Source organism: Platalea leucorodia (genome assembly GCF_965183815.1).
Source record: "Platalea leucorodia genome assembly, chromosome: 4".
NCBI classification, from domain to species: domain Eukaryota; kingdom Metazoa; phylum Chordata; class Aves; order Pelecaniformes; family Threskiornithidae; genus Platalea; species Platalea leucorodia.
This window is the reverse complement of record NC_138826.1, coordinates 87240705-87373490: the sequence shown is the minus strand read 5'-3', so window position 1 is coordinate 87373490 and position 132786 is coordinate 87240705. Positions and strand designations below refer to the sequence as shown.

At 40.1% G+C, this 132786-nt stretch overlaps 3 protein-coding genes across 5 annotated transcripts; all 3 read left to right on the top strand.

Moving 5' to 3' along the window:
• The first annotated feature begins 19777 nt into the window (after positions 1-19777).
• On the top strand, positions 19778-34201 carry TMEM19 (transmembrane protein 19). Of its 2 annotated transcripts, none has more exons than XM_082309723.1 (7): positions 19778-19841; positions 20117-20255; positions 26273-26386; positions 27536-27673; positions 28002-28256; positions 29352-29561; positions 32462-34201. In XM_082309723.1, the coding sequence occupies exons 1-7, from the start codon at positions 19788-19790 to the stop codon at positions 32623-32625; spliced, it is 1074 nt and encodes a 357-aa protein (XP_082165849.1). In that variant the 5' UTR covers positions 19778-19787; the 3' UTR covers positions 32626-34201. The 2 variants fall into 2 exon arrangements, with proteins under 2 accessions (XP_082165849.1, XP_082165848.1); XM_082309722.1 differs by having other exon boundaries at positions 20117-20267.
• Positions 34202-60726: 26525 nt separating this feature from the next.
• RAB21 (RAB21, member RAS oncogene family) lies at positions 60727-85852 on the top strand. Its single transcript, XM_082310664.1, has 7 exons — positions 60727-61110; positions 66453-66512; positions 66696-66803; positions 68346-68409; positions 69237-69291; positions 69733-69821; positions 70730-85852. The coding sequence occupies exons 1-7, from the start codon at positions 60964-60966 to the stop codon at positions 70867-70869; spliced, it is 663 nt and encodes a 220-aa protein (XP_082166790.1). The 5' UTR covers positions 60727-60963; the 3' UTR covers positions 70870-85852.
• A 1055-nt stretch (positions 85853-86907) lies between these two features.
• Positions 86908-124986, top strand: TBC1D15 (TBC1 domain family member 15). 2 transcript variants are annotated; one of them, XM_082311222.1, is made up of 19 exons: positions 86908-87062; positions 89827-89879; positions 90519-90687; positions 97567-97665; positions 97913-97987; positions 98723-98861; positions 100473-100683; positions 105908-106010; positions 107063-107260; positions 108795-108923; positions 110774-110877; positions 111181-111275; positions 113200-113316; positions 116180-116280; positions 116991-117090; positions 117452-117549; positions 123142-123258; positions 123858-123944; positions 124624-124986. In XM_082311222.1, exons 2-19 carry the CDS (start codon positions 89875-89877, stop codon positions 124828-124830), a joined length of 2154 nt encoding a protein of 717 aa, XP_082167348.1. In that variant the 5' UTR covers positions 86908-87062; positions 89827-89874; the 3' UTR covers positions 124831-124986. The 2 variants fall into 2 exon arrangements, with proteins under 2 accessions (XP_082167348.1, XP_082167349.1); XM_082311223.1 differs by lacking the exons at positions 89827-89879; positions 90519-90687.
• The last annotated feature ends 7800 nt before the right edge of the window (positions 124987-132786 follow it).

The following is a 132786-nucleotide window of genomic DNA, read 5'->3' as shown; positions in this document are numbered from 1 at the left end:
TCTAGGGAACTTCAGCGCCCTTTCCTTTATCCCTTGAGATTTACAGCGGAGGATCCTGTGTTGGTACTTGAGACTACCCAAGCCTGTCTAAGGACTCATAGAAATGAATGGCACATTGAGGACAAGAAAGCAAGCAAGGTCAGAAACTGAACCATAGAACTCGTGCCCTTTTTGAGGCAAAGATGACTGTAGGCTTTTTCTGTTGAGTTTGTATTGTACTTGAAGCTTGTACTTGTATTGTACTCGTACATCTAGCCCAAGGTTAACCCCAAAGACTGTGGTGAGTGTGTAATGCTTTTTTTGCACTTTGATAGGATGATTGGTGTTCCTTAATTCTTCAAATTGTGTACATGGTTGATCAAAATAAAGAACTAGAAAGATCTTGTAGTGTTTTCCTTTAATTTCCCAATCTACCATATGCATGTATTTTTACTAATCAAAAATACCTTGGAGTTTAATTCCTCTTCAGATAAAAGATTAAGAGAGTTGTTATTTATAGTATGTGGATGCTACAGCCAATTTCATGTTAGAGACATTTAACAGATCAAGTGTCTGTGGTCATTTTTTACCCTTTAATAGGTATGCAAGCACATACGTAGATGAGTAAGTGCAACAGTTTCCATTATTTTGGTATTTTCATGTTTTTCCTCTTTTGGTATTTTCATGTTTTTCCTAAATGCTTTTTAAATACTTCAAATATTCCTTAAAACAGAAAATCTGAAACGAAGGGGTCAAATTAGCACAATTTAAAAGAATATAAGAAATTGTACCTTTTCTATTTGACAGGTAAATACTGCCATGGGTTGGGTTGCACACAGAATGTTGGAAGGAGAAAGAAGTGAAAAAAAATAAACCTCACATTAACTTCACATGAGACTTTTTTTTTTTTCCTGATGAGGTGGGTGAAACTGTACTATAGCATTTTCATCTATATCAAGGTACAATATCTTTGTTAAAAACACTTTAGAAACATATAGAAGCAATACCCTATTATGTCCTGCAGTTTTTCTCATTTCTTAAAATTCCTCAATATAAACATTTTTAAAGTAGTATTGCCTACAGCATATACTCAGAGCAAAGGATAATGAAATTGGTCTTGGACACAAGTCATAAGTCAGTTGTTGCAACATGAAAAAGAGCTTTCATTAAACATCTTTTTGGATGGAGGAAATGAAGGGTTATAAGACAGTGCTTGTTTATTTGTATTGGTCACAAGTGAAGATTTGAGCTGTTGGAGACCCAGGGGATAAGAGTAATAACTCCTCCTGTTTATCCGGGAAAGAAAGTTTTCTTCATTTTAGCCAGAGCTTGAGAACTGCGAGTATTTCTGGATGGCTGAGACTGCATTTTGTTCACTAGGAAATAAATTACTTGTCATTTCACTTTACATGAATTCTACATATTACTTAAATAGTAATTTCTCAAGTACAAATACTGCAGAATGTATTACCCACTTTTTGTGTATTTTCACAAAGTGCTTTTCAAGTAAACCAGTTTCACTGGTGTTGCATTGTATTGGGTTATGTGGCAAGGTTTTGGTAGCAGGGGGGGGCTGCAGCAGTGGCTTCTGTGAGAAGATACCAGAAGCTGTCCCCATGTCAGATGGAGCCAGTTCCAGCCGGCTCCAAGACGGACGCGCTGCTGGCCAAAGCTGAGCGATGTTGGTAGTACCTCTGTGATAACATTTAAGAAAGAGTTCCAGTTATTGGTTTGTTTTGCTTTGGCTGCGTCTTTTTTAATGTGTTCACTAAAATCACGAACATCTAGGATAGAGATAAAACATTATTTTCCAATTAAGGTGGATATTTTACCATTACGAGCCAGCATAAAGTAAAGTGTTAACCTGTTCTGAAAGGGGACTGTACAGATAGTGGTCATTTCAGTTGTTATTTGGTAAGAAGAATTTGCAGTGTTACTACAAATTTGCTTTAAATAATAGCTAATAAACAATATTTTAATGGTTCTTGCCACCTCAAACATGGGAAGCATAATAGTCCCAAATTTTTCAGGCTCAGAGATAGCTTGCCTTTTCTGAGAACATTCAGAGGGGAGAGACAACAAATGTTGAACAGCTGGGGTTATATACCTGACAGAACATGATCCAAACCAGTCCCGTGGGAGCCACAGGTATGCTAATATACCATGAATGAAATAGGCTCCCAAGAAAGTATGCATAGAAGATGATGTCAAGTTACAGTTTTGTGAGTTATCAAATAAACGTCTAGTACCATTCCGACAATTAATAGTTTTGGTACACTTGCTCTGTCCCATGTAGCATGTTGCATTTGCTTTCAAGTAACAAGTGCTCCCAGGGGCAACTAATCCCAGGTGGTGTGTAGGAGTTGGAGCTTCATGCATACCTGTATTGGATGAACTTGGATCAGTTCCCGTTTATTGTCAGTGGAGATGCTCTTGGACAAGGAATTTCTGCCCTCTGGGGATTGCAGATGCTATAGGAAGCATGGTGACACCTTCATTAGAGTGATGAGGGATATGGGAACACACCCAACATTTTGAAACATCTTTAGCATAATGGTAGGATGTAACTATTTTAATAGTTTATGTGATGATATAAAGACTTTTAACTCTTGGAGGACAGGGCATCTTTATGGGTTCCATTCTGTTGATCTTGAGTTGTCTGTGTGTCGCCTCAGTGTAGACCCAAGTCCCCAGGTTTCCAAGAGTGGCATGTTCGGAGGCAGGTTCTGGAAGGGCTTCTTTTACCTGTGAGTGAACAGTCCTCACACGTTTCATTAGAGCCTTGCAATAATTCAACATAACATCATCAGTCACCTGTAGCGTGAATGGATGCGGTGGCTTACATGGGGTATGCAGTAACCTTATGGGTTTACCTGTTACCATTTCATACGGTGATAGCGCATGTTTTTTATTCACGGTGCTCTTGATGTGTATGAGGGCCAATGGTAAAGTGTTTGGCCGTTTAAGGCCAGTTTCTTCACACATTTTGGCCAGACTAGTTTTAAAACAGAATTCTTCCTTTCAACAGCTCCACAGTGTAAATGCTGTTGGATTCCGAGGGCTTTACTGACCACCCGGACAACTTGTCCTGTGAAATGAGTCCCTTGGTCACTGTGTAGTACAAGGGATATTCCAAAACAAGGCATTCTCTGAAAAGTTTCTTGGTGACAGTGGTAGCATCTGCATGTTTACATGCATAGACCTCTACCCATCCCGATAACATGATTATGATTACAAGAATGTATTTGTAGTTACAGTATTTGGGCATCTGGGTAAAATCCATTTGTAAATTTACAGAGCAACCCCATGGTTTTGGGTGTGCAACTTTGGTTTTGACCCTTCGTCTGATGTTATGGACCAAACAAACAGGACAAGTGCTGCAGCGTTGTTGTGCTCTTACAGGGAAATTTGGAGCAAACCAATCTGGTGCAATCACCTCCCATTTGCTAGTGCAAGCTACCAGGTGGGTCACACCAGCAAGGTAACGGAGAACCTGAGGTGCAACAAGGTGGCCATCTGGGGAGCGCCACAAGGAATCGAGGTGTAACTGGCAGCCCTGGAGCAGCCAGACAGCGTTTTCATCTCCTGGGGCTGGGTCCTGTAAAATAGACAGTTCTGAAAGAGAAGCAGGCGGTGACTGCTCTGTGGAAAGGCTGATGAGAGCATGATCAGCAGTGTGCCGGCCAGAAAGGCCCACTGTCCTTGCTGATTGATCAGTTAAGGCATTTTCTTGTGAGATTATTATCATAAGGAAAAACATGAGTTTAACATTTTATTATTGCTAAAAGAGAGGGTAATAGTAATGCTTGCAGAAGAGCTTCAACATAGCAGCCATTCCGAATAGGAGTGCCAAACAATGTTAAGAAGCTGAGTTGTGTTTCAGTTGGGCACAACCCCAAAGGCAGATGGGGTATTGGTATAAGCAGTGGACGATTGCCCTTGTGCAAGTACAGAGGCACGAGTCAGGACACCACATTCTGCAATTTGTGCCAAAGAGATGGTTGGCAATGAATAAGCTTCTAGACCATTGGTGGAAGCACAGACAGCACACCCTGCAGCCAGGTGCCCTGTGGAGCCATGGGGACAGGACCCATCTACAAAAAGGATTATGTCTGGCTTCTGTAGAGGAACATCTCTGAGGTCATGGAGGGGTGCCAGGGGTTGTTCTGTGACGGAGAGACGGTCGTGGTGGTCGCCATCAGCAGGGGCAGGACATAATGCTGCAGGGTTAAAGACAGAACAGCAAGAGAAATGTTGTCTGCTGACAGGAGTTATTTTCGTTGGAAAATATGTTTGTGCGAGTTGGAAATATGCTGGGTTTTCCCTTTTAAAAGGAGGGCTGCAACAGGGTGGGGAACAGCAACAGTTAGGGGTTGACCCAGGAGCAGAGAATCCGTGGGTTTTTTCAATCATCAAAAAAACAGCAACAGTGACTTTCTGTGATTTCTTTTGTTTGGGATTTGTTTTGTTTTTTCCATTGGATGTCTTTTCATACCAGCTGAAAAAGACATCCCATTAGACCTGGGCCACCAGGTTGACTGAGTATTTATACTATTAAACATATCAACAAGGGAGCCAGACTTTCAAAAATGAATACCTTATAAATGTTATATTAAAAAAAAGGAGTATGCATGTTACTTCTCAGTTGGTAGCTGTGAAAAGTGTTGGGATTGCAATCCTGGAGAATTAAACCAATATATAGAGGTGTGACATGACCCTCAGTGCCAGGACAATTTTTTCAGCTTTCCTTGCAGCATTTTACTGTTATTCTCCAGCCTAACCTGAACTATGAACAGTAGGAAAATTAAAGAATTTGAAGTGTTTTGTCCAGCTCCAAACATCTTTTCTTTACACTGTGTTGTGGTTTAACCACGGTTGAGATAAGAACAGTTTAATAATTGAAATAAAATAAAATAAAATAGTAGCAGTAGTAATAATAATAATAATAGAATCATAGAATTGTTGAGGTTGGAAAAGACCCTTAAGATCACCGAGTCCAACCGTTAACCTAGCACTGCCAAGTCCACCACTAAACCATGCCCCTAAGCACCACATCTACCCTTCTTTTAAATACCTCCAGGGATGGAGACTCAACCACTTCCCTGGGCAGCCTGGTCCAGTGCCTGACTACCCTTTCGGTGAAGAAGTTTTTCCTAATATCCAACCTAAACCTCCCCTGGTGCAGCTTGAGGCCGTTTCCTCTCATCCTATCACTTGTTACTTGGGAGAAGAGACCGATCCCCACCTCGCTACAACCTCCTTTCAGGTAGTTGGAGAGAGCAATAAGGTCTCCCCTCAGCCTCCTTTTCTCCAGACTAAACAACCCCAGCTCCCTCAGCCGCTCCTCATAAGACTTGTGCTCTAGACCCTTCACCAGCTTCGTTGCCCTTCTCTGGACACGCTCCAGCACCTCCATGTCCTTCTTGTAGTGAGGGGCCCAAAACTGAACACAGTACTCGAGGTGCGGCCTCACCAGTGCCAAGTACAGGGGCACCATCACCTCCCTGGTCCTGCTGGCCACACTCTTCCTTATACAAGCCAGGATACCATTGGCCTTCTTGGCCACCTGGGCACACTGCTGGCTCATGTTCAGGTGGCTGTCAACCAACACCCCTGGTCCTTTTCTGTAGGGCAGCTCTCCAGCCACTCCTCCCCCAGCCTGTAGCATTGCATGGGGTTGTTGTGACCGAAATGCAGGACCTGGCACTTAGCCTTGTTGAACCTCATGCAGTTGGCCCTGGCCCATTGATCCAGACTGTCCAGATCCCTCTGTAGGGCCTTCCTACCCTCCAGCAGATTGACACTTCCACCCAACTTGGTGTCGTCTGCAAACTTACTGAGGGTGCACTCAATCCCCTCATCCAGGGGGATTATAATAATATATATATAGTATAATAATAATAGTAGTAGTAGTAGTAGTAGTAGTAGTAGTAGTAGTAGTAGTAGCAGTAGTAGTAATATACAAAGCAAGTGATGCACAATGAAATTGCTCACCACCCACTGACTGATGCCCAGCCAGTTCCTGAGCAGCAGTCACCACCTCCTGGCCGACTCCCCACAGTTTATATACTGAGCATGACATCATATGGTATGGAGTATCCCTCTGGCCAGTCTGGATCAGCTGTCCTGGCTGTGCTCCCTCCCAGCTTCTCGCTGGCAGAGCATGGGAAGCTGAGAAGTCCTTGACTAGTGTAAGCACTACTTAGCAACAACTAAAACATCAGTGTGTTACCAACATTATTCTCATCCTAAATCCAAAACACAGCACTATACCAGCTACTAGGAAGAAAATTAACTATCTATCCCAGCTGAAACCAGGACACACTATCTTCAGGAAAGCTCAGGAACCTTAACTTGGCAAGAGAACAGAAATGGAAGGGGATGATAGTCACAAAGGCCCCAGTTTAAAGCACGGAAGGCTAATATTTTACTTTGCCTGTGCTGCTAAATAAGTGGGCTTGGGTCCAGTCCCTGGCCTCAAGGCCAGCCAGTGCTTAGGACTAGCCCACTCTCTAGGGACCTCCTGGAAACAGCTAGCTGGAGCAGTCCAAATACAGCTGGAGAGTAAGTTTACAATTAAGCAGTGTTGATTATGGAGAGGTCAGTGCTTGAGCTGCACCCAGGTCCTATTTATTTATTTAGCAGTATAAATTTATCGCCAAGGTCTTCACTTAGTTAATAGAGAAAGAAAAATTTCTCTACCGGTTGTTTCAGTTCACCTAATGCCAACTGACTTCAGAGGGGGGACACATAGCAGAAATCTTGCGTTAATTAATAGGAGGAGAGTGGCTTCCATAGGCTGAACTTAACTTTTATATATACAACATAAGTGTCCTAAGACATGAATGAATGAATGAATGAATGAATCTGTGAACATCATACCCTTAGCCATCTCTGCAAAAGTGTTAGTATCTTAAGTCAGACAGCAGCTACCAGTGGCTTGATTGTTGTATAGAGAACTTTTCATGACTAGTTATCTTTTGGATCTGAGCATTTTCTAGTGAAACCATCAGATCAGTTTTCAGAAAAAAAAAAAACAAACCAGAAGCTCTTCCATGTGGCAGTACTGACTCTGGAAGAGTTCTCAAGTTCCTCATTTGCAAGAGAGAAATCTAAAGCCTTTGACAGAAGTTTGAATTTTTAGGCAAAAAAAAGTTTTTTTTTTTTATGCAAGTACTTTGCTCACAAAGACTGGAACAGCTCCATATTGCCTAAAGCTTACAACTAAATCAGTGGCTGACATAAGAGACATTAAACATATAAGATGAATTCCAGATAGTTGAACAGGCTTCCAAGTAAGAGGCTCAAATAATTAACATAAAAGCAGGCTGGGTGAAGTCTCAAGAGAGAAGAATGCAAAATATATCAAAAAATCATGATCCATTCTACTAAAATCATCATGGATGTTAAAAATATTCACTTTTTATTTATGTCTTCAGATTTCTTCTGAGAAGATTTTGTTTGAATCCAAGTCATTCTCCTTTCTGCATTCATATTACCCAATGTCTATGTCATCAAAAAAAAAAAGCAAATGTAGCAAGACTTGGCAGCCGCGAGATAACCTCGTGTTGTTAACAGTGATGTCCTAGGCTTCCCAAAACTGAAGTATCTCAGATTTATGTGGAAAAGCAGAGCACCAAGTTTTGTTTATTTTTGTTATGACCATGCTAGGGAATATTTTTTTTTTTTCCACAGCTAGTCAAAAATACAATCTTTTCTGAGATTAAAATAGTGGTACCTTAGAGTGTTGTGTACAGTGATAGGGCGCTCTGCAACTTCAATACCAGTTTGTGACACTGGGTGGATCTCTGAAGTCAGGAAAACAAGAAAATAAATCTTTAATTGACACTGTCTTGGCATGAGAAGAGTGGACTGGGCTCCACCCTGTTTGTTAGCGTCTTGATTTCTCCATTTTTCATCTGCTTCATGAAAGGATGATTTGCTGTGGCATCAGTGTACTGTTTGTCACTGAAAGAATGGGAACAAATGATCATTGCAAAGCAGCAGAATAGGCAGTTAAATATTCCTTCTGATGAGAAACTTCAGTTGCTGAAAACGTTGGGAATCTGCAATTCTTTGTCATAGGACTGAACTCATCTTGCTTTTGAAATACTTCTACTGCGCCAGTTCTACTGAATCTGGGCTGAACAGAAGTCTTGAAAGGTAAGGGATATTTCTGCTTAACTTTTGAGCGCACATTGTTACAGCCACCTCTTTTAGGTAAAACTTTCCTTCCTTACTCTGGAGTTTTAGTTTTCCAGGATGTCTTCACATTTCTTACATAATTATCCAGTTTCTAAAGCGAACAAGTCTTCAGCTCCTTAGCGCTCTTTGAAGTTAGGTGTGCAGGTGTTTGTCCTGGGTGAACCAGGACTAAAATTCTGTATTGCCAAAACCAAAAGTATTGTATTTGCACGAGTAAAGTATTTAATGATACAAAAATTGTTCTTTATTAAAAAGCAAATCTCCTGAAATCCAGTTTGTTGGCCACAGAGAACTTGGTGCTTTCGTCTATCTGCAAAATGTAGCTGAATCTGTAGTGCACTTAACAAGTGTGTTATCCTCTAATATATATCTCTCCAAGGAAATAATATTTATCTGGTTTAACAGAAAACAGAACATCTGTCCAGGTACTATACAACATCTAATTTTTCAGATACAACCTTACAAGTACATATTTGCAATCTACTGTAAATCTAAGAATTATGGGGTTTAATTTATAAACTTTATAATAATGCTGCAGTGTAGGTAAGAAAAATAACCCTCTTTAAAAACACACCAGACGTGACCGCTGTCTGCAGTAGTTTTTAACAGGCTGTTACTAATGTGTAGGGTCTTGTGTGTCCTGAGAGCAAATCAATACAAGGCTTCAACAATATATGAAATGTGTGGAAGGTACCGTAGTGCTGTAGATTTGAATCCAGGTACGCCCCTCAGCTGGATAATTCCTGCATGAACTTTCCTTACAGTTTCTTTGGTAGTTATTGAGGTAGGCATTGAAGGATGATTTTATCATTTATTTTATTACAGGATCCAGAGACTGCTTAGGGCTTACAGCATCTTTTACAAATGTTTAATAAAATGTTTAATATAACATTTCATGGTGTATGAAAGAAGTAGCAGATCATCTGGTTTTATGTTTGTCTTGATTAAGTTTCCTATGTGGTCTGGAACAAGACGTTTACCAGTATTATTTCCCTCCCTTAAACTGTGCCAAAATGTAATGTTTGTGAAGTTTTTTAACCTCTTATGATTGAATGGCTATAGAAATACAAAGTATGCGTTACTACTTCAGAGAGACAGAATACCCTCAGTACTTAAGCTGTGTCTTCATAACTGATGTTCCTGCCTCTCAGATGCATATAACATCCCGCCATAATGTTACACTAATAGTGCCTTCATACCATAATTCATTCAGTATAAAATTCAGATTGCTTTTGATACTTCGCTTTCAGCTATCCCATACTTTTAGTAACCTAAAAAAAGTGAAATAAAGTTGCTTTGAAGTTGATCTAAGAGGTATTTTACATGCTTCATTAGATTTTATATAATGGATTATAAATTTAAGCTAAGAATATATAACTGCAGAAAAGAGTTGTGAAAGCTGTTTTTCTATACTTCCTTAGTCAGGCCTGAATTTAGCACATATGCGGTAACCTCTATTGTACCTCTAATCTTAATCAACTGAAACAAATACAAATGAAGACTACATTCAAAAATGGATGAAGTGAAGTGACGATACTTTATTTTCTTCTATCAGAACTACCAGGAGCACACCAGTATTCATCATATGATTCAACTGAAATGAACACACCTATCACTGGAAATGTGAATTGTATCACGTTCATCCATGCATCTAATATCAGTCCGAACTGTAGTGGCTTAGGCAACTGAAGCAAAATATACTAGCAGGGACAGTGCCTTCATCATCTGTTCTTCGCTGTCATCTGTCTTTATCAGCTCAGCAAGGGCTGGCTTTGTGGCCCATAGCTTTGCTGGCCAGTAAGTACCTAAGCATAATTCTTCCGCTGGTTTAAAGGAGATATACTTACAAGGTAGAGGTAACCCAGACCCAGGCATTTTGTGATTTACCACTCTGAATACATTTGTCACTAATAAAAAATACCACTTCCACTTATTTCTCAGAAGCAATTAAAAAAAATTGTGAAGTGGAAATTTAATAAGGAACAAGCAGCAGAAAAGTAGAGACAAGAAAATAAATGCATTTAAGTGGTGTTTGAGAACCAGTCTCTCCTTTAATAAAAAGCAATTCTCACTGTAAGTCTGCTTTTGAAATAACAATTAGTGAGAAAATACATCCGTTTGATGGTGTTAACAGCATCTAACTTGAGTTTTTTGGGTCAGATTTGCACATTGTATCACCACACTGACGTGCATGGCATTGCAGCATCGTACAGCCACAAAGGGTTCATCCCAGAATTTATGTAAGCCTGCTTTGTTACAAAAGCATCCCGTCCTCCTTCACATGGGAACGGCAGAGAACTGGAGTCACTATAGCTTAGAGCAACTGAAAAAAATGTTGTAAAAAGGGAGTAGGAGGAGATACGATGTCATGCCCTGACTGGAGACCTGGCAGGTGAAACACTACCACCTGTTGATTACACTGGCAGAGTTCCCCCTGCAAATACCCATAGCGTAGTTCAGAGCTGTTTTAGTTCAGATGCAAGCAACTGCTTGAAAAGTCTTAGTTAAAAGCTATTCACATAGGCACAGCATTTTGGTACTTGAGCCACTGCTCAAGGAAAGCATAGTCTACCATCCTATTAAGGAGATTATTTCTGAAATGTGAGTCACATTTCGCTGTTGCTCTTCATCTTCCAATAGGTTGTAGACTGGTCTACTTTTTGAGTCTCTACAGTGAAACATAAATTCAACAAATAGTTGGGCTTGATAGCCTGTTGGTGTGGTTCCTCTATCAGGAAGAAACGTTTATGAATTTTACAAACTTATTTTTCTTCTTTTGGGGAAGTGCTGTTGTGCTAAAATCAAAACATAGTGGTTTCGACTAATTTTTTTGTTGCAAAGATCCTGAAGTCAGAACAGAATATGGACAAAATTCTTGTAACATGGACATCCCTTACAAGAGCTAGTAGTCTGATGGTTGGAGTAGTCAGTTAAAAATAGTAAACCCACTTTCAATCCTTGGTCTGCTTAATTCTGTAAAGATGAGTAAGGACCAGTAAACACTGGTCTTCTGCATTCCCAGTGATTTCCAAGCCATTAAATCATTTGGAGGTGAATCACTTGATGCAATTTTTTTGACGAAACTGTCATGTCTGCAGCCAAAAATCTCTTTCCAAGCTCAGTTCATTTCATCTTGCTGACAAGAAGACAAAAAAAAGGGATTTCCTCTCTTCGCATTTAAGTCTGAAAATTGGTGTCGAGGTGTGCTGGAGCATCCACTTTGTACTTGTGCATCCACTCATTATATTGTCACTTCTACTTTCCTACCAATGTCTTTCTTCTTGCTGGCACCATTCAGCAAAGCTTTTTCTACCTCTTGTTCTGCCTGAGGATTCTTCCCATGTTCCAGTCTATCTCCACCCGTGTTTCCCAGGCATCCTGTCTGCCCTTCTTTTCTTTGCAATCCTCCTTTTTGCCCTAGACTCTTTATTTTTTTTTTTACCTGAAGCCACCAATCTTCTTTTATATAAAGCCCCAGCTCAACAATTTCATAGCTCCCATCCGCCCTTCCTCTGGACTGCATTTTCAAGTATTTTTCTTTTACAGAACTACAGCTTATGTCTTTATAGATATTCGGGCATCCATTTCCAACTAAAATTAATGTGAGCTGGGCAAACCCGTAGGAATCCAGGCCTAGTCACTAATAACCTAGAGAACAATATTTTTTATTAAGACTTGATTCCATATCTAGATTTAGCTTTGGTTCATCTCCCTTCTCCCAGTATCTCGTACAAATTATTTTAAACATGGTAAAAACTTAAGTCATCTTAAATCTGGAGCAGTATTTACCAGAATTCTCCAATTCTGTGAAATACCCTAGAGGTAAATGTGATGTAACTCTTTTGCTAAAAATCTTAAATCTAACAGTTTGATTTATGCAGAAAAATATACATGTCCATAGTTCCATCGCTTCTGCACAGTCTGCCTAAACAGGTCGAACTGCTGATTTGAATCATGTATGACAAGTCACACCCACTTGTGTTGAGGTAGATGTGGAAGGACATGTGTTTTCACAGGCTAAAAATGTATGTAACTTAATGATTCTGAATCATTTAAAAGTTATCTAAATTAAGAAGCCATCTAAAAGCCAGCCAGTCCTGTTCCCTTGCATAGCTAGTAGTCTGTCAACATAGTCTATGCTCTGCCTAGCAAGGTGATACAGAACAATGATGCAGCTTTGACGCCAGTCCTGTGGTTGTTCTCATCCACCATATGTTGGTATTCATTTCTCAAAGCAGTTTTGGTGTACCTGCGCTAGATTCCTCTGGAGTAGCCTAACCTCCCAATCCCCCTCCAGATACCCTCAAAGGCTTGAGGGGTCTGACCCCACATGAGGACCACGCCATCGTGAAGTCCTGCAGCATGTACCTAACAAGTGCCAATGGGAGGCTCTTGCGCAGGACAGAGGTCTCAAACGCCCTGGATCCATCTGATGCTCTAGAGAGCCAAATGCCATGGGAGCATTTGCCTCAGCTGCCAGCTCTCAACTCTTTCTTGAAACTCTGCTGATCCTTCCTCAATCGTCCACATTCCTTGTGCATAGTCCTTTCCCATCTTTACCTGCCTTACTTCCTGTTACTCTTCCCCATTGCTGAACCCTTTATTTTTTTATTACCTTATTTTTACAGTCTAGTTCAATCTCTTTAACTTTCCTGCTGTGTAAAATGCCTTCAACCTCCCAGAAATCCACTAACAACATTACTTGTTTATCTGAAAGTGACAAAGGTGTCACAAAACCAAGAGGATAATTCAGCGACAGTGCCAGGAGGTTGCTAACCTCAGGACTGCTACCAAGTACGAGAGGACCAGTGAGCAATAATTTATTACGTGTCAAGCAGGTGGTCTTCTCAAAGAACTTCTCAAAGAACTGAACACTCCAGGGGGATGTGTCTTGGGCTGGGCACTGGATGGTAATGTGAATCCCCTCAACACTGTCTCACTTTCCGGGAACTCAAAAGGACCAAAGGACAGAGTAAGTTCACTGATGGAACTCAGAACCATTGTTCAAACAAAAGAGTGTTTCATGGATGGCCTGGAAGACTTTGATCACTGTTTTGCCCACAGTGGACTTGTCTACGCACAGCTGGTTAGCCACTGATGAGCAGGAGTTGGGGATTGCAAGACTCCACAAGGCAGTGGGTACTCTTTTGAGCACAAGTATGGATTCCAAAATATTGTGCAAGAACAGTAAAGGAATGGAGCCAGTTCAGAGACATCTTCAAAAGGTGCCCCTCCACATCTGAAAACTTCACACCCATTGTTGATTATCCCATATGTTATGATCATACAGTTCCACAAGCCTGAGGTCACCTCCCATCCCCACGAGCTTCCAGTCAACCATGGGCAAAGCAGCTAGACCAGCAACGTCTTCAGAAGCACATTCTTCCACTGCTTCCTCAGTGAAAAGGACATGCCAGAGGACTGGAGGCCACTTCGTTCATGGTGTCTTCCTAGCATTGCCAATGCAGGTGCTGGATTAAGTCTATTGTTCTTCCCTACGTCTATGTCTTCTTTGCAGTGTGTGCTGTTTAAACTTGGACAAAGAAGGTAGATCAGACAGCACAAGCCCTTGTGTCACTGGGAAATGGTACAAATAATAACACTAAAAGGTCTTTCATATGCAATTTTTTATACTAGTGATAATACTATGGGCACTGCTATGTTAATGCCTTTGGCGTGAATTAAATGAACGAAGAAGTTGGCGTTTCCAGATGGACCCACAGAACGGTTTGTACGCTATCTTCCTTTCAGATAGTTTCAAACTACAAGTGTAACAGAGATATGCAGCACTGGGCCAAATTCTATTTCATACAAAATAAACTCCCCAGATCAAATATACTGGAGGTATCGGAAGCCTGAACACCCACTACTTTCAATATATTGATCCTTTCCTATTTCACTGAATTGCTTGCTAAAGTAGATAAATATAGAGTAAACACATAGTAAAAAAAAGTAGGTCATGTAATAAATGTTTCCACTACTAGAAAAAGGCAATTTTGCTGCATCAGAAAGCTATCCTGCAATATAAGGCAGTCTCTGGACATATAATGCCATCGTAAAGTGTGTCCAACTGAGGAAATGGGAGAACAGAAGGGATGGACTTGTATCTCTGAAAGTATCCCAGAATCTCAAAGAGAAAACAGTATAGACTTGTTTTCTTCTAATCAAAGGAACTGAAATAAATAGATCACTACTCATCAAGCCTAAGTTTTCAAACAATAAAAAAATCTCGTAATATCATCGTCAGTTCAGGAATATTTGATATACTCATTAGGAACACATGCTAAAATAAAGCATAGGAAAATCCTTTGTTAAGGTTCACAGACCATCTGTGATCAAGATAGGGAACAGAACTGATTCAGCAAAGCATTTCATCATAAACCAATAGGACTAATATGTTTAGAGTCTGGCGCTTGCAGAAGTTTGCTAAACTGGGATAATAAATTGATAGATTCACAAAGCACTTCTGTATACCACACCTTCTAAGAGTTGTTTCCAGTAATATTCAAATGTGTTCACAAGCTTTATGAAAAACATAGTCCTTGTTCTGAAGTTACAGATGGGGAAGGAAGACGATAGTTCTTAAGTTCAGTTTTGCACAGCATGCAACGTGTACAAAATGCTTAACTTGAAATAAAAATTACTTTTTTTTTAAATCAATTTGGCATGCCCAGTGAAATACCAAATCAATCTTGAAAGCTTAAAGTAATACTTTGTATGCTCTGAAAAGGTCAAAACGTTTTAGCATATTATGAATACAATTGGTGTCACTGTCCTTGAGAAAAAAGACAAAACTAAAGCCTATGCACACATATTTAATAAATTTAATATTTAAAGCATCATTCTGTGTTCTATTCTTTTCAGTGAGGCAGTTGGATATTTACTTTACTCTTCATCATTTGTTGGTCTATAGTCCACAATCCAAATCCTGCTATGAATGGTTTTTCTATAGTATTAATCACTAACATCTTTGACTGCCTCAAAAATGTTATGAGTTCATCTGTGTAGCAACTTCTGTGGTATGAAAATGATTGTTTGCAATTTGGTTGGCATTTTCGCAGGTGACTACTAATTTTGGGTGCTCTACTTGAGACAGGTATTTACCTGCAGTGTTAAGCTTTTTTTTCTGTTTTCTGTAGACTATCTATCTAATGATGCTATCAGCACAAAATTTTACAGTCTTACTATTTTGTCATTTCTACAGGTGTGAATATTATTTGAGGACCTTGCAAGTAGCTATACTTAGAACAATGTTAACAATGTTTCCAGATTTTTAATCTCATATATTTGATAGTATTTTGTCTTCAATCAGTTTTTGATTATTAAAGGCATGTTTAACAAAGAAGAATTAAAAAAATGCGTATATTATTATTTAAGTTTCAAGCTATATTATTCATAATGCATTCTATCAAGCACAAAAACTGTAAAGGCAACTGATAAAAAGCAGCAATATTCCCTTAAGTAAATATATGTGTATATATATATATATGAAAATTCTTGTGGAGTGTAACAAGGAAAGTAGAACATGAAAGTAGAACATGAAAGTTCATGTCCAAGTATAGTGTTTTCTCCTGTAATAACTAAGTAAAAGAAAGTAAAAATCAAGATCATCAAAAGGGGTTTTCTTCTTTCATTGCTGTATATCAGCTATAAGACAAACAATACTTGTCTCCAAACAGAATTTTAATAATGATGTAATCTGTTCGGCTTTTAAAAACCAGTGGCCAGCTCCCTTTATCTTTCTTCTTGCCTCCACTATAAACAAGATTTCTTATCCTGTAAAAAAGACTACTGGGGGAGGTGAATGGATTATTCCATGGTCAGATCAGCATTTCCTATTAATGTTATACCACTAAGAAAAAAGTATTGCATAACAAAAACAGAGCCCTCACAAACACGAATAATGTTTTCAGGAGTTAAGAGAAATGGAGAGTGCTATCTCAGAGATACAAAAAAGAGGCAGAAAAGCAAAGCGGAACAGAAAGTCTGCTTCTAAAATCTTCATGAAAATTTGGAAATTTTATGCTATATTATGGCAAATCTACCAAATTCTAATGTATTTGTAGGAAAAAAATGAATGTAAAAGAGTGATTAGCATGCTATGTACAGTAACATGCTATTATCCTCAGTTTGTCATGCTGCCTTTAATCATCTCACATTCCTGTCTCCTATTAAATCAGATTTATTTTTACTTCTAGGCTCTGTGCTGGTCGTGCTTTGCATCTTATAGATCTAGGTAAAAGGTAAGAAGAAACTCTTCTTCTAAATATTGGGCATCTTATAATTCTAACTTTTTTTTTTAATTTAAACTCAGATTTTTCTTATTTCAAGTATGTATTTGTATGGGAAAGTGTGGGGAAAAGCTTTCAGGTCTATTTGTCTCAAGCAAATGTTACTTGCCATTTTTTTAATTATCAAGCTTCTCAATCTTATTAAGTGTGAATGAGGAATGTGTTTTTTTATAAGTGAAAATTGTTTATGAAATGTACGTATTGCATGTATTAAATATGCATAATACTCTTAGTAATTCAAGATGGCATTTTAAGTACGTGAATTCTAAATTCACAATATTGTAAACATCTAGATGGACATTTAAATTAAAAAAAAAAAATTGCCCATTAGAAATGGTGTGATTTTTTTTACTGCAGGACCTAGTAAAAACAAAGGGCAACATCTAGAAAAGAGGACTTTAAACATAGTATTTGAGCCAATGACAGTAACTGCTGTAGCCATTACTTTCAAAAACGTGGCTACTTCTTTCAGTTTCTACATGTAGAAGGAAGTCTAACTTCAAGTTCCTTTCTTTTTAATTTCTTAATCTATGTGTAACATTTAATATGTACCAAGCAACTGCAGGAAAATTTGTTGTTTTCATACAATCGAAAACACTGGAAGAGGGATGTATGAAGCCACGTTTAACGAAAGTCTCAGAGCTGAAAGAGGAGTCAAAGCCAACATTATTCATGCAATGGTTGTTACACATTTCATGATTAGAACCACCTTTCTCATGCCAGGCATTGAAAGCAGTACTCTCTTTTGCTTTTTTTTTTTCTCACGTAAGCTCCAGCAGCAGCAGCATCTGTGGCTTTAAGCCAAGATGCAAGGTCTGTGGATAAGCCATTGCAACAGTCTGGCATGTCTCTCTCTAAATCAGCGCAAGTGCTACGTAACGCAGGTATGGGATCTATGAAGGAAGCTGGAGGGTCCTTTAGAGCTCTGCAAACCTGCCCCCTCTTCACACCAGCTTGTGTGTTACCACTTATCATGGTCCCACGGTTGTACGGTCCCACGGATATCCGCCAGGGCTGTATGATTCCTGCAGGAACCTTTGTTTCTCCACCAGAAATTCCAGTATCAGTCTGTTACAGTTTAGAAAACAAAAAGTAAGCAATAAATTAAATAAAGCAATTTATTGCAGTTAAGGGTGTATTTGAATGAATACATTTATGGGAGTTGGTTATACCGAAACAAGCAGCTACTTGTTCAGACACCAGTCTAAGTAGAGTTGATCTTGTTCTGGTTGAAAAATTTGGTTACTTAGATTTTGGCAGGAGGATCTAAGCAATGTCGTATTGGTGTTATCCTTCGAAATGTGTCCTGTTCTTACAAAGCAGCCCAGCGACTGAGACCCTCATTTTTAGATTTCAAATCCAGATCTCAGATGGAGTTTTAATGAAAATTTGGGAGGTAAAAAGGAAGACTAGATATACCAAAGTCGGTCCTGCTACATTAGTTTTAAAGTTTTGGGCATCTCTAGTTCAGATAAAATTTGCGTGTTCCCAGTCTTTGTCATCAATAAATATAGCAGAAAATAAGGTAAAGCCTTGTCTAAGGCACCTGGTCCAAATTTTGGCTCTAACTGCCTGGAGCAAATACATTGTAAACACCCAAGTGTTAACTTTAACCTCTGGAATAGGCCTGCTGTCTTCAGCTAAAACCAAGTGTCTGTATATGTTTGCAGAATATGGTCCCTAGTTTAGACAGCACCTGAAGAAGCAGCTCTGAGTGATAACTGAGTATTTCTTTCACAGTAACACAAAAATATATCTAAGTTTCTCTTGCAAAAGAATCCACAAGCTGGACTGCGTTCACATCCTGTTAGAAACTTACTCCAGGTGCTGAATGAAAAATAAGAGAACATGCCTCAAAGATGAATGGGTGCCAACTAGCCAGAAATAGTCTTAAATTCAGTAGGGAAATTATCAACTCTTACACCAAGATTATTCAGTTGAATTTTTGAGCTTAAAAACTACTCCTGTTCTATGTAAAAGATGTTTTAATTCACTTTTTCCTATTACTTTGCCTCTCACTGAATATTTAAATAAATATTCTATTCTACTGCTTCAAGTCCATGAAAACAAGCACCTGAGGTTATTGCTGTTCATGAGGTGATTCATCTGTACCAGTGTTTGTAAACTTGAAGGTTTTTGGTCTACCTTCCACTGAACAAATGTTGAATATATAAATGCTACTTCAAAATTATCATCTGTCATGCCTAAAGTCTTGTTTATTTCAGAGGCAGCTGCCTCAAAATGAAGGGAGGGTTTTTGAAAAGTTGTGGAGCTTCACGTCTTTCTGCGCTTTGTTGACAAAGCCTCTGATGTGTGGAAGTGGGAGGCACGGAGTCCTTCTAGTTAACTCGTGTTAGCGTCTTCATTTATACTCTAGTGTTTTGGGAGTAATTCTGGCCTACCTGCGGAGAAGCTACCAGGCAGGTTTGGCTTGTTTTCGTCCCACGTTAACTTTAGGAAATGTTTCAAGTCTCTTTCTTCTAGTGTTAATGAACTTTGTGATGTTTCAACACATTTCTATCCAAGTACTCATTGGTATCACTAATTATCAACCGATCTCATACTTTTGAGAGTGGTGTCATTCCTGTTTTCCTTTCACAAACAGGCAAATTCGATTTACATTTAACCGATGTTTCTTCCTTTGCACGTACGTTAATTGTTATTTGCACCCACCACGTCAAGCACTGAACGCTCTGGCGTACAGCCCAGCCGTGGGCCCGCGGGCCCCTGAGCCCAGCGGCGGGGAGACGGCTGCCTCAGGGATGGTCGCTTGCCAGCATGGGGTTTGGCGAAGGCCAGACCCCGGCCGCCCTGAGGGCTGTTAGCAGGGAGCCCACCCGGGGACGGGAGGGCCCTGGGCGGGGGAGCGCAGCCCTAGCGCCGTACCGAGGCCTGTGGAGGGGCGAGGAGCTGGCGGGCGGGAGGCCTGCGGGGAGAGGCCGGCCCAGAGGGGTGGGGTGCCCCTCGGGAGCGCCGCGGCTCGGGGCGGAGGGCCCGGCCCTGGCTGCCGGGGAGGCCGGCTGGCTCCGTTCAGCCGCCGCAGCCCAGCGGCCGCCTCTCCCTGCCGAGGGGCAGGGGACGGGGCCGCCCACGCTGTGGCGCTGCGGCGTCTGGCGGAGGGCGGCGGCCGCCCCGTCCCGGAGAGGCGGAAAAAGTCTCCACTGAGGGGAAAACAGCGGGCGCCGGGACGGACGGGGAGGGGAGCGGAGGGCACTGCCCGGGTGCGGCCGCGCCGCTCGGCCGCCTCCTCTCTCCTTCCCCGCCGGCGGAGACACAGGCGGAAGGAGGCGTTGGCGCGGCGGCCGGCAGAGCATGCGCGGAGCGGCGGCGGGCCGGGATGGTGGCGGCGGCGGGCCGGAGGCGCCGGTCGGTGTGGGAGCCGGGCGGTGCGAGGGGGGGAGACAGGGTGGGGGCTTCCAGCCCCCGAGCGCCGCGCAGCCCAGCCCCGAGCGGGCGGGGGGTGGCCGCTGCCGCCTCCCCGTGAGCGCCTCGGTGTCGCCTCGCAGCGCCCCGAGGTGCTGGCGGCGAGAGGCGGCCGCGGGCCGGGCCGGGCCGGGCCGGAGGAGGAGGAGGAGGCGGCGGCGGAGGCGGAGGAGGCAGCGGTGTCGCTGATGCGCTGGGCCTTGTGCTTCCCCCGCCAGGTGTTCTCCCTCTGGCTTCCTATGTCCTATTACCAGGAGGATTGCTTCAGAGGGTACCTCAAGATGATGGCGAATTTTGTCGTCCTGAACTTGCTCATTTGTATTTCTCTGGCTTTCTGGATCGTGTCCATAACTGCAAGTACGTACTACGGTGAGTCCAAAGGCCGGGGGCTGGGGAGAGGGCGGCAGGGCACGGCGAGGGGCGAGCCGAGCCCCTGCGGGCTGGTGGGGATGGAGGGTTGGAAGAGGGGTGTGCACAGCCCCCGCCATCGTCAGTGGAGCTGAAAACCTCGGTCTTGACAGTAGCTGGTCATGGCTTAAAAAGTGTTAACAGCCACAGTACCCTTCTTTGCAGCGCTGCCCGGGGATCCCGTTGAATTTAAAGTGTTAGTATCCTTTGTGATTTATCTCCCTAAAAGAAAGCAAATAAGATAAAAATGGAAAAGCGAAAAAGAAAGAACGAGCTGATAGATGTCTTTCAGGGGAAGTAGTGACAGGATGGGAGGAGCGTGCCAGCCTTCAAAACAGTTTTAGGAACGCACATGCAGCCTTTGAAGAGGGCGTGCAAGAAGCGTTCCTTGGTCAAGGACCAGAGAAACAGGGGAAATGGTACAGGGAGAGAGGGATGTGTCCGTGGAGTCTCTGGCATGGGTGTGTACAGTCAGCTCTGTTCTGTTCAGGCAACTCAGGCAGGCTGTGGGTTAGTTGTGTGTAGTTGCAGGGACACGAGCATTTTCTGTGGTCTGTAAATTCAGTTCTAGCACCATTTTTACAGCAATGTGCAAAAGCAGCAGTACTGCCTTCAGCATCAGTTCAAGCCTAGAAGAGTTTAACTGCTTTCCCAGGACAGGTAAAGACCTCACCCAGTTTCATGCAGGAAGAGCTCCAGTGTCATTGCAGTGTTGCTGAGGGTGCCTAGGGATGTGGTATGAACACCTTTAACTGCCTAATGTCATCCTGGATCCAGAAGAAACTAGGATAAATATCCCACCAGTATAAGCTGACTTTTGCAGTGGCAGTTGGATGTTTCTGCTCAATGTTTTTCAGTGCTTTGGGTTTTAGGGTGGTGTATGAGTCCTGGTACAGCATTAAATCTGTGTTGTCTGGACACTTCTACTTTGGCTTGTAGTGAGATGCCAGACACATACAAGGTATGCAGAAGCAGGCTTCACAAACAGGTTTTGTTTGTGTCATTTAGAGCTAGCCAAGTTGGATTTAAACATGCAACTTCATTTGTGCATGTCTGCTCTCTATAGGTATAGCTCTCTTGAGTTTTGCCTCTAATTAGAGTATTCTTGTCCTTGCCATCTAACATGATTGAGAATTGACAGCGTAGAGTGGAGAGGCCTGATATCAGGTGAACCAGGATAGGGACTGATACAAAAGAGGAGACTGCAGACAAATCCTCCTTTTTGTAGAGAATGATTATGGAGCGACAAGGACATAAGAACTTTTGTTGTCCGTTTGCCTGAGACTGCGGAAAGACCTTGGCTTGAGGAGGTGAATGAAGTGTATGGTAGGAGTGGGCTTAATGAAGTGGGAGTGATAACTTATTTGAGTTTAGCCCATAAAAGCGATGAAATTCACAGTCCTTAACCATAAATATAAAAATACTACAAACATAGATGTATTAATTTACAGTTTATAGTTCATAGTAGTGCTTAAGCACCAGTGACCAAAATGTTGATAAAATGGGAGTGTTGAAGAATCCATAATAAACCGATTAATGTGTTCTATCTTAGTCTTAACTGCTTACATTTAGTAGTAATTTAGTACCAATACTTTTCGTCCTCCCACACCCCAAGGAAATACAAAAAGGTCAGTTTAAAAATGACCTTAAAAAGATTAAAATTCTGTTTGTTAACCAACCAAAAAGAACCCCTTTGTGTTCTGGTGTTACTCACACTCAAGTTAATATCAAGAACCTTCTTGGTTTGTGATTAGCAATACCAGCCTAAGAGCACTGGAGATCTCTGCATACACAGCTGGTGCTTGTCTTTTGAGGTTTTGAGTCAACTCTTGGCTGCAAGACTCCCTTGCACACCTACGGCATTGGGGCTTTTCAGTACACAGAAGAGAAGTTTTCGTCTTGTGAATCTTTGTGCTTGCAGTGACAAGTGTTTTACTGTGAAATATGGTTGCCCTACTTTGTACCAGGGAGCCTGTCTATCTGCAAAGGTCTAGGTACTGCTGATGCAGAAGTTTTTGGTGAAAACCATAATGTTTAGCTTTCCAGCCAGACAGCTGTTTGCCTGTGTGAAATCTTTCTTCTATGAGTTTGAAACCCACTTTAATTCTATGCTTGTGATGTCTTACACTTGTACAGCAGATGTGATAAATAACTTCTCATGATTTTGTATGTTTTAGCTCAAAAGCTACGTTAATGATTAGCTTTATTTTTAAAAAGTTTGTGTCTTTTTTTTAAACAAAAACTGTCACTTGAAATCTTACTGAGATGGTCATCAACTTAAAGTATATTTTTGAGAGCCTTACACCAAGTTCAAAAGGATTGAAAGGACTGATTTTTTAGAAAGCATTCATGCCACTTTCACCTAGTAGACTGGCTTTCTTGTCATTTTTCTGGTAGTGAAATTCTGTCAAAGTAGTGTAGTTCAGGATGTAATCAATAGCTTTCTTGTCTCTTTGACTGCAAAGATGGAAGAGTTTTGAGCTGTAGTATTAAGGAACCATTTCTTCTCAGACTTTTAAATTTCAGTAGTATTCTATAAGATGTACTTTTGGCATCTTTTACAATGAAATTTGTGTCTTCCAATTTAAAGTCAAAATGAGATGATAGAATATATAGGTTGTAAGAATCTTACTGCTAAGGCAGTAATTTATTGAGTCCGTTTTATGATTAAAATAATATACCTTTTAACTGGACAATAAGAACTCCTTTATTAACTTTATTACCTGCTTTTATTTTAGTAAGTGTTCTGGAATTTTAGAAGGAAACAGATATGTTTAGGACATTGATAAATTGTCTCCTTAGAAGATAAGTTGCTATGGACACTAGTGCTTTATGGAATAGTGTGGAATTATGACAGCTGAGTGGGATATTGTTTTCCTGTTCTGCAAGCTTGTTTAAATTCAGATCATAGTGACTTGAATGACTAAGCAAAGGGAACGAACGGGGAACTCAAGAAAAAGCTTTTTAGAAGGCTCTGTAGACACTTTGATGAGAAAATAGCTTAATTTTTTGTCTTCAGTTTTTGTTTGTAAAAGTAAACCATTTATAGTTTTGAAAACGAGCATATTTTTGTTTGGGAGTTGTTCAAGTGGTCTGTCTTAGCAGTTTGAATTTAATAATTGTCAGTGAAGAATATCATTAAAAGCAATCCTTTCTTGTAAAAAGTTTTGGGTTTGACTAATTTCCAGTTAAATACTTCAACACATTCTAAGTTGGGTTTATTTTCTGTGTAACAAGGAGGATAACAGGGAAGCCATTTTTGCATAGATGTTAATACTAGACCTGAAATAATTTATTTCTCTTCAGTTCCCAAAAAGCAGTATACTTTCCTAGTATAGAAGGTTTGATTATGTAGAATTGCTTTCATGTGAAACCAAGGAATTGATAGATTTAAACCATGCAATGTATTGCAATTGTTAGCTCTGTGAGAAAACCCATAATCTACAATCATTTGAATAGCTGTAACACAGGAAGCTCAGTTTGATTAAATTATGTTGACCACTAAACAAAATAAAGAGGAAGCTCAAAGCTGTCTTGTTAATTTTGCCACCCCTAAATTCACCTGTACTGTTCACTTAGCAAATATGTAAACCTAAAATCCATACCCACGTGAAATCACAAGGCAGGACTTGAGTAATGTGGCAATTTGGTTGCAGCTGCTGTCAGAGAACAAAAATCAGTGAAAAGGATTCCCCCACTATGTGGGGCGTATTACCTTATAGAAAAAGAAGGGTATCTCCTAGCTTAAATACCGTTTTTCAGTCTATGCTGAATATACCATGCCACAAATAAAATAATTTCTCATGCAAACATGTTGTGCAAGCAAAAGGAAATTCTCTTGACACTAAATCTGTTTGATTGTGCTGTTCTAGATAGAAAAAATAAGAGGGAGGACAGTGGAACGTAGAAGTGGAAAAGAATTAGTCTGGAGAATCCTCAGAGAAGGAAAAATTTCTGAGAGTAAATGTGTATTACAAGACATGAAATTGTTGGATGTAGCTTGCTTTTCAACAAGTGCTGTGTTGCAGTGCTCCAGACCAAGGTGTGCAGTTAGTTGTCTGTGCTTGCTTGAGGATAAATATTCAGGTGGAAACCAGACTATATAACACCCGACTTGTATGTCATGTGGCTACCTTTCCTTAAGTACAAAATTTATAGTGTATGTTGTTCTTTATTAAAAATAATGATTTGGGGAACCCAGTGGCTTGCCGAAATAAGTTTAATTTTTAAAGTGTTCCTAGTTTCCTTTGCATGTTTCTAGGACTAGCCCTTTTGGTGAAAAATGTAGGGTTAATAAAGTCAGCTTTTTGAAAGGCCTTTTCCAGTGCATCTAAAACCAGAATTCAGTTCTGTGGGTGGCTGTGGAGATGACAATTATAACTGTTTTTAAAAACGGATTGGACAAATATATGGGGGATTTTAGAAATGCCAACATAAAAGTTCCCAATAAAACAGGGAACATCATTCTTTATCTGTTCCTTATACTCTTTCCTTGCACATGTGCAGCTCACCACTGCCAGATTGGATTCAGAGTTAGACAGATGTTTGGCTTGGTCCAGTTTGGAAGTTCTCCTATTTTCAACCAAGTATAGTGTAGAAACGATCAGAACGTTTTGGATACTAACAAAAGGGGAATATTTCTTTTTTAAAACTGTAAAAGAAGGCCAAGCATCTAAACTTCCTTTCTTGCATCAGTGTAAATTATCAGTGATGCTGTGATTAAACGGATGATTTGTTCATAGACCAGCAGGACAGAATCAGTGTACGAAATAAATTGATATATGCACTGCAGGACTTAGTGCTAGTTTTATTAGATGACATCAAGTATCGCTGTAGGTCAACTAAAAATATAATATATTACAGAATATGTAAGTTTTCGAAACTAGAATAAAAAGGGATATAGTAGTAATATTAAAGCTATAGAAATACAGCCATTAGCTAGCTTATATGCATGCTGACATCTTCTCTCCACATAGACATGAAACTACTTCTGAAGTCTTCTGTCAGACAATTAGCAGCAGTCCTTCTGTTTAACATAGTGTAAAATTTTAATTGATGGCACAGACAACAAAGTGACAACATTAGGCACATCCTAGGAATAATTCAGCATACATAGATAATGAAAAAAGTTGCCTGCTTTTCATAGCCAAAAGCTACCAAGCTAAAGCTTTTGATAAACAAGAATGACTTTTCCTAAAAACACTGGTATTTGGCATGACTTGAAACACAAAGTAAAGCTTCCAATATATTGTTCTAATTTTCCTTCCCTTACAATGCTAAACAGCATTAGTGACCATGGACAGTGTTGTTCATTCCCTTTATTGCTGCCATACTCACTTCATCATTAAAAAAAAAAATCCTAGTAATAATAATAAAAAAATTAAGATTTGTTATTGTAGTTACCAGAGAATCAGTCATAACATGATCTATGAGGGAAGCTCTTGCATCAGTTTATTTAAAGTTGCTTTGCCGTCTCTTTACATGTTTTGTTAGCTGGAATTTTAGTTTGAATCTTATTCGTATTTGAAACTGAATTCTACATAACTTACTGTGGATGTATGGGTTGGTTTTTTTTCTAAAATCTAAACTTACCTGTTCTATCCAAATCAAGTTTCAGCTGGTCTTAACATTTTGAATGTTAATTTTTGGAGCTTATAAATCCCCCTTTAGAATGGAAAATATCACCCTGTTTATTTCTTGACACATTTGCTATTACTTTGTAATTAATTTTGGTTAAATTAATGTATTTTCTTTTTTCTGTGAAAGCTGAATAGAAAAATTGAATAGATAATTGCAGATATTTTGGTCTTCCATTCATAAGAGTATATTTCTTATAAAGGGTAAAAAGTTTAATCTCTATTAAGATCAGATTTTAAATATATACTAGAAGGTAATTACTTTTAAGTTATAAAGGTATTAAAAAGGCTTATAAGGATCATCTGTAACCATTTAATTTGATTTATCAGGTACTTTACGACCCATTTCTCCATGGCGCTGGCTTTTTTCAGTCTTTGTTCCACTGATGATTGCTACACAGGGTTTTAAGAAGAAGAGTCTTGATCACAGTGGTGCATTGGGAGGTATGTTTTTTCTGAGACTACAGCTAAACATTTAATAAACTAAATTAAGGTCCTTTTAATTGTGCATAATATTCTTTTAAGACTTTCCTACCTAGTTCTATTATAATAAAAGTATAAATGTAAGCAGCCTACCTGTCTGGTAGGAAACCAGTAAAGATAACAGAGTTCTCCTTTCTGTAGTATGAGCAGTTTTAGGCATTTTTTGCCTCCGAAAAATGAGAAGAAAATTAAATCTGTACTTCACTTCAAGCAAATGACTGTTTCAACAAAGGTTTTTCTTGACCACGTGAGAAAAACCCCAGTGTAGTGTACAGTAGTGTTCGTTGGAATCTGATGCAAGATTTCCGTGTGAGGTGATTCACCTTTGTCTTGTGACATTGTCTGAATTGGTGGTCAATGGAAAGAAACAGGACCTCAAATCCTTTCCTTCCATGTCACCCATTTTGCAAATCTTGTTCTGCTTGTGACTTAAGGGAAGCATTTTCTAAATTAAAAAAAAAAAAAATCTTCTGCTGTGTTTTTACCTCTTAATATAACATTTCTGCTAGGCAGCTTATATTGGCATTTGCTTTAAGTGCGGCCAGTTTGAAAAGAAAATGAAGAACAGAAGGGAGAAGTAGCAGCTGTTAACCTGGATAACCCTCTTCCATCTCTTATCTTAGAGACCTTGGGGGAGGGATTTGATTCCCAAACTGAATATAAACTTGCTGATGGAGACACAGCCACAGCTGTGTATATACTTCTTATACAAATAATCGTATTCTTCAGGCAGGGTGCTTAAATTTCAATTAGATATCCTTTGGCTTTTTTTTAATTGGTCCGTGTTTTATTTTTGCACAGTGTTACTGATTTGTGGCAAGAGAAGGTCTTAAAGAACCACACACTTCAGCAGTAGCAATGAAATTAGCCGTAAAATTTAAGAGAAAATTATAAAGACAACTGATTCTTTTTTTTTTTTTAGTCAAGATGTCACTAGAATTCTCATACAGATAGGTATTAGGCGCTTCAGTAATTCTCTTATTGCATGATTGCCTTAGGTTTATCATGAAGATACTCTTCATATTCAAGAGATTCAAAATACTTAATTGCTTTGCAAAGCAGACACTGTTACATGAAGGAACTTGATACACTTTTTTTTTTCCTTCATAGGATTGGTGGTTGGATTTATCCTTACAGTTGCAAATTACAGTTTCTTCACTTCTTTGTTTGTATTTTTTGTTACTTCTTCAAAACTTACTAAATGGAAAAAAGATATAAAGAAGCAAATAGATTCAGAATACAAAGAAGGTAAGCCATAACATTTTAATTCTTTAAGATCCCTTGTGGAGAATAAATACTGCATATTCCTCTTCCTTTCAAAGGGTCAGACGAGATTTAACATGTGGAGTAGGGAACACTGTGGTCGTGCCTCCCCTCCAACCTTATCCCTGTGAACATTAGCAAGCAACTTTGCTTTTGCTTCTCTTCTATTTAATAAATTGCTATCTAGTTTCTCATTTGAAACCGTGTCTTTTTAAATTTAACTATATATGGGTGTATTTGGCTTTTGTCTCATGCTGTTGCCTGTCAAAGTGTTTTGCCTGAAAATACTAAAATTTAATTTTTGTCACTTTAGGTGGACAGAGGAATTGGGTGCAAGTATTCTGTAACGGTGGTGTTCCTACTGAGCTGGCTCTCTTGTATATGATAGAAAATGGACCCGGTGAAATTCCGATAGACTTTTCAAAGCAATACACAGCATCGTGGATGTGCTTATCCATTTTGGGAGCTTTGGCATGCTCTGCTGGTGATACATGGGCTTCAGAGATCGGTAGCGTTATGAGTAAAAGCAAGCCAAGGTTGATAACAACCTGGGAAAAGGTTCCAGTAGGTGAGGTGTTACCTGTTCTACATGTTCTTGTTTTAATATTTTGCTGATCTGTTTTGAATTATGCATCCAACTTGATAAGTTCAACAAAAGGCCCAAAAAAACAAACATCAGAAATCTGGGATTAGAAAATACTGGCAGGAATGCATTCTCTCAAATGGAATTTACTCAGTTGTGTTCCTGCTGCATCTCGTTGGTGAGATGCACCAACATAGCATCCAGGGAGCTAAAATCATTCTTAGTGAATGCTGTCACTTCTCATCTCTGGTACTATTAAAGGTGTTTAGTCTGCCGATAATATAACAAATACAAGTTATCATCTGAATTTTTCAGACATTAAAATTTTAATCAGTAGAAGAATATATATATGTTCAATACAGACACTCTAGAAAATTAAATTCTTAACCAAAAGTCTAATTTCCTTTAACACCTTACCACGGGTGGGTAAAGTGAACCTTCTGTCTGTGAAACCTTGTCTGCACGGTGGATGACATTGCTACTTTAAAGCAGCGTGTCTTTTCTCAGTCTTGCTGGCATGTTGAGCTGAATTTTAGATCTTGTGGGATAGAATTTAAATGTGTGGGCATTTTATTTTTCTTTTTTTAAGTGTTCTTCAGGTTTTTATTCAGTGAGCTGTCAAACATCTTCCTTTCTATGGATTTTGTTCCTTCTTTTAAATTTGTTGGTGAAATATATCTTGGTATACTTCTTCTGAAAGAGGCATTGTTTTAATAACATGCACATCTCAAGCTCTGTATTTTTGGAGCAAATATCTTCTTCTCCTGCCCGCCCCCTCCTTACAGCACACAAATGCCAGGTGACATTGCAAGGTGTGCTATCTGGTTTTATTTAATTTAATGCTAGTGATTACGTCTAGATAACTAGCCTTAGAGAAGGGAAAAGTAATAGTAATAGGCTCTAATGGTACAGGTTAAGCTTCTCAGCAGCATAATGGGAATTGTAAATAAAAGCTGTGGTAGCAAAGCCTTGTGGATATAAGGGGGGAAGATCACTGTGAACACAGTTTTGATTTCATATAAAACATATATAAGTCTTTCAGGAAAAGTTTGTAAATCAGCTTGGTTTTGTTTGATTTAGGTACTAATGGAGCAATTACTTTAGTGGGCCTGCTCTCAAGTTTGCTTGGGGGCATGGCAGTTGGTATAGCCTACTTCATAACACAACTCATTTTCGTGACTGATCTGGAAGTATCTGCTCCGCAATGGCCCATTATTGTGTTTGGTGCAGCAGCTGGCTTACTGGGATCAATTGTTGATTCATATTTGGGAGCTACGATGCAATACAGCGGTAAGATTCTTCTCTTTTTTCTTTTTTCCTTTTTTTTTTTTTTTTTTTTTTTTTTTTACCCTCTCCTAATGTTACGTAAAAATGGACTTGAATTTCCAGAAGGGCTGAGGATGTGATTTTTAAATGGAAAAAATACAGAATTAACAACACAAAGAACAAAGGGAACCAAAGTGATGGACTTGATAATGAAAACAAGAGCAAGGGCAGTTGGTCCTTCTCCAGTTTTTGATTTGTTTATCTTATGTTACTGTCTTGTTGATGACTGAAAGAGACCAGAGATCTCCAACATGTTACCTTGGAAAAAGCAATTGCTGCCCTCTCCTTTTCTATATATCTAATTATGGTAACATTTTATAAGAGAAAATGTCAGCTTAATTTTATCCATTCACTCAGATTAAGTTGTCACTGCAGAAGCTCCGTTTCTAACTGTGAAGACTTAGCAATAGTCTCAACTTTAAGAATTAAATAAGAAAAGCTCCAGGAAAATGTGCACAATATTTTACTTCCTGTTTTTTTCACTACTTAAGAGAGTACTGTTTCCTATAAGTTAAGCGTATCACAAACTAGCTGTGAGTTTAAAAAAAAAAATCGTGTCTATTTTTAAAAAAATTGTTGGCTGGCTGATTCCAAATTATTTCAGTATTTATTTACTCATTGCCCTTAAGGATCATTGTCTGTGAATAAACACTACAGACAATGTTCAGGCTAAACTGTAAACTTACCCTATGTTTAAAATTTGTTTAAAGACCTTATCTGACACTATTCTGTTTAACAGCTGGTTTACAGAGAGAATTTAAGTTTTCATATTTTGTTGTCAGTATACTTATTTGTTGGAAGTTGAGGTCCGAATGTGCAGCTGAACTGCCTGAGACATAAAAGTCCTTTAAATCTACCGTTACAGTGAGAACTGCAAACTGTTGTTGACGCTGTGGATTTGGCTTTAGGGTGGTTTTTATCCTCTATTCCGTGTAGTTCCCGGAAAGTCCAAAATATAATGGAGTGTTTAACCATTTGAGGAATTTTTAGATATTTCTGTACTAAAGAGGAAACACTTAAGCACTCAATGTTTCATGCTCCTAATGAGGCAGATGCATTAAGAGAATGTGGCAAACCTAGCTAATGCATGCCTGCATTTATCAGCAGCTATTTCTTCTTCACTTCAGATATTTTTCCATGCTCAGCAACTTACTTTGCTAGCTGCAGCAGAGACAGTATGCAAGTTCCACAATTTCTTTTACAAATTCATAAGCACTGCTGGAGTAGGTATACTATATACACGTATATGCTATGGTATGTATATGCTGTGATATAGATGAAATAGTGCTGCTCATGTGGTGCACACTGTTAGGTTTTGTGTCCCTCCTCACTTTAATCCACTTTTCCAATCCGTGTTCAATGTGGTCTCATAAGAAATACTTCAATCTCTCTGCAGCATCTTGAAAAACAATAAATAAATATGGTAGTGGTAATAAAGAATTGTGTCTTTTTTTGAAAACATTATGCTACCACTGCTAATCCCTTCTGTCAGTGTTTTTCCTGTGGGTAATCTTCCTAGTTTTGGTTCATGTAATAGTCTGGGATACCCACTGTTTCTATGATAAAGTCCTTCCCTGCCCACACATGTATTAAGTAAAACTGTCTGAATAGCTGTACAGAATTAGATGCAAATTTTCCCGTGTTATCAGTCTGAAGCCATACCTATTCTGTAAATAACAAAGCTAATGAAAGGACTTACTGTTACCTTTCCTACTTGTTTATGCTCTGAATCTACGCTTTATGTGCATTTGAGGTATATATTTTTAAAAATCTATTTACATTTTTTCTCTCAAGAAAACTGACGACTTTCTAAAACATAGCAAGTGTTAAGAGCTAAACTATCAGGCTTTGAAGTTTGATTTTTCTGTAGCTCTTTTGCATTATCCAAAGCTTGGTTTAAATGTATGGTTCAAAGGTAACTGTAATACCAGCTATATACCTGCCAAGCAGGTTTGTGGTGTGGGGTTTTTTTAAGTTGTGTCTGAGGTGCTGAAAATTTTGTAATAAAGCTGCAGCTCAAAATGAAATTTCCATATTGTGGGTATTAGCAAATACTCCAATCTGCAGAGAAAAATAATGTTAATATAAAATGTGCTGATTTGTTTTGGAATATTTCTTCATGTCAACCTTTAAATGTGTGCATATGCGTGCACCCAGTTAATACTTCACTATAGTGTGAGTTGGCATTAAAATCAAGCGTCCTAGAATTTTATGCTTTTATCAGCATATAAAATAATGCAGCTGGACAAAACATAGGATAACGGTGTGTATACAGTAGCAGCTAATGAAACGCAGTGCTAGAATACTGCTAATACAGAGGCAGAGCAAGAAAAGGCTTAAGTAATAGGGAAAAAATCAGCTGTTGGTAGTATAAAACTGTTGTGTAAATAGAAATGTTAAATTCAGCCTCTGTAAGGAGCTTGTTTTCTGTCAGATGAATTAGTAATGTTATTTTCATAATTTTCCTTTGAAAACAAATACATCATCTTGACAAGAAATGCATGCTGCTAATCAGTTGTTTCTGTTTTGTTCAAAACAGCATCCTTTGCCTTAGAATGGCTCTTGGAATACCTTTTTCCTCTTCTGATTTAGCTTGTGTTTGATTCCTTTCTCTGCTGTAGACCTGCCAGAGTGTAACTTTTGAAAAGAAGTAACTTCTAGCATAAAGTGTTGCATTTATATCCCATTCTTCGAAGCTACCAGATTAAACTAACTGTAATTTAGTTTAGTCTGTTGGTGGCTTTTCTTAGAGAGGTTTAACACCATAATGATAAACTAAATTTAGGAAGTTGCATACGCTTGGTTACTAAGTTTCTTTTTAGCTTGGTTGGCTTTGTAAAATGAAGTCTTTTATCTTTTCCCAGGTTTTGACCAAAATATTGGCATGGTTGTCAACCACCAAACAAAAGACTCCAAGCACATATCTGGAAAACCTATATTAGACAACAACGCCGTAAATCTTTTTTCTTCTATAATCATTGCTTTGGCACTCCCAGGCGTGGCGTGGTGTTTCTGGCCCAGGGGCTGAAATGGTTTAAGGTTTTCTGCATGCGATTCATTTATGTTCAGTTACTCCAAGACTCTGAAGAGTTCTCTTTGAACTCTCTTGGAGAGAGGAATCTGAAACTTCCAGGGAGCCAAAGGACTTTCCATCTCAACTTACTAAGGCTGTAAGCTTCATATGGCAATTGGCATCTGTCAGGGCAAGGAAGGGGTTTTGTCAGTATGCTCTTGCTGCTCTTTAAATGGATGTAGATCATTGCCAAGTGAGGTGAAGCACTTCATTGTCCTCGTGGAGCTGAAGGGTTGGTGTCTATGTTCTCTGCAGTTCCCAGCATCTGGAAGGGCAAGAAGCTGGAAATAGAAGTCCAGTCTACATCAGTCAGTGTGATGGAGCATTCTGACAGTTGTCCAAGCCAGGCACAAAGTAGTCTGAAACTTTATGTAGGCACTGGTAACATGGGTGAAATGGGTGAATTCTGGTGTTTCCCATAATCTACAGTACATAAGGTTTTATGGAAATATTTGGGGGGGGGAGGGAAGAGAGAAGTAAGCCTTGTTGCCTACTCTGTATCCTGATACTATCTCCACTTTCCTGAGAACAGAATTGGTAAAAGTCATGCCACTGCGTAATGTTTGAAGCAAAAGACTAAATTTAAAATAAAAACTCACTAGTTTTTCCAGTAAGAATAATAAATTGATCTGTACTTTTTTGACGTCTTTATTTCTAAACTAATGATATTTATGAAGATTGTCAATATTGTGGTACTTATTAAATTATCTAAAAGATTACAGTTGTGAATTCACATTAATTTCTTTAGCACATTTTTTCCATAAGCATAGAATTGTTCCATAATGTTTAGCATTCTGACCAAACTGTACTCTTTGGTTCTCTCTCAGCAGTGGAAGTGTTTCCCGTTTTGTTTGGGGTTGCTGTTCAGAGATGATGGCCTCAACCAAAGAAGTTACAGAGGTGATCCTCATAGTGAATGGGGAAAGTCTCACTTTTATAAACCATTTCAAAACGGGAATTTAACTTTTGGTGCTCAGGCTCCTGTGTTAGGTGATTCCATCTTCCATCATTAATTTATAAAAGAGGTGAAAGTAATTTAGCCAGCACGGATTGTACTTAAATTTTAGAGATACCCTCATAATAACCTGTGACTGTCAACATTCAGATGGTAGGGCTCATACTGTTAACTTATAAAAACCTTTTCTTTTTTTTCTTTAGAGACAGGTATTTTGTATTAAACATCTGATTTTTTTTTTACGAATGTCTTGTGTATGTTGCCTGTCTTAATTCACTTGAATTGTGTATTATGTCACATTTTATGGGATATTCAAAAATTTTAACACCTTCCATGTTGAGTTTACTCTTTTGAAATCTAGTCTATATAAATCTGGAATTTATCACTGGAACTAGTTCACTGTATTATCCAATTATACAGATGAGATTTCAAACTAGTAAAAGCTTTCTGAAAAGAACAAATTGTGCAGCTGCTGTATGTCTGTTCCTGTGGACAAGCACAAAATTATAAAAGGAATATATGCACTTAAACTGTAACAATAAACACTTGAGATTTTTATGCATTGTTTCAATTTATACTGCTTCTAAATAAACACTGTATTAGTTGTCTTTTAAGATTTTATTAATACTGTTGTGATTTCTAGAATTAAGAAAGGCACAATTTTTGTAAGATACTTTTTCTTTCAATTAAATGCTTTGGTTCTGTATTCTTTTGTTTCCTGAAACAAAGTATACTTCCAAACACCGAAGTGGACATGGTCAGCTTTTCACTATTTAAGATGGGTCTTGTTTGCAAAACAGCTTGGCATAGTGAGAAGACATCTGATTTTAAATTCATAGCAGCATGAAATGCTTTGATCTGTTACCATATGAATGAATGTGATCTGAATGAACTCCTGCCAGCAGGACCTTCAAAGGCCATTATTCAGAATTTTTTATTTGTCATGTCTTAGTGATGACACTGAGTTGCTTTTGAAATTCACACTCATAAATCTCCAGTATTTAGTATTTAGATCTGAGCACTCTTGAATTCTAAAAAGGACAGTGTTAACTCTGGGTGTATTATACTGAGTGGAGTATAGTTTATGCAAATATTGTTACATTTAACTATTTAGTAGCTGTAAAACTGCTGGGGGGGGGGGGGGAGATACAGGGAAGAAGTTACAGAATGTGACAGACTGCCTGTAGGCTGGTGTGTGTCACTGAGCAGTTCCTGAGCTCAGAAGGGAGCAGACAGGGATAGCGCCTGTCCATGTGCCCCTTGGAGAGACACAAAATGCAGGAAGTGAAAGGGAAAGTGATAAAAAGAGGAGGAGCTAGGAGAAAATCAAGGAAATTGATAGATTTTGAAGGTGCAAAACAGGTCGCTGTAGTAAGCAAATTTTATTCCATTCTTTAAACACTCAAGTATTGGTTTTGCTTCAGAGTCATTGGTACCATTAGTGTATGAGCTAACTGGCACTGATTTTCCTTTCATCTTGAATTGGCACCAATATTTCCACAGCACGAAGAGGATACACTCAGTATTTTTTTTTAATTGAAGAGGTTAAAATTGTGAAGCATTCATCTGCATTCTTGGCTTGATTTTTAGATGCATTAGAAGTTCAAGTAAGAGTATGATTATGACATAATTGTGTATGAGAAATCTTTAGCCCGGTCTCACTTAGGCGAGAGTAATCCTGAGTGTTGAAGAATACTGGTATCAGAGTCACCAATATTCAGTTACTTTTTTCTATTTCTATTTTGTTGTTAGAACTATATAGATTGTCTTGGGTCTGTCCATTCTGCTGCTGAGTGGTACATCATTGCTGATGTAAACCACAGTTCCCTGGGACTACGAAATGAAGTGGTATAAATAATGGAGGGGATATACCACCTCTCTTGGGTGTTAAGGACTAGCTGACGTTCAGAAGACCAACTTTTTTTATAATAAAGGGCTGAAACATCTGGAAATACTGTTGGCACTTTACGGAACCTGCTTTGGGCACTGGATAAATGTGGTGACAGATTGATATTCACATTAAAATCTGTTAGGATTGGGCATCTCAGATTTGTAAGTAGGATTTGTTTCCCTTGTGTTTCCCCCAACAGTGCTTTGGTCCCCACTCAGCCTTTTAAATTCCATTATCCAGCATCTTAAATTGCAGTAAGTCACTCTTCTTCAAGTAGGAGTTGATGTGTTTTACAGAAAGTTTATTTACTTAAAGCTTTGTAGGCATATTAGAGTCTCTGCTTCTGGCTATTGCTGTAACTGGATAATAACTTGAATTTAAATACTGCTTCTGTTGGGGGGTGCGGTGCAGCTTTCACAATTATGGGCCTGTTGTAATACGTAAATAAGAGCGGGTACATGAATTCACTCAGACTAGGTGGATCCCTGCAGTGCTCCCAAGCCTGCAGCCACCTTCAATAAATATTAATGCAAGTCCAAAATGAAGATGAAATATGGGAATGTGGAAATAAAGCTGTTAGGCAAATGGCAGCTTGTACTTAGGTACTCCCAAGTCTGTAAAACTCGAGACCAAGTAAAGAAACCCCACCAAGACAGCATTTATTCGGTAGCTTTTCTACAACTTTCCGGAGGAAATGGGTCAATTTTAATATCTTGCCACTACAACCACGAACTTGAGTCATAGAACAGCCCAGGTTGGAAGGGACCTCAAAGGATCACCTGGTCCAACCTTCCATGGGAAAGGGAGCCTAGGTGAGATTATCGAGCACTGTATCCAACTGCATCTTGAAAACCTCCAGTGATGGGGACTCCACCGCATCCCTAAATGTCAGTTTTCCTTGAAGCACAGTAACGCGGATGCACAGGAAAGCAGAGAACCATGGTTATGTGAGTTCTGGCTGGGAAGCCTTCCACATCACTGACTGTAGTATATGAAGTAGTAATGTCATCCATGTTATCACTTTGAAAAGATCTTTAGAATAAACGTATCCTCCCTTAGTAGATCTTCTAGCAGGATTGTTTGCTCTGTGCTGCTCTGGGATCTGCCATCTTAGAGCAGGGGCAAGTGCTGGTTCCTAATCCAGGTGGTTGACTAAACCAGAAAAAGCCATGTTTAGCTGAAATTTGGAAGAACCAGACTGATCCATGTTGAGGGAAGGGGTTTTGCAAAGGGGAATACCACCAATCTGAAAACACCTGCCGGTTTGGGGGAGCCACCTGGTTGGACTTGCAGAGCCACCTGTGGAGCCCTGTATAACTTGTTTGCACCTCTCTTCCCTGGTAGCTGCTTTTGGTGGCTTTGTTCAAACCAAGCATGAAGCAGAATTAAACACTGCAATGTGATCACCGTCCAAATTGGACTCGGAGGTTCAAACCCACGCTACTAGCAAGGATGACAGCGGTTTAAAAAAACATGAATGCATTCTGCAGTTAGAGGAAATGTCAGCAGAAAGCAAGAAAGCAGTAAGAAAAGTCTTCTGGTGCTTATTAACAAATACCCTCTAATAACTTCAGTAACTAGTTTGGTAAGGACTTTGCAAATGCAGCCCTAGCCACAAAGCTAAGAAGGTAGAAGGACATCGTAAAAACTCATGTCGGCCCTAAGCCGTGGCATCATGCATGTAATGCAGAAGTAAACACCTGCACACAAGCTTCGTGTTAGGAAGGCTGAGCTCGGCACCCCAACCTCATGGTTCTGTAAACTGCAGAGAGAACACGCCGTTCTTCACTCCCTCTTTCAGTTAACCCAGTCACAGGCTTCATAGAAGCCCTTGGGTTCCCGGCGTGTTTGTTTGCGTAAATACATCAACCCTATAAAAGCATCAAAATTTCCATGAAACAGCCCAGATCACTGCTTCTTATCAATGCTGGGCCGGTATCAGTCATGGGGGTGACAGCAGTTACTGTGCTCTGCTGTTTCTTGCTGAGAGGCTCTTGCCACAGTGACTTCTGCAGAGTTTAGCCCAGTACTAGAAAAGCAATGACCTCCGTCATCCCGATTTTTTTGTTACCACTACTTGTTATCCTGATATTTTGCTATTCCATTTGTTGACTTCCTAAGTCCTGAAATCATTCCACTGTCGAAAGCTGCTGCAATCAGATGCTCTCCCAAAACAACTGTAGTTTCAGTCTGCCTTCAAACTGCCAAATGCTTCTGGTTATGGTGCTACCAATATACGTATGCATCATTTCGTTGCGTTAAGTGCCTCCTCCTAATATAATTTAAAATGAAAAAGTGAAAGGAGATGATTCATGATGCATTCGGATAAGAAGCATGAATGTAATTCACCTCTGGAATTCTGGAAACCCTATGTCTTTTGGTAGGTGCCATGGGAAAAAGAAGAAACGGGTGTCAGCATCTGACATTGCACTCAGCAGCGTCTGCCCAAGAGGCTCTATAGTTAACCTGTGCAAAGCTATGCCAGAAAACAAAACAAAACAAAACAAAACAAAAAACCCCCAAACCCTACAAAGTGCCTGAAGCCATTATCACAAGACAAAATAAAAGCATAATTTAATTTATTGTATTTTAGAGTTTGAGGTTAAACGAACAAAAATATTCTCACACTGGGTTGCCTATAGATCTATGAGTAATGCACCACTTCGGTTCAGATAGGTTTGGTTTGGAGTGGTTTAACATGTACTTCACTTGGGTTCAGAACTCACCTGAAATAAGAAAGTAATCTAGATTTCAAGCTTAGGTGCCTTCCCTTTTCCTCTTCTTATCTCTAACGAAGCCAGTTTTCTAGTACATATTTTGATTTTTTCCACAATGGAAAACTGCTCCTCGTCTGTTTTCACTTACTGTTCTATGTGAGAAACTATCTTCGTTCTTAAGGTATAATGAAGTCAAGAGGACAGAGGCAAGGATAAACCCCTGCGCAGTTTTGAAAATGCTTTGCCCAATTCTTCCTTGCAGCTGTTTTTGCACTGGAGTGCAAGCTGTAGCTTGATAACAGCACGCTCCACTTTATCGACTTGCACTCTTAAATCATACGTAGGCAAACTGTTCTCCTGCCTCCAGCCCTCCGTGCAATCACAGGAATGCAGGCCTCGCACAGCGCACGGCTTGAGTGAGCTTCTAATAGCACAGTCCAAATTCACAAAATACACATGGGCTTAATTTAAATGTTCTCCAACCCTAAATGTTCTCCAACACAGTCTTGTGGCTGTTGCCACAAATTTCTTCTTTGTTAGAGAATTTCAGTATTTTCATAGCCAATAGATTATCTTTCACTCCTGATATTTGGCACATTTAAAGTGAAAGAGATGTCCTATCTCAGATTTTTTCCCTTAATTCTTGGTTATTTTCACTGTAACAGAGCAGTGTTATTACCCTCTGTTTTCTTGAGATTTTTGAGAATACTGCTTTTATTGAAAAAAGTAAACCTTTCACGTTTATTAATACTTATGCTAAAAACTGAGTGACTGGTGGTACCAAACCATTATCTGCCATAGAAGAAAAGCAAGTGCTTAAGAATTTTGCAAGTGGCCAAACTGCAAAGAAGAAATGAATCAATGCAACGGCTTATTTTGTATTAAGGAATGCAAATGAACATATCATTTAATGGCAGCCTGAATTCCAGCAGGCACATGCTATTGTTCATATTCAGCATTTCAGCCTTGTCCTGAAGAATGAAAGGCGTTAACAATTAACTGTTGCTGACACTTGTACATAATGTAACAGCAAAATGCTACTAGATTCAATAGGCACTACTTTAAAGACTGCTTTTCGACACCTCTAATTTTAAAAAAACTGTCAAGAGTGTTCTCTTTAAGGACTAGCTATTTGCTGAAGTTAAAATCCAAATTTTAAAAAAGCTTTTATTTATAATTTGTTATATACGAAAGGGCTGGTACATTTAAGATTAGTCATTTTCTTCACACCATTACCAGGATAACATTTTGTTTAAAGGTTACTCATACTTTTTGTCCAAGAAGCAAACATTAAGCTCGAAAGATTTTTTTTTTTAAATTTAAATGGTGTTAACATTATTGAAAATTACTGTTAAATCTGTGATACCACTTAAATCCCCTTAAATGATATCTGTATGCACTTGCATACAGCAGCTCTAGTTTGGTATTTAAGCTAGCAGGTAAGAGAATAAGGATTGTGATAGTAATATATATGTATTAGTCTATACCCATGTCTTCACAGAATTTACAAGCCCCAAAATAACACCTGCACATATGCCATTTTGGGGTTGTTATCACTAATTCTTTGCAATTGTAATCCTCTCCTGTTAAATGTCCTCTCCTATTTATTGTCTGCCAGTACCTGAAGAATCCAGTTTTCCTCATCCCAGTTTCCTCTACCTCTTTCTCTGTTTTACTGCCCCAGCTGCTGGACTGGAGTCTGCAGCTACTCTCTGACCCTCATGAATGTGAATTAGAGGAACCACAGAACAGTGACTCTTTTCATAGCAGAAGATACAAAGTGTTTACTCTTCTGTGCATGGCACAGTACTGATCTGTTTGTGCAATTATTTTTTCTTTGCTTGTGCAAATAGTCATATAAAAATACTATTTGATGTCATCTGGGGCCTATAATGTCTCCCTTCATGTCCAGGTTTAGGGAAAAGTGAAATGTAAACCAACAAAAGCTGACTGATAGGGTTGAAAGTTGCAGAAAGCTGAGCTCCACTTCTGCATTAAGGATGCTGAGGAGTGCCAAGGTACCCTCGTCTGTACAAGAGTTTAATGCAAAGAGATACCTTCAGATTTGAAGGCAATCCTAAAAAAATCAGCTCAGCGTCTTCCCCAGAATTGAAGCATCGGTCCTGCGTGAGACCATATCAGTACACAACAGAGACACGGCCGCACCAGGATTATTTTACTTCTTTACCCAAGAGCACCTCCAATAGCTTGCTTCCCATTTTTCTCAGCTAGGGAAGCTGAAAAGCAGAAGAGTAAATTAGCTTCGCCAAACCACTTGCACTTATATTGTCCTGTCTGTAGTAAGAACTGGCCCGCTTAGTAATTTTTGTAAAGACTCCTTGTAACAATGATGAGAGCACTTTTATCTGTACTATGCCAGAGCAGTCCTAATTCAAAGTGTCACAGGTTGATCAAAGTTTTCAGCAGTTATTTTCCTGTGCCTTGTTTTCAGCACAGAGTTTGTATAAATCTGCACAGTCAGTAACGCTGTTGTCATTTTTCCAAGGTCGGTGGCATCAAGCACTCCAGCGCAGCTCTATTTCATCAGTGTTTGACCCTGCTAGGTGGAGCGCAGCGAGATACTAGCCAGCAAAATGTTCAAGCACACAGTTAATTTCAAGCACAAGAGGAGTCCCACCGAAGTGTTAGCAATCAAGGGGCGCGATAGTGTTGTTTAAAGTTAAGCAGACTCTGAACAGCCTTGCTGAACTGCAGTCAGCATGCTCCTCTGCACCACCTCTAGCAGACGGGCCCTGCTCACGCGAGTGAAGTTCATTAAGTGCACGCACAGTTGCAGAATTGAGTTAGTCGGTATTATCTTTGATGAATGGTGCTTAATCTTCAAAGATAAAGTAATTAATTCAAAATGATTGTGTTATTACTGCCATCAGTTCAGATCCTCCCTACCCTGGCACTTATTTTCAGCCTCAGAAAAAGCATTTCAGTAGTCTTCAAAGGAGGTTTTAAAGATATGGATACGCTATTTAAAATTGCTTCACCCAGAAACAGGATGTAGTAAAACTCCTTTAAATTAGAAATCCAGGTTGAAAACAAACCGAAAGTTCTCCAGGTGAAATGGGCATTTAGAGAGCGGCTATAATTGCTCAGATAGAAAGCTGAAACCATGATTGAATATTTGCCTAAAAGATAAGCTCTAATTCATAGGAGAATTAGTCAGGGAAGACGTCATCGTTGAATTAGACAGAAGGTGAGACTAGTTGGTGGCAACAGTATGTTTTGGCTTGAATGGTCTGTGAACTTTGTGAACTGACCACTTACATGAGCCTAGAAATGTATCTGACCAAGCAGTGACTCTCAAAATGGTGTGCCTAATTGTGAGCGAAAATATTCTCATTGATATTGGTGGGAGTTACTGATGCATAACATAGCCATTTAACCACACACTAATCACATGGCAGACAAGTGACATGAATATGCAATTATACAGTCTTATAAAATGTCTCATCAACTAATTAAACAATGAAGGTGATCAATGTTCCAGTTTTATATCCCACTGAAAACACTGGCACCCCCAGACACCAGAAAGTGCCTTTCATGCTATGCTACTTCAGCAAGCAATCTGTCGTCTCTGCAGTGTTGCTTCCTGAAGCACTGGGATTTGCCCGGCAGTGGGAGAGCTCTGTGGTGTGGCTTAGCCACGTTCACCCACTTTCACCATGTGGTATCACATCACCAGGCTGCAGCAAAGTAAATTTAATGATAAGCGGCAATCTAGGACTTATCCTTAACATTTGACAAATCTTCTGTGGTTTTTTGATCAGCTTGTTATTTTTATACAGCTATGCAAATGTGCTCTGTCCTGCTACCTTAGCTCATCCTGTCCTCCATTTTGCCTGAAAAAAAGCAAAGTATTTTTCTTTTACAAAGAACAGAGTTATCAGCTGGTGTCTGTTGACAGAAGCACAACTTAATATCAAAGGAAGCATTTGTTTGCCTTGAATTTGCCATTAGATACACACAGTTTCTTCATCTGCTAACATTAATACATTTAAAATTTTTTGGATACAAAAATGCCTAAGCAGCCTCAAGCGTTCAGGCTCAAAACAACTTGCAGGCCTTTGATGGTGAGCAGAAGTGATTTCCTGATAAAACCACAGAATTACTAAATACAGCAGAATTTCCAAAGTGGTTTGCCTCAGCAGAGCTCTACTATGGTATTAATGTTGCAATAACACCACTGGAAGAATTTAGGCCATATTTCTATTATTGCTACAGGTCTGTGTGCTCTATGTCCTAGGGACTTGACATTTAATTCTGCTTGCTGAGAAGACTGTTTGAATGCACGACAGCAACTCCTGAGGTAGGGCTGGGGCCCAAGGTCTGGGTTGACTTCTCCTACCAGTCTGAACAGGCAGCACCGGCAGGGGCAATATTGCTCTGCCCTGTGAATTATTTGAACTCTTCTGATTGTTGCAAATAGGTTTTGTCCCTTCCTGGGGGAATTCTGAGCTTTGTGGGCCAGGTTCCTTAGTCAGTGCCCTGGGAGTCCAGTGAGAAACAGCAGGAATCATAGAATCGTTAAGGTTGGAAAAGACCCTTAAGATCATCAAGTCCAACCATTAACCTAGCACTGCCAAGTCCACCACTAAACCATGTCCTCGAGCACCATGTCTATCCGTCCTTTAAATACCCCCAGGGATGGAGACTCAACCACTTCCCTGGGCAGCCTGTTCCTGTGCCTGACGACCCTTTCGGTGAAGAAGTTTTTCCTAATATCCAACCTAAACCTCCCCTGGTGCAGCTTGAGGCCGTTTCCTCTCGTTCTATCACTTGTTACTTGGCAGAAGAGACCCACTCACACCTCGCTACAACCTCCTTTCAGGTAGTTGTAGAGAGCAATAAGGTCTCCCCTCAGCCTCCTCTTCTCCAAACTAAACAACCCCAGCTCCCTCAGCCGCTCCTCATAAGACTTGTGCTCTAGACCCTTCACCAGGGGATGACCCAGGAGATGGGGCCAGAGACAGGGCTGCGGACCAGGCCACACCATCGGTCCACAGAACGTCGGACAGGACTGGAGACCGGCAAGGCTATCTACTCCATAAATCTCAAGTCCATCCAGCAAGACCGGTCGTTGAGTGAGGACAGCAGGGAACAGAGCAAGGCAGAGGCACACCTACAACATAGCTCGGACAAGGTCTGGGTGCTCAGGCTGGAGCTGCGCTCCTGGGCCACGGGCAGAGGGTGTTGGTGGGGGTGCTGGACAAGGCTGGTCAGGGCCATTAAAAAGGACTGTTCATGCATGCAGAGCCCTGACAATCCTGCTTTCCCAGAGCACAATTCAGATCAGAAGATTATCTTAGGTGTTGTGAATTGTCTTTTTCCATGATGAACTACCAGTGAAGCCTACAGGTCTCATGTCCAATAGTCTCAGGTCCTGCAGCACCTGAAGGCAGAAGTCCAAAGCTGGCTACCTGAATACACCTGTCAGTGACACACCTAGGCTGCAAACAGGCAGCAGAGAAATCCCCTTGCACAGACGAGCACTGTATTCTCTTACATGGCATAGCCTCCTATAACCAAGGATCCTCTCGTATAATTTACACAGAGGGAGTAGGCAGAAGGTGTAACCTGGCAGACTGGTGTAACCTGGGACAATCTGGTTGTACTGATGTGAGGACCCAGGTAAATGTGATACAGAATCAAGAAATCTTGGATGGTTCCTTGATGCTGAATTTATTCTGCCATTTATAGAGACATGTCTGATACTGATGACATCTACAAGTTGTTGCAATGAGGAGTTTAGTGAAAAGAGCAAAGGTTAGCACTGTCTTCTAGACAACTTGCATGCTGGGTTACTACAGTCTGTTTCATTCATAAGTGTTGTGGTGAGTTAAAAGTTTATAGCATTGTTCATTTCTTTTTCCTCAACTTTTCTGCACTGGAGGTTGTACTGTAGCTTCCTTTCACCATGCTTCAGTGATGTCTGCTCATTTTATCTGCTGGTAAAGTTCCCATATTTTCTACAGAAGCATAAATCAAAGATAACAAACAGCCAGGGAATGTTTAATGAAATACATTACCTAAGAATCAGTCATCCTCTTTCCAATACTAACCTTTGCACACTAGTTAACTTCATTTTTACAAAATAAAGGCCACTTCCTGAAAAGCTCCATTAAACTATTCTTTTCCCTTTGTTGCTATGCCAAAATTACAAACCTTCCAGTTTTGCAAACCCTGTTCTACAGCTCTGGTTCCTGATCTGCTCAGACCGAGGACCTCCACCGTCAGCACCTCCTCTGCAGTGCTGCTCCCCAAGGCTGTCACACTGTAGGTACAGGCATTGCTGCCTTGAAGGCAGGAAGGTCTATTCCACCTTTGGTCAGAGAAAACTGCTGTGCACAGAACAATGCATAGAAAAGTGTGGAGAGTGAGTGATATTATAGTATACTTGTAGGATCAGAGAGACCATGTCGCTGTGTTGAAGTACATAAGCACTTGTTTTATGTTTCCCCATGGAAGGAGTCAATTCAGATACACAGGTAATTTTAGCCTTCACCTTTTAAACAAGCTGTTTATATTGATAGATGATTTCCTTCACATCTTCCTTTATGATGTTAACTGGCTGTGGGGAAAAACAAGAGCCAAAGAAATTGCTTACATTTCTCTGGAGAATTCAAAATTAGAGCTCAATGGAAAGAGAAGTGGAACACTAGTCATCACCTACAACTTCAGATCTTTTTCTAGAATCACAGAATGGTTTGGGTTGGAAGGGACCTTAAAGATCATCTGGTTCCAACCCCCCTGCCATGGGCAGAGACACCTGCCACTACATCAGGTTGTTCAAAGCCCCATCCAGCCTGGCCTTGAACACTTCCAGGGATGGGGCATCCACAGCTTCTCTGGGCAACCTGTTCCAGTGCCTCACCACCCTCACAGTGAATAATTTCCTCCTTATATCTAATCTAAACCTAAATTTAAAGCCATTACCCCTTGTCCTATCACTACATGCCCTTGTAAAAAAGTCCATCTCCAGCTTTCTTGTAGGCCCCCTTCAGGTACTGGAAGGCTGCTATAAGGTCTTCTCAGAGCCTTCTCTTCTCCAGGCTGAACAAGCCCAACTCTCTCAGCCTGTCCTCATAGGAAAGCTGCTCCAGCCCACTGATCATCTTTGTTGCCCTCCTCTGGACTCTCTTCAACAGGTCCATGTCCTTCTTATGTTGGGGGCCCCAGAGCTGAATGCAGTGCTCCAGGTGGGGTCTCACCACAGCAGAGTAGAGGGGGAGAACCACCTCCCTCAACCTGCTGGCCATACTTCTTTTGATGCAGCCCAGGATGCGGCTGGCTTTCTGGGCTGCAAGCGCACATTGCCAGGTCATGTTGAGCTTCTCATCAACCAACACCCCAAGTCCTTCTCCTCAGGGCTGCTCTCAATCCATTCTCCGCCCAGCCTGTATTTGTGCTTGGGGTTGCCCTGACCCATGTGCCTTGGCCTTGTTTAACTTCATGAGGTTCGCAGGGACCCACCTCTCCAGCCTGTCCCTCTGGATGGCATCCCTTCCCTCCAGCGTGTCAACCGCACTACACAGCTTGGTGTCATCGGCAAACTTGCTGAGGGTGCACTCAATCCCACTGTCCATGTCGCTGACAAAGGTGTTAAAAAGCACCGGCCCCATACTGACCCCTGAGGAATACTGATAGTCACTCCACTTGGACATCAAGCTGTTGACCGCAACTCTTTGAGTGTGATCATACAGCCAATTCTTTATCCACTGAGTGGTCCATCCGTCAAATCCATGTCTCTCCAATTTAGAGACAAGGTTGTCGTGTGGGACAGTGTCAAATGCTTTGCAGAAGTCCAGGTAGATGACATCAGTTGCTCTTCCCTTATCCACCAACGCTGTAACCCCGTCATAGAAGGCTACCAAATTTGTCAGGCACGATTTGCCCTTAGTGAAGCCACGTTGGCTGTCACCAATCACCTTCTTATTTTCCATGTGCCTTAGCATAGTTTCCAGGAGGATCTGCTCCATGATCTTGCCAGGCACAGAGGTGAGACTGACTGGCCTGTAGTTCCCCACATCTTCCTTTTTACCTTTTTAAAAATGGGGGTTATGTTTTCCCTTTTCCAGTCAGTGGGAACTTCAGTGGACTGCCACGACTTCTCAAATGTAGCGGATAGTGGCTTAGCAACTTCATCCACCAGTTCCCTCAGGACCCGCGGATGCAACTCATCAAGTCCTATGGACTTGTGCACCTTCAGGTTCCTTAGATGGTCTTGAATGCCTCCACTGAAATAGGATAATTCTCCAACTCCTCCCACCTCTTCCTTTAACAGTAGCAACAGCTGTCTTGTACGAAAGTGAAGTAGGGAGCCACCAAAACAGACCCTGAGGCTTCAAGGCACTAGCTTGTTGCCAGTAATTCCTGTGACCCAGCCATGTGAAAGTACTCTGTTTTCCTTCTCTATGTTCCTGGATCTTGTATTGTGCCTTTGTCAAAGGCATATAGAGACATCAGCTTTTCTAGGAACCATCAAATGTACCATCAAATCCTGGAAACTGGCTAGTGCTAGATGCCTTGAGGGAAGAATCAACCTGAAGTAAGAGAATTGGCCTGGACAATTAGGAGCTGACCTGTACGTAGTGGACGTTTCTTAACTCACCTCAGTTAGAGGCTGAATTTCCTGAAACTTCAGAGTTCATATCATTACTTCAGTCACTGCTGCACATCTGGGGAGCCCAGGAGTGAAGAACTGAGACTTGACAGAGCTGGGAGCTTAGAGGTGCCTGCTATGTAGCATTGTAAAACTCCTATCATGCTCTCACCACCTGAAAGGCAAAGATGACTGAACCTAGACTTATGCCCGTCGCCCTTGGAGATTCACAGCATTCCCCTTGCAGTTGTCCTCATGTGGTAAGGACAAGGCAGATGAGACAGTGCCATCATTTAAACTAACTGTTGTTGTTACATGAGACAGGAGGGTGCAGAACAGCTGATACAAAACCAAGCTCAATCATCGTTAGTTGTTCGAACTGGCATGCATATTTTAAATGAACGAACAAGTTGAAACCAGCTTGATTACAAAACATGAAGAATAAAATAAAGTTTTAATAGTATTAATTGCACTCGCCATGATTTCTGTGCCTTGCCAGGTGAAGCGATTAAGCAGCTACTTCTGGTCAGTCAGCAAATGCTATTCTGTGAGAAAATTCAGGATTTGAACGTGATTCTGATAGGAATTTTCACTCTGAAGAAGCAGCATATAGTTCAAAGTGAATAACACATGCTCCACGTCCCTCTGGCTTGCAGCAAAGAAACCCTCCTTCCCTGCCTGCGGTACTTCCTGAACTGAGCAAACAGGACTGCCACTGAGCATGGTGGGCTGGGGAGCAGAAAAGCTGGCTCCACGTGCAGGGGCTTCTTTCATTGCTGGAAAGAGACACTGGCAGTAAAGAAAAAGTCCTTCTGGTCAATTCACAACAGGACTGCAATGCCCTCATTGCTAATAACTGGAGTTATAAACACACACACCTTCCCTTCCTGTGTCATGTTTTTATTTGTAGTAAGTACTGTTTAGTAAACCTTACCCTGCTCCCACCCCGGTACTCATGGAAAAAATGTATTAACCAAGGATGCAATGGTATTTTGCATCAAAGTGCTTGTAAAGAGGACTTGGAAAACTGGATTTCCCCCAGAGGGTTTATTTTGGGGTTTTTTTTGCTGGATCTTGGCTGTTCTAGTTGGCAAAACCTGTTGTTTGCTAGAAAACTGTTAATAAATCTGTGCTGTTTTGGGTTTTTTTAATGAACACAGCAATATGTCTTGTAGTCATCAGTGTCTCCACAAGGGAAAAACAAAACTACCAAAATACTGCAGAGATTCCCTAACCATGGATCCACTCATTTAAAAAATGTAGCTCACAGGAGAACTGCTGTTTATGGTCTTACTAGTCACTTTTTCTGAAGTACATACAACTAATGCCTTAGGTAAACTATTTTACTCCTCCATATAGATTCAGGTAGAGCTTCAGATGAAGGAGACGATCATGCTTTTCAGATAAAATGTGAGCTCCTTGTTTGCCCTCATCTACTGGAAAAGTAGAAATCCACCTGGCCCAGCAAGCTTTGGGAATGTTATCAGGGTTTAGGGGAACACTCGCCAGGTTGGGGGGAATATAATTATTCCTTAACAACTTACTCCAAGTAACCCAATTATAAGCGGTCGCCAGTTCTCACTTTACAAAGAAAGATCTTAGGGATAAAAACCCCTGGTTGTGGCTCCAACGTCTCTGTGCCAGTCCTGCCCACAGCCCTACAGCAGTCCCTGAGTCAGCATGTTTCCTGGCACCTTGTAGGTCACCAGATAACCTCAAATTAAGATGATTCCTCCCTTTGCAACCCAAGATTTTTAGTGTCACAACTCCTCGTGGGATATTTGCCTATATGCTCACTAAGTCTGGCAAATGCTGTTGTGCATTTGCTTTTTGCCTGTCTTTTTAAACTTGTGTCCATTACAAACTTGAAGAATTACGCTCACACAGAAGTATAAAGGTCAGAAAAATAATTTGTGTAGGGAAAGAAAAGTACATGATTAAACAATATAACAAGGAAGCTTTCAACTGTTTAATGATGTTTATGATCAAATGTTTAATGATTAATATTTAATGATGGCTAACTGCTACCTCAAGCTTCTGTATAAATTCACCTGCAAACTACATGACCATCAGGATTGCCTACAGACCAGGGAGGACAAGTCTTCCTGAAGTGCTCATTCAATGGGAGACAAGGAGTCTGTTTGGAGGTTCATCACCTCAGACCCTTCCTGTGAAATTCCCATGAGCCTACAAAGTCTCAAAGGTCTCGCTCCAGAAGTAAGTGTCAAAGTGAGCAGCTTGCCAGAAAAAAAGAAACACTAAAGATTTGCACAATCTGTCCTTGGAAAGCTGTATTGAGCAAACTGGGTTGAGGTCCAAGACCTCAACTTGGGTTGAGAGATGTTTTGTAATAACGATATGAGGGCTACTGCTATAGGGTTAGAATAAAATACAAAACCCAAACCAGAACACAGAGAAAATGGGTATGGCAAACCATGACAGTCCCATACTGCTTATCTGCAACTTCATCTTCATTGTCAGTAATGACATATTTTATATCTCCAGCACTAAGGACTGCTATCTTTGGCTCCAGACCCATCCTCTGTGGCTTTAGTTTCAGGCCTGAAGAGTCTGTAAAACCCATCTCTGCGGCTGGGGATGCAGCCCCAGGCACACGCCCAGCAGAGGAGAGGGCGGGTGCCAGCACACACAGGCGACAGCCGCAGCAGACCAGGCTGGTGCCCACCGCAGCCCCTCTGCCCCCCGCCCCGCTCCGGGGAAGTGCCTCTCCCCACGTCCCGCTGGGCTGAGGCCACCGGCACCCACGCTGCCGCAGCTGGGAAGGCACGGCAACCATCGGAGTGGCCTCCCCTGAAGGACATCTTGCTTTACAGTGACAAAGCTGCTTCTGGCTGGATGTGCAAACCTGCCACAGGAGGTGTTTTTTACCAATTAACTAAGAAACTGTTTGATGTAAATAATGGCTTTCCAAAGGAGCTCCCACTTGAAGAGCCATATGTTGTTGTTTGAATGACTATAATGAGCTTAATCTTACCCTTAGTCTCACCTTTCACACAACATACATACATATAATAGAAAATTACATATACATACATATCTCTCCATATATACATGCACAGAGTGTACATACACAACTGTGCTTACTCTCCAGAGGCTGTCTAACCCAGCGCTGACAGGCAGCCTCCTCCAGGGTACAATGCAGCAGCAACTTGGTGTAGTGCTTTCCCTCACGGGAAGGTGGAGGATTTTGGCCAGAAACACATCACTGCTGTCGCATGGTTCTCCAAAACATAACCCTAATCTTATCGGGCAACCTGGAACCCAGCAGGGCCGTGTGTTAAGCATCTCCTCACTTAGCACAGGAGGTTTCTTGTTTCCTGCAGAACTGAAATGATGGGTGTAACACACACCCTCCCCAGCCCCTCATACTGCCCTGGAGCATCAGCTGCTTCAGGCTTGGGGGAGGAGTCATCCTTAAGCATTTTTTTTGACAGAAAATGAGACCAATATTTCTATCACTACAGCTCTCCGCTTCTAACAACAAGAGGTTTTGCATTTTAAAAGAAAATACTTCACTGGTCAAAGCAAGATGATGATTGTTTTTATGGGATGTGTTCTTCTGACAGTAATACGCAATTGCCCTTGATAAACTATACTAATTTTCCCATTGTGTCCATGTGGTTCTCTTGAAACTGGGTTACTTAGAGTAATTAAAAGAAGAACTGGCTTTAAATTAGAAATTTCTAAGGGAAGAAATTATGATGGGAAGGAAAAGGCCAGCTGATTCTATTTTATTTGTTCGGTCAGTAGAAATGAAAGCACTTGCTTTAAGAGTTTACATGATAATCCTGGTGTCCAGTCATTTGCCCTTTATACAATATTTTAAAATTCAGGACTGAACAGGAGTGATAATTGAGCATGTAATTGTTGTTGCTTATTTGTTTAGTTGCTCATTGCCAGTACCTGTACTACAAAGCACTTTAAGGAACACTTTGCAAAGAAAAGAATCTATAAAATTAAATGTATTTTAGAGTGCAGCTATAAGATTTTTATCAATGGTAAGGATGGAATGATATTATTAAAAACAGTTTATCTGTTTTTTCCTTGTTTTGAAGGCTGCTTTAGGATAAACTGCTTCAATTTAAACCACATGATGTAGTCCTAGGATTGCTCCACTTAGTCCCATGAAGTATATGTTTAGAATGCAAGTTTTCCTCCAAATTTTAGAAGTCTCAGATGAATGCACTACATTTTAGTGAGATATGATTCTCCTTGGGGCCATTAATAATTCTGACTGGCTTTATTTCAGCAATAAATATGCTGACTACAATATTGAAAAAATAAATTATTTTAAAATTATTATTAAGTTTTGCAGCTGGTAGAGATGGTCAGTCTCCTGTGAACTGGGCCTGGTAACTGCCTGAAATACAATCTATATCTGGCCAAAGTCATGCCATCAGGCTCCCCATCAACCCTCATGCAAAGCTGCCAGAAGATGAGGAATCATTTGCTTCACTTCATAGTGTGTCTTGGTTTTAAAACTCGTGTTTCATTTTGAATCTGAATTTGTCTGGCTTTGGATTCCTGCTATTAGTTCTTTCCTTGTGCCTGTCCCTGCTACAGCATTGATAAGCTGACCAAAGCGAGTGCTTTCCTGCTTTCTACCCTATTTTTAAACTACCTGCCAAATTCCAATATCAGTTTTATCAATACTATACACGGAGATAAAATCATCTCTTTGTTACTTCCTTATTTCATATCCAGGAATTACCTCAGCCCTTTTGCTGCAGTCATATGCTGAGATACTTGTTAGGTTTTGCCTCTCACATTCTTTACATTGCCTGAGAGTTATCACTCTCCTATCCTTTACAATGTTCCTACTTTTCAGGAGACAGCTTTTCGTACAGTTCTTGCTGGCTGCCTTATTCTTATCACTGTTTATCACACTGACAGTGCCACATCACTTCAAGTTTGATTAGCATTGATTTTACATTTACTTTCCAGGCCATTTAGGAAACCCAAGGAGCCCCAAAGGAAACATCAGTCTTCAAAGACGATTGTCTCACCGACAGCTACTTTGAGCCACTCATCCAGTTCTTGATGCACTGAATCTGTGCTTTATTGCATTATAAAGTATTTTTTTCTGATCACTAACACGTGGTGCTAAGACAAACACCTTAAAAAATTAGTACAGCGATGACCTTATCTTCTAACAGCCAAGCCTGCAATCTCACTTCAGGTTTCTCTGACGAGACCTATTTTTCCATTAGACTTTGTTGACTGACACACATAATATTTGAATGCTTCATTTAATTGTTAGACATTCTTTTGCATCATTACTTTTCTTCTTGTCATCATCTGCTCCTCCCCACGGCTGAAGGTATGAATGCCACGGTGAGGACGGGTGAGTCTGTGCATGTACAGAAGGCCGTACAAGCCTCTGCGCAACAGGTAATTATCATTTCCAAAGAGTCAGTCTGTGAACAGGCTGGTTGCTGTTATACTGCTGACGATTTGGATGAAGATACATAGTTGATTAAGTAAGCTTTCCACGATCCAAAGCAGACTGGTTTTGCTCAGGGAAGCTCATTCCTTTCCTCACCTGTGCAATTATCATTGCTTAACTGTGACTCAGTAGCACTTAAACAAGCCTGCTTTAGGACGTCCCCGGGGAACTCTGTTAGCACCCACGCTTCCTTTCCACGTTCCCGTTCCCGCTACAGGACCTCTTGGAAAATTTACTGGCTGATCAGCCAGTAAATACAAACCCTTTCTTTTCTTATTACTGCTGCGTCTGACCCGCGGTCAGCACGCTGCAAGATCTCCCCGGGGATCAGCGTGCACGCCGCTCTGGCTCAGAGCAGAGCCCGAGGGAACCTACGGTGCGACGGACCTCCCCATCTGCTGCCGCGCCGCGCAGCAGCGAGCCACTCTGGTGGGAAGGTTCATCCTTTGTACACCTGTCCTGGTTTCAGCTGGGATAGAGTTAATTTTCGTCTTGGTAGCCGGTATGGGGCTGTGTTTTGGGTTTAGGATGAGAACAATGTCGATGATACACTGATGCTTTGGTTCTTGCTAAGTAGTGCTAAGCTGTCTCTGAATAGGTGCTAAGTGGCGCTCACACTGGTCAAGGACTTTTCAGCTTCCCCTGCTCTGCCGGGGGCACAAGAAGCTGGGAGGGGGCACAGCCAGGGGGAGTGCTGACCCAGACTGGCCCAAGGGCTATTCCATACCATATGACGTCATGCTCAGTATATATAAGCCGGGGGAAGAAGGAGGAAGGAGGGGGACATTGGGTATGATGGTGTTTGTCCTCCCAAGTAACCATTACGCGTGATGGAGCCCTGCTTTCCTGGGGATGGCTGAACACCCGCCTGCCGATGGGAAGTGGTGAATGAATTCCTTGTTCTGTTTTGTTTGCGTGCACGGTTTTTGCTTTGCCTATTTAACTGCTCTATTTCATTTTACTTCAATTATTAAACTGTTCTTATCTCAACCCACGAGTTTCCTCCCTTTTACCCTTCTGATTCTCTCCCCCATCCCACCGGTGGGGAGTGAGCGAGCGGCTGCGTGGTGCTGAGTTGCTGGCTGGGGTTAAACCACGACAGTCCTTTTCCCTAGGAAGTAAATACAGACCTGCTGGGTCCGTACTTCAACCTGCCTGCTTCTCTATTTGAAAACATTGGCATGATTGTTTGAACGAGGTTTGTCGAGGACTGATATTAATCTAGGTAGTTTCTGATAGCATGGGTCCCATTTTCACTTTCTAAATTTTGACATAATCTTACCAGTTTGGCCTTCCTCTGGAATTTCCCTGGTCTGCCAGCATGTGTTTAAAATGAGCACTTCTGCTTTTTTTTATGTTGTCATTCTTAACACTGTTATAGCATATATCAAGTAAACATTTTTGGGTGAGGGAGGTATTGGCTTTTGTAACTATGACACTTTAAAACCTATGAACTTTTATAAGCAGTGGGTGTACCCTCTACTGTTTGGCTTCCCTGCTCATATTCTGCCTGTCATTATCTTAAATGACTACTAATTGCTTTCTACTTCCCCCGTCTTCCCTCTCCTTTCTTAAACTGAATTTCTGCTCCTACTCATCCAGGTAGGGCATTTAGCAAAAGTTACCTCTTTGTCTTTCTTTTTTAAATTATGGAACGGTGATTTTTCTAGCCTTACAAACTCTTCTTAGAGGAGTCCCAACTATGATTTCCACTTTTCTTTGTAAGCAAAAAGTTTTTTTTCCTTTGTGAAATCAGCTTCTTAGCTAGTAGTACGATCAGAGGGATGGAGCACCTCTCCTATGAGGAAGGGCTGAGAGAGTTGGGGTTGTTCAGCCTGGAGAAGAGAGGGCTCCAGGGAGACCTTATTGCAGCCTTTCAATACTTAAAGGGGGCTTATAAGAAAGATGGGGACAGACTTTTTAGCAGGGCCTGTTGTGATAGGACAAGGGGTAATGGTTTTAAACTAAAAGAGGGTAGATTTACACTAGATACAAGGAAGAATTTTTTTACAATGAGGGCGGTGAAACACTGGAACAGGTTGCCCAGAGAGGTGGTAGATGCCCCATTCCTGGAAACATTCAAGGTCAGGTTGGACGGGGCTCTGAGCAACCTCATCTAGTGAAAGATGTCCCTGCTCGCTGCAGTGGGGTTGGACTAGATGACCTTTAAAGGTCCCTTCCAACCCAAACTATGCTATGATTCCACTAACTGGTAATGTTCTTTTTCTGCCCATATTTATGTCCCTGATGTCTAGGAAACCATCTCCAATGCCATGATTCTTTTTAAGCATTAAGTCCAAAGCAGAATCGTCTCATGCTGTGTGCTCTACTGTTTAAGAAATGAAAGATGACGCATTCCTGAAATATAGCCCATAGTTCATAGCTGGTCTCCAGGTCCTCCAATACAGATGTTCTACATGGATTGTCACACCATTTCCTCTCCTCCTCAACCATATGGGCAGAATACAGACAACTTTCTATGAAGAAATTAAAACTAAATTTCTGGTTTGTTTGTGGGGGTCTTTTATTGATCCCCAGCAATGTCCCTTGTTTGGGTTATATCAGTTAAAATGATGCATTCAAGGTTCTCTGTGTCTGAGTTGTTAGTAATTTTGATACAAGTTACAGTGTCTTCAAAACAAGTTATAGAGTCCCGTGTATACTTTTTCACTATTTTTATGCTTGTTAAATAGATTATAGCATTATTTTTATATTCCAGCCATTCAAACTGTACATGCAAGCTTCAGAAATGCTATTCATAGCACATTTCTTCCCATTAGTGATTTTTTTTTAATTTCTCTTGCTCATTTCTTGCTCTTAATATAAATACAAAACAATGTAGATGCCCTTGTAATGTATTTATTCCCTCAGTACCCTCTTCTGATTTCACCTTGGTTGCCAACCGGAAGGACTAATCCTCATAAATGAAACCTTCAGACCACCTGCTGGCATGCAGACGAATGCTCCACAAAGCCCCGACGTCGCATTCGTAGCAGCTGAGAACCCAGCAATCCATATTGTGTGTCTTCTTCTGGGGCCTTTCCTCAGAAGAAAGGGGCTGCCACTGGCTCTGCGCTGGCCCTGAGCCCCAGCAGCCAAACCTCCTGCAGCAGGGCTGCTCTCAGGGCCCCCACACAGGGCTGAAGGGTGAGATCGTGGATTAACGCTGAAAGGAGTTACAGCACCATTTCTCTCTTCATTGCTTTGAGATTCTGTGTAGTTTCCATGGGATGCCAATGTATTCATTCTAATGTGTCAACGAAGAGAAATTTCCCTATCTTCCAGTCCTGGGGAATCTTGCTGTTATATGCTGCATTTCTGCCCCAAAATAAGTAGCGCAACAGATTCATGGTCTTTCCTGCAAGTTCTGAATAACTAAAATTCACATTGAAGGCCCGTAGGAAATGAAATGGTGTGCGACAATAGTTACAGGCAGTCAAACTTGGGAATACCTGGACTGAAGCTATGCCATTCTGACAAAAGGCATTCTTGTGGATGACAACATATGCCTCATGTACACATATTACATCTTAAATGTTTTATTTCCTATAATAAATATGGCGCATACGCACATCATTTTGAGTAACACTGTCAGAGAACACAAGAACTATTATTATTATAGCTTAATTATTAATACAGCGAGAAGCGCAGTGACTCAGATGGATGGCTTTAAAAACATACACTAATCAGTCAAGTGTATTCAAGATAATGGCCAAATTTTCCAAAAACTGAGGCACCTGGAGAAAAATCTTAGGTATGAATATGAGAGCAGGAACTTAAAAGAGAGAGAGGGGAGAAACTGAGGGAAAAATATTATTTCCTCCTCACTCTTAGCCCAGATCATCATTCCCTCTCCTTTTCTTCTTCTCCTAGGGAATGGAAGAATTGCAATAAATGAATAAAGCATTTACCCAATTGCTTCTTTTGAGTCCTTCCTTTTTTCTTTTTCTTTTTTTCCCCATTCTCCAGCATTTCTCTTGCTCTGAGCATGCTGATGCATCCATGCATCATTCTGTCCTGCCCTCAGTTTCGCTCATGCTTTCACCCAGGTGTTCCTTTACTAAAGGGCTTGAGGGATGTTCATTCCAGGGCAAGCAGGAGAAGCAGCAGCATTGAACAGAATATTTAGAGCCTGAACAGGGCCTTTGCTCCTGCAAGTGAGAAAGGCAAGAGCAGGGGATGGATGAACGGTGGAGCAGCGTGCTGCCTGCTGTTCTCAGCACGCAGCCAGGATGCTCCTTGTCAGTGAGGGGATCTATCAGGATCACATGGGGATGGTATTTGGCATTGCCATATGTGTTGCCGTGCACGTATGAAAAAGACAATGCAAAGTGGCAAAGGATTCAGAACTGCTTAACACGAGGGGGAATGATATTTACAGACAATTCCTCTTCAACATGGAGAATTGAACTTTTAAAAAATAATATTATTTTTCTTTACGAGAAAAAATAATGGTTGTCCCTTGCTGGCATTGTTTCTTAGCCAGAAATCAAATTCCATGTTTTACTTGTTTCTACGAATTAGAAACAAATTTCACGCTGCACAAAGCCTCCAAGCACATTACTGAACCTGTCAAGTATAACCCCATAGGTACACGGAGGCTCTCAGCAGCGAGTGAGTGGGTAAAACACATTCAGAAAAGCCCCTCGGGGCCAAGGTTCTTTCTGAATTATTTGTTCTTTTCTCTTCAGGTTCATATGCTTTGCTCTTCATCTTTATTCTTCATCTTCAGAACCTGAATCGTCATCTTTCTTTTTGAAGCAGACTGTACCTTTTTACTACATTGACATTTCTTAACATGTGCTTACTGAATTATCATAATTTAAGCAACCCAAAGTACTGATCTCACCCTAGATAAATATACCTACTGTATTTTTGATGGATAGGTTGATGTTATCTGTGATTGCCATTTGGTAGAACGGTGTTACTGTCTCTCCATCCAGACTGGATGTTTGTATCTGTCATGTTAGAAGCACAAACACACACATTTCATTCTGAGCATTTCTCTTTCCTGCCAGTACTGAGATTGTATTACTAACTTCATTTCAAATGTTTGGGTTTTTTTTGTTGTCGGGTTTTTTCCCTGTTCTGATTTCTTGCTTTTATGGACATCTATACAGTTTCAAGGAGCCAATTGATCTTATAAAACTGTACATTATTTGGCTGAGATTTCGTACTATCCTTCTTTTCCAAGTAAATCTGATAAAATCAGAGTATTTTACTGCAACTACAACAAATTATGCTCAGAAATATTCTCCAAGGGAAAAAATGCAAATATAAGACAGACGTTATCTGCAAAACAACTGCCACCTTTATAATTTACAGGAAACTCGTAATTATGCCAGAAATCAGTTGTATGTTTTCAACGGCATGGGAGGTGTTCGTGCTGTTGTAGGTTTGACCAGCTACAGTATCTCCTTTGTACAGCTACTACATGTGCTTAAGTTTACATGGGAATTAAGACATGTAATATTTTTATAAGGAGAACTAATAATGCAAGCCAAAACAAGCACATGATTTTCACTTTCAGAGATGACACCGCCTGTGAAGTAAAAGGCGTGAGTGAAGTCTTACCAAGAATGATAAAAGGTAATGGCAATGGATACAATGGCGCCATTTGTTTTGGTATAATAACACACAGGGTATTGTAGTTTCTTTGTGAAACAGAAAACATGTCTCAAAAGGCATTTTTCATGCAGATGTAATCAGCAACATAGTTCACACAGAAGGTCTGTGAAAGTATTTTTAGGAAGCTATGTAAAAAGGGGAAGCATACCAAATGAAATGAAAAAGAGGCATTCTCTTCCAAATATGCTGAAATAAACACTTCCCACGTGAAATTAACACTATTAAAACACAGTAACTTGATAACTATCACTGATAGTTAAACCTGCAGATTTTAATAAGTCATGCATATCAGATTACAGTGAAATGTGACACTTCAGGTAGCTGTGACAGAATTATCTGTTCTCAGCCAGATCAGCCTTTTAATTTCATTTAGTACTGGTGACTGAAGTTTTGGAAGGTACAGGACTTCTCATACAAGAAAATCAGTAATCACAAGTTCCAGATGAGACAGAGGAAAACAGAAATGATGGAATACAGTAGTTACTTGCAGCAGCCTACTGTCAGTGAGAGGATGTGTCTTCTGACTGCACCACAGCAAAGGATTCCTGGAGAAACAGAGTCTGCCAGAATTGAGCTTCAGCTGGTGTTTTACACTTTGCTGTGCCCTGTTAGAAAAACAATGCTCACAGTTATGCTGTCAGGTGCATTCAGCATATGGACTTCATATAGGGTGTCTCTCCCGTCGCCCTTTTCAAAGCTTCAGCTCTCTTTCTCGCTGGAAGATAGCCTATATTTCCACCACAGTGTTCAGTACATAATACACTTGACTTAAGACTGATGAAAAATCACCCATGCAGAAAGTACCCTTTAACCAACAAGATGTAACTGATATATGGATCATTTCTATTCAAAGGAGAACTGAAAAGTACCAATCAGGCATATTCTTCAGTATAATCCTGTGTATTTATAAAGAATGTACATAGAACCTGCTTCTGTTGAAAACAGTAAAAAGCTACAATAGGAAGGTTGTTTGCTAACAGTTTTTGAGACAGCCTTCCACACAGCCCTGTGTCTCAGCAGATGCATTTGCCACCAGTTACCCAGGAAAGCCTCAACCTGCTGGGCCCTGCAAGCAGCTTGTGCTTGGGAGCGTTGATTTCCGTCGTCTCTGGCAACCTTAATCCAAACCCCATCTTACCTCCTCCTTCTACTCAGCCTTAAAGAAGGTAACGAACGTGCCCATCAGTTTTACTGCCTGTACACAGAAGGCATGATCAACAGAAGCCAGCATCACTTTCCAGCAAGACAGTATTTTTATGGTAACTTGCTGAAACCGCTTATGTGCTAACAAAACTGGGAATTTATTTAAAGAAAAGATACTCCTGAAGATTGTGTCTGCATTGATTTTTTACCTTGTCCCGTTTCCGTTATTTACATCTGGATAAAATAAAAAGGTTTACTTTATTTACATCTGGAGAAAATAAAAACAATCCACTTTGTATGTGAACGTTATGCTGTTCAGTAATGAGGCTTCTTGCTTCAGGAAATTTGATCTTTGTTCTCCTGGATGCATTCTCTGTTCTTTCCTCTATTCTTTTTCACACACCAGAGCATTAATACTACCTGACAGAGGAAAAGGAAATTGCACTATGATGCCTTTTCATAAGCATTATTTTTCTTACCACTAAACGATCACTAGAGAGAAGTTACGCTGCAGTAGTTTGGTTTGTGAGGATTGCTTTTAATTAAGGAATGATACGCAGTTTTACAAGGCAGTTATCTAGTTCTTGAGTGTATGAAACACCACCAGACCCCCACAATCACGGAGCTCGACAGAACATTTTTCTTATGCCTTTTTCATTGCCTGTTCTCACATATCTGTTTTAAAGCATTTTATTACGGATTGTTTTTTTGCAAACATTTAAATACTCGTATAACACGGTTCGCATGGATAGAGCCACCGAAGCTGGAACAAAACCCGTGCTGGTGATGTTTATAATCTGTTTGTCAGAGGCTTTGGCCTGCTGCTCACAGGGAGAGGCCTGCCAGACACGTCTGCTGCATGTGGAAGCCTTATCGCGACATTTAAACGCAAATTCATACGCGTGTGTAAATCTTGCATGGGTTCGCATCTCTACCGCCGGTTTACTTCTAGATAAGGCAAAGCTATTTGTTAGGCGGGGGGCTGGAGCGTCGCCCCCCTCGGCGGCCTGTCTCACCGCTCCCCTCGGGACGCGTTTTGGGGAGCGGCGGGTATTTTTAGAGCCGGCGGGGGGGCAGACCGGAGGAGGAGCTCCTTCCTTCCCGCCCGCCCGCCCCACGGCGGACCTCTGCAAGCAGCTGCCTTCGCCCCAGCCGCCGCCGCTCCGGCTGCCCTGTGCGGGCAACGGAAAAACCCGGCCGCTGCCGGGAGGTGATTCACCCGGCCTGCCCCTCAGCCAGGAGGTCGCCGCCCGCAGGGCCCGGCCCGGGCCGCCGCCGCCGGCAGGCACGTCGGCGGGCACGTCCACTTACTCACACCGCTGCTCCCGCGCCCGTGCAGGCTCTCACGCCGGAGCGGAGCGGAGCGCAGCGGAGCGGAGCGGGGCCAGCCCAGCCCAGCCCAGCCCAGCCCGCCCCGCCGGCCGCGGCCCGCCGCTCCGCCCCCGCAGCCCGAGCAGGAGAGGCCGCCGCCGCCGCCGCCGCCCGCCCCGCCCCGGCTCCCGCGCAGGCCCCGCCCCCGCCCCAGCAGACTCCGCCCCTCCCCGCCCCCCTCCCCCCGCGGCTCTTGGGCGGGGCCTGTCGCCGCCGTCGCCTCCACCCCTCCCATTGGTGGCGGGGGGTGCGCGTGACTGAGCAGCGCGTGACGTAGGAGGAAGAAGACGCCATTAGGGGGAACGTTGTGTCTCTCCGCGTCCCTCCCCGCGCCCCCATCCCCGCGGCCTCAGCGGCACCTTCCCTTCCCCTCTTCTCTCCTCCCGGCGGGTCCCCGTCCCGGTGGGCGGCGGCGAGGGTGGCGGTGGCGGCGGCGCCCCGCGGCCGCGGTGCGGACCGTTGATGTGAGGCGGCGGCGGCCCGGTTCGGTTTGGCGGCGGGGCGCGGATGGCGGCGGGGGCCGGCGCGGCGGCCGGGGGCCGCAGTTTCTCCTTCAAGGTGGTGCTGCTCGGGGAGGGTTGCGTGGGGAAAACCTCCCTGGTGCTGCGCTACTGCGAGAACAAGTTCAACGACAAGCACATCACCACCCTGCAGGTGCGGGCTGGGTCGGGGGCGGGCGGGGAGACCCTGCCCGGGGCTACCGGGCCGGGGGGGAGCGGGGGGGGGTGTCCGCCGCTCTTCTCCCCTTCCCTTCCGCACCCTCTAGGACTGCTGGCCGGTGCCAGTCGGCCCCTGCGTCGCTTACCGGCCTGCCCCTTCCGCCCTGGGGCTCCGGGAGCGTTACTCCTGAAACCGGCGCTAGGGTTTCGGTACTCGCCGGCTCGGTCGCCGCTTAACGGCGGCCGGAGTGACCACTGCCGCCCTTCAGATGGTGGCTGTCCCCTGCCGAGTTTGCTGGAAGCTGATTTTCCTGTTCTCCTTAGCGCTCAAGCTTTCAGTACTTAAAGGCCTGGTTTCGGTTCTGAATGCTGTTTGTTTTTTTCCAGTTACGTATATGAATGTCTTCATTTGAATCTTGGGAAGCATGATTTGAAAGTAATGTTGTTATTGTAATAATCGGTAGTGACTGATGACTAAGTGTTTCATATGTGCTGCATTTCTGTTAATTATAGTCTTCCTCATGTTCTCAAATCCGAACACTTGAACTACCTAAATACTGCTGTTTAAAGAGAACAGCTTTCACAAAATGGTTTATGAGTTTAAGGCTTATGATTTAATAACAGAAAAGATTCTTAAGGCTTACTTGCTTGTCACGTTGTCTCCCTGAATTTTGGCCTGATTCTCAGTAGTACTGTCTGCTAATTTATAAAGAACTAAAAAGTCATGTTCCACTTACGAAATGTGATGAGGCGTCTGCTTGAAAGTAATGTTTTTTCATTACCTACTAGTGCTGAGTGGCATGTACCCCATGGTACAAAAGAAAAGGCTTATGTTGTATATGGGCTCAGAAAACATGTTTTAAACTCCATGTTGTGGGTTGTATGTTAAGTCTTTTAAGATGTCTCTGCTTTTTATTTGCAGTTACACCAGTTGCACGGTATCTTTCTTAGCAGTTGTGAGCATCTGTATGGAAGTGTAGTTATAGCACTGTAATGTATTTAATACATTAATACTTAATACTTTTTTTAGTAAATAAAGAAACAAACCCTGCAACCACGTGGGCCACTAGTGGGTTTCGAACTACTTTTGAGATACTGTGAAGTACAGAATAAATAGTAGGTGATGCCAAAAAAGAGCCTTAGGGTAGTTGTGCACTATTCCTGTGCATTTAGGGGAAAACTGTTGTGGGTTGGGTATCTCAGAAGTATTTAGTAGTGAAACTGTCCCTTAAAACTAAAGAAACATTAGAGATACACTGGAAACAACACAGGGAATGTTTCATAAACAGTACTGTTGCTTCATTTTTGCTATAAAGAGCTAAAAAGAACATGTTTTAAACTTCATTACCCTATGTTCATGATCTACTGTTGGATTAATCTATTGGTAGGTTTACTAGGTATGGTATGGCATTTATGGCAAGCTGATTGTAGCTCTGATTGCCACAGAGGTAACTGATATTTGCTATGCTACAGAAATGATTAGTAGCTTGTAGGTGTCAGAGCTGCAGCTGAAGTGTAGCACTGGGCAAAAAATAATTTAAAGTGCATGGAAAGGATCGTGTATAGCTGAATTCTCATATCCCATGTAGAAAGAGTGGAGTAGTTTGTCATGTGATGCAGCTCGGTGTTTTTTTTGTTAATCATGTTCCTTAAATCTGTAGTGGAAAACCTAAAATGAGAAGCAAAAAGTGAGTTGGAATACAGACTTGGGTCACAAATGTCATAGTGGACCTTTAAATGGCTCCAAAATGTTGACAGGAAAATGTCTCCAGATACTGTGGCTTGAGAGCTTTCAGTTTTGGCTGTCTGGAAGGGGGGGTGTGTGCCCTTGTAGAGGAGTGGAAGCGCATGCTCACACTTGAGATTTTGTTTCTCAGCTGTGATTAGGTTTCTGGTTGCTACCTGTATCTTTTAACTGACTGCATGGTGTTTCTCAACTCAATTGCTTTTCTGTTCTGAGCCTCCTTAGTCAATGTACATCTTATTGATTGTAAAATACAATGTCAGTTGCTGTTGAATCTTACTGTACCTCATGCACTTGTGAACTATTATCTTTATTATTCTTGTCTTCCTACATTTTACAGTTCTAGAACAAAGTTTTAGTAAGTTCTTCCGCTAGCAAATTAAAAAATCCCCTAAAAAACAAGATAAGGTGAAACTAGGATATCTGTTTAAGCTATGAAGTGACATTTTTGCAAAACATCCTTTTTTTTTTTTAAGATTAAAGGCCTAATCTGATATGGTGGCTTTGTTTCATGGCATCAGTTCAAAGTATTGCACCAAATTCCTTTTGTTCCAATAAAGCCAAAATTAGATAATTACTTAGCTCTTGATTCAGCAAAGGAGCCACAGTGATGAATCATATGAAAAGACTACTAGATACTGAGACAAGAGGCTCTCCATCCACAGTAATCTCTGACTTAAAGAAAAGAAAGTACTGTGTAGTGCTTTATTCCAATATGATTGCAACAAAAAGGGTGGTGAGACTGTAGCCTTCTGGAAACTTTTAGTGGTGTTGGCTGGGGCTTCCTGCAGTGTGAGCCCAGTGATGGGGGGGAGCATAGGAAGTCTTTAAATTGGTCAGTGTGAATCTTTTGGCTAATGTATATCTATGCTTTCCTGTCTGAATTCTAACGCTTAAGTATTATTTTGTTGTGACGTTAGCCTGTGTACGGCCATATAGGAGGGCTTCTTTTGTGCTAGTAACAGAAGGCTTTTAGTGAAAGGGAACTGCTTCTCTTCTCTCCCTGCACCCTTTCCCTAAATGCTAGCTAGAGGGAAATGGTGAACTGGAACTTCCTTTGAGGTTAGGAGGCTGCTGGCTTGTGTTGTTGTAGTTATGTTAGCTTCAAGTCATGTACTTAAGATACTGATGACCTGCAAATTGAAATGAAGGTAGCTACTGATTCACATAAAACATTTATCTAAAATAATGTGGAAAAGCTGATGCAGGAAAGGTGGGGTTTTTTTGCAAGCAATGAATACAATCCATAACCTGTTGTCAGACTTGGTGGGACAGTTAGAATTGGTTCCCATTGACTGAAATATTGAGGTCAGTGTTCTTGATAAAGTAATTGTAAGCTATAAATTGATAACAAGTGAACTGTGCTGGAATTGCTCCAATAATAAACCTACTGTCAAACTATTTTTTAAAACAAATTGGGTAGACACTTTCTGTTAGTTAATCACTCAAGATAAATACAACTTTTGTGTACTAATCTTTCAAATGTGTGGAGGACTGCAAAATATCCAACCCAAGAGAGCCACCGATGCGGTGCTAATCATACTATGCAGATCCTGATCGCTTTCTTTGCTGGACTTTGCATAACCTGGAAAAGGTGTCTTGGCTGTCTAAGATAGCGGGGGGTGGGGGACAACGCAAGGAGGTTCAGTGCTATATGCAGTGTTCATATGCCTGGCTTGCTTCTGAAGATGAAGCAGTCAAGGGGCAGGTGACATACACCTGCTTTTATTCAGTGACTTTCAAGAGAATCTTTTCCAGCTGGGCCTTCCTTGTGTTCTACTTGGGCCCCTTTATCAGCTCCGAACAGGACCTGATGAACATGTGAAACTGAGCTCTTAGAAGAAAGAATTAAAGGAAAGAAAAGATTTTTACAGGCACAAAAAGAGAATGGAGTTTTAGCTCTTTATAATTGCATTATCCTTTCCTTCTAAGTGTGCAAGTATTCTTCAGACCAGTCATAAGACACTAGAGTCAAAATACCAAAATTAGTAGCTTACTTCAAAGAGCTGTTTGAGATCACTTATCTTTGGATTAACTGTGGTCCTATATATGTGGGTTTTTGAAGGTCCTAGAAAAAATGAATTGTCATAGTAATGAAAACAATGTGGAAAGGAGTTACCAACTATAAGTTGTCACAACTCAGACTTAAATCTGTAATACGCAATTTGATAAATTCTTGGGAGATTAGAAAAAATGTTGAATCCTCCTCTTCTGTGTGTAATTACCTAATGCTGTCTAGACTGTGCTGATTTCAAAGACTTTGACACTCTTGGCAGCTGACTGTTTTCCTAAACTAGGTTCCTAAACTATCTCAAAACAGTAGTTAAGGCTCTTCCTTCCATGTTGGGTTCCCCCCAGATTTCTAAAAACTGCATAGTCCTCCTGTTTACCTGGTTATTTTTTGCTCTCTAACCTCAGAAGGAGTGCAGAATAGTAACCTTGCTCTTCCATGAGACAAATGGAACTCGAAGGGGGGTCTGTGTGTGTGTTAAAAGGTAGATATTAAGTGGTTTGTCTTTGGCATGTTTGCCACTGTGGCTGTAAAATGCACTTTACTGGTGGTAAATATGCCAAACTTACCCATACCTATTAATTCAAGAATGGAGCCTGCTAACAGTATTCTTCAAGTATATGAACACAGTGAAGAAGAATGAAGCATTTAATCTGTAATAGAGTATTGACTGTTTCTCACAGCATGTTCACAAAGCCTTCTGCTCATTACTAACCGTGACTACTTCAAATATCAGGTTCCAATCTTGTTATCGGGCAAGCTTTTTACACAAACTTGCCTGTAAACAGGGTATCTGATACAGGATATTGTTTCTCCTTTTTTGGTTAGGGGCCTAAGACTTTAGGTAGATTAAAACTTAATTAGTACAAATTCATCAAGTTTTAATACGGAGAGCAAGTACAATAGCTCAATGCTAAATACCCTTGCCACAATCTCCTGCGATTATTTTTTTTTTTCAGTGTCGGGGGGCGGGGGGACGGGGGATGACACCAAACCAAAAAAACCTTCCAAGCAAACAACACCACTGCCCCCAAAAGCCCCCAGAAAAGGATGGGGAGAGTTGTGGGCTCACTTCAGGGCCCACAGGGAAAAGATACAGACAAGGAAACTTGCAGAACACTAGTGTTCTGAGACGTTTAGTGATAAACTCGAACTATTTTATTTGTTCTAGTACCTCACTAATAGTGAACTACTTCACTTAATTCCTGCAAATTAAAAATCCTGTTAGCCTAGTTCCTACCCAAACTTCATGTACTCTTGTGAAACGCTTCGAGTTCAGCTTAGACTTATCAGTGTTGTGAATTCAGACTGTTTCCACACAACTGTCTTATCCTTCCCAAATCATTCAGCAAAAACATGTAGTAAATGATTGGCTTAAGCCAAATTTATTTAGAACAGACTCCTGGCAAACTATAGTGAAATGACTAACTGGTTTAGTATTGACTCAGCCTTCTGGCTTAAAGATTATTTTGATCCAGAAATCTGTCTTTTATTGATTCAGATATTTTTATTAGTAAATTAATCTGAAGTCAAATGAGACATTTGTGTACAAAACTTAACTCTAATCTGTTTTGCTTTCCAGGCATCTTTTCTTACAAAGAAGCTAAATATTGGTGGGAAAAGAGTAAACCTTGCAATATGGGTATGTTTGCTTTCCTATTTTCCCTCTCCTAGCTAAACAGAATATTTTCATGAAAAATTACTGAGGTTGACTAGAGCTCAAATGTTAGGCACTTCTTAATAAAGTAAAATTTCAAAGTATTTGGAGTTTCTTGAAGTATTGTTTGCTTTGTCTTAAATGGTAACAACTATATTTTAAATGCAGGATACAGCTGGCCAAGAAAGATTTCATGCATTGGGGCCGATCTACTACAGGGATTCTAATGGCGCTATTTTAGTATATGATATAACAGATGAAGACTCTTTTCAAAAGGTACTGGATGGATTTTTACCTCTGTGAGATGTAAACTGATTGAAAGATAATCTGTGATACAAGTGTGTAAATGGGAATCTTCTGTTTTCAGCAATAGCTATATATATATTACATTTGCAAATTTAGAGCATATAATGGAACTATACGCCTTATTAGCCTTCTTTTGAAGGCTGACTTTTTCAGTCTGCTAAAGTTCTAGCAGGGTTATTCAAAGAACACCAGAGAATTAGATGTGAGTTACCTGTGACAGGCTATAAACATAAACCAGTACTGTTGTGATAGTATGTAATACTGATCTCTACTGTATAAACCAAATTACTAAAAGATATTAAGTGACATGACCTTTTACAGATCTGCGAACTCTGAAATTGCAATACACAATAGTGGAAACATTACTTTCTCAGTGCTAATAGATATTTAGACTTCAAATCCTCATCAAAACCTGAAATTTGATGGCTAATTATTTTACAGCAGTATCAGTCTGACCAGGTGAGGTTTTTTCCAATCCTGTGTCAAATCAGTGCTTATCACTTTATAGGATGTTCCAGCTGAAAACTTGTGACACTCTTTCCTAAGTGAGTCTGTCTCTGATCAGCTTGTGGCAAAACCAGTAGGACTTCTGTGTAGAGGACTAAGAAATTGTGGTTGTATGGGCAAGGCTTGGGTTAGCAGTGATAGAAGTAGTATAAGGGTATTGTTCCACAACAGCTTAAGTAATTTAAATAGCCTGATGTAGGGCAAGTAAAGCACTTGTGCTAGCAGTTAAACTCTTGTGCCCCATCTGCAGAATTGTGATGGCTTGTGAGTACTACTTCAACTTGTGTGTTTTCATGCTGATCTCTACTTAGTAAAATTCTGTGATATCAGAACACTTAAATTCTCAGAAAAAAGAGGGAAGGTTAATTTGCAGAAGTTCTTGCATAACTACCTCTGTATCATGTATCCTAACTATTTTTAGGTTCCTGAAGTGATTGCCTCTCTTGACAACTTAAATTCCCTTAAAATAGCAGTCCCTAAGTCAATGCAGGGATCATACAACTTCAAAGCATGACAACAGAATTGATAACAGATACCTTACCATCAGCTGACTTGACACTCTTGTCCCATCTGTTCTCTCAGGAAGCAAACATCTGTTATAATCTAACTTGAACAACTCAGTTCAGGTACCTCTACCTTTAAAGTACCATTTGTGATCTGTCAGTAAGTGCCCGTTGATAAAAGATCTCATGCCTGACCTAAAGTGGCCAATGCAGTGAACTTGTTCTTTGGAGTGGGGCTAACGCAAGTGTGGTGAGTTATATTTCTGGAGTAATTGAACCATTTTATTTAAGTCATTTGCTCTTAATTTCAGCTGCAAACTGAAACATACTGAACAAGAGCCATGTGTAGCTATCTAAAGAATATTTTGTCCATCTATGTTGCTCTAAACATGTTTGTTTCAAGTTTAGAGTAAACAGCTAATGAAAGAAATGGGTCAGTTCCACAATGCCTAAGGTAGTAATATATCAAGTCAAAATAAACTTACCTCTGTTCTTTTTGCAGGTAAAAAACTGGGTTAAAGAATTAAGAAAAATGTTGGGAAATGAAATCTGTTTATGTATAGTAGGTAAGTCCTCGTAACGTGATTATAATGACTGAATTGGAAATGGTTTTTTTGATGAATAGCATCTTCCAAACACTGCTTTGACAGCTTGTACATGTGAAGGGGTAAAGCTTAGGTTAATTTCATATTTAAAATTCAGTTGGAGCTAGAAGTTTCAGTAAATCACATTGAGGAAAATAAGAGTTAGTTTTGAAAAACAAGCTGTTTAATGACACACTGTGTTGGAAGTGCATGGTACAGACACCTGCAGACTGTAGTTTAATGAAGAGAAACATAAACCTCAAGTGTGTATTATCCTTCTTGCAAGTACTCAAATGTCATGTTTTTTACTGTTCTCAGTGGCATAGACTGGATGCTAGTCTGTTTTCATAATCAAGTGCTTGGCCGGTGGAATGAGTCTTAAAGCTTGGATATTTCAATGCAAACAGAATGCAGCAGAAATACTGGATTTAGATTTAAAATTGCATCTAGTGGTTAAAACACTTTCAGGAGGACAAGATGTATGGATATTATGCAAAAACTACCTCTGCAGCACAGATAAGCTGCTCATAAATTACAAAAGAGAAGCAGAAGGCTGAATTGGTGGCTTATATGGAGGTATTTAGCTATCCTGATCTCTGTACAGAAGTCGAACTTCATCTTCGTTGCCTTTAAATGCTTGAGTGAAAGGGGATTCTTACATCATTGTGCTCCAAATTGAGACCTGTGTAAGAGTTCGTCTTTACTGGGACAGCTTGTAAGAATACAATGGTGTACAATGATTACATGACTGCTTTCTTTTGGGTAATTTTGGAGTACAAAGACTTGAAAGATTAACTTGTTTCCAACAGGTAATAAAATAGACTTGGAAAAAGAGAGACATGTTTCAGTGCAAGAAGCAGAAACGTAAGTCACACCAATTATTAATAGAAACAGTCATAGCAAGATTATGCTGGAGTAATAAACTTGTGATGCTGTTAACAACTGGCAGGCATAAACCAGCAGTGCCTAGCTGGCTGCTGTGTTAAGTGTTCTGTTGGTATCTGAGTCACAGAATGTCCTTACTGACCAAAGTGTAACTTGAGAGTTGTACATGATTAAAGTCATTTGCAGTTTAAATGCATTTCTAGACGTTAAACTTCCTTTATTTCATCTAGTGTTTTTTTCATCAGTCATGGCAGTTTTAACCACAGAATTCCTATTTTACATAAATCAGCATGTGATTTCACTGATTAATTCTGTATTTGGAATAAAACCTCTTGTGATCATCTTTTTGCTTCATGTAAAGTTGCTTAGAAAGATTTGAGTCCTTTAGTACAATGAAGTTCTGTATCTGCATTCCTACAGGTATGCCGAATCTGTTGGAGCAAAACATTATCATACTTCAGCTAAACAGAACAAAGGAATTGAAGAACTGTTTCTTGACCTTTGTAAAAGTAGGTATTTTCTCTTTTGTGGGTAAAGAGCTCATTCACAAAATGCTCAAGGCTTCAGAATGCTTAAAACCATATAGAAAAGCCTTGATGTAAACTATTACCAAGAACTGACTTAATCTGAGTCTACTTCAAGCCACTTGTGTACTGTAACAGCTATGGAAGCTTGATGTATGGATGCTTAAAATATTGCAAATTCATGCTGTACTCCAAAAATGTCTTTTTGTCATTTGTTGGAGCACTGACTGCTGGTTCACTCAGCATGCATAAATAGTAACCTGAAATCAAACTTCATGTGACTGGTCTCACTACTGCCTGCTTCAAACCTTCTTTCAACCTCTTTAAAAAATCTTCTCAAATGATGTTAATTACAAATCATGAACTTGAAGTTCTAATGATGCAAATTTTACACAGCAGTCTAAGCAAATGGTAAACATCATGGAATGCGGGATAAAAGCATTGCAACACAGGGAAGTTGTCCTATTCGTTGTGTTCTTAGATACAAGAATTTAAGCAAAACTTCACCTGCATGTCTGAAGAGCAGGTTGGGGATTTTTGTGGGGGGTGGCGTGGTGTGTGTGTGGGGAGGTTCTTCTTTGGGGCTTTTTTTAACAGAATGTTCTTGATATGGATGGGCAAATGTATCTTTTGAAGTCACTAACTCCAAAACATTTGAGCATCTAAGGTCTACCCTAGTCAACAGGAGCTGCTGAATGTTTGGTGCTTTAGGAAGATGATTTAAGTATGTTCTTTCAGCTATGCCATGTGATACCTGAGTACTTAATTCTGCATAATAAATAGAACCAGTCTTGCTGAACTCTGTCTCTGTGCATGTAACTCAAATAGATTAAGATCTCAGTCTTGTGTAAAAATGCAGTGCAATAAAATCTAATAGATTTCTTCCTTTACAGGAATGATAGAAACTGCTCAAGTGGATGAAAGAGCAAGAGGCAATGGTTCCAGTCAGTCAGGAATAGCAAGGCGAGGTGTACAGATCATTGATGATGAACCACAAGTACAGAGCAGTGGAGGGTGCTGTTCTTCTGGATAATTATAAAACTGTGCATCACTGCCCTCTCAATATGAAGACTGCCATATTCCAAGTCACGCATTCTTTACCAATGGAGTAATAGAATTAACAGTATTTAAAAATAATCACATGTAACACTGCAGAGACCTTAAGTGCTAAACTAGTGGCATCTGTGACCAGAGAATTGGCATTTTCTACAGTGGTTAACAAAGCAATTACCAATGGCCTTTTTACATATTTTTCTTTAATGAGGAATAATATGCATGTAGAAAAGACCTACTTAAAGGCTTCATTTATATTCTTTTAAATCAGATCATTATTTAATAACTTATATACATTGTTGTTGGAATGGTATACGTTTTTGCAGCTCTTTGTATTTTGTGGTAGATTGAATTGTATCACTTCTAAAATGCAAATTGATTTTTTTTTTTAAATTAGCAGATATCTGAAGTAATATTTTTGCAGGGCCTCCACAAGCCTATAACTGTCAACTACTTTGATATATTCTGTTCATCCTGTATGCCAAGCTGGTAAAATACATTGTAAATTACGTATTAAATATTTTATCTGCTTTTACAATTGCAGGTGCAGAAATATGTACATCAGTCTTGTCAGTGATTGTGAAGTGAATAAGTCAGTGAAAGATGCAAGCTTTTCATGTGTACTGTTGAATTGCTCATTCTATTCCCCCAACCTGAAAACAGCTTTTTTTGGTACATTCATAGCTACAGCATTTTTTTAAAGCCTTTTCTGGCAAGCAGCAGTATTTAGAGTATGCCCTTAGCGGGAAGAGAATGCTTCCTTAGACTGCTGTTTAATATTGAGGTGTTTCACTCCCAGCTAAAACAGTTGGCGCATGCATATCTCTTACCTCTGCAGTTACTTTGGCCTCAGAATATCCCCAGAAAGTCAAAGCAACTTTAGCCTTCATCTGTCTGGTAGCTAGTAAACCAGATGCAAGGAAAACTCTTAAGCTGCATTAATACATTTGTGTCCCAAGACAGCATTGTAAACTATTAATGAGCATAATTCCCCCCCCCCCCCCCCATATTGCAGGGCTTGAGTGAACCAATGAATTGGCATTAACTAGAACTGCTTCTGATTTGGAGTGATTAAATGGAAGATATGAAACTTGCCAGATGTAATTGTAACTTTGGAGATACTAGACAGAACTGAACTTAGTCCTGACTTGCTCTTTCTCTTGTAAAGCGTTTTGAAGCCCACTTAAGTTTTCGGAGGAGGGTTTTCACAAAAAGTGTATAAACTACTATCAAAGAAACACAAATGGTGGTAGCTGAAACTTCAAAATGTTTTGTGCTCTGACTTTTTTACTTAAGTTGTCATGCTTGGAAAAACAGTAAAGGTGATGTCTATGACAAAATAGAATATTCCTTGGCCTTCCTTTTTCTGAAGGGTAGAATTAGTATTGCATATGAATGCATTGAATGGTGTGGGTATGTTCCGATGCACAAAAGGAGTAGTAATAGTAGTAACTAATCAGTCTGACGTGTAAGAGAAGTGTGCTGTCTTCAGTCTGATTTTTATTTTCTCTGAAATAATAGATGGCTTTGATACAGACTGGTCCTGGTGCATTTTTTTCCCTTTCTGCCTAAACTGTGGTGTAGATACTTTCTCTTAAGCTACCATTGCTGTGCTCTTCTGACATGACTGTATGCATGATGGACAAAAGTGATCTTTTCATGCTAGTGAAGATAAAGTTTCTTGACTGCACAGAGCTTTGGTGTGAATCTAAAATTCATGATTATACGTGTGTATATGTAGCAACACCATTAAGTTAACATTATCGTATTATATCTAACTTAACAGTGAGCCTTGCCAAAGCTGAAAAACAGGTCAGCTTGATTTAAAACCAGTACCTTCAAATCCATACAGTTAGATGAAAGTCAGTCTTGTAAGTGATACAATATTGATACAAGGAGTGAAACTGGCAAGACTCTGTTCAAGACTGGAATCTCCTCATAATAGGAGTGGCAGCTGCTTTGATTCAAATGTCATGTTTTGCAGAAGTGGGGGAAAAAAACAACCAAACAACCTAGCCTCAACTAGACTTGATAAGCAGATGAGTCATGAGGGCTTACCTACACCAGAGTATGTGTGTTCAGAGCAGAGCTTTCTCCACTTTGTTGGAGTGGACAGATGCAGTTCTGGTCTGGAAATTAATACTAGGTGTTTACCCAAGAGAATGTTACGTTTGACTACTTTGAAGTAGCAGCAGTGTGTAGAATGTATTTTTCTGCCTGCAGCTAAAGAGTTTTTCTTTAGTGTATTCTGTGGTAGGGGCATTCTTTGACTTCTGTCAATTACAAAATTAAGAAAGCCGTGTTGATACTAACTCTTAAGTCTCTTACAAAACTAAAACTATTACTACTGGAAACTTAGGTGAGGGTAAAGAAGCTTACGATTTTGTATAATTAAAAAGGTTCTGGTTGCTATTAGCAAAATATATTTTTTTTTTTAATAAATTCTCAGAAGTTACTTTTCTTACTTAAGCTACAGCATGAAAAATACTTTCTGGAAACCTTCCTGTTTAAGCTGCAGTTTGGGTAGACCTTATGTAACTTAAAACCTGTGCTTAGCAGGGTATCATTATATTGCTTTACAAAAAAAAGTATAGTTTCATGAAGTCAGGGAAGTTGGTTTCCAAGACACAAGTAAAAACATTATGGATTGTTTAGACTGATTAACATAAGACTTAAGCTATTCATAGTCAGCAAACAAAATATAACAGTTCCAGGGAAAAGCATCTTTGAGTGTTCTTTGCATTAAATACATAGGACAGCACAGATAGCTTGGTTTTCTATATTTGAGCAGGATCTTACTCAAGTAACCTGGTACTACTATGGTGTGGCTTGGTTTTCAAGAGTCTTGCATTTGCTGGAACCTTGCTGAAATAAAATCTAACAAATGAAAGTCCAAATACTCACTTACTGCTGCATTAATCTCTATTGGGAGTTATTTATGGACACTGTTTTACTGCACTTAGACTATAGTTCAGAAGTTATAAAAGACCAGATAGACTGATTCAGACAAGGACACTAATAAATTCAGATGTGTAGTGCTTGGAGATGAGTGTAACTAGCTGTAAAGATTAGGGGCGGTGACTTCACCTGGTTTGCAGTGATCTCGCATGTGGTTCCAAAATGGGGACATCCAATGTCCAGATAAACTGTATTGGCTGGTCTCTTGAAGCAGTCAAGTAATTGAGTGTTACCTTGATTACAGGCTTTTCTTCAATGTTCACACATTGTGGACAGGCATTCTTGCTGTTAAAAAGTATCCCTTAGCCCTTTTTTATCCTGCCACTTCGGTTGTTCTGGGTGTTTAACTTGTACCTCTGCCTACAGCTCTTGAAGAACCTAGTAATTCAATTTCTACTTCAGATTCCAAGCCAGATGAAACAAGATTTGCAAAAAGGTATGAGGTCATGGAAGGTGGCTGGAGCTCAAATGGAGTTCCTTGAAAATGTTGGGTGCTGTCAGAGAAAAACAGTTTAAAGAAGGTAAGAGGAATGGCAGGCCTGCTTGGGGACAAATGGAGGTCAGGAATCTCCGCAAGCTGAAAGCAGTTAAGTGGTATGAATGATAGAGTATGGGAATAAGAGAGTTGGAGTCAGCCCCCTCTCTGTTATTTTTCTGCTTTTGTGGAAGGAAGAAAGTAGAAAGAAAAAGGCAAGTAAGAAAAACTGAAGGTGCTGGTAGTGGGCTGCTGAGTGAGGTGCAGAGTTCACCGTTTCTTGGTGGAGTTGCTAGCATGTCTTCTCAGTAATGGTAGTTGCCTAATTCAAGACTTAAGTTTACTTCCTAGGTTGTTTTTCCTTCTGTGAAATACCACTTTTGCTTCACTAAACAGAATACAACTAACTGAACAGACTTTCAGACACAATACTAACCTACTTAAAACTTCATTACAATATGCTAATTTATGAGTTACTTACAGTTAACTGACTTGTTAATCTTAGTTTGCATCAAAGCTTAGGATATTTTTTTTTTTCCTGACAAGTCAGGAAATATATCTTGAAGTGAGGATAACTTTTACTACAGTTGTGTCAAGGAGTTGCAGATGAAGATCGAGATCTTTGGCACTAGTTGCTGCACAAGCTCAACAAGGACAGCCCCAAAACTAGCTCTCTTTCAACTGTGCTGAGCACTGTTGCTCATGCTGCTCTTTGGGGGATTCTGCTCAACACCAGGATTTTTCCTCTATTTAGGACAAACCTGTGCATCTCAGTGATGTAGCTGTCTACTGAGTTTAGGCTTCTTCTATCAAATAACAACAATGTATACTCTTCCTTCTTGTGTTTTTGGAGCTGTCATTGGCCACCGTATTGAGCAGAGTGAGATGGAGAAACGATTTTGAGAGTTGTGGAGAATCTGGTATGTTTCTTGTCTTGAAATGGCTTGAAAAGTGAGAATATATGAAACTGTCATCATTATGAAAAAGGTATGATTCTGTCCAAGATAACTGAAAATGCTTTGGCTTGGAGAAAGTTTTACTGTAATCTGATTAAAATGATAAATTGCTCTGCTTCCAAAATGAAAATTTATTTCAAGTTGATCTCTTTTGATTCTTAATTTTTTCCCAAGACTTAAGTTTACCAAACTCGGCCATACCTTCAATTGATTGGCATGTTCTGCAGCCCTAAAATAATGCCTATAACTGTAGGGAGGAGTGGTGTACTCATTCATATTCCACTGGACAGTTTGGAGCTTTTGATTGTATTTCTTCGATACCAGGATGTTGAAAGATAGACTGCAAAGATAATTGTTTCCATCTATTTCCACTGCTTTGTGCACTCAGGCAAGCAGCATGACCCGATGCAGCTGCAGAGTGAACGTGGAGAGAGGGCTTCGGTCCCTCTCTTCCTGCTTGTTGGCTGCACTGGTCCTTGCTGTTAGTGAATTACTACTACAGGAAACTCTCCATGCCGGAGATCCCCCTGTACAAGAAAGGAAACATACATGTTCTCCGCTTGCTTCTCTAACTCTTCTAGGCGGTGACAGGACTACAGCAGTAATACCCAGTTCCTCTCAGTTTGAGAACATTGTTTTTTCTCAAGAGGGGCTTTTCTTACTTCTTGACAAGTCATTTTTTTTCAGTGTATCTCGTCTCACTGATCTCTTGGAAGGGGTTTTAATACTTCATTGTAGATCACCCAGAAGCAATGCAATTTGAAAGTATGACAACAAAGGATGATGAGTATCAGCATTGCAACAATCTTCCCCAGCAATTGGTCACAGCCTGCCTCCAAACCAGTGAAGAGAGAGTATTGGAAGTTTAATGGCGAGTCCTTGTGACCTTGGTACCTCACTCCTGATTCTTGGATGTTGGAAGTGACTTAGAAGAAATCCAAGTTGAGAGGATTGGAGAGGGAAAGGACTACTTTCTCATCTCTTGCCAAGTAGCTGATATCCAGTGACAGATCCAAATTCATGTTACAGTTCTCTTTTGAGCTTTTGAAACTTAAATTCCAGACCCTTCTTCCAGTTAACCATCACTCCATTCTGAAAGGTCAACAAATTTGGGACTCACAGTGGAAGAGAACAAGTAGTTTCTCTTTTTCAGAACAGGAAACTTAGGAAACTGCCTAATCAGGCTTATCTTAGTGGAAAGAGAAGAGGAAAGCACTTGATACCTAAAGAATTAAGTGCTGTCAGTGCTATTTGATCATACAGGCATTACAGTGATTGTCTTACTGGATTTTTCTCATCAGATAAGGTCATTGAGCTTATCAGGGTCAATCAAGTAGAATAGTTTTCTTTGAACCCAGAAAAAATGTTAGCAGGGCAAAAGTCAACACTGAAAAGGAGAGCATTTTTAGTGTCAGGTAATTTGACACTGTCAAATGTTGTAGGAATATTCCATTTGGCATTTGTGGACAAAAATTTTGGGAAAAAAAAAAAAGTGTCTAGCAGAGGCTTCACAAACCTTAACTTTCCCAGTGCGTTGTTGCAGGTGGAGTTCTTAAATACGTCTTAGAGTATTTTATATACCAGTGCATTTACATTAAGATAGTTTTGTGATAAATTAATTCCAAATGATCAATCAACTAGGGAAACAAGAACTTCTTTAGCATGACTGCTAGTCTATCAATGCCTAATATTAAAAGTGAAAATGCATGTAAGTGGAAATGGATCAATAAAAAGGAGAAAAAAAAATGTGTATTGAAAATCAATACAAGAGAACAGAGCTGGAAATTCTTGTTACTGTCATATCTGAAAATTGTTCTCTCTTACATTTTAGTAAGTCACAGAACTTGAAACTTGATGAACAGTCTAATAAAGTGGCCCTGAATTACTGGAGGCTGGGGCAGTGGCCTGGCTTACAAAGAGATTTTGGTAAAAACTGAGACCACAGGTGTTTTATGTTACAAACACAATAACAAATTTCTGAACTCATCTGAGTGTGATGTGATGAAAGATGGCTTTAAGATGCCAAACCAGGCTCAGTGAGGTTGCTCTCCATTATGCTAGCATACACCCCACAGACTGTAGTGTGAGCGAGGACCCATCAAAATGCAGCTTGGATTCTCAAAACTGGTCTTTGGCAGCCCAGAACAGTTGATGAGGAAGAAGCAGTTGCTGTTGAACCACATTTGACAGTTTAATGATAGCCCCAGGCACACTGCCTGTATGCCAAGGGAGCAGCAAAAACAAGTTGGACATGGAACCAAGGCTCAAGACTGGGAGTTTTCCACCAATTATGTGTTTGTATCTTAATGATGTTGTACCTCCACAATGAATGTTTGTGCACACTCCCCTAGTGAAAATTGCTGTTCAGCTGATGCTGTGATTTTTGAACTGGATGGACACTGAGTGAAAACAGCAAGCAACAGGAAACGCAGGGCAAGATGAGGGAGTTTGTACAGTTCCTGCTTTGGCTGTTCCTAGCCCTTTCACTTGCATTTTTAAAAAGTCAGTAGCTATATCCGGCTATCTTTGTGTCAGGAAGTGTATTTTCTATTTGGTGAGATTTTTTTTTTTTTTTTTGGTCAAGAAACTAAAATCTTAAGAGCTTTTTAGAGTAAATGTAGTTCCTTCGCAGATTTAGCCTTTCCAAAGGACTGTCAGCATCTCATTACAGGGTCTATATTAAATGGTGAAGAGCAAGTGTGCTGCATGTAGTTACACCCTGCAATCGGAGTCCTATGGTGAATGTTTCAGATAACAAGAGGAAGCAGAGTATCCAATGTACCTCTGATTACCAGCCTACTCTCCCATTGTTTTGTGATATAGAGTAATTGCAAAACAATCCTCAATCGTAAGGTGTGCCCATACTGGTTAGAGAAGTTGGTTTGAGGCTTAAAATGACACTAAATTGTACTGACACTAAATTGATTAGGGCGTTCGAGGAATCTTGACCATCCTTTCAGAATGTGAATACTGCAGTGCTTGGCACCATGGGACACTGATTCTTTTTCAGGGACTTAGGGATTTCAGCTTGGGAAGTGGAGCGATCTCTGAAGTGGATTATGATGGCAAGTTAAGAGAAAGCAGGAAGTATTGTGTCAGTAGCACGGACCCATCCTTAGCATTGCTTTCTCAACAGCTGGGATGAAATACAGCATTGACTACCCTTATGCGAAAACAATTGTTCCATTAGCTTCCTGCTCTTTCCAGGAAATGTTGCCGGTTGTTGGTGGTGTAACGCATACGTACAAGCGATGGAGTTACTACTATTTGTCTTTGCTCTCTGCATTCCTAGCTCTGGCAATGCTAGTCTGTGCTGACTGGCAAACAACAGATCATTTTCTGTTTAGTCATCACTCTCGGATAGCTTCCAACTAGTCTCTGTAGAGGCTGATGCAATCACGAATCTCTCCTTGCACGACAAATGCAGAGCATTTCATGTTGGTATCTGCTCTGTTTCTTTTATATTTAAAAAAAGTTTCTTGTCCCACTGAGAGAATAAAGCTATTGTAAACTTGTGATCAGTTGTACCAACCATAATGTTTTCTTATGACAAATCTTGTATGTTTTGGGTTGTTTCATATTCTGGAATTCTATTAATACTTGATATGTATAGATAAAAAAATATCAGGTTCACAAACAAGAACTCACAGCTGTGGTTATGGATACACAAAACGTGACATAGTGCAAGTACTTGAAGAAAGCTCATCATCCGCTGTACTGCCTTCATGTCTTGTTACATCTCCATGCCTTCACATTCTAAATACAAATAAATGCTGGTGGGGAAAGGGATTTCCTTCCTTTTAAATTCAGTCTGTGTACTTAATTTCTTTGTCCCTATCCTTGCCTGACCTTGTGGCAGAAGGCAGCTGAGCGTGGAACTTTACTATACCTGCATGCTTTACTTGTGCAGGTTAGTTTTTTTTTATGTTTTCTTAGAGGAATAGGTTAGGAAGGCTATTTCTCAGTTTCTACATTGAGGTAGAGACAATTACTGAGTAGAGAAGATCCTAACTGGTCCCAGAGGCTACATTTTTACTGGCAAAGAAATTAGGCCAGGGTACATAAGGAGCTCTGGCCTCATGAGCAAATGGCACAGTATAGCTTTCATCCAGGTGGCAAAAGTCCTCTTCTGCCCTTTAAATCATATTTACATGCTGCCTGCTTGCAGTGGCTGTGCTGTTCACAATGCTGCGTCTAGGTATTAGTCTATGAGAAACCTAAATGATATGGGCTATTGCTATATAAAAGAGCATGCTGATGATTAAACATCAAGGCTGACTGTGGGTCAGTACCCCAGGTTTACTTGGTTGACTTGAATGGATGTAGCCAGAGCCTGATCTCTCTCCTGCTCTCCTAACTGTGGAGTAGGACAGGACGATTCTTTTTTTACCTTTTCCTCTTGTATGTGGGAAACAAGAGCATGTGACAGCTAAATCCTGGGATATCTCCTTTATTGTCTATAACATAATCCAGGCTGAGGACTGGTACCTCTTAGAATATGAGGAACTCAAGAGAAGCCTGGTCTGCAGCTTCCTCCTGGGTGTCCTGCTGCACCCAGAGCCTGTGACAGCACCCCATTTACTGTCTGCTTGTGATCCATGACAAACTGGAGTAGCCTGGAAAAGTTGTTGGTTGCATCTGTCAAAGTAAGGCTTGGAATATATCCATTTCCTGTGAGCAGAAGAAAAGGTCAAAGGGAAAGATATCTTTGGCACTGTTTGTTTCTCTGCTGTGGGGTTTTTGTTTTTACAAATTAAGCCTGTGATGGAGACTTGACAGAATCCGCACTTGTCTTGTGCGCGCCAGGTTTTCATGTGGTTGTGCATGTGGGCAGCTGACACTTCTGAATACAGGAATGGATCTTGGAACTCTGCTGAAATAGCTGTGTGAACAACAACAACAATAGCAGCTGCTGCAGCTCTTGGCATAGCAATAATAGCTATGCTTGCAGCTGTGACAGCAACAGAAACCCCAGGAAAGCCAGGAACACTTTCTGGCTGTGCAGCCAGTGCTGGCTGGGGTGCTCTGACTGCCTTTATGTGGCAGAAGATTCCTTATTAGAGCAGATGGCTGCTTAAAATCCAATGAAGAGTGAGCCACCAAGCTGAAGATACCCTCCTTCTTAGATTCCCATCTGTGTAGCATGCGAAGGGTTGGACTTTAGCAGAGAGCTACAGACTGCCCTATCGCTTTCTTAATGGGCTTATGGAGAAGGGAGAGGAACCTGCTAGCACTATGTCAGCCTGTGGAACTTGGTGTTGTGCATTATTCAGGTTTGTAAACTGAAATAACGTAATGCACCATTGCAGGCTGGGGACTGACTGCCTGGAAAGCAGCTTTGCAGAGAAGGATCCGAGTGTCATGGTGCACAACAAGTTGGCTATGAGCCAGCACAGAAGGCCAATGGCATCCTGGGCTGCATCAGGAAGAGCACTGCCAGCAGGCTGAGGCAGGTGATCCTTCCCCTCAGCCCTGGTGAGAGACTTACGGAGTGCTGGGGCTAGCGCTGGGCTCCCCAGTGCAAGAGAGACATGGACATCCTGGAGCAAGGCCTGTGAAGGGCTATCAAAGATGATTAGGAGACTGGACCATCTGTCATACGAAGAGAGGCCGACAGAGGTGGGACTGTTCAGTCTCAAGAAGGCTCAGGACATCTTGTGAGCATTTAAAAATACATTATGAGAGGGAGGAAAGAAGGCGGAGCTGGACTCTCTCAGTGGTGAAAGGACAAGATGAAATGGACACATTGAAATACAAGAAATTCCATTTAAGCATAAGAAAAATCTTTTTCACTCTAAGGGTAGCCAAACACTGGAACAGCTTGCCCTGGAAAGTTGTGGTGTCTCTGTCCTTGGAGGCACTCAAAACCTAACTGGACAAGGCCCTGAACAATCTGATCTGTTCTGCTCTGCAATCTCATTTGCAATCTGCTCTGGGCAGGAAGGTTAGACTAGATGATCTCTAAAGGTCCCTGCCAACCTCAACCTTTCTGTGATCCTGTGATATTACAACCTGATAGCAAAGAGTCATTTTGCTCTCCATCTTGAATAACGATATGCTTGTTATGCAATGATAGTTTACAAAAGAACAAGGGAGAAGGGCCCAAGAGGGATGTCTGGTAGATTGGGCAACTAGCTAGAAAGTGGTCGTATGTCTCATGAAGTAAATTGTTCCGTGGGACTGAGAGGTCTCTGAAACACTCCTGCCTTCTTGACAGTGAGGCAAGTGGTGACTGGGACACAGAGAGCAGCATGGTAGGACAGGAAACCCAGGAAGAGTCCTGTGGGACCTGTTGGTCATTCACGAAAGAAACTTAGAGCAGAAACTCCTTTCCTATGTCTGGTGGAAGGAGAAGGGAGCTGCATTGAACACATCTCCCTCAAAAGAAAGTAAAGTCTCAATGCTAAGCCTGAAAAGTCTCAAGCTTGACTTTAAGGCACCTCTGAGAGAAGACTTCTCTGAGAAATAGAAAGAACAAGCCTGGTGGTTGTGTGAGGACTATCACTTAGTGAGAATTAATTTCAAACTCAGGGGTGCAATTCAGTGGGACTGATACCAAGCTGTGTTTGGGAGTAATGGATGATTCCCAAGGACTGGAGTGGTCCTAAGGCCAGATGAGAAAAAAATGTATTGAATTTTAATGCTTTAAATAGATGACAAGCTGAAGATTAGTCCCTTGCCCTGTATGAATGGCACTCTTCCAATGACTTTACACATATACTCTGGTACCATATAGTCCTGTGATGTTTTCCAACAAAATGTTATTAACTTCGGAAATGTAAGCATTAACTGATGCCCAGCAGTAATACAAATGGGATTTAGCTTTTAATTCTTTACTTAGTTGACAGCTCCTTCAGGTAATGCTGTGCTGCTCCCTGTTCTGGTTGCACAACAGGAGTGGAAGCTTTTCATTTGGGCTTGTTTCACCACCTTTGAAGGCTATCTTTTCCTCTGTTACGGTGCTTCTTGGGAAATTCCCGAGAATCAAAGATTTAAAATATCTTTAAATAAAGATAAATATGTTTCTAACCATTCTTCCATTGGCATACAGTGTTTCTCTGTACAGCTATTTTTCAGAATTACTTATATGTTGCTTTTGTTGTGTACCTGTATATTTGCAAGACGATGGCCCCATCTGCTTGTACATTTTAAAGTCTATATTTGAAGACTGAAGGAGCTTCTTCATTCTAATATCTTGCTTTTGAACTGCATGTTGAGTAGGGCTGGGCACAATTCTAGATCCAAAGATCAGGAATGTTTTAAGGCTAGGTTTTAGTCAGGTCATTGTTTTCCCATGTTTTTTGCTCAAGGCTTATCCAGAACTCCATGATGCTTCTGTAAGCATTCAGGCTCCATTGAGCTTCAGGGATGTTCAAGTATTTGCTGGTCAATTTTTTTTTTCAAAATTGTACCTTTCTTATACCTCTTGTCTTCTCCAAGTCTAGTCTCCAAAGCCCTAGCTCCTGCTTTTCTTAGGAAATAATGGAAAATAGTTATGTCCCTTTGGTCAGGTTTTGAGCTACAACACCCTAGTACAAACACTGATTACCGAGCACAGGTCTGGCAACAATAACCAGTCCTTAGAAACTAAATAATCTTTATCTAGATTAAATTAACTCTTAACAGCCAAAACCAGGACAGTAAGTTTAAGAAAATCAGTTTAGAAATAATTCATTATTTCCTGGATATTTTCACATCTCCGTCTCTCAAAAATTTATTCTCTTTCTCTGTGTTAGTCTGTCCCCTGCTAAGTGATCCTTTTCTCCCATCCTTCTTCTGAAGAGCACTTTTGCCGTTATTTACAGTTGTAGTTCCATGTTTGGCAAAGCAACTCTGATTTTGTGTATAGATATATAAACCCATTGTATTAAACCCCTTCTCCCCTCACAAAAGATGTACAGGATCTGTTCCACACTGCTCACATCTCACGTGGAGTCTGCACCTTAGTATTCTCCAGTTCCCACTCAGTTTCTGTTCTCATTGAGTGACCGTACAAATGAATACAGGAATGCTGGAAGCTTAAGGGAAAATGTATAGAGGAGCACAGGTTAGCATTCAGTGAGCCTACAGAGACACTGTCATTAACTGTTAATTAGCATGTGATGAAAACACTGAAAGAAGAAACTTTTAGTAGTAGTATTACTGTAGTATCTTAAAAATCTCATAAAGGAACAAGATCCTGCTGTGCTAGATTCTTTAGCTTGGTCTCTAACTCAGGTAAATAAGTGAATTTGAATAGCAATCTCTTGAACTGCCTTTCCCTTAAACGACCACATTTGTTGAAAAGCAGCCACTAACCCTCATTTGAGTCAGGAATAAACAAGCTTTTTCAATCATCCGCAGTGGAGAAAATGGAAAACACTTGTCTTGTTCAGAGCAGGATCTTCTGTAAGCGTGTCACACTGAGCATGTCTCTAACTCCCATGTACTGGTTTTGGTCCCTCTTTCAGTCCTTCAGCTGAGAATCATGCTTCACAGCTGACTGCAGGGTGCCTCTGCAGTTGTGTTTCTGAGTCTGCCAAGAGGTCATACACTCTTGTCACAAAGCAAAAGTGACCCTGAGCAATCTGACCCAACTACTAAATTTGTCCTGCTTTGAGTAGCGAGGTGGACCAGATGACATACAAAAGTTCCTTCCAACCTAAATTATTTTATGATCATATGAAAAATAAGGACTCTGTCCAGTCCTGCTGCCAATGAAAGAATAAGTAAGAAACAACACGTGGATGCAGACACACAGAACAGACAAGGAAACAATGAGACAGTGTAGTGGTCAGCACCATCAGTGGTGGTTTTAGTTCATCAACCATCTACTCGATACCAATCTTTGGGATACATTTTCTAGCAAAAGGGAGGACAGGATTTAAAGAATAATAATGAGACAGCTTGGTGCACTTCTAAGGGAGTTTTTGCCCTGCAGAAAGGTCAGCTTGAGGAAAAAGCCTTCCATACAACTTCTTGCGTGAAAATTTTACAAATAATAGGCAAAGTCTAGCACTGAGTTGACCTGATGTGGAAGCTGAATCTTTGGCAGTGAGTGAGAGTGGGAGGTAATCTTCCTTAAAATGAGGAAGGGCATTTTATATTGGGCCCTAGAGAAGGGTGAGAGTTGGTAGATGGACAGAAGGAGCTAGATGAGAGGGTTAAAGTGATATGGGCTAGATGAATGACCCTTGCAAAAGCATTCTGCAGGAGTCCAAATAGATTAAAATGGTGTTGGTCAGTGTCAGCAAACAGAATGTTAAAAGAAAAAAATGTTTAGCTGTGTGGATAGACAGGAAAAGCTATGCTTTGGAGCTGCTGTACAAGAAAAAAGTCTGCAAGGGAGCTAGCTATAATGTGAAAGAGAATCCAGAGAGATCTCTAAGACTAAGGCATCAACCAAGCTGTAGGCCTTGGAGACAGATGGGTATTGATATTGAAGAGAGAGATGGGTGCCAAGAGAGTCTGGAGGAGGATAAAACCATCTTGTCCGTTAGCTGCCTGCAGATGATAAAAAAAGATTTTAATTTGGATCAGGATTAATGGCTGTAGTAAAAATAAAGCAGTGAGTCATGAGATAAATATATATTTATTGACACAATTACCTACAAAGAGAGGGAGGCTTTGACTGAAAATGCTAATGATCAAGTCCAAGAGACAGGAGAACTAGAAGATGGCAGTCATACTGGTGAAGAGGGCAGACTTCAAGGAGTCTGTTGTAGATTGTGATATAGGCTAACGAAGCTGAGATGGGAATCTGAATTCTGAGCTTCTCCTAGGAAAAGAACTTTGAAAGAAACCTTGACAAAGCAGTTTCAATGGAGTGCCAGAATGAGAGCATGCAATGGAGCTAAGGGAAGGATGTCACAGTGTTCACTGCAGACTTCAGGGAGCTGAGAGATGAAAAGGAAGTGGAGAGAGGAATAGGATTACACATGGGTGTGTAACTAAACTGTGATTATATTGCAAGGAGAAAGAAAGAAAGGAAAGTGATAAGAAAGGGAAAGGATGAAAATGAACACATGGGAGAACAAATGAGATGAAACCAGCGTGGGTATGGAAGACAGCAAATGGCAATTTAACCTCTCAAAGCAATTCATTCATGGTGATGCATTTCCACTGTGTAGCCTTCTTCCTTGTATTCACCTTAACACTCAGTTGTGTTCTTACTAAATTCAAAGAAAAGGACCACCATAGCTATGCTGTCCATTTTTGCTACACCCATACAGCTTCCCAGACTTAGATATTACTACAAGGACTTGTGTTCTCACTGCAGTTTTATTTTCTCATCTTTATGCATGTTTATACACAGAGAGTCACAACAGGCTCTCACAACTTTGAAGCAAATCAGTATTTGTATCGAGACTTAGCAAATCTGGTTTCCCATGGTAAAAAGTACAGTATGGGTGTTAACCTAGCCAAATGAGTTTTTGAGAAGTCAGAAGCAATTTATGCCATTTTATGAGACAAAAAAGACCAAATTACCTTTGCTCCTTCAGAGTAACAAGTCGTTTCCCTGTGAGCATCTCATTCATCTGTTTCAAATAAACAATATTTGGGGGACATACTGTTTGCTCAAAATATTTTATGATAAGGTGTTGGAATATAACAAGTGTCTTAAAAACCGTTTTTATTTATGGCTCTCAGCAGGATCAAATGTTGCAGAGATTAAGTGAAAGCTAATTTTTTTTGTATTTAAGTAGTACCATGCATTGTATGCTTTTCCAGGCACAGAAGACCAATCAAAACCTGTTGACATCCGCAGGAGAATTCTTTCACTTTATAAACCTGTACACATATGAATGCTGAATATTTGCTAACATTGATGAGATTGTAATTAAGATTTGGCTTTATCCTGTGATGAATATGAACTTGTTATGTGTTGAAAGCCATCGTCTCCAAAGTGGTGTATTTTTCACTAGCAATAAAAATCCGGCCCATGGGTATGAGGGCAGCTTAATGGTGCCCATGGGCCAGTATTTCCTTTACATTTATACACCGTGCCACGGCGGGAAGAGAAATAAAACAACTAGAGAGAATACGATGTGTGTTTTGTATCAAATTTTCAACAGTCCTCAAATTGCAATTACAGTCTCAGGCGGCTCAGAAAAAGCTTTTGAGAGTGAGGAAAAAAATCCCCCCTTTTCTCCTTACTGCCACAGCCGCTCTCCCCGCAGGTGCGCCGGCTGTTCTGTGGTCCCCCTGCTGCACAAGCGTTTCACTGCTGCCTCGTCCTTCGCCGTCTCTTCGCCCCCGCAACCCCCTCTTAAACCTATGCGGGGCGATAACGGGCAGCGCGACGCCCAGCCAAGGGCGGGCCGGCGACGGGCCGCGGGGCCTGCCCGCCCGGCCCAGGGGCAAGCCGCCTCCCCGCGGCTGGGCACCGGCCAGTCTCGCAGGGAGATGCGCGGGGGGGGGGGGGGGGCGGGATTCAAAATGAGCGAAAAGACCAGGGAAAAAGAGCGCGGCCCTTGGAAAACGGAGCTAAACCCGCCATTTTCTCCTCGGAGCGGCCGCCGCCGCCTGCGGAAGCCCCCGCGCGGCGGGGGCGGGGCTCTCCCGCCTGGCCCCGCCCCCCGCGGCCGGAGCCCCGCCCCCCAGCCGGTGCCGGCCGTTCCGCCCGTCGCCATCGCGCCTTTCCCTGCCCGGGCGGGGGCGTCGCCGCCCCAGTGCGCCTGCGCCGCCCGCCGGCCGCGGAGGGGCTGACGGGGGTTGTTGTGGAGCGGCGGGGGAAGCACGTGAAGAGCGCAACGTCATCATAAACACTCGTAGGGCAACATGGCGGCGCCTCCGAGCGGCAAGGTAACGGGGGCGGGCTGGGCGCGGGGGCCTCCGCGGGCGGCGGTGGCTGCCATGGCTGCCGTCCTCTCCCCTTCGGCGGCTCCGCCGTGTCCGGCGCTGGGGTCGCCCTGGCTGGCGGGAGCCGCGGGAGGGGGCGGCCGGGCCCTTGCGTGGCCGGGCGGGGGCCTTTCCTCCCCGCGGTGCGCGGGCGCGGGGTCTCCTCACGGAGCCCGGGCCCACTCCTGCGGACACGGGCGGTCGCGTCCTCGGGCGGGCTTGGCGGTGGCAGGAGGCCGCGGGCCTTCTGCGCCGCCCGGCGCCGGGCGCGGGAGGGGGTCGCAGCCGGCGGGTGGGAATTTGGCCCTGCCCCGGGCGGGTGTGGCGGCACGTCGCGGCGCCTCCCGCCCGGGCCGGGCCGGACCGCGTCCCACGCCGCCCCAGCTCTCCTCCGGGCTGCGTGTAGGAAGAGGCCGCTCTCCGCCGGAGGCGGGCAGCCCCGGGGCCGGGGGTTGGCCTCCGCGGAGCAGGCTCTGAGGCTGAGCTGGAGGAAGGAGGCTTGTCCCGTCTGCGTGGCCGCGTGTCCCCGAGGTGCTCGTAGACGTTACTGGCCTTTCTCCTGGCCTGCGCCCTGGTAGGGCGTGGGTGCCTGCCCCGGGCTGGATACAAACCCTTGTCAGTCAGATAATTCGGTAACCTAACGATTTTTACATGCCGCCGATTCGTGCCGAGTGTTCTTGAATGAAACAGTAGAGCTTGACAAGGGTTCAAGTGTCTCTCCTGGTTTGAGGTCACAGGAGGGACGGTATTGGCGACCATCTCTGCCTCCCTCCTCCCCCACCAACGGATCGGAGTTCTGTCCGTATGGTTTTATTGTAGAAATATTTTTATTCCATGACTGTCTTCCAGAAGTGTTACTTTGTAATGCCGGGCTCCTGAGCACGTGGGTCCTTTATCTAGGATTTAAAATCTCGGTGTCGTGTCTGACTGTATGTAGTCGGGGTTAGAGTGTGATAGTCTTCAGTTTCCCTTTGCCAGCATATAGCAGCAAATGATTATTTACCATAACTGTTTCAACCAGAACTGGTGGAGCAGGTAGTATGTCCAGAAGGAGCTGTAACAACTTAAAAATAAAGTTTTTTACCGCTGTAAAGGTGCTGTAAATGTAAAGATAGCCGTCCTGCCCTCCCAGCTGTTCCTAGCTATGCACATTCAGTCTTCATGTATACAGAGAAAAATTAGTCTTCTGGTTTTAGTCCATTTTAAGCTCAGTCCAGCAGTTTATTGGATGATGGTAAATATTTTCATTTTGCCGCTTTTTTTTAATTGGTATCTTCTTTGGGAAGTTTTTCCTGAAAGCAGCTATATTATCGTAGTTCATATGAGATGCTGAAGCTACTGTGGATTAGGTGTTTGTAAATTTGCTATGTATTTGTTGTTTCTTTAAAAAAAAAAGTCTGTTTGCTTGAGACTAAATCTCTAAGACATTGCAAAACTCCATTTCAGTTATTCCACGTCCACAATAGTAATGCAACCTGTTAATGCAACTTCTAGTTCCGTAACATTCTTTGCCGTCTCTCTTTTGATACAGAGAAAAAAATGACAGTTGTGTTTTCTCAAACTTCATGAAGTGACTGGGCTGGTTTGAAGTTTCACTATGCCCAGTAGGAGCAGTTCCATCCTTCTCTAGATCTCCCCACCTGTGTGTTGCACTTCTGCTTGCGTGGATACTGTACTCATTTGATCTCTCAGTGATTTGATTTAGCAAGCTGAAATAATAGAAAAAACTGTGTTTGCTTATTTTTCGCTAGGTTAGCTTTCTGTTGGTCTAGGGAGCACATTGGATCACAAATTGTTCCTTTGGATGGCAGCAGGGTTTTAGAAGGTCTCACAAACTTCACTCCAGGTGGAATAAACACAGCGTAAGTTGGTACAGACCCAACATTCTCACTTAAGGCATTTTGCACTTTGGTGTGTTTCCAAGCTATGGGTGTCCTAAGTTAATTATACTTTTCCTTCTGGCTGTGCAGTATTGTAATCAGGTGTTTCAGGTGGTAGATCTCTCACAGAGTAGTAGGCATTAGTTTGTGGGGTTCTATAGTCTCATTTGGCAGATCTTACCACATGAAAGTAATATATTTTATGTATATGTTCCTTTCTGCAAAATATTACGCAAAGTAATTCCCGTGGAATGCGCACGGCAATATATTAAGCAGCTGGGATAGCCTGCATTGTCTCAGCTTTCGTGAAATCTTGTTTCAGCAAACCTTATAAGGTTGTGGTTTCTATTATATTTTTGCCTTCCCCTTCTCTATCACATTTTTTTTTATTTCCCAGACATCATTGATATCAGTGCATTCACAACTCGAGTATTTCATATTGTCTCTGGTTTCATATCCCACTAATGTATGGAGCAGAATTATAAATTTGGTTACTTCATGTAACTGTATGTACTACTTGGATTTTTGTCCTGTTTGTTTTTTCTCACTGTTTCGTATCTCAGAAGGTTCTCTTCAGTGTTTTTCTCTATACGATTAACTCTGTTCCAGAAAACTTAAATTAATGCTGTTGAGTTTTGGAGTCATGACTCATTCTTTATTAATGACCATCTGCACTAGAACAATATGAGCTTCATTTTTTTGCCTTTTCTTAGAGTTGCCATTTTTTTCTGCAAGTAACTTGGCAGTAAGGTCTTAGTTTTCAGTGCTTTTCACTTTATACATGAAAGCAGGTATATTTTCTCTCATTTCATTGCTTAGCAAATAGCAGTTTCTTTTCCTTATTTCAGAGAACCGACTCTGGACTTGCCCTTATTAACAGAAAACCACATTAGAAGATGAGGTAAAAAGCTGTGTATGGGGAGAAGCACAAACTTAAATTTTAGTCTGTACGAGTATAGGCTATTATTACAGCTGGTTTAAAGACAGTAACGATTTTTGTTTCATGCTCTTGGAGTTCAGAGTATCTTCAGCACATGGGCTGTTAGATCTTTCTCAAATTACCAATTGGCACATGCGCTGTCAGAGAAGTTATTTTTCACTTGCTTGTGCCCTTGCTCTTGAAGTTAAAGCTTCAGAGCTTTAACTGGCCAAACATCTGAACTTCAGGTTTAAGCTCAGATGTTTGGCCAGTTCAGCAACTAGAAGTGTTCGAGTAGCACTGTAGCTGCTACTAAACGACGTTGTAAGTGCTGTTGAAAGGGTTAAAGCCAAAATAGACAAAGCCGCTGCATCAAAATGCCTCCTGAAAGAATTAAAGCCTAGGGGAAAGGAGGATATTTTAAATATCTTGGTCACTTAACTAAACAAAAGAAAGGCCTTTGTGATTTAGAGAGTAGTTAGAATGGTTGTAAGATAAGGGGGCTCCGGGATAATCCCATCTCAGACAGCTGGGCCTTAGGAGAACAAGTGCACCGAAAATAGGAAGTCACAAAAAGAATGACAACAGCAGCCTTGAAGGACACCGTTTATGTGATCCTAGGACTGAGTTTGCGCAGAAGCAAAGGTCAATCAGCGAACACAGTGAAGAAGACTACGAGCCTTCATCTGAAGACCCCCAAAGACCACTTGAAGACCACTACGGGAGACGACTGCGCATGTGGATCGGACATTTGCATATGTTAATAAGTTCCCGGAAATCCTATGAATATGTATGATTGTATAGTATATATTCTCTAAAAATTCATTAACTCGTTGGAGCACTTATGGTGGAGAATCCCCAGTGCTGCCCAGTGCTGCAATAAAGGATACCTGCTTAATAGTAACGTCGTTGCTGTTGAGTCTCATTTCAGGGACTCTCTGAATACTCCATTTCTCCCTTGGGGAGATTCGGACTGTGAGGAGAAGCATCCGTGAATTTTTGTATCACTGTAGTGTTGGGTGTGTGTGTGTGTTTGCTGTTGAGGTTTTTGTTTTTGTTATAGCTAGGACCAGCAAAGAGATTTAAAATATGGTCTGTTAAAATTAGCTTTGCATCCTTCAGGTAGTTTGTTGGCACAGATATAGTGGATTATTTTAGATGTGTATATATATATGGTGGTGTGGGCGGTGTCTTGCTGCACCTTCTACTAGTTAAATTTGGGGGCACAGGGACTCCTATACTATACATTGTTGTGGCATTTTATTAAGCACTTGATTTAAAATCTTCATTATAACTTTTTCAGCCTTTATCATTTATTATGTGCAGAATCATACTCCTTTCTGAATATTTTGTACTTCATAGGTTTTCTTTGTGAACAGAAGCCTTTACCTCCCTTTGCCTCTTTTGAATTTAGTTAAGGTTTCATTATGCTTGAATGTAAAGCAGTTCACTGATAATTCTGAAATTTCTGTATATTCTTTGTTTTCTGTTCATTAAGGATTTCTCTTGCAGAAGTGTTCACAGCAGAAACAGTGTGTTACGACCTCAAGCTCTTACTCTTGGTACCCTGAATAGACTTGTGTTTTCACTGATATCCCACTATTGTTGCATAAGTAGCAGAAATACTTTGTGTGGTTCAAGAAATCTTCAGTGCACCTACGGCAGAACTTGAAAAACTTGCTGTTGTCAAGAAGGAAACCTTTCTTATGATATGTGGTTCCTGGTGTTGCAAGCTTTTTCATATTTGTCACAACATGAACAATATTTGTGGGATTTTTTTGTCCCCCGCTTAGAAACGTGGTGTTCGTAAGACTTTTTTAAGACTAGCAGGGCGTGAAACTTTACTGTCTTAAGAAAAAGGTTGAGCCATAGGTTCAGGAAAAAAAAGACATATAAGGGTATGGCTTTACATTTTTATTAAAATTCAAATGCCAGAAGTTGTAGTATATTTTCTGTGGAGCAGGAGATTGTGTTGGTCAAGTAGTGTTAGCCTGATGCTTTGCAGAGCACTCAAATGTGCTGGTATCTGTCACTGAAAGCAGACTATTGATTTAGTAGGTACTTTGACTTGTCCAGTAACAGTTTAGCAGTGGATGTGTGAATAAGCTCTGGGAAAACCTCAGCTATTCCAAGGAGGAAGATGAAAATTAAAGCAGCATAATGCAGATTTTAAAATTGAGTTATATTTCTTCTAACTTAAAGCATAGCTCTAAACTAAGATACTTTCTTCTGTGGATGTAAGGTCTCTCAGGACAACCATTGTCTAAATTGAATTAATTTTATTGGCCTTACTTTTGCTCTGTTTACCTTCTCTCAGAATCTGAAAATAAGATGCTGCACAGCTGCTATATCTGCTGTTAATGTTTGCAGACAGATCCATTTTTCCTTAATTTGTAGTCTGTGGATCATTGAGACTTTCTTACTCAGTCACTTTCTTATGAGCATGCCTGCTTGCTTCTTCAGCTGTTGAATCCACAGTGGGGTCCTTTACCTGATTCTCTAATATGAGGCAAAAATGAAGCGACTGCTATTGAAAAGTTGTTAGAATCAGGATTTGCACAGTGCCATAATTACTTAATGACCCCAGAGCAGTGGCTGATTCGCTGTGTAAGTGCTGCAAGCTGTGTCTGTCATGAGAAGCTAGATGGCATCTTGGCAGAGCGATGCTGGCCCCGAGCTGTATTCTCTGGCAGAAAAGGAGAGTGAGTTGGATAAGAACACGGTGAGGGAGTATGAAGTGTCTGGAAGATGGGACTAACTAACTAGCTGGGAGAGTTGCAGTGTTTCTCTGTTCTCTCAGATGTCCTGCGTTTGGCAGGTTGCTGGTGTGTGGCAGAGGTAAGAGCAAGAGTATAAGGTATGAATGATCAGTGCACATGACATCAGCTAGTGCTTACGTGCACAGCACAGGCAGGGTGGGAAGTACATGGGTGAGGAGGGCAGGACCACCCTGTTCCATGATAGCCCCAGATCCTGGCTCTTCTTTTTTGTTGCGTACACCACATTGTCTTTGGGTGCAGTGTTGTCCTTCACTAGCTGGTAGCACAGGGATGTAAATTGCCATAAAATGGCAAGCATTTAATCCCAAAACTTTGCTTGTGTTCTGGCATATATTGTATTTGTTGATGTGGTATGCTGAAGGCCTTCTGCTCATATATGTCCCTGGCAATAAAAAGCTACAAACATTTCCTGTTGACTGCTCATTGTAAGCAGCATAATAAGCTGGAGATATGAACTGTTCATGCTGTGTCCTTACAGTATTAAGAATGATACCATTTATTTCTCAGAAAATGTTACTGGGACAACTGTGGGACTTCAGAAAGTTATTTTCTGCTGGACATGGAATATAAATACTTGAACAGTTTTCCAGAACCTTAACTAGCATATGCCATGACATGTAAACTGAGCCTACATCCTGCTGTTTCTGTTGGTTTTTTGTTTTTTTTTTTTATAGTAGGTGGGCAGACAACTATTCCTTCATGCAGCTTTCCTGAATTTTGTGCCATGGTTCCCTGTTTTTACAGATCCTCTGTCAGTACCTGAGATGGAATAGCTGTGGTCTCTGTGTGGCACAGTGCTTTTAATGACTGATTAGAATGAATTGTGAATTTGCCTTTGACTTCCGTAGCATCGGGGGGGGCGGGGGGGGGGGGGCGGAACAAAACAAAACAAAAAAACCCAACAGGTCAAGGTGGCTTAGCAGTATTTGGAAACTCATGCCTCAATTTTTAGCTTTTGGTAGGATTCTGAATCAAATGGGCAATGGGTCTAGTTTTCATTCTTTAGTACTGGAAGAATAAGTGTGGTCTAAGTCATGCTGGCAGACTGCAAGCATGGGCTTGCTTGACAAGCAGGAGAGACGTATGAACATAAGCTTCTCAGGTACATATTATTTCAAACTTGAAATTTTGAGATTAAAAAGTGATACTTAAATCATACAAACTTCTTTTTTCCTACTTTCTCCATCATTTCTTTATAGAAAAAAGTTGCCAACTGAGTGCTTTTTCAGTGATAAGTTTCCTTAGGTAGTCATGCTTATGGTTTGAAGCATTCGAGAAACTTAAGGATATCATAGATGGATAAATCTGGAAACTGTTTTGCATAGAACTAGCTTTAAGCTAGTAAGATGTCTGAAGACCTTTGAGTAATTCTGATGTATGTACAGCTACAAGACAGTATGAAAAGTTGTTTGAAATCAAGTAATTTTCAAAGTTGTTTAGCTCCTGTCACATTACATCTTCATTTGCTTTGGTTGTGTTGATGTGTGCTTTTGACAAACACTCTTCTGTTCTTTTTTCATTTGTGTTTTTGTTGTGGGATCAGCAGGGTCTAGCTTTCACGTATGTAATAACATCTAAACCTGAGGAACGTGCATCTCTGTGGACAGTTCAACAGCTGTTTGCAAATAGGTATAGAAGAAAACAAAACTACCGTTGTTTAAGTCTGTAGTTAGGCCTTTCATGCCTGGGCAACTTTTTTGGCCTCAAGCATCTAATCAACATACGTTGCTTTTCTTCCCTGGGGTTCTGTTTCCATGACCAGTCTGTTGACTGTGCAGAGCACAGGTTTCTTACTGGGTGGGTGGAAGGATTGTAATATTGGGGTGAGGGAATACCTTTGGGTTTTGATTTAAAATCCTAGGGACGTGTTGACTTATGTAGTCACCTGTGGTGTGCACTTATTAACATGAACTTGTCTTTTTCCGTGATGGGCTTATTAATACTGTGTAGACTTAGAGGAGGAGTGATGACACACTTGCGTGCACACCTTACACAAGTCCTTAGTATTTTAATGATGCTTCTGGTTGTCGTACAACATTTGGTGTCTGTTCTCCCACATCTTATTTCAAGATACTCATCTTACATGTTCTGCAGTAGCCTGCTGTTTAGGCAAGTGGCAGGGTATGCTGCTGTTGCCTGGTTTTGAAATGTCTGTTTTCCTGGCTGCTTAAGAGGTCTGTGTGTGCCTGGTTGTTGGGCTGCGGAGGCACTGAGCAAATACCTTTGTGGGCCACGTGGTGTGCGGGGTTGAGCTACACGTTGTTATAGCCGTTTTCTACTGATGGGTGTTTTTTTATTCAAATCTAAGTATTGGTATACTATCTTTCAACCTGATACTTTCCTTAGTACTTATTACTTGTATGTGTAATTTAACCTTACTTTCCTTCTTTGAATTGACTAATAGCTTGCCAATGCTGTAATACCAGAAAACAAAAATCTATCACAAACTACATTTTCCTGCAAGGTGCTGTAAGAATACTTAGTAGCATTTTTTAATTTTCAGCATGCTAAGAACATTGTGTGAAATACAGCTGCCCAGTGTCGCTAATCTTCAGGTGCTACCACTATAAAATCATATTCTCAAAATCAGTTTATTCAAATTCAGTTATGTAGTTACCTTACAAAGTGACACTGAACAGAGCAGCTCAATGATTCAAAGATGGTAACTTCCAAAATGCTTTGCAGTGGGATAAGCTGTCAAAGCACTTCCTAGATGATATTTTGTAAGATGAATGCCATATCTTTCTTCAAATTAGTTACATTATTGCATCTTCTAGATTCCCATCTGTGTGACTCAACCTTTTTCTTCAATGATATAACTGAGCTTAAAAAGTGCAATGTTTTTATGTTAAATACTTGATAACAGTTGGAAAAAATAAATAACAAGATTGCACCTGCTATTGGATAAGAATACATACAATAGCTTGGCCTTCTGGGTTTTCGAACTTGGAGAAGTTTTTCTCTCGAGTAACAGTAGGAGGGAAATCAGCTGCACCGTGAGAAGTCCTCTGTTTTACAGATGCCCTCCAAACTTCTGAGCATGTTCTCACTTCTTCAGTTTTATCACCTGTTGTGGTGGAGCGTGGGGCAGGGAGCGGGATCTGTTACGCAGGGCAATGTAGAATTTTTCAGTTGCTCGACAGCTGTGGCATTGGGAACACGTTTTCTTTTCCGTGAAAGGAAACGTTTGTCCTTCTGAGAGATCAATGGATGGAAAATAATAAAAACAATTATTAGATTGCATACTTTCTTACCTGAGAAAGTATACTTTGTGATACTTACTAACATTATTGGCAGAAATGCACTTCTGCCAGTATAACTCTGACACAAATAGGTTTTTTTTTTTTTTCTGGAACAGCTGTCCCAGTGATTGATCACTTTTGTTCATACTTCTGACTAGTTGTGGTGATAGGTCTGGTCCAAATAGCTAGGAAGGTAAAATCTAAATAAATTCCAAAGTTGCCTTGTTTAAACAGGGACTGAATTTAAAAACAAGTATTTGGTAGAAATAGAGGGAGGATGTTTTTTGACAGAAAAGAGAAAAAGCTGTAACAGAGAAGAAGAAAGAAGGATTCCAATATTTGAAAGGCAGCTTGGTGTTAATAATCCTTCAAGAGGGACATTATACTAAGTGACCTCTAGAGGTCTCTTCCAAGTGATATTTCTGTGATTAAACAGGACGCTTTAGAAATGTCTTGCTTGTGTAAAGTGAGGAGAAATTTAAGAAGTAAATCGACAACAGAAAGGACGAGTTAACTGAATTTTATTGCTGTTTTTAAGCTCTGTATTCTTGTCTGGCTAGTTAAGCTTGCACACCCAAACTTTTAGTTTACTCGCCTGACTGCAAATGTGATGATTTTAAAAATCTGACAAATGAGTAGGTTCAGAAAAGGACATGCTGGTATTTTAGTACCAAAGAAATATAATATCTGTCTCTGATTAGTTAAGAATTATTAGGCTTTGCCTTAAAAAAATATATATTTCTTAAGGCAGTGTATGCATCTTGGTTTGAAAATTAACATGGTTATAAAAAAATTACTGTTACTGTTTGATGTGTTTCACTTCTACAAAATTGAAGTTTGGTATATTAGGGACTTTCACTCTTCTTTTAGAGAGCTGTTTGAAACAGAACCCGTTTACATTGTTTATAGAGCCTTTAAGAGTGTGTATAGCAAGTAGCTTTGAAAAGCCTGCTGAATTTTGACAGACAAGAATTCTCTGATTTTCTTTTTTTTAAGAGCATGATCAGAATATTGTGAAGAGTGTTGTAAATGCTTAAATGCAGAAGTTATGTGGGCGGTGTGTACTCCTACAAGCCTCTCTTATCTGACTGTCACATATTCTACCTTTGAAAAGGAACCTTTGCCATTCACCCTGAATGTAGGATTGGGCCATTATTTAATCTAAGGCTGTGCAGTTTTTTATTTCTGTGCAGTTCATCTTTTGTACACTGGACTGTCCGTTTTTAATTTAAATTAAGGTTATAATGTCAACATGCTTAAATGGGTAGTGGGGGAAAGGCAGACTATGTAAGAAAGGCTTTTAGTGTTTTAAAAGCTATGTAGTATTTCCATATGAACCTCTGCCCACTGATTTAAAAAATACTAGGTATTGAATGCATTTTTTGTAATTTACTGGTGAAGTAATAATAGTCAGTATATTGCTTAGAGAATAATTTTAACAAGTTCCATTTTCCATTGTTTCTTGATTTAAGAAAGTGAGAGACTCCGATCTTGGGGGTAGGGAGGAAGGAAAGGTAACAAAACCCCTAACAAGGTAGAGGTGTTCCCTTCAACTTATGTAGGTGAGTCAAAATGATAATGAGTACCACAGGAGAGAGAAACAATTCTAAAATGTTATTTTTTATTTCGTTACCCACTTTGTTTTAGGTTGTATATGAGCAAGAAGGAGTTTTCATTCATTCATCCTGTGGAAAAAATGATGACCAGGACAGCTTAATATCAGGAATACTACGTGTCATAGAAAAGGTATTTGCATAATACAGCTATGGAAAATTCGTACATTTGTTAGCGAAGCACATAATGTATTTAGCAAATCTTAAATGTCTTCTTAAGTATAGGATTTTGTAAATGAACAAACATCACGTAATGTTTGACATTGCATCATTTATGTATATGTGTGTAAGTTGTACCATAATCACACCATGAATAAATAGCAATATGTACTTTGTTGTGTAGTGCTGAATTTTTTCTTTTATGGTTGTGTGCATTGTAGGAAAATGAAGTAATAGTAGACTGGAGACCACTGGATGATACTTTAGATACTTCTAATATCCTCTGTGCTGGAAAGGTATGTTTGTTAGTTATCAGTGTTCTTCATTCTGTTTCTCCAGAGATTTTATTTTGTGTTAACTTATGCATAGATGTTCTCATAACTGGAAGCAAAATCTATTTCTGTGGCTATTGTTGGTGTTAATAGCTACATGTAGGAATCATATTTGTGGACTGCAGCCCGGTTCAGGTTATTGGGGTACATGTGTAGGTGACTGTATTTAGTTTTTACTTGGTTCATCTATAAAATAGAACGGGACTGTCTGTAGTAAAGACCAAATGAGTGTATCGTGGTCACCAGTCCCCCTGCATCTGGTGTGTTGTAGTCTGGTGATTCACTCTTCATAAGTAGACTCAAAACAGAGAGGTACTGTTCTAATGCAAAATAAAAATAGAAGTCTGTGGAGGTTCCAAGACCCAGTGATATGTGGCATTTAAGCAGAATTAAGAGGATGTGACTAAAGGAAAAAGATTTAAGTTTTACATTTAAATAAAAAGTTTGTTATATTGGCAGTCTGGAAGAGAGGCTAGGGTATTTTAGTACCATATTGAATTTAAGTAAAACCTCTTTTCTTAGTTTTAGTCATAAGTCTAAATTTCCTGTGTTGAACTGTATCGTGGTTCTTAGGATTTTAATACTACAGATTCTTTTAATCTGTGAAAATGGAGATGCTTATTCTTCTTGTTAAATCTGAGAAACTAGCTCAATTTTCACGCCTTGTGTTTTTTGATAGTCGCTTTTTTCCCCCCGCAGGATTCCAGTTCTGTTGTGGAGTGGACTCAAACTCCTAAAGAAAAATGTTCCCGAGGAGCAGACCGTCCAAGTAGTTATGAAGCAGAATGGGACATGGTCACCACAGTCTCTTTTAAAAAGAAGCCTCATTCAAATGGAGGTACTTAAAAAATAAGTGTGGGGTTTTTTGTTTTGTTTTTTCTTTATGGTAACTTGTAACTGAAGAATTGCCTTTTACATACAGTAAAATGGATTTTATTAAGAATTGAAAAGCTGGGAGTCGTTTGTGGTAAGAGGTGAATCTCTGGATGTGGAAGAAAATTCACAATGGAATAGATGCCATCTGTTTTCAATCTAATTTTTTCTTTAAATTGCTAGAGAATTGTATTGAAAATAAATGTTAAATCTAACTTCTTGCTGTGACGATCGTTAGATGATGTAGCAGTTTTATCTGCATTGGGCTCTTGCATTCTTTCAAACAAATGGAATTTAAACTAGATGTCATGTTAGAAAGGAAAATGAAAAAATAAGTGGTTTACTACTCAAATGCCTTTCCTTACTGCAACAGCAGGGGGAAGTGGAATGTACAGTTATGTGGTACATGAGTCTTTTTATAGGGTCTTTTTTTACTTTGGCAAAATAATGTTATAGCTCCATCATTTTTGTTGTAGTGTCTCAGTAGATATGTTGTCCAAAAAAAAAAGGCTGGGGGAGAAAGGACAGTGATTCTCAAGTAATTTTTTTTTTCTCTGATTCTCCTGTAGTATTCTTCTTTATGATACTTGTTTTCCCTGTATCATTGCTCGGCCTATAACTGGGGACCGTTGTGCTTGTTTCACCAAGTCTGTGATGGTTTTAAATGTCGTCTATGTCATGTATGAGTGCAGGATTTGGACTTAAGGTTATGAATGTTTTTGGGTAAAGCACAGTCCTTGCTCCTAGAATACTGGGTTTAAGAGGAGCTTTTAGTGGTAGCACAATATAAAGTGAAAACCAGCATCTCTGTCAAGCAAAGGATGGTTTATTACGTCACTGGTTTGTATTGATTTTTTTTAATCTTCAGGCGTCAGAGTACATCTTCATCCAAAGTGAGTGTCAGTGAGCACTACTGACTTGGATTATGCTCTTTGCCACTTCTTGCTTATTTCCAGTTGCTGTAATTTGATGGGGACAGGCCAGGGGGTGTGCCAGATTCCGTCCAGGCATGCTGGCAATTTTGTTTCCTCTGGTAAAGTAAAATTTAATCCCTCCTCTTTGCATACAGTCTTGTGCAGAGTGTACAGATGCTTGCACAGTATGGGAGAGAGGGATGGGTGGGGAGATTCTCAATTCCTTCTCCCTTGTTTTGGTAGCAGCCTTACAACATGTGGCAAATACCATGTGCAATATATAGCATACAGTATTGTAATGTATATCACATGTAGTTTGAGTAAGTAGTACTACCTGGTGGAGATGCTGGTGAGATTCAGCTTGCTGCTGGAATTTGATACAGCAGTTGTACATTTAACTGCTGGATCACTTTTATAAACTGTAGGCACAGCTTTAGGGGAGCAGTCTGATGGACATGCTCATTATTTTAGAAGTCTGTAGAAGACGAGGAGGCACAAAGAGAAATCCAGAAATAGCAGTTAGCGTAGTTACGGTACACATTTTATTATCAGAACAATGCTGTGTTTTGGGTTTGTTTTTGGGAACAGTGACAGATGCGATGCATTTGTAATTGCTAATACTGGAATTCAAACTAAAATCATGTGGTAATTTTGTTTTTAAGATGCTACAACTCATGCAAATGGAGAAAGCAAGTGGTCGTTCCTGTTCAGTTTGACAGATCTGAAATCAATCAAACAAAACAAAGAAGGCATGGGATGGTCTTATTTGGTGTTCTGTCTGAAGGATGATGTGAAGCTTCCAGCTCTTCACTTTCATCATGGAGATAGCAAGCTATTGATTAAATGCCTTGAAAAGCATGTTGTGCTGAATGAGTAAGTATCAGACAACTCATTTCTGACTTAAAATATGGATTATTGGTTTATTTTTTAATTCTGTAATGAATTTCAGATTAATGCTTACTGATGTATATTTTGTTTCCTTGTTTATTAGTGGAATCAATTTTTAAGGTGACTGAAACTATAATTTCATATATGCATTTGGAATGTATGCTGAAGTTTTAAAATTGTTGGATCATTTTATGAACTGGTTTAGAACCTGTTGAAGTGTTATTAGCTCCGTAATACCTCAGTAGCTCCCTCTAGTGGGTACAGAAGCTTTTCATGAACACTCCATGTAAAGTTAAATCCTTTTTCATGAATCACTTCTATTAAATGGGATAATTTGTGTTAGAATTTGAGATCTACTTTATGTGAAATATCTGAGTATTGACATCAGTGTGTGAGGTAACGTAATACTGTCAACTAAATCAATTTGTATATAAAAGTTTTCCCCCAGAATTCTGTTCCCCTGTAATTTCTTGCTGTGGGGAGTGTTTCACACTTGATCTTTATTGTTCAAATCAACTTTGTGAATGTAAACATAGTTAGACCCTATCATGGTGTTAAATACTTGGGTTTTGTTGTATGTTTATATTGTGTTACCTCCATGTTTTTCACTTGGATAAAAGCCTTTTTGATTGGCATAGCATAAATGCAGAATAAAATACATGCTCTCACCATGTAGGCATAAGTATAATGTAAGAAGGCAACAGAGTAATAAGGGTAGGTAGAGTATGAAGAAACAATGAAGTATAACACGTACACCTGTTACAGGTGTAACATCAGTGTAACAGGTATTCTGTTTTCAAGTGTTTTGTTATCATCACTTGCAACATAATATTCTGATGGCAGAGTTGAAGGTGGATAGTGAAATGGCTGTGGGAATCCTTATAGAGGGCTCTTTTTTCACGTTGGTAGCATCAATGGGGTCAGAGTTGCCTTTGACAAGTAGGGAAGGCTGTTGCTGAGTAATACTGTCAGACTGGAGAGCAAGCCAGTAGGACATGAGGGCTGTATATTCGTTGGAACTGATTTGTGAAAGGCTTTGACAGTGTCAAGATGTGGTGTTGGAGTGTATGATAATCAGAAGTTGTCAGCTGCTTGGAGAAGGTAGCATGGTGAGTGTGACCAGCTGGTGAAATGGACCTGGCTGTAGCATTGTATGCGAGCTTTTTGAGGGGAAAATTCAAGAAGACTGAAGGAGAGGCTATTACGGGGACAAGATAAAGCTGTAAGTAAGAATATTCTCTGCAGAACTGTAGATTAGGAAATCCTGGATGACAGCTTCATCTTATATCCCAAGTTTTTTCCTCTAGGTTCCCTTTGGGTTCTTCCTTAAACCTCCTTTCATTTCCTAATTTCACTACTGGAGGTGCAGGGGAATATTGTCATCCTGCCATCCCCCCCCCCCCCCCTTCCCTTTCCCTCAAGGAAATTGTTCCTTTTTGAGCATACTGCTCTGCATTTACTTATGTGTGGATATTTTCCGACCAGTTGCTGGTAGGCTAGGGCAGGTTTTTGAGGCAACCTATGTAGCAAACACTGGAAAACCACCTGTGTTGTATGGTGAGTTGCTGAAAGCTTTATACCCTATCTGTGTGGTCTGTTGGCTGTGTACTGTGGCAATGTGTTTCAAATTTTCTAACGAACTCCCATAACATGTATTTAATGAACAGGACCAAGTTTTAGGTAGGCCTAGTGAGTGCATTTGACAGTGTAGCAAACTGGTTTGTGTTGACTTAATCAGAACTTTGTTCTTGTGATTAACTATGAACCAGAAACTTTAAAATTTTACATGAAGATTTTCCCTTATGCCTTCTTTCCAGTTAGTCCATTTGAGGCTTTAACAAAAGCAATTTAAAACTAATAAGTTGATGCTGCTGAATTTTTTTAATTGCCTCTATTTAAAGAGCTTATTATTTGAATATATATGTGTGTATACACATACATACACATAAAAAGCAATGAGCAACAGAAAAGTTGATAATTAAAATGCAGTACTACAACTACAGATCTGTACTTATACTTGCATTAATTTTTGCGGAGTACCATGTATTTAATGTTGAGACACTGGGACTAAGCTTATTTTGTATTTAATATTCTTTGCTCAAAGGCATAAAATATTTACAACAAGACACTGCTCTGCTATGTAACAAGTTATTTTGTCTTTTCATATTCAGGAAGTTTTTTGTATCTTTTGACTTGATGGTTGAAAGTTTTTAAAACAACAGGAATCTAAACTTAACATACCAGAATACCTTAAACCATTTTATGAAGTTGGACACCTAAGCTCCTATAAGTCAGACATCTAGGTCCTGTCCAAGATTTGATTGTCAGTTTATTACTGCACATAATGTTAGACAGTTTGTGTTACTAACAGGCATGATTTCCAGTTTCATTGTGTCATGTACTGCAAAAAATTATACTCCACATTGCTATGTAAAATTAATGCTTTTTGGTGAGTCACTGAATGAAAATGAAACAGGTATTGATTTTTGGTTCCTGTTTCAAACACCGTCTCTTTCAGGTGGTCTGCGGTGAGTGAGTGGGTGCGTACCATTCTGCCTTTATTTGACCCAGTGGATTCTTAGTTCTTGTCCTTTGCAGCCTCTTGCCAGGTGATGTGGACATTGCTCTTGGGACAGTGCAAAACAGTAGCTGTCAGGTGGGGAAGAAACTGTAGGAAGAGAGGCAGCTGTGTCCTCATGTGTCTGATTTTAAAAGAAGGCAGTGGCATAGGGCTTGTGCAGTCTGACCCAGCAGCTGTGCGCTGGGGTGTCCAGGAATGCTTCTCAGATGGAGTTCCCTGCTAAGGTAAGACAAGGAAACTTGAGGTGGTGTTCAAGCATTCAGGATGTGCTCAGCTGCTTAGTATTGCCACCTGGAACAGTTCTAAGCATCGATGAATGCAACAGCTGATACTTGGGGAACTTTAAAGCAAAAAGACAAGGCAGCTATGGAAATCAAATTTGAGTGAAGTTAAGCATTGAGCTGAGCAGGAACTTCCAGGTTTAGTTTTCTTAGATTCCTCCCTTCCAGTTAAGTTCTGCTTCTGGCACCAAATTGTTTTCTGTCATCTAGCTGTGAATTACGATTTTTTTTTTTTTTTTTTTTTAAGGAAAGCAAAAAGAACAAATATACCACATAACTTGTGGAAATGGCAGGCTTCAGTCTCTGTTTCCTTTCAGTCTCTCTTGTTTCCTAATGGTTATTTATGCTTTAATACCTGATATATCTAACCTCACAACCTCTTTTTAGGAAGAGATGTTTACTCAGCTTTCTGGATGCCATAAGCAAATACTTGGCAGCATAATCACTTGTTATCCCAAACTCTAGTTTATAATATATGGGATATTGATGTTAAGGCAGAAAGTTTAGCTTTTCTCTAAAATATCTTTCTGTCATAGGTATTTTCTTCCTCTCTTCCTATTACCTCAAAAGTTTTTGCTCTTCTCTAACAGTATTCCTTATAAAATGTCACGTCATTGCTAAAATCAGTGTGTGTGAAGTGACTAAACTTGAACAAAACATTTGTAATTTGTTGCTTTGAAGATTACGTGCTTCCTCATTTGGTGGTACCAGTCTAATATTGAGAAAACACCACAAGTACGGATGACATTTTCTAACTTGCAATATTATGAGTAAATGTTTAATAAAGTGTCTAGCTCACAAATTTGTTTTGAACATTACCCAAGTAGCTATTGATACCCAACTGGCTGTCCAGAGAGAATGTTTAATTAAAATGGAGATATGGTACCAAGTTTTCCTTCTTTTAGTTAAGGAAAACATAATACATGACTCAGCCTTTGCTCCTTTGCTGCTTTTTAGCAAAAGCCAGTTGAGCTTCATTAACTGTTGCTGCCTCAGGACTATGACTGGTGTCTGGCTGTCTCAAAATGAGATCTCTTGTTGCATTTCATATCCGTCAGTGTTAACAGTGTCCTGTCCTGTTGGAATGGGAGAGAGATAAGGCTTATTAAAGTTCTTATCTTTGACTTTAATAACATGGTAAATGATGCAGGTAGTAATAAAAATAAAAGTAATTTTTCTTTCAAAGACTAAAAATAGTGGATTTAAACTTTGGGAGAGAGCAATAGAGAGGTATTTTATAAACGTAAGTCTGTGTGATGGATTAGAGTCAGGTGGTAAAGTGCTTGGCTTTCTTCTGCCTGGCTACCAACTCCGAGGCTTGAACGTCAGCCTGGCTTCTGAGCTGTTCTCTCTTCGGTCGCATGTTGAACTGTGAATTGGTGATTCAGGAGCTGGTTAATGAATTGATGGGGTAGCTGTGCCAGAGGAGGGCAGAAAATAGGATGTTGGGGGCGAGGGGTGAGAGCAAAAGAAAAGATAAAATACTAGGAGCAGCATGGTTCCACTGTCTTTGTTGTTACCGTTTTCATCTGCCTGTGCAAGCCTGTCGGAGAAGCAAATGTTATCTTGAAGAACAAGAGTGTACAAATACAGTGAGTTAGGCTAAATTGGGTTTGTGTTCATTTAGCTTTTGGAGTCTACACAGAAGCCCATTTGCAGGGCTGTACTGAGATGGTTCTGTTTCACAATACAATGGCTGTGGTGTTTTTTAAGCTCCTATCAGTATGAATCTTAGAATTATTCTGACAGTAGCTGTTGTAATACTGTTGGTTAGAAATTCGTTGATGTGCTTTCATACATTGAAAAGCAGTTTGTATTCCTTTATGGAATGTTATACAGGGTGCCTTAATATAAGATTTACTAACTGGTCGAAAGAATTCCTTAACTGTATATGATGACATGGGCTCTTTTCATGTCCTCTGTTACTTTAAGGGAGTTTCAGCATATATGTGTTGAAGCTGACTGTCTCTCACTAAATTTCCTTTCCCGTGTCACCTCTGTTTTTGGTCTATTGTCAAATACAGGAAACTTTGCTTACATGTGGGTGACAAAAGTTATCTTCCAGAGTAATTTCTCAAAAATTTCTCAAAAGCATCGTGATTTTTCAAAGAATGAAAGAGTACAATTCAGAATGAATATGATGATGACTAGTCTTGTGAAAAATGAAAGTCGTGTTTTGTAGTGTGTTAGCTTGTGAACTTGTGCCAAGAACTGAGTGATCTTGCATCAAACCTGCTTTCTTTGCACAAAACCTGAAATGTGACTTCAAAAAACAGTAAGTGTTATAAAAACATGTTCAGGAAGAACTGGTTGTACTTATAGAAACCCTTTTTTAATTTTACTGCAGATCTCCACAGGATAAACGGATTCTTCTTGTGAATTCTCAGAACAAGTCTCTGTCTCAGTCTTTTGAAAATCTCTTTGATGAACCATCATATGGCTTATTACAAGTACGCCTTATCCTTGAATTTTTTTGTTCTGAAGACATTTATTAAAAAAAACCCCACCTTGCCATGTCACACAAATATTCCTTGATTCATTGCTACTGTAGAAGTATTGATTGTATCCTAAAACAAATGCTTACTATAGAAATTACACTTACTTACAAGTTGTTTTCTATGTACTAATAATTTCTTAGCTTCTCTGTGGTACTATTTCAAACCTATTCAAGTTAGTGTTGTCTGTGATTCTATACATTTAGGTACAGATAGTTTTAGAAAGGTGAAGAAGGAAAAAATGTTAGGAGTTACTGAAATATACTAATTAGAATTTTCTAAATTTCCCTTGACTAGATATTATTCTCCTTAATGTTTTCTGACAGTTTTGAAGGGATGCTGGAAATACAGCAGCAAACAGCACAGTATTGCCTAAGAGAGGTTTTGTTGGTTTTTTTGTTGTTGTTTGGGGTTTTTGTTTGTTTGTTTGGTTGTTTTTTTTTTTTTTTACGTTAAAACTGCTTATCATTTGGTGGGGTTTGTGGACTTGTGAAAGTCAGCAGCAAAATTTCCAGTGACTTGAATGAGGCCAGAGTTTTGACCCACTGATTTGTTTAATTAAAGAAAATTTCCATGAGTGAATTACATTAGTTTCTGGACTTAGTTGTCAAATCAAGTTTTGTGTGAGATTCCTAGCAGAGTAGATGATAATTCAAGATGTGTTTTCTCTATGAAGGTAGAGAAGCTAGGCATAAGACAGACGTTTTGTGATGTTAATCACTGGAAAGTAAACAGTAGATCTGATCCACTTTTATATGTAGGTCAGGCTTACTGAGCACACTGCTATCCAATCTTTCAAATCAATCAGTAGTATTATCTTAATACTTAAGATCTCTTTTTTTTTTTAATCATGTAATGACTGTACTGTATGAAACTACTGATACATGAAACTTCAATAACTTTGAGACCTACAATGCTCTTCCTGTTGTTTTGCTTTCTTTGAGTACAAGAATTCCAAATAATCTGAGTTTTTTTGTATTTTACTTATTGTCCTTGTTATAATACAGAAATTGAAGAAAGATCCATACACGGTAACAATGGGAAGATTTTCCAAAGTCACAAACTATATTTTTGACAGCTTCCGTTCAAGTGACCCATCAAGTCAAAGGCGACCACCATCAGAAATGGCAGACTTTCTCAATGATGCTATTCCAGGGCTAAAGATAAATCAGCAGGAAGAACCAGGATTTGAAGTCATTACACGAGTGAGTGTGTAAATGAATATAATACAGATGCATAGATTCTTTTTATGCACACCTTTAAAGGAATGGTAGGACTTGAAGCTTGGTGAGTTATACTGTTCATGCTTGGCGATTGTGGCCTATGCTGCCCTACCAATTATTCACAAGAGTAGGATCATTATCAGCTACGTCTAGAATATGTAATTTTTATGCCTGCAAATAGGAGTTTTGCTTGGAAAGAAAGTTTGTCACTACTGAAATGAGGATTATTGTTATTTTAGAGTCACTGCCTTGAAAAGTGACCCATTTCATGTTTAGTGTTTCCTCTGCGTTCAGACAGAGCTATGTTAAGTAAAATTGGGGTATACAGGTTAATAACCAACTTTCTTGGCTAATCACTTCAACATTTCAGTTTGTTTTAAGAGGGATGAGGAGATGAAAACGAAGTATTTAATTGGATGATTAATGTCTACAGTGTACAAATTTATGTATGACTTGAACCAAAGCTAGAATGAACTTGTAATTTGTGTGGGCTCCTGTTGGTGTCTTTTACAGGTCGGTAGAAAAGGTTTATTTTTAAATGCTTGTGATTACTATTTAAGCAGCTCTCATGTTTTTAGAGTGTTAAACTGTTTTGAATGTTGTTTTTTTTTTCTTGAGTTCAAAATAGTGTTAATAACTTAGCAGTAGCTGTATGCACTATGTAATTCTAAGAACTTGTTGCCTAGCACTTAATTTATCAATGACGAAAAAGTATAATGAATGCTACATATTAAAAATAATACTGAGCTATATGTCTTAATCTGGCAAATGCCTTAGACTTCTAAAGAGTTGAAACACAAATTGACTTGGTGGTTGCCATCATCAAAATATTTTTAGAAAGTAAGGAATTACTGTCTGCTGAATTCTGTTGTGCTTAAACGTGCAATTTGGGAACTGAGAGGGGCTAACCACAAACTGTGAAACTTTGGTGGGTGTTAGGAGTTCTGAAAGCACATATAGTCTTTGGGTTGTTTTTGTTTTGTTTTGTTTTTTTAAGGGGCAGTTTACTTAAATTGATCTTTCGGTCATACTCTGCAGTCTGTGTGGGTGTAACACCTCTGAGCCCGAGGAATTCATCAGTTTTCTCTTAAGATGTGCTAGTGTATATCAGGAATGTGCTTTTGAAGTGAAGCTCCCTATTGACCTTGTTTGCTGTGTTGCACATACCTAATACATTTCCAGTTGCATAGAGGCTTTTAGTCCATGGGAAGTTATTCAGAGGTGTCTGTGGGGATAGAAGTTACTTAAAAAACACGCATACATCCTCCTCCAAAATCTGAAATACTAACATGTATACCCATGTCCTTAGCACAGAGTGTCTTGCTCTAAAGATCTGCTTGTGTTGGTCCACACTACTTGCCTTAGGCCCTTAGAGTTGCTAACTGAGGTATGCACATGTGAAAATGTAGTTGCACTGAATATAAGAAACTGGCAAGCTCAGTACTATTTGTGCAGTTGTTTAAAACTACCGAAACACTTCAGTGGAATTCATGTAACTTATTTGTGTGTGTTTCAGATCGATCTAGGAAAACAGCCTGAAGTTAGTAGAAGAGAACCTGTGTCAGCTGAAGAATGGGCTAAGAATATGGATTCTGAAGGAAGAATTTTAAATGTCGACTACATAAAGCAATTGATATTCAAAGGGGTAACTTGTTTTTCTAAAGTCAGCAAGACCTGCAGCTTGCTTCTGGCCCCTTTTTCTTTCCTTCCCAAACCATAGTTATGCTGTTTTCATTATACTTGTAATGCTACCTGCAGGACTTTGAGCCTGAGCCAGTCAGTATTGTCAGAGAGACTTCATAAAGCATGATTTAATGCTACTCAAATCCCTCAACAGTCTTGCAACCATACAAAATGCTCTACAAGGAGAGAGATCTTGTGGTGGCTGGCTAAAGTGAATGAGTTGAAAACAGAAAGGCATAAGTGATAAAGAAGAGAAATCAAAGTGCCTTTCAGGAAAACAGTGCTTAATTTGTTAGGATATTGGGCTCATTCTTTTCTTTTTGAGGGTGTTTTATTTCTTTCTCCAACAAAGGAAGAAATTCTTTCCCATTTTTGCCCAGCAGTTTGCCTGGCTTTGGTCTTCACCATATGAGCAGTCCTAAACACTTTTGCTAATATTTATTATTGAACTGAGGGTTTTTTGCAATATGAATGTGAATTCAGTCTCAGTGGTGGAAATTTTGAAAACTTTAGTTATGTCCCGTAGCTATTCTACCTAATGTTACTTTAGTATTTCTCTTTTTTTGGTGGGAATCCAGCTGCCTTAATGCATTCTTTGTGCTCCTGTTGATGCGTGTTAGTAAGCATGCAGTCTTGCATTCTTGGAGTTTGAGCAGAAGTAGAGAATGATGACACTGATACTACGGTTTTTTAAAGACTTGTACGTATTAAGTAATATACCGTGAAGGGGGTAAAGTGAAACTGAGGCCCTTTTCAGTTTCTGTGACTGTTCTTTAATATACCTGTGCCTGAGATGCCCAGTTAAGGACCCTTCTGCAATCATGAGAATTACTACAAACTTTTTCTTCCAGTAGGCCATTTCCCTGTCAACTCTGTTGTCCGTTGCCATTGGAGTAAGTGCTTGATTTTATTTATGACTCAAGATCCCAATAACTTCCAGTACATTAAGTGCAGATCCTCTTTGCAGAAAAAAGAAAAAAGTTAAAATGCCTCTCTTAAACTGCTTTCCTGTTACTGGAAAAGTTCCGGTTGCTACTTGTTTTTGCAGTGGTTGATGTGATTTGCTGCACCGTCTTCCTTGCCTTAATCTAATGGTAAATGAAGAAATGTAGTGAGGAATCAAGCTGGCCTTGGACTGGTAGACTGAGGAGTCTGATAGCAAAAGTGCCTCATTCTCATGACTATATTGCAGGAGTTGCAAGAAACTCTTTTGATGGGAATAAGGATATGATTCAGCTAGTACATTTTTGTCGTCTACAAATGATGAGCATTACTTGGAAAGATTTCTGACAAACAGTGTCCTTGAGTGGACACTAGTATTTTTGATTGCTTGGAATATTCATCTGCATGTTGGCCATGTCTTGTTAGATGAAAATATTTGTTTAAAAAAATAAATAAATAAATGGAAGTCTAGTCCTTAAGATCAGTTTGTGGGGAGACCAGAAGTTTGGCAGTTAAGCAGCATGATGTTTAAATATATAAATTTTAAAGGTACTTTATTTGCTTCTTGAAGTCTGTGATGCCCGTAAGGTTTTTATTTCCAGCAGTGAAGCAAAAATATAGGTAGAAATAATCTTTTGTAAAGTTTCTTTATCTTCTAAGGATGCATCCAGTGCTGCTTCAGTTTTCTGCTTAATCATATTCTCTTCCTCCTGTTTCCTCCAAGTATGATACCTAGTTAGCAGATAAGTTTTGGCTACAATTATAAAAATTCTCTTTGTTACTTTAAGAAATGTTGTATCACTATAGGAACGTTTCCTCACAAAAGCAAAATAGTGTTTTTGTTAATGTTTCATATCCATTTTTCCCTAGGGTCTCTGCCATAGTTTAAGAAAAGAGGCATGGAAATTTCTTTTGGGGTATTTTCCTTGGAATAGCACTAAAGAAGAGAGAGCAAATCTGCAAAAAAGGAAAACGTGAGTGCAGTGGGGTTTTTGTTACAAAATAAATTTAAAAGCTGTTTTTTCCTGATAGCATATAGTGATGTAGGCTTTTGCAAACTTGAAAGGCAGCTGCTAAAGATGGTTGAATGCAAAGAAATGTGTGAGACTTTCTTAAAAATTAGTGTTGTATTAAAGTAAAAGTATTATATAAACAGGGTGTTGTTTTCCCATTTATGCCAAAGAACAAATGGAATGAATGAATGCATAAATAAAAACAGAGAAAAGAAATGTAATAATTGAGCATGTTTTGATTTCAAAATTATCTTTCTTCTTCAGGGATGAATATTTCAGGATGAAACTGCAGTGGAAATCTGTCAGTGAGGAACAGGAAAAACGAAATTCAAGATTAAGAGATTACCGGAGTCTTATAGGTAAATTTCGATTTAGAAACATACCTAACTGTACAAATTCACACACTTTCTACAATTCAATATGAAGTTGAAAAAATGTAACCCTTTGAGTAACCTGTATGAAGAGACACTAAAAACTAACATGTTGCTGTTTTCAGAGCTCACTAAACTTTGTTATATACTTAATACGAAAACTTTCTTAACCAGAGTAATTCAGAGCTTTACAGAATGGCTGGATTTTTTAACTTCCTTAATAACAAAAGGCTATTTATTTCATGTTATTTCATGATGTAATTTTACTGGGACTGTCATTAAAATAATGACATACAATAAGAATGTGAAAACATGTCTGTTTATATTTTAGAATTTCTTACAGGGATTTGTATATGTGCATTCTGACTTGTGGGGTTTTATACCTACTTTTTAAAATTTCATTAAGTTCTACTGACTATTAGCAGTTTGTATCCTCAGTTCTCTTTGGTAGTGAGATTTGGGCACCAACGTTCAGGATTACTAAATAATTATTTCAGGAGACAGGATAAGATTTTTTGTTATTCTGAGACATGGGCTAAACTTGTTTCAGCCAGTTATTCAACAGACATACTGAAAGGGTTGAGAAAGTCTAATCTTAGTAGATTAGTAAACTACCTTTTTAGAGAGTGTGTGTTTTGTGTGTGTGTGTTAACAGGAAAAAAAAATATTCGGAGTTCAAAAAAGGCCGAAGTTTTGTTTCCGTTGAAGCAGTTCTGTTCCTTTTTAAGTGTTTGACATGTAAATGACAATATTAAGCTTGTGTTGTGAAATAGATCCAAAACTACAAAATACTCCTTTTATTATAGTGCACTCAAAATTATGCTTATTTCAATACATCAACCTTGAATTTCACAGTATTAAAGAGTATGCTGTGTGCTTGGTGTGTTTGAGGCATGAAAACTGCCTGATGAAACAGGTAGTTTCAGCTCGCTGAGTTACAGGAACATAGAACCACAGAATGGTTTGGGTTCAGAGGGACCTTAAAAATCATCTGGTTCCAACCCCCCTGCCATGGGCAGAGACACCTGCCACTAGACAGGGTTGCTCAACGCTCCATCCAGCCTGGCCTTGAACACTTCCAGGGATGGGACATCCACAGCTTCTCTGGGCAACCTGTTCCAGTGCCTCACCACCCTCATAATAAAGAACTTCTTCCTTATATCTAATCTAAATCTACCCTCTTTCAGTTTGTAGCCATTACCCCTTATCCTATCTCTATGCTCTCTTGTAAAAAGTCCATCTCCAGCTTTCTTGTAGGCCCCCTTCAGGTACTGGAAGGCTGCTATAAGGTCTTCCCAGAGCCTTCTCTTCTCCAGGCTGAACAACCCCAACTCTCTCAGCCTGTCCTCGTAGGAGAGGTGCTCCAGCCCCCTGATCATCTTCGTGGCCCTCCTCTGGACTCTCTTCAACAGGTCCACGTCCTTCTTATGTTGGGGGCCCCAGAGCTTGTGAAACAGAATTTACAAACATGCTGTCCTGAACTATCACAGTGTCTTTGAGCTGATCATGTGGTAACTTTCCTACTGTGGTTTATGCTGGATCGCATACGTATTTATAAATGGCATTGCGTAGCTAACTCACATAAAATTGTTCTTAATCCCTGTAAGTGTAGAACATCTTCACTGAATTATAATCAGGATTTTTTCCATAAAAAGTGGTAACAAAAAAAAGGCAAAAAGCTTTAAAATCTGTTTATAAGCAAATCCTTTTATTGCAGACGGGAAGGATTTTCTTTCTTGTAAAATATTCTTTATCTTGAAATGACAATTCAGTTATGCAGTTGTCTTAAACAGTTCAAAGCTTTGCAACAGTGTTTGAGGAAAAATCAGCTTAAAACCATTTTGAATTCATTTGATGCTGGCTTTATAGAACTTTTTTTGAAAATGTTTTTAAATCTGGACTGTTTTCTTAGAAAAAGATGTAAACAGGACAGATCGAACAAATAAATTCTACGAAGGTGAAGATAATCCAGGATTGATTTTACTTCATGATATTTTGATGACCTATTGCATGTATGACTTTGACTTAGGTAAGTTGCGTTCCTCTGAATGCAAAAGCCTTTTTTGTTTCTGATACGCAACTTTGCTAACGTTAAGCTTTGATATGCAGCTTTGCTAATGTTAAGGCCTGTTAATACAATTGAATTTGTATTGAATACAATGCTTTTTGTAAATGTCAAGATTTATATTTTAATAACGTAGATAACTTTGTTCAGTTTCTCATCCTGCTTCTTCCTCTCTTCTATCCGATGCTTATCACAGGCATCTGAATTCATCAGCTGAGGTGGGATTGGGAATTAAGTGGCTGTTTGTCTTCACCATACCCCTACTGTTGTTTTTTTTTTTTTTTTTTTAGAACTGAAGCAAGTTTGCTTCGCAGAGTTTTAAATGGGTTTGGGTCTTTGGAGCTTGAGTGTTATATCCATTTTTAAGACTGATGGATATCAATAAAAATGATAAACCAGCTGCCACTGCTGTAATGAAAGCTCAGCATGCTGAACCAGCTGTTTGTAAACATGGGTGTTCTTATGAATACTTTAAAAGCTGGCTCTTGAGGAGTACACTTAACAGTCTGTCAAAAATTACACTTTAGTGTATGCATCTGTTGCAGAAGGAAGAGCATATAACATCTTGCTTTAATCACAGTGTGTACGAGGTGTCTAAGTCTTGGCTTCTGTTAATTGTCTTGGAAGGGAGGTGGAGGGGAAAGATAATTCTAGCTGGTTCCCCCTCCACCCCTGGCATGACATTTGGCTGTTGTGTACTTGTGGGTTTTTATGGTATTCTGTCTCAGAAAATTGTTGGGATTCTAAAATCCCACTTTGTGCCAGACTTTAAAGGCAAAAAGTAGGAATGAATCTTTAATCGCTAGTAAACTTGCTGCGGGGTGGTAGTATTTGTCAGCTTTTGTCCTTTCTGTCAAGTCTGTAGAGAGACTTGATCTTTGGCTCGAAAAAGAAGGGAAAACTAAAACTGATTGAGACCGTTTAAACATGTAGCTCTGTTCCACGTGTCTTTCCACATTTCAACCTGTGTTCACACGCAGTGACGTATAAGTGAAATTAAAGCACATTCACCACCCACTCTCTTAAAACCATTGTTTGGATGGCTTAAATATGTGCAGTGGATAAGTCTTCTGTTTTGTGAACAAGCAAGAATAATGGAAATATAGTACATTTGACACTGTATCTGTCCAAGACTTCTAAGCTACTCAAGCATTGGTACAATGCTGCTTTTAATCCTTTGATGGCAGAGGGGTCTGAATAATGCCACAAACTGCCAGATAGGGGAGGGGACAGAACAGCTGTTAATAAAACATTTTTCTGAATGAATTCCTCAAGTCTGCATTAATGAAACTGGTTTTAATTTTTAAGAGACTTTTAAACTGTCTCAAACAGAATTTTCTTTGCATTTATTTTCAATTGACTATAGTATTAAATGTATAGGGAATAAACCATTTTTTTTCTTTTGACCTTTTAATTATTTACCTGTTTTCTGTTCCTTGTTCTATTTTTCTTCTCACACCTGCTCCATATTTTCAATCATTGACTCCAGTCCTCTTTTCAGTTATTCAGTTATAATAATAACATCGTTAAGAAATGGAATCGGCCAAGCTTGAGTCTAACAGCGAAATGTCATGTCATGTTGAACCAGCCACTGATGATAGACATACACATAAATTATGTTCTCCCTTACTTAGGGAGGTCAGCAGCAATAGGGCAGTGGATAAGCTGACTTGAGCATCTGTGGTAAGGTAGTTGGAAGAGTCAGGAAGAAGGGGGAAAAATGAGCTCTAAAAATCCTTGTCCTCTACTCTTAATTGGGCTGTTAATTACAAACAAGGAAGCTGGAAGAAGCATTAAAATGCTATAAAATTTTGAAAATGTTTTGTATACAAATAAAATTTTCTAGCTATTTGTAAAACTGATATGCTCTAAAAATGGACATTTTATTCTTTAGTTAAATGTAAGCTTTTCTTACAAGGTATGTGGGTGCTTTTTAGGGCATGTGAACTTGATTCCCCATTTCGGGGCACAGAAACCTAAAGGCATGTCCTTGAATCAGGTCTGGATATGTGTTTCTTTCAGGCTTCTCACAAGCAATACTTTTCTAATAATCCCCTTCTGCAGTTGGATAAGTAGTAGTCTTTTTTGTTGTTGGCTGCTTGGTTACATAGATGGTCTTAGGCTTTGGTGTATTTAAAATACCATCCAAGCAGAACAGTTCCTACTTACCTAAATACAGGAATCCTTAACGCATATTCAGTGCCAGAAAAAAGAAATGTTAAATGTGACATTTTCTTCATAAAAAGCTATTGCACCATATGTTTTCCTGTGATTGAAACTCAACATCTCTTCTTTCAACTCTGTGAAAAAAATGAACTGAAAGTCAGTTGGAGGGAAAAAAAGTGGGAAGATATAAAAAGATTTTAAATGTATGAAAGAAAGCAACCAATTGCAGATGGAGAGGAGAATAATATGAGTTGGTATTTGTGATGGTGCAAGATATATATTTAATCTTCTTAAAAATATCAATATATGCTTCTGAGCTCTAAATGGGAACTTCTTTTACTAAAAATCTATTCTGGTGTCAGCTCAGTTTGTATGTATTTTAACAACTACAAAAACAATGTGTTTGTTTTATGTTCTGTTTAGATTGGCAGAAACCGCTGCTAAATCTTGTTCGATATGCTCATTGTTGGTTGGTATTAATACAAAAATGTCTTTACTGGTGGTTGAGTTGGAAAATTATGGTATCTGTACAAACTTGGAATGCAAACATTCATTTCACTCAGTCATTCAACACCCTTGAAAAATTATTGTTTAACTGCCGAGTTTAACTTAATTCCTATTTGCCTTTTTTTTTTTTTTTTTCCTCTTTTTATCTATCAAGGTTATGTCCAGGGGATGAGCGACTTGCTTTCACCTGTCTTGTATGTTATGGAGAATGAAGTAGATGCCTTTTGGTGCTTTGTATCATACATGGATCAAATGGTAAAATAAGGCTTTTTTAGCCCACATAAACAGATAAGCTATGGGTAACATTTGGGGTTAATTTTATTTTATAAATTTCATTGGTGTTTTTTTAATTCCTTTAAAGCAATCATCTTATGTTTGAAGTCAATGTTTTTTCTGATTGACACAGGTTGTGGTGGGTTTGTGATACTACTACTGTGCAATACGGACAAATTTGGCTCCTTGGAAATTCTCAAGTAACTCAGAGCCATCACAGCCAAACTTGTATTAATCAGGAGTCCTCTAGCAGGACTTTGTTCAGGGTAACGGTTCCCTGTCATACCTACCTTTTGGCATTTGCTAAATGCAATTTAGACTTTCCACAAATGGAAGCTTTTATGAATTGTGCATGTGGCAAAACCATACATGACTGGTATGAGAATAAAATCAAAAGTTAGCTTTTTAGTTTGCTTGGAGGTACAGAGCATAGGCTAGTTTAAAATATCATTCATTACATACAAAAGTGTTACTGAAGAAACACAGTTCACTGCTTTAGTTAAACCTTTCAGTAAAAGGCAGACATTTCATTAGATAGAAGTACAGTTTAAATATCCATATGTTAAATACCTAAAGGATGAGAACTACTATTGCAATAACAGAACTTTTTTTTTTTTAATTAAAAATAGCTGTAAATCTCAATTATCATTGAGTTAATAAAAATGACAGTGCTAGTATTTTATTCCATCCAGCACCAGAATTTTGAAGAACAGATGCAAGGTATGAAGACACAACTAATTCAGCTGAGTACTTTGCTTCGTTTACTGGACAGTGGATTTTGCAGTTATTTAGGTAGGTGTATTATTCACGCACAATAACTGAAACAACCTACTGCATTCCCTGTGCATTGATATCCTTACCAGTCTTTAAACATAATTCAATAGTAATATTATATGAATACAGGACTTGGGAATTAATAATGCCTAAAAGATTTCAATAACTGCTCCATGCCTATTGAAAAACAGGGTCATCTTGCTACTGATTTTAAAAATATGCCATCCTCCAGCAAATATCTTTGATTCTGAAAAGGGGCTACCATCTTAAAAATCAGTGATATGATTCCATACCTGTAAAGTGTGTTGTTTGTCATGTGTGTCCCCGCGTTGTCTTAACCAAATTTGGTGTTTATGAAATGTAACACTTTTATTCCTAGAATCTCAAGACTCAGGCTACCTTTATTTTTGCTTCCGATGGCTTCTTATCAGATTTAAAAGGGAATTTAGCTTTCAAGATATTCTTCGACTCTGGGAGGTAAGAATATATTTTATCACGCAATTCCAGAAGTCTTTGGACTTCAGAATAAAAAGCATGGATCGTTCTGCAAACTGATTAATACTCTAATAGATTTATTTTTTTTTTAAAACTGATTCAGTGCAACGAGGTGAGGACATATTAGCATATGTTATGTCTTTTTAGCCAAAACAACAACTTGGAAAGTTAATGAAAAAATACTTACATGAGCTGGTAGGATAAATTGGCTTTTTCAAAAAGGTTTGGACAGGATCCTTCAGATGAGATTCTTAAGTGAAAATAGTAAGTGGAGAGTATCAGTTACCTTTTAATGGAAAACAGCTTATGCTAGAAAAAATAGCATTTGTGTGTGTCTCTCTTCAGTTCCTTGATATTGGTAGTACTTTATAAATTAAGTGGAATGAAGCGCTGGCAGGGTAGTTCTTGTGTTAGTCAAAACTATAAAGAGGATGATGTCAGAAGATCCAGTTAATTTTGATGATAAGGCCTCATGATGCCAAATAACATAAAACATAAAAATGTCGAAGTTCTGATTAATTCCAGATTAATGAGATCTTTTTTGATTTAGGTGACCTTAGGATCAGATGGAGTAATTAAGATGAACTAACATTTTTTGTTGAACATTCTTTTATTCTTTGTTCCCAGAAAATTGAGAAGTGTGTCCACAGTACAGGTTTATTGTCTCAGATGCATTTAACAAGAGTACAGTATCCACTGAAAACTCCCAAACAAGAGCATAAATGTTCAGGTGAATGGAAGGAGTATTTTCTAGGACATAACATCACATAGAGTTGTGCTGGGGAACAGAAGGGTAATGAAAAGAACAGGCCTGAGATGCATAAAATCTGTACTATAATGAAAAATAATGTTGTTTCTGGTATAATGAAAAATAATGTTGATGCTTTTATTCACTTTTTCCACTAATGAAAAAGGAGTCACATAAAGAGGAGGGCCAGTATTTAAAACTGTCTAAAGTAAATCTTTTTTAGCTTTTTATCATCAGTTGGTGGAATTTACTAGCATAGAGTATTGAGGTGGTATTTTAACTGAAGAGGACTAAAAAGTTTATGAATAACGTTCATTAAATAAGGGAACCAAAATGTACAAAACCAAAAGAATTCTCTTATTCCAAGGGATAAAATGGTAATGATTTTGGGGGAAAAAAATTCTCCCATCATCTTGTTTTCCCCCCTCAGTGTTACGTTGTCTTCTCAGTATCTTTTTGAAGACTAATTTTTTAAATTGATGACAACAGTATTTTTATTCATAGTTTATAGTCCCAGGCTAGCATGTTTTTATCACCTCTGCCTTAATGCGTGTGTATGTGTGCATACAGAAAAGAAATATGCTATATTTCTAACTCAAGTATTTTTTGCTGTCTTAGGAGGATGATGGAAACCTATTGATATATGATAGTCTTGTAGGTTCCTTCTAGCACATAATAACGTATGTTTATTACAAGTATTCAATTTCTTTGCTAGGAGATATGGAATGGGAAAGGGGTTATCTTCTTTTCCTTTTTAAAACAAACTAATTAAGGCATTATGTTGATGTTTTTATGTGAAAGCTAGTGTCACCTTTGTCACAGGTGAAGACCAGCTTACAGCAGTGTTTTTTTTCCTGTTCATAGCTGTGCAGCTTCATTGGTATTAGTGGAGTGTGTATGTGGGAATTACGAAGGCAAGCTATAGGCACAGGAGACCATTTTCCCTTTGTAATCAGTAGAGAGAAATGAACTGCTTTTAGGGTATTATTGAGAGCAGCCCTGAGGAGAAGGACTTGAGGGTAGATGAAAAGCTGGACATGAACCAGCAATGTGCTCCCGCAGCCCAGAGAGCCAACCGTATCCTGGGCTGCATCACAAGAAGCGTGGCCAGCAGGTCGAGGGAGGGGATTCTGCCCCTCTGCTCTGCTCTGGTGAGACCCCCACCTGGAGTACTGCGTCCAGCTCTGGGGTCCTCAGCACAGGAAGGACATGGACCTGTTGGAGTGGGTCCAGAGGAGGGCCACAAAAATGATCAGAGGGGTGGAACACCTCTCCTTCATAGGAGTCAGAGAGTTGGGGTTGTTCAGCCTGGAGAAGAGAAGGCTCCAGGGAGACCTTATTGCAGACTTTCAATACTTAAAGGGCGCCTGCAAGAAAGATGGGGATAGTCTTGTAATAGCACATGAATTGAGGGAACCCATTTGAAGGCGATGTTACCTTGTGATGTGTTCACTTGCGGAGGGTAGAATGGGGAGAAAGGGAGATACCATTTGAGATTCCAGTCCCAAGTTACAGGACTTCTGGGGCTTTTTCTGTCTAATCTATACATTTCAGGGTGTTCGTTTGGGCCTCCATTTCTGTCTTCTGAGTTGCCTGAACCTGAACCACTAAGGTAGCATCGGATACTTTTTGCCTGTTCCCACTAGCTTCCTGACTTCCAGTGTTTTATCTCAAAAAAAGGAATGAAGAAGATTCTTCACTAGACCAGTTATTAGACACTCACCTTAGAGATGGGAGATATCAGTCCCCATCAGCCAGAGCAGAAGCTAAAACCAGGCCCTCCCACTTACTGAGCAAGAGCCATAATAATCAGATTGTAGTAGAAAATGTGGGTGGTTCTATCATTGCTACATGGTGCAGCAGGGTGTGCTAGGCAGCGCGCATGCCGGAGAGGTGGCATTCCACCTTGTGTGAATAAGTTGAGACATATTGCAATGCTATATGCAACACCTTTTTACAGAAATATGAATGCAGGTTAAACTGCTCTGTCTGTGTATGGGATTATTTGCAGTACGTTTTAGCAGTGTCTCTCAAACTCAGCCCAGATAGACAGCATACTGAGCCACTGCTTAGATGTCCCAAAATTGAGAGCAGCTCAGTTCCCCCTTCACACTGTCCAAAGAAGTTGGTGAAGGGTCTAGAGCACAAGTCTTATGAGGAGCGGCTGAGGGAGCTGGGGTTGTTTAGTCTGGACAACAGGAGGCTGAGGGGAAACCTTATTGCTCTCTCCAACTACCTGAAAGGCGGTTGTAGCGAGGTGGGGGGTCGGTCTCTTCTCCCAAGTAACAAGCGATAGGACGAGAGGAAACGGCCTCAAGCTGCGCCAGGGGAGGTTTAGGTTGGATATTAGGAAAAACTTCTTCACCAAAAGGGTAGTCAGGCACAGGAACAGGCTGCCCAGGGAAGTGGTTGAGTCCCCATCCCTGGAGGTATTTAAAAGATGGGTAGATGTGGTGCTTAGGGGCATGGTTTAGTGGTGGACTTGGCAGTGCTAGGTTAATGGTTGGATTCAGTGATCTTAAAGGTCTTTTCCAACCTTAACGATTCTATGATTCTCAAGACGGTGTAGGAAGACTGGGTAGAAAAAGAAGAATCCCAAAAGAAAAATTTTGTAACAAAATCACACAGCTAGCTCACGCTACCTCCAGTGTTGTGCTAGTACAGCTCACATTGTATAAAACTAGGATGACCTAGTGATAAATTGCTTTACATATATGCTAGTATTTGTTATGAATATTCATGGATGCTGAGGTAGCGCTAGAACAAATGAGTCCTTACTTGCATAGCTTTATCAGGAAAAAAATAGGAGAAAAAGAGTTACCGCACTTAAGTGGTATATTTTTATATTCTTAATTTAAATGGTGTTTTTCTTTCATCCTTTTCCAAGCAGTTTGTGATGCTGCTGTTATGCATTTACATACATAGGCTTAAGTGCATGCTCTGCTCCAGACTTTGAAAGGTATCAAAAATGGTAGCAAAAAGTATGGAATTTTTTGCAGCCGGTGACAGCTGCTAATTCTCCTCAGAGAGGAGAGAATGTCTGTAAACATCCTTAGTAGTATTTTATTAGGATCCAGCCTCCATTGTAGTTAGGAAAGTTAAATATTCTGTTAATGTCTATAAAAAGGTAACTGTTATACAGATCTATATTTTGGTTTGATTTCCCCCATATCATGCATTGTCATGTTTCATTCGTCTATGTTCTGGTTTAGATTTAATGCCAAGAGGCAGCCTGTTGCCTGATGTGGTTCGTTAGTGATTGTTGTAGATGGTTCATGGTATGTGTACCATGAGAATTTGAGTGTACTGGAAATGTGTAGGCAGTAGTCTGGTCTCTTTATGTGCAAGCTTTACGTTGAACCAAACCCATGTACATCTCTCAGTATTTCCTTCTTATGAAGTAGAAGTTAAAAAAAAAAAGTGTGTAGACAGAATGTATTTGGTGGACTACAGGCATTTTCATATGATTGTTATTATTTATCAGCCTATTTACATGCCAGCTCTTTTCCTGGAGTGAGAGAGTGCTTTAACTACCCTGCTACCCAGGGAAGTGGTTGAGTCTCCATCCCTGGAGGTATTTAAAGAACGGATAGACGTGGTGCTCGAGGACATGGTATAGTGATGGACTTGGCAGTGATAGGTTAACGGTTGGACTCGATGATCTTAAGGGTCTTTTCCAACTTTAACGATTCTATGATTAACAGAATATTTGATACCTGAAAAAGATATGAAATTTAATTCTGGACTGAGTGAATTCAATCTTAATTGAAACATTCAAGATGAATTGCACTTTATTTTGGGTGAACTTGGTTTTGGATATCTTTCAGATTTATGCAATACTGTTTATGGGCTACATGTACTAGTGGTGAAAGTTCAGGTGTAATTAAGCTCTTGTTGAGCTTTAAGGCTATGTTCTATCAATAATGAAGCAAGAAAATTTTTACTGGTGAAGTAAGACTGAATCTTCATGAGCCTGCTTTTTTTTTACCTGCCTTTTTTGAGAGTAAATCCATTGACTTAAATCCCTTTATCTGTTAGAGTAATTTATGTAAACAATTTTTTGTTTCCTTCCTTTTTTTTTGTTGTCAAAACTGTTCTCCAGCTTTCTGCCCACCACACACATTCTCTTCAAATACTTTTATTTTTTTTAAGATTTGACTCTCATGAACATGCTAAAGTAGGGCATTAATAACGAGGTTGTGCATTTCAGTCCCAGTGAATTTGAGAATAATTATCTGTGGCCTCTGTGGGACCAAAAGCCAATGTGTCTGCGGTCAGAAAGTAACACCCACCCACCCCAACACCTGCATGTCCATGTATTTGGGCTCTTGTAGTGGGGGGATTGGGAACAACTTTAGCACTTTATTTATAACCATTAGAACCTTTTGGAGGGATTATTGAACGTGGCCTACTTCTACCAATTCACACTTAATGCAGACACACTAAGCCACACAAATAATTTGTTAGTTTTAATTACTTCTGTGTAGTTACTAATTTTGAGTAGGAGAATTTCATGTGAGCTGAGGCAGAACACACACATTCACAAGACCGCAAGCTCAGGCAGCTTCATAGCATTATAGTGGACAACCTGGTAGGCACAGAAGTCTTAAAGAACCAGATAAGCATTTGGTGACTCAGACTTGCAGTTGTCACTAACTGGCCAAAAGAAAAATTTCAAATAATTGTACAAATACTTAGTTGCCTTCAAAAATAGCTTTTTGTTAGTTAAGCTACTCGGCTTGAGGGCTTACTTGTTTTCCAAAAACTGATTTTCTTTTCAGAGGAAAAACATGAGCATTTCCAAAGTGGTTTTCATATTTTAACAGGTCATGTGGACGGAATTGCCTTGCCAGAATTTTCATCTTCTCCTTTGTTGTGCTATCTTAGAATCTGAAAAACAGCAAATAATGGAAAAGCACTATGGCTTTAATGAAATATTAAAGGTACTGAATTCTTATTCATTATTTAAATATTAATTAACTTTTTGGAGTAAATGCAATATGTTTGTATTTCATGTTGGGGGGAGGAAAAGATGCGTACTGTCTTCTGAAGGGTTAAATGTGAACCGAGTGTCTATCTTCCATGCTTTCAAAATGGTTTATTGGATGTCTGTGTTTAGTGATAAGATCATTAACAGATGGAAAATGGTTATCCCCCTTAGACTACTGCTTAGTAGGTTTAATCTTAATTTTTGCTTTTTCTTCTATAATCTTATTTGCTCTCTCTTTGAAAATGTGAGCTGGGGGTTACCTAGGAGGGCTAGATAGTTTGTCACATTTAGAATTACCATGGATTCCTCTTGCAGATCTTGGATACTGGTGAAAGCCAGCTGTTGTGTACTACATCTTTCAGTACCCATTTGTCAAAGCAAACAGAGTACCTTTAGCATTTCATAGCTTAAGGGGCAAGCTTATAATGTTGAAGGAGCAGCTTTAACAATAAGGTGATACTTATTAGCAGTGCAGTACAGGATTAGTGTATTTTACAATAAAGCATATTTACCCTTTATCACACTTACTGTTCTTTGTGAATATATTTTTAGCACATCAATGAACTGTCTATGAAAATTGATGTGGAATATATACTCTGCAAAGCAGAAGCAATTTCTATGCAGATGATGAATTGCAAGGTAAAGATATTTTGAATGTATATCTACTGTGAGCAGTTATAGAGAGTAAAAGTGTGTAGTTGGCTGTAAGTGTACATGTATGAGTTGTGAAATAAGTAAATGCCGGGGTATGATAAAAGGATGTGCTGTATCTATACGGCACCTGTATTTTGAAAGTCTGTAAGCAAGAGTGATTAATCTTACAGAGTAATATTGTTCACTGGGGGAAAGCTGGATTGTGCCTTTTGGTCGTGATTTCTTAACTCTTACTAAATAACCTCAGTACAAGTAATTTGATGTTCAGTGTGCTCGAGAAAAATGAGGTGAAAGGTGCATTGCACTGAAAGCATACCAGACTTATTAGGCAGAAACTAATGGTTCACTCAATAAAACTAATTTCAATACGATCAAGTGTAATTATAATAGTTATTTAGACTTCTGTTTCTGTAATGAAGATTATATTGTTAATCAGGAATTCACTCCTGAGCCTGTCCCCTTTGCTGCCTTTTTGAAAAGCAGATACGGAAAATGGTAACTTTTAATGGAAACACTGCTGAGAGAGATGCTTTCAGTACAGCTGAATTCAGATGAATGATTACTTACTGGGGGTGGGGGATGGACCGAGGGGGACCTTGTTGTTAACTTTTTTCATTTAATTTCGGCGATTTTTAATATTCTGCTCCCCCTTCCTCCTTTCTAGGAATTGCCTCAAGCAGTTAGTGAGATCCTGGGGATAGAAAGCAGTTCTGTAACACCAGATTCAGATACTGGAGAGGATGAAAGTGGAGCTGTGTTGAGTTGTCCAACGTCATTATATCAGACTATCTCAACACCTGTAATTGCTGCCAATGGAACAAGAGACAGCACTCAACAGATGTCAGAGACGCAGAGCCTGACACCTGCGTAATTACAGTTGGTTAAACTAAAGAAAGACTTTTACCGAGCACGTTTTTTCAAGCACTTGAGAGATGGATATTTAAATTTGGTGTTGATTAAGCTTTAAGGTTGGAAAGAAAATCTGTACTGTAATGCTCTTGCATTAAAGCTTTACAACATGACTCAACTTAACTATTTTTGTAGTTTCTTCTACCAAAATAGCCTTTTGTTTTCAATAACATTCCTTAATATTTTTGTAGCCAAGTGCATTTTCTTTTTGCTGGTGAACTGGAAATGGATGGTGGTTAAGAATGAATTTGAAAATTCTGGATTTACTGGGCTTTCACACGTATTGATCTAAGACAGTGTGAGCTCTTTGATTTGAGCAGATTCACAATAGGCCAGCTGAAGCTGCTGCACAAAATTTTCAAGCTGAAGAGATGCCGATGTGTTAAAGAAGGATCATTTTGTAAATGAATGGGTTTTCCCTATCTCAAATGTTTACAAAAATACTTCTAAGTATTTGTTGCTGGTTGAATGTAGATTTGAAATGGACATTTACACTTACACAGTTTAATGTCCAAATACTGAATTTTGTGTAATTGGGAGTGGATGAACAGTATATTTTTACATTAACATATCTTCACTTTATATATGCATATATATATTTACGCACATACACACACTATATACACAAATGTTTGTGAATACTAAAAAGGATAGTCGTATTTTCAATATCTGAATAAACTTGACTGTTCATTCATATGAATCAGTTTGACCAAATTAATGCACAGCTCCAACTTGGGCTCTTTTTCAAAACTTTTCTAACTGAAGGTAACTTTCATGTGAATACATTCAGTCCTACACTTGAGGTAATTTTGCAACTGATTTCTTGCAAACTTTGCTAATGTTTATCTTTGCTAATATATTAACTGATCAATTAACTACTTACACTGTTTTTATGGCAAGATTATTTGGAGAATTAATCAGGTTATAAAAAACACCCAACAAACCACAAACCAAAATAGTAATCACAATTAACATTAATGCATTTTTTTGTATATGCAAAAGGCAGTGTGAGTTTATTCCATGCCATGCTGATGTCCTTTGACGTTATGTGAAATTTAACATAACTGATTCAGTGTATTCATTATTTGGTAACTATTGTACATATACAAAATAAAAATCAAAGCTGATTTAGTGTTTTTAATTAAATCATATTTAGAGAAAAAATTCTAGTTGTCTGGTTGTTGATATAAGAACATGAGCTAGAGGGGATAGCTAACAACGGTTAGGCCATCAACATTATGTATTTTGTGAGTAATGAAGAGTAGCGGGAATATCTGTTTATTACAGAGTGGAACATGCCTTTCATCTCTAGGTGGTTGATGTGTGGCATATGGCGGAGCTTGCTTTTCTTCTGGAGCAGTTTACTTTTCAAATGTGTTTTTGTGCCATCTAAAGCAAATACAAGTAATACAAAAAGGCTTTAATAGATAAATCAAGTTGTTACAATAATTTGAGACCCGATTAAACTTCTCTCACCAGTTGTGAACAAACACCGGAGAGCTGAATCAGGATAGATTTTGTTTTTAATATCGTCAATGTGCTATCTCTCATCAGTTAATAAGAAGAGTCTTATGTGGTGCAAGTCAAGGATTCACAGCTCCGTGTATCTGTAGCCTTTCATTTCCTCTCCAGGAAATTACTGTGAAGCATCACGCCTTTGTTCCCTGTTGAGCATTGTGCTTCTTGGCAGTTCATTTAACACGGCACAGAATACATAAAGGCATATAAAGAACTGGTATAATCAACGCTTTGGTTCACATATACTAAGCGAGTTAGTTTCAGTGGTTTTGGAGCACCTAGTTCACTTTGGAGCCTACTTGCAAAATGTTTTTGTCAACAATTATGTTAAAGTGAAACCACGGAAGGGGGGAGGGAAATGTCTAAAACTGAGAAACGCAAGGGGCAAGTCTGTCAATTAACTATGCATGGTTCTTAGTTATTCAGGATATGCAGCCACAAAAAATTATATGCAACATATTAAGATCTTGAAGAAAATTATAATTGACTGACATGAATATTCAAATGTTAAGGAAAAGCATATTTAAATGAAATTCTGTCATTTCTTAGAATTACAGCTCTGGCTGCTAAGAACTACTACCAGCCCTTAAAGTAAAGTTTGCCTTTCCTGTTTGGGTATAATTGTGGATCTTTTCCCTTTGTATTAAGCACTCGGATGTCAAGGATGGGAAGGGGTTGCTCCTGAATTAACAGCAAGCAGCTGCTGTGGAAGGCTTGGAGTAGGTAGGCTTGCTCTGCTTCCCAACAATGAGATCAAATGCCCCTCGCAGCGCTCGTTATCTGTAGTTTCCTTCCTTGTAAAGAGTTGTAATCAAGAGGAACCTCATCTTCCACCAAACTATTCCTGATTGTTAGGGATGTATTTAGTCTAAACTGAAACTACAAACACTGAGAGTGGCCTTAATCAGGATCATGACGGCCAAAAAATGCCATGGGTTGGAGGTTCTGGATATGTAAATTTCTTTTGTACATTAATGATTTAGGTTGCTTAGAATTAACAAAAATGAATTAACTCTGAATACATTTTTGGTAACAGTTGTCAGGCTATAAAAGAGGCAAGACTTGTTTAGTTCCTGCAAACTTGTTTTGTTTTTTTTAATACTTGATTTGAAGGTAATTATCTTTTGGGGGTGAGTATTTAAAACTTCATACTTTTCAGTCATAGTAGTGTTCCAGCGTTATCTGTTCCAAGGTAAAAATTACATTTATGTAGATCTCTCCTTAAGAGAGATTTTTCTTATTTTGCCTGTTCAGGCAGTTTTGTTTTGAAAGTACATTCTTGAGGTCTTTTTCTTCCGTTTGAGGGCAAGAGGATAGCTTACAAAAAGGAGAATTGGCTAAAGATTTCTGGAAGTTTGGACCAATGTGAATGTTTATAGAATGGTTTTGATACTGAGAGGTTAAAAAAACCTATAAAAGGATGGTACTAATTTGCCCATGGTAATCACTTAAGGCTTCAGGTATATTGAATACATTTAGAAAATGTGTGCCTGTCCTGGTCATCTGTAATGACCGCGTTTGCACGCGGTGAACATTGTAGCCAGTGGCCTTCAAACCCATGTCAGGTGTGGAGGTTTTGTATTCATTTTTGGGGGTGATTTTCGTAAAGAACATAAAGGCTGCCTATGTGTTATAACAGGTCCCGATTGCTTTAAGAACCAGATGTGGAAATACTCTGATGTTGATTGTGTTAGCAATGTTCTTGTTTTGATCTGTAGTTTGATTAAAATTAAGGCGTTAATGTTCAACAAGTCCACTTTTGTTGCTAACAAGTTTTTTATTGAAACCTTTGCATTTTTCTAGTGGACAAATTTAAGACGGTGATGGTGCCGCTTCAATTATTCTCTCTAGTTTTTCCTCACATATTACTCTACAAAATTCTTTGGCCCCAGTCAGCCAAAGCAGTGAGGAATCGGGTTCCTCACTAATTTCAAATATATTCTTGAGCACCGAATCAAAGCTCCATTGCTGAAACTTTTCAGAAAGCCATAAAAAGTATTATTCTAGCTTCCACTTCTTGAGATAATGTTTTAGTTCAAAATAAGTGAGGCACTTTTTCCTCACTTTTCTAAATAGTTTTCTGTTACAAGACTCTTGCCTAACTTGAAAAAAAGATTTTGTTGTAAATGATTCAACATTCAGAATTTGGACCGTGAACAAGTTTTGGTACTGCTAGCGTGATTTATGCATCCTAGTGTGATTCAAATGAAGCCTTGCCAAGTTCGGGATGGAATTTCTGTAGGTAAAATCTATGTTCTCCTCAAACTGTTCCTTGCTAGACAACAGAAATGACACTGCTGACGAGGTTAGTGAAGTTTTAAAAGTGCACGTAAGAATTGATTCACGTTATAAATGTGATTGGAAAAAGGTAGTTAAGTGGGCTGTGTGCAGGAGTAATCATTCATTTAGGAAATGTGTTAACTATTCCTCAGACTCAGTTTTAGTCAATATTCTTGTATAGATGCAACTTAAAGCAGAAGTTTGGTCCGTTGCCTGTAGAAAAGTGGCTGGTAACATGATTTTGTCTGTGGCTGGCTAAATATCTTCATATATTTTTCAAATCTGATGGCTGTTTTCTGAAGACTTCTAGTCAGTGGCTGCTGCTGTCTCCCTCTGTGTGAAAGAATCGTGGCAGAGAGGTCAGTGCTTGCTCTTATGGGAGAAATTCCATGAGCTGCTCTATGGTCGCTGGAATTAAAGCAGGAAATCCTAAGCCTTGGTTCTCAATGTGCATTTCTGTACCTCTACCTAGCTTCATGGTTGACATGACGGTATATGAGCATCGATAAGGTGATGAGACACAGATGCATAACCAAGCGCTTAACAGACAGATTTCATGTATGTGTGCTATTACATTTGATTTAAAGATGCTTTCAAATGGGTTTTTGTATGGTGTTAAAAGACAAATTGTTCTTCATGTTTAATGGGACTTGATAATGTCTGCTGTTCAATTAAGTGATGTTATTACAGTGCAGGCCTCATATAAATTGAGCTTGAATTTCGTTTTTCATTTAAGTGGGGATTTTAATCTTAAACATTTATTTTAAGAATGTGTGCTGTTTTTTCATGTTGAATCACTGCATCTTTGGCGCAAATTGAATTTTCTGATGAATTGCAAACAAAAAAATACATTGTAGAATGACACTTTTTGCCGCATCCAAAATGAATTTCACAACTGAATCAAATAATATATTTCAAACTGTCCATGTAATTCAAATAAATGAAGTCTTATAGACGGGTTATGTTTTGAAGGAATTAGATTATAGTATATATTTTGATTATACAGGCTATGTGTACCCTACCTGAACATTAGTTCTTAGACTGTTTCTACATATGTATCTTGTTATTAACCAACTAACAGCAGAGCCCCATTGTGTAGAGCTTAATTCTTTGCCCAGGCTAGCACTTCAGCAAATGGTGGTCACTTGTTTCCTCTCTGCATGTGTGGTGTGGTTGACCCCGGCCAGCAGCCAAGCACCCACCCAGCCTCAAGCCCGCTCCACTCTTCCATGCGATGGGGAGAAAATAGAAGGAAGGCAAGAAGGCTCATGCATTGAGAAAATGACAATTTAACAGGGAAAGCAAATGCTGTTCCCGCAAGCAAGGCACAGAGAGGATTTCATTCACTACTGCCAATCGGCAGGCAGATGTCCAGGCAGTTTCTGGAAAGCAAGGACTCCACACAGGTTCCTTGGAAAGATAAACGCCATGACCGTGAACGTCCCTGCTTCCTCCTCCTTTCCCTGAGTTTTTATTGCTGAGCACAATGGCACGTGGTGTGGAGTTATCCCTCTGGTCAGTTTGGGTCAGCTGTCCTGGCTGTGTCCACTCTCAACCTCTTGCCCACCCCTGGGGGAAGAAGCGAGAAAGCTTCAGTGCTGCGCAGGCAGGGTTCAGCAGCAGCCGAAACACTGGTGTGTTACCAACACTGTTCTAGGCACAACCCCAAAGCACAGCACCATACGGGCTGCTGTGAGGAAAGTTTACTCCATCCCAGCCTGACCCAGTTTGGTGTTGATGACAGCCATTCTTGGTGGGGTCTGAGACCATGCTAGAAATAGATTCATCCTTCACATTGAAGATGACACTGTTTATGTGCCCATTTAGACCTGATACAAAAAATATTTGTATTACATATAAGCAACTTATATTCAGCTGTTCCATTGCTTGTCATAATTCAATGAAATGCATCACCAGAAACTTTTCTAAAACACTCTTGATATGTGAATTGGTCCAGATGTCCTTTAGGTTACATGGGTGCATGCTGCCTTTGGGCATCGGTCTTGGAGAGCTTCCACACACTCTTCTGCTTTTACTGTTAAAGTAACTGATGCAGGAGACCAAGAAAGTCCTTTGAAGTACAGATATTTGGGTTCAGGGACTTGATAATTCCTCAAGCAGCAAAACAGTACAACTACTGCTACCAAAAGTGCCACTACTGGTTCCTCGTTCTCTGCCCTGCGCCACTACATCTTTTATGCTGGCATGATTAATTTGTGCAGTGTATGGTTAACGACATAAAGAAGCTGATAAATTTCAGACTTAACCATTTTTTTTTTTTTTTAGCCAGATCAATCATACCACGTTTTTTCACCATGAGATATATACCTGAGGAGATACATACAGCAAGTTTGTTACAATCGTAGATTTGCAATATTGGAAGGCACTTATAAAAGCTCATGAATAAACAACTAGCTAGACTATCTCCTGTTGGAAGGCATGTCTGTCTTTTGCCAGATGCTTGTCTAATCCATCTGGAGGATACCTTTGTAGATCCTGCAGTCTATTATCCAAGCACTTTTCAGATGTTCGTAGACTTCCAGGGCAGACTGAATCGTCACATGCAGCTGGTGATTTTCTGTAACTTCTGACTCCCTTTGTATTAGCTCTGCCTTCTCTTGTAATTGTGCAGCTCATCACCTGTAAGTAGCCCTTCCCCTGCCAAGATCTGTTTAAATTTTGTAACTGTTACAGCATCTCTGAGTTAGGTATAATCCGGGAATTTATGTGGTCATTTAGGCTATTATTAAATAGTATAGGAATAAGGGTAGAGTGGTGAATGGAGTCAAATCCAGTTGGCAGCCGGTCATGAGTGGTGTTCCCCAGGGCTCAGTGTTGGGGCCAGTCCTGTTCAATATCTTCATTGATGATCTGGATGAGGGGATTGAGTGCACCCTCAGTAAGTTTGCAGATGACACCAAGTTGGGCAGAAGGGTCGATCTGCTGGAGGGTAGGAAGGCCCTACAGAGGGACCTGGACAGTCTGGATCATTGGGCTGAGGCCAACTGTATGAGATTCAACAAGGCTAAGTGCCGGGTCCTGCACTTGGGTCACAACAACCCCATGCAATGCTACAGGCTTGGGGAGGAGTGGCTGGAGAGCTGCCTGGAGGAAAAGGACCTGGGGGTGTTGGTTGACAGCCGCCTGAACATGAGCCAGCAGTGTGCTCAGGTGGCCAAGAGGGCCAATGGCATCCTGGCTTGTATCAGGAATAGTGTGGCCAGCAGGACCAGGGAGGTGATGGTGCCCCTGTACTCAGCACTGGTGAGGCCACACCAAGTACTGTGTTCAGTTTTGGGCCCCTCGCTACAAGAAGGACATTGAAGTGCTGGAGCGTATCCAAAGAAGGGCAATGAAGCTGGTGAAGGGTCTAGAGAACAAGTCTTAAGAGGAGCGGCTGAGGAGGCTGAGGGGTGACCTTATCGCTCTCTCCAACTACCTGACAGGAGGTTGTAGCGAGGTGGGGGTCGGTCTCTTCTCCCAAGTAACAAGCGATAGGACGAGAGGAAATGGCCTCAAGCTGCACCAGGGGAGGTTTAGGTTGGATATTAGGAAAAACTTCTTCACTGCAAGGGTAGTCAGGCACTGGAACAGGCTGCCCAGGGAAGTGGTTGAGTCCCCATCCCTGGAGGTATTTAAAAGAAGGGTAGATGTGGTGCTTAGGGGCATGGTTTAGTGGTGGACTTGGCAGTGCTAGGTTAACGGTTGGACTCGATGATCTTAAGGGTCTTTTCCAACCTTAATGATTCTATGATTCTATGGTACTTGTGGCTCTCCCGTTCTCTGCACCCTTCCATTTAACAGTGAACCCACCCCTTTGTCCAATCTATTAGTTTCATCTGGACTTGGCTTCCTTATCTGTCTTGTGAGAATGTTATGAGAGACCATGCCAAATGCTTCGCTACCATCAAGATGAATGACATGTATTGTTCTGCCTTGGTCCGCAGGACCGTCATAAGAGGAAATGAGATTTGCTTGACTCAATTTGTTCTCAGCAAATCCATCTTGACTGTTTAATCATCTGTTATCATCTTCTAGGTCTTTACAAATATTTTTGGTACTTCTGTTTTCTCAAACAAATGAAATTAGACTGGTCCATAATTCTTCAGCTTTTCCTCCT

Bases quoted from the DNA above. Each gene is read 5' to 3' on its own strand.
- RAB21 (XM_082310664.1), top strand. From the start codon at position 60,964: ATGGCGGCGGGGGCCGGCGCGGCGGCCGGGGGCCGCAGTTTCTCCTTC. The intron at 66,513-66,695 runs GTATGTTTGCTT...TTTTAAATGCAG, and splicing joins GAGTAAACCTTGCAATATGG to GATACAGCTGGCCAAGAAAG. The intron at 68,410-69,236 runs GTAAGTCCTCGT...TGTTTCCAACAG, and splicing joins AATCTGTTTATGTATAGTAG to GTAATAAAATAGACTTGGAA.
- TMEM19 (XM_082309722.1), top strand. From the start codon at position 19,788: ATGCGCGGAGCGGCGGCGGGCCGGGATGGTGGCGGCGGCGGGCCGGAG. The intron at 27,674-28,001 runs GTAAGCCATAAC...TTGTCACTTTAG, and splicing joins AGATTCAGAATACAAAGAAG to GTGGACAGAGGAATTGGGTG. The intron at 29,562-32,461 runs GTAAGATTCTTC...ATCTTTTCCCAG, and splicing joins AGCTACGATGCAATACAGCG to GTTTTGACCAAAATATTGGC.
- TBC1D15 (XM_082311222.1), top strand. The intron at 97,666-97,912 runs GTATTTGCATAA...TGTGCATTGTAG, and splicing joins TACTACGTGTCATAGAAAAG to GAAAATGAAGTAATAGTAGA. The intron at 108,924-110,773 runs GTAACTTGTTTT...ATTTTTCCCTAG, and splicing joins AGCAATTGATATTCAAAGGG to GGTCTCTGCCATAGTTTAAG.